At 48.7% G+C, this 126,915-nt stretch overlaps 4 protein-coding genes across 18 annotated transcripts; 1 reads left to right on the top strand and 3 right to left on the bottom strand.

The window, feature by feature from the left end:
* Nucleotides 1-11,038: 11,038 nt before the first annotated feature.
* LOC116948710 (NF-kappa-B inhibitor-interacting Ras-like protein 2) lies at nt 11,039-18,983 on the bottom strand. Of its 2 annotated transcripts, none has more exons than XM_032965694.2 (4): nt 18,878-18,983; nt 16,416-16,660; nt 15,019-15,111; nt 11,039-14,842 (listed from the first exon to the last, which is right to left on the bottom strand). In XM_032965694.2, the coding sequence occupies exons 1-4, from the start codon at nt 18,969-18,971 to the stop codon at nt 14,696-14,698; spliced, it is 579 nt and encodes a 192-aa protein (XP_032821585.1). In that variant the 5' UTR covers nt 18,972-18,983; the 3' UTR covers nt 11,039-14,695. The 2 variants fall into 2 exon arrangements, with proteins under 2 accessions (XP_032821585.1, XP_032821583.1); XM_032965692.2 differs by having other exon boundaries at nt 18,842-18,971.
* Nucleotides 18,984-18,988: 5 nt separating this feature from the next.
* LOC116948709 (cyclic AMP-responsive element-binding protein 1-like) lies at nt 18,989-46,449 on the top strand. 8 transcript variants are annotated; one of them, XM_032965688.2, is made up of 9 exons: nt 20,300-20,414; nt 32,928-32,973; nt 35,006-35,086; nt 35,213-35,335; nt 36,386-36,486; nt 38,303-38,454; nt 39,210-39,401; nt 42,083-42,188; nt 43,632-46,449. In XM_032965688.2, exons 4-9 carry the CDS (start codon nt 35,321-35,323, stop codon nt 43,774-43,776), a joined length of 711 nt encoding a protein of 236 aa, XP_032821579.1. In that variant the 5' UTR covers nt 20,300-20,414; nt 32,928-32,973; nt 35,006-35,086; nt 35,213-35,320; the 3' UTR covers nt 43,777-46,449. The 8 variants fall into 8 exon arrangements, with proteins under 8 accessions (XP_032821578.1, XP_032821582.1, XP_032821576.1 ...); XM_032965686.2 differs by lacking the exons at nt 20,300-20,414; nt 35,006-35,086 and adding exons at nt 31,150-31,269; nt 31,910-32,025; XM_032965687.2 differs by lacking the exons at nt 20,300-20,414; nt 35,006-35,086 and adding an exon at nt 18,989-19,189.
* Nucleotides 46,450-47,886: 1,437 nt separating this feature from the next.
* On the bottom strand, nt 47,887-58,334 carry METTL21A (methyltransferase 21A, HSPA lysine). Of its 7 annotated transcripts, none has more exons than XM_032965684.2 (5): nt 58,250-58,334; nt 51,917-52,130; nt 51,695-51,806; nt 50,579-50,818; nt 47,887-49,743 (listed from the first exon to the last, which is right to left on the bottom strand). In XM_032965684.2, the coding sequence occupies exons 2-5, from the start codon at nt 52,061-52,063 to the stop codon at nt 49,574-49,576; spliced, it is 669 nt and encodes a 222-aa protein (XP_032821575.1). In that variant the 5' UTR covers nt 52,064-52,130; nt 58,250-58,334; the 3' UTR covers nt 47,887-49,573. The 7 variants fall into 7 exon arrangements, with proteins under 7 accessions (XP_032821575.1, XP_075927827.1, XP_075927828.1 ...); XM_076071712.1 differs by having other exon boundaries at nt 57,683-58,251; XM_076071713.1 differs by having other exon boundaries at nt 50,579-50,815; nt 57,683-58,251.
* Nucleotides 58,335-73,046: 14,712 nt separating this feature from the next.
* Nucleotides 73,047-78,114, bottom strand: LOC116948707 (frizzled-5-like). Its single transcript, XM_032965679.2, has one exon. It carries the CDS (start codon nt 76,915-76,917, stop codon nt 74,761-74,763), a length of 2,157 nt encoding a protein of 718 aa, XP_032821570.1. The 5' UTR covers nt 76,918-78,114; the 3' UTR covers nt 73,047-74,760.
* Nucleotides 78,115-126,915: the final 48,801 nt, after the last annotated feature.

Raw genomic sequence — 126,915 nt, 5'->3', positions numbered from 1 at the left:
CCACCCCTACCGTTACACCCACCCACCCACCCCTACCGTTACACCCACCCACCTACCCCTACCGTTGCATCCACCCACCTACCCCTACCGTTGCATCCACCCACCCACCCCTACCGTTACACCCACCCACCCACCCCTACCGTTACACCCACCCACCCTTACCGTTAAACCCACCCACCCCTACCGTTACACCCACCCACCCCTACCGTTACACCCACCCACCCTTACCGTTAAACCCACCCACCCCTACCGTTACACCCACCCACCCCTACCGTTACACCCACCCACCCACTCACCCCTACCGTTACACCCACCCCTACCGTTGCACATGCACACACACACACGCACAAATACACCGCTCCTGCTGTTATACAGTCACCCCCCCCTCCCAGTGTCATACATGGCAAACATTTCCCCCCTTCCGTGACTCACACACACACACGTGTGTGCACCCGTCGTGCCCATGTGACTCGCAGTGCACAAACACGTGCTCAACATTCCGTGCACACCACGAACCTACCCCGTCAATTGCAAACGCACACACAAAACACACACACACAATGCACACACAATGCACACACAACACACACACAATACACACACAACACACACACACAACACACACACAATACACATACAACACACACACACAATACACACACAACACACACACAATACACACCTCGACCATCACACACACACCTTGACCATCACACACATACCTTGACCATCACACACACACCTTGACCATCACACACACACCTTGACCATCACACACACACCTTGACCATCACACACACCTTGACCATCACACACACACCTTGACCATCACACACACACCTTGACCATCACACACACACCGAGACCATCACACACACACATCTTGACCATCACACACACACATCTTGACCATCACACACACACCTTGACCATCACACACACACACACCTTGACCATCACACACACACCGAGACCATCACACACACATCTTGACCATCACACACACACACCTTGACCATCACACACACACACACACACCTTGACCATCACACACACCTTGACCATCACACACACAACACACACACACTCCTCGACCATCACACACACAACACACTTGCATTCACCTTCCGCTGTCATTGTACACAGTCCTAACACACGCGCATTCTTCAACGTGCGCACATGCAAACCGCACAGGCACACACACACAAGCACACAACCTAAAGACACACTCAAGTCTCCACCCATAAACAGCGGCACACGTACATATTCATACACCAAAGACAAAGATCCCACGTATAGTCTTAACAGACGGTTGGGGCAAGTGTTGCGGCACGGCACGGCACACGAGGGGGTGGGTGGCCAGCACCACGCGCGGCTGCCTTTGCCTCTCTCGTGGCGATGTTAAAACACCGCACCAGGTATTCATTTGAGGCTGAGTCGACCTAGACGAGGTCCAGAACCGGTTCAGATAATCGCCGTGAGTAGGGAATCAAACTCGGGTCGCCGGGTTCGTAGCGCAGCCCGTTAACCGCTACACTACAGCTCCCCACTATTCATACACCACAATATCCACCACTCTCACCCACCCACAGCTTTTGCAGCTGAACTCAACCCCCCATTGGTCTGGGCAAGTGATGTTTTTGCAGAGACGGATGTATGTATGCTGAACTTCTTTCGCACCGTACGTAGCCAACCGTGCTAATTGGAGATGCGGGGGAGGGATAACAAACCAAACACCAAAAACAGTTCTAAAGTAATGAATTTTCAATTTAGATTTAAAAGTGCACAGCTCCAGTGGCTTCATAATATAGGAAGGAAGAGCGTTCCAGACGGCCGCAGAAGCGCAGCTGAAAGCGAGCGATGCGGTGACCGTCTTTGTTCGATGGGCGGTGCTGAAATTCCACGGTTTTTCATTCGATCCCTACAGAAATACAAAAAAAGCACTCTCATTTTTCTCTGGTAAATATCAATAACGTACCAATGGTGGGGTCTCAAGTGGGGGGCTATTACCCCCATTCGTTCCCCCTTGGATCTGCCAAAGTGTCACTGAGCTGCTCCTACAGTATGTAGGCCCGCTAATGGCTTGCATTGACAACTCGAGTTTTGACTCCAGCTGGTGTGAGTTGTTCACAGTGGCATAGCGACCGAGGCAGGCAGAAGGGGCAACCTGCTCTGGGGGCAACATGCCCATGATCTTCCATCGAGTTGCTTGAGCCGACAATTACATTGTAATTATAGGATGTGAAATTAAAATTAATACGTCGATCTTTGCAACAAATAATTCATTTTTGGCCTAAGCCACACAATGAGGTGTCCAAATTTGTCTCGTAAGACCATCCCTGACCCCCAACATAGCTGATAGCCACACATATGGCTATGCCGGGTGGTGGATGTGGTATGAGAGCACATATTTTGGCCATAACATTTTTTGGCCTTACCCAGAAATGAATTATAAATTGTAAACTGAAATGGTCAGAGCTACAACCATATACTTTTTTTTAAATATTTTAAATTGTAACACATTTAACGATGCATTTCTGCGCAACCCAAATTCTGACGAGGAATTAAGGTCAGCCCGGGAAGAAAAACTGACTCCGCAAAAAGATTCCAGTTGGCAAAATTCGAGTTGGCAAAATATTCGGAAATATGATGCCAGGACCAGCAACTCAGCTTTAATCTTGAGTTTTGTGGTTCATGGAAACTAGGTGAAGCCTACATAGAAATTTGGGCAAGTACTGTCAGCGAGTAGCACCTCTGAAGGCCAGCACGGTGATGTGGCCAGTATCCAGCACCCGGCCGCCTTTGTCTCCCCAGTGGTGATATCTATTCTGCACCAGTTTCTCGTTTTTAAGGATGAGTCAAACCTCGGCAACTGGTTTAGTAATTCGTCACTGATGTTCGCCATGAATGGGAATCGAACTTAGGTCATCCGGTTCACAGCACAGTGCGCTAATCACTACGCCACCGTTCCCCACAGACAACGATTCCCCGTATAGCCTTTAACAGACTGTAGGAGCAAGTGCAGCTAGCCCGCACCTAATGAAGGCCGGCACGGCACACGAGGGGTGTTGGGTGGCCAGCACCCCATAGGCAACCCACAAAGACAAAACACTCTGCCCGGTGCATTGAGTAATCCGGAGTTCACCCTACGAATGCACAAACCTCTATCCCCTTTGGGGTGGAGAGGGGGGTGGGGAACTTTCTCTCAGCGCCACCAGACGTGTGGCTCGCTCGTACGTGACCATCTCTATATAAGCGCATGCTGTGTTCGCCGGACAAATGCACTTGCAGTGATATACACTGACGCAGCGCAGTTGTGTATACACGAAGCACAGAGAGGCGAGCGCTGTTTACGTGAGTGTACTTTGTTTGGTCTCTGCCCCTGCCCCCCCGCCGCGCCTGCCATGATCTCAACTGCGTCGCAGCCAATTCCTATCATCATTTGCAATCCACTGATGGATGAGGATCCCGCCAATCCGCCACCGTCACCTCGCGATCACGCGATTGTAATGCTGCATCAAGTGCACGGGCTGACTTCGGTGGGTGTCATCTCAGACGCATTCCATTCCTTGGCTGCCACTTCATTTTTATTTGTGACCAACTCCCACCGCACCTTCTAGCGACGGTGCCCTGCACGCCCCCACTCGTCTTGCAGGGAGCCGCGGTGGCTATGAGATGTCACCTCCCTCGCCTGGGATACAGGAGGTTGTGGGTTCGATCCTGACCCTGACGCCTGCTGTATATTTGGAGTTTGCATGTTCTCCGTATGGTCGCGTGGAATTTCCTCCGGGTCCTCTGATTTCCCCCCCCCCAACACGTTTAGAATCAGCACGCGTTTACAGCATTTGGCTGCTATACATTTATACATGATGAGCCACTTTGTTGGGCTATCATTTGTGGCCAGGTCGTTTCTCAAAAAGAGCTGTACAGCTCAGTGTGCCTTACCTGGTAAAATACAAATAGTTTAGTTGAATAGATATGTTTATGCATTTGGCTTGCAATAATGCTCCAACCCATGTGCTCCTTACTCTTTGGTTCTTTCGGTAAAGTCCGTCATCAGGTGGGAAAGCTTTCCCACCTGATGACGGACGTTTGTGTTGCGCCCGAAACGTCGTGATTTATTTACATTTTATCTTATACCTACGTGACTTTACCGAAAGAACCAAAGTGTATGGATTCCTGCAGTCACGAAATCTTCATGTGCTCCTCTTTCTGACTCTCAATTTAATTCCACTGAGTGCACATCCGGGACAATTGGCGAAGCTAGCAAGTATGACGGCGGTGCAACTGCACTGAACGCCATGGGCTGTAGGGGCCCAAACGCCAAGCTACAAAGAGAGGGGGGGGGGGGGGACATTGGACAGGCTGGGCTTATGCCAGCCACACTCTGGCAGTGCGTAAAGGAGATTTATGGGTGGACCTTTCTCGTCTTTATGGTTATGTCAGAGTGTTCAGTCTGCTTGCCAAGCATCGATGGCTTGGGCAGTATCGGGAGTAGGTTTCAGACTGGCTCTCTTCACCTGATGAGGATTGCTTGTGTTGCGATCGAAACGTCGTGATTTGTTCTATTTTATTTCTACCTACGTGACTTTACCGTAAGAACCAAAGAGTATGGCTTTCCCTGTAGTACGAGTTCGATAGCTCCTCTATTTAAGTGCGCATTTTCCATGGGTATCATTTTTCTCCCCAGACGCCCAAGCAACTCATTAGCGGAATGGTGCAAACATCCAAAGTAGGCCCCTCCTGAAGAAGGAGTTTACATTTCACCGAGAATTGCCTCGCTCAACAAATTGATACAACTAAGGAGCATTTGCCTTTATACATTCAGAATAAGCCTGGGCGCTGGGATTATGAAAAGGGAGGAAATTGGAGAGAGGGGGCCCCATTATTTTTCATTCCGTGCACCAGGGCCCATGCCAACTCTGCCACGCCGCTGCTACGGACCAACATCTGTGCTTACGCAGCATATAACGCAGGTTGATGTATTATCAGGCGTATTACGCACGCCACTTCGCTATGCCATTTGCACCGGGAGTTGTTTGCTGGTGACGTGCTCCATCCCGAATTAACTCCACCAACCCCCACGAGTCCGCAGAGCTAAAAGCTGGCAATGATCTCACCTCTATCTCGCAGTCACTCGGAGTTTTGGACAATAAAAGTGTCAGGTGCCGTCGTGACACGTCATTTAAACGCCTATCAACGGTCTCGGAGCGAAAATTCAACAACATTTATTTATGATGCATCGAACATGATACAAACTAGGTTCGTGTGTATAAATGTACGTAAACATATATTTTGGTACCGTGTCATGAAAATAAACATCCATTCAGAACTTTCCAGAACAGTGCATTATCCCATGTGTTAGAAAACAGAATACGGAATGAGACATCACAGAGTGACTTCTGAGATCCTTCCTTTTCTAAAACGCTAAGGGGCCCTTTTTCCCATGTGCCCTACCACAGAGAAATTTCCTTTGCATAGCAAGCAAACAACTGGTTTTAGTTTGCTTCTCAGAGCTGGAATTTTTCCAAATTAAGTGAAAATTACAATGATCATTGTTGTTTTCGATGTCATTGGTGACCACGCTTAGACCATCAACTCTCTACACTCGAGCCCGGTTTAATCCCAGGCGGCTGAAACTCAGACTTGAGCCCAGGATCTCAGCTGTGCTGACTCAGCGCTGTGACCCCTGACCCACCGGACCACATCTGCTCACGTGACCCTGTCGACCCCTGCTATGGTGGTCCATACACGGTGCGATGGAGACCCACATGTGCGTGTGTGGGGAGCGGTAGTGTAGTGGTTAGCGCTACGCTGCGCTACGAACTCGGTGACCCAAGGTCGATTCCCACTCACGACCAACAGCAGTGACGATTATCTAAACCGATTCTGGGCCTCCCCTAGGTCGACTCAGCCTCAAATTAGTACCTGGTGCGATGTGTAAATATTGTCACTAGGGATACAAAGGCGGCCGGGCGTGGCGCTGACCAACCACTCCCTGGTGTGCCGTGCCGGCCTTAATAAGTGCTCGCTAATAGCATTGCCCCGACAGTCTGTTAAAGCTATACGGGGGATCTTTGTATTTGTATATTAACCAGTATTCTAGTGTGTTATAATACATTAATGTTAATCGGTGTGTGTAATCCAACGCATTGGATGTACGGATGGCGGATCACGTTAAGATTGAGCCGCTAAGATACACTCTCACCTGGGCACCCGAGGATCAGGCGGTGAGTGTTTTGGTTTACGAGGCAAGGACGCTTGTGTGGAATTTTGAGAGTGGGTTTCTCTGAGCACTCTCAGCTCCCTCCCAAATGGTGTTGGTACCGGACCACCACACGTCACGACCCGAAAACACATCGGAGAGCTTTACAGCGCAACCGCGAACACATATGCAGTCGTATCCCGAGGTAGCGGTGGCGAGCTGTTGATTACCTCGCCTGGTATGCAGGAAGTCGTGGGTTCGATCCCGATCCTGACGCCTGCTGTGTATTTGGAGTGTGCATGTCTCTCCCCATGGTCACGTGGGGTTTTCTCCGGGTCCTCTGGTTTTGCCCTCCACATTTAGAAACGTGCTTTCAGAGTATTTGGCTACTATATATTTCTACGTGAAAAAAAAAAAACTTCGCGGGCTGTCACTTGTGGTCAGGTTGCTTTTGAAAAATATCTAAAAAGCTCAGTGGGCCTTACCTGGCAAAATAAAAAAAAGTTAAGTTTTAGTTTAGATCCCTTAACAGCAAAAGAGTCTTGTGCCTCCAGTGAGGCTTTCCTGGGTAAACAATAATTATAATAATTATGCCACACTCATGTGTGTTTGAGCGCCGGAATTGTTTACAATACATCTCTTTCGAACAGGAGGCAGGGAGATTTGGCCCAAATTTGGTGTCTCGGTGCCTTAAATGCCCCAGCCCCTCAAGGATGTTTGCGCTCGAGGTGGCTGGGTGGCTCAGGCCTGAGAGCATCGAGCCACTAAATGTTAAGATTTCTGGTTCAAGTCCAGGTTGTGGTCGCCCGTGATGACATCAAGTTATCTTGTATAAAAAGTTTATACTACACTCACAAACCGGTTACCAACGATTATGGAAAACACAATAATGTAAAAAAAAAATTCCACTTAATTTCTCTTTTGCCTTTGAGCAAATCACATGGATCGCACGTAATCTTGGCAGTGAAGCAGGACTGAGCCTCAACAGTGCTTGTGGATGAGCAACCACGATAACCAAACGGGTGCTATCGACTGCTGCGTGGCGATGTTCTTAGCAGAGGGCGGTGTGTAAAGAAATATCATTGCTGTGCTCATACATCAGTGCTTGCCACCTTCACCAGCCCGGACGGACCAGCACGGTGAAGTATGGTCAAATACCCCCCCCCCCCCCACCGTGTCCAATGTGGCGTGTGCAGGCCTTCATCCACTAGGCGTTACCAATACGGGGTGTAAATTAATTTGGCTTTGGGCAGTTTCTGAGAATTATTAAAATGTAAAAGTTTGAATGACATGAAACGACCACATTTTACAAGGCGTATAAAATGTCTGGCTCCAGTGTGCATTAAATGGCTTGTGGTAAGTGACTTCACAAGCAGAGTGCACACCCGCCAGCAGACCGAATGGCAGAGAGCCCCTGTAACTTTGAAATATATATTTAATACTGGTAGGAACCTCCTGGTTACACCACCAGCCCACAGGGGATTATTGTGTCCGTCCGTCGTGCATCCAAAAATGGGAGGGGTGGGGCTGGGTGGAGAGGGGAGGGTGGGGAAGGGCTGGGTGGGAAAGGGAGGGGCTGGGTGGGGAGGGGAGGGTGGGGAGGGGCTGGGTGGGGAGGGAGGGGCTGGGTGGGGAGGGGAGGGTGGGGAGGGGAGGGTGGGGAGGGGCTGGGTGGGGAGGGGAGGGTGGGGAGGGGCTGGGTGGGGAGGGTGGGGCTGGGTGGGGGGTGGGGCTGGGTGGGGAGGGGCTGGTCACCCCGTGGTGCCCTTATTAAACTCAACGTTTAACCTACTCACGCCGGCTTGTGCCCGCCCTCACAGTCGCCGTTGACTCTGGCCATTGACCGAGCAACCCAACGTTCCTACCAGCTCCCTCCGCAGGAGAATGTGTTATCGTGTTTTATTAACTCTTGCTGCTGCCGCGTCTGTCTGCTGGCCGAGTCATCCTTGAACAAAAAAAAAAGAGCCGTACAGCTCGATGGGTCATTTACTCGGACAATAATCTTCTGGTTCTGATTGATATCACCTCACGGGAGCCGTTCCGCACTGCTTGCTGCAAGAGTCCCGCATGGAAAGTTATTCACCTCGTGACACAACACACGAAGAGCGCTCTTGGGTTATAATTGAAGAAGCTTGGAGGAGGAGGAGGAGGAGAGGGGGGTTGCTCAAACCAACTTTGTTTTCCTAAACCCTCGCCAACCAAACACCTCGTGGAGGGCTGCCCTCCTCCACCTGGATATGAAATCGTGTTTATCTCCCCGTCTCACGATCCTCCCCTTTAGCCCGCACCTTCCGATCCATCGTCTGCGATCTTCTCTCAGTCTCTCGATGCCCCCCAAGCCACTTCCTCTGAACGCGACGAGAGTCGCTCCCCAACTCTTGGCACCGGCAAGCCTCACGCGATACGGCTCTTTGTGCGCCCGTTATCTGCGACGGGTTTTAATGCGGTGGAGATGTCAATTCGACTGCGCCGTCCGTCGTGTAGGACACAGGCGAGGCTAAATTTGTCTCGCCAGGTGCGGGGAACTGAAGGTCGCGAGTTCAAATTTCGGCCCTTCGGCCCATCGTCTCCTCTCGGTCGGTAACATTGGAAGGGTCAATAGTGGTTGCATCACGGACTGATGTTTGCATTGTGCATGTGGATCATTTTGCCCGTGGAGATAAGAACAACTCAGCTCCTGTCTCTGTTGGCTAACCAGCACACATTGTTTTCTCACAAGAGAGACTTGTGTAGTTACAGTAATACGTGATTAACGATCCCATCGGTTAATCAACTGATATCAATTCTTAAGTTCACGATACACGTGCCAAATCACACCAGAAATAATTCACATATTGATTTTAATTTGTACGTGTTGTATGCCAACAACCGAATCACTCGCAATTGCCCGATCTCATCAGATCTCAGGACTGTTAAGCAGTGTTGAGCTAGTATATTGCTTGATTGGGTCACCACCATGTAAAAAAACAAGCATTATAGGCTACTGCAGGGCTTGTCAGCAGAGGGCAGCGCAGCATTCAATTGTTGTACCATACTCTGCTCGATAGTCTATGCAACCTACCTCCACCGATCCACACCAACTAGCATGACGTATGTTCATGTAACCCCCTACAAACCAGATGGTGTGGAGTTGTGAAGGAGGCTCTTATCCTGCTGTGGAATGACAAAAAGGCTGCACTGAGATTTGTTGAATGCGATTGGTTCACATGGCCACTACCGGTTCCTGCAATGTTGATTTAAGAAAAACTCATCAACAATTTTAGCATTGAATCATGACTCGGTAAATAGTTTTTACTTTAATTTTCTTAAACTTTTGAATGTCTTTCTAAATATCGACTTATGGTTAACTGTTCATATGCCAATTTTAAGACTGTTCATCTGGAAACATCCTTCAAACTAAATTTATATCAGGGCTCCACGGTGTATCGCCTAGTCACCAACTTTTATTCATACTCTTCTGGTTCTTTCGGTAAAGGCACGGAGGTAGAAATTAACGGATCGCGACGATTTGATCGCAACACAAGCGGCCGTCATCAGGTGAGACAATCACAGCAGGGAAACTGCTTCACATACGTGACTTTACCGAAATAACCAAAGAGCATGGATGCCTGCAGTCACGAAAGCTTCAAATCCAGATTGAACTATTATTCAATCAGTATCTCTTTGCCGTCTCTCGTATAAAGAAGGGCCATTGCCCAAAAAGTCCAGCGATTTTCTGCTCCGAGCATTCAGGTGGTGCTCATGATCCCATTTAAAGCCGTGAGCCAGTGCTGGAAATTCACTATTCCTGTGGCAGAACTGAGTCTATCCATTGCTCCACTTCCTTTACAAAGTGATACTCATTTGATTGACCCTGGGGGGGATGATGGGGCGGCATCAACCCCCGTTTCAGGATTGAAACTCGCAAACTTCCGATTGGGAGCCACTGTGGAGCCACCTGTACTGAAACGTGACACTACAGTACGTTTTGTTTTCTTATTTTAGGGCAATGTATTCTCATTTGATGGTAATTCATGTTCATTGAGCGCCTTCACACAAGGCGATGGATGCGTTGAGTTTTCATCGTGCAATGTTATTGAATTGCTGCTTGTGTGGTCGGTGGAGTTGAATGATAATGGCCAGAGTAATGCACGAAACACAATTCACTCATTCCTGATTTTTTTTTTCTTCTGGAAGCACGTCTGTGCTTGCGCCACCGACTCAAAAACGATTCAAGAATTTCGCGGCACCCTGAGATACATATATAATGAGGCATCGCAGGGCTTGGGTGAACGCGTTATTATGGAGACAGTGGATGCACTATTTCAGGCGCAAAGCACAGGGTGGTCCCTGCCATCAGCTGACGCTCGAAAATAGCCACAGTCCGCTGCTGAAACGAGACGCCGAGAAGGGTACAGGGCAAGCGTCTAGCTTCTCCTACATAGCCTGCATGCAACCATGTCCCAGCTCCCAGAACGAGAAAACAACTGCTATAGCGCGTGTGCTTGCTTCGTGTTGTGTATTAATGTAATTATGTCCTTTGTTCACCATGAAAATGGCAATGGGTTTTCAGATGCTTTTTCAGGACCCTGCCAAAGGAATTGACTTTTTAAAATATATCTTTTTGGTTGGCCTTTTAAAAATGTATTTTCCACGGCAAAAATAACAGCAACATAACACGTACGAAAATAAACAGGCACAAAGACGGTGGACGCAGCTGGCAACATATAATCAAGCGCAGTGGCATGTCCATGAATTAAATTTAGATTCAATGCTGATGAAAAACCCCCGAAGGCTTTTCCCTACCCAGTACGTGTTGGGTGCGATATCAACACAACACACCTCGCACAATGGTTAAGACCCATCAACACTTTATTTACAGGAGGAAAACCCAGGACATTATGAAAAATACTTAAAATAAACCATCCACACAAACTTCATGCACTATTAAAAAAACGTCTTAAAAAATTCTACTGTTAGGGAATACCATAACGAGGATTGTTGTCGAGAATGCAATCTAGACGAGCTCAGGAACCGCGCAAGCACAACACATCACGGTCTTTCCGAAACAAATAACACCTGCCAAAACGTGCTCAACAATACATCACGAGCAGGTATACAGATATGTTACCACAACAAGGCCAGATATTATACCAAGACAGATTTTTTTTTTTTAGTAACTGAAACCCAGTGTTCGGCAGAAATGAAAAAGGCATCAATATTCTGCGTTGCATTTAGATTATTAGGATTAAATTGCTGCAATACATTCCCACATGATAAGCCATTTAGATGAGCTATCATTTGTGTCCAGGTCGCTTCTCAAAAATAGGCTAATATCTCAGTAGGCTTTACCTGGTAAGATAAAAATTGTTAAGTTTTATTTGTATATATTTTTCAAGTGACTTGTTTACCTGTCCTACACTTTGCACTCCTATAGTGTTTTATATTGTTTGTTGTTGTTACGGTCTGATCTGACCCGACTGGAGATGTGGGAAAGAGCTTTATAGCTCATCGGATTCCTCCAGTATAAATAAATATTCTGAGTCTGAATATAATATATAACAAATGACTCTTGGAATGTTGAAGTAGTGGTGCCATTTCCTTCCACTTAAATACACATCCATGTTTCGTGAATGGTACACTCCATTTTATATTAAATAGGCAATGATGCATCAATGAAATATATTCTTAGCCTTTATGATACATGCATATAATCGTGCATGTAATAAGGAATTATTTAATGTATTCAAATTATAGCTGAAAAATGTAGGCTGAAGCGAACAAAGCAGTAAAGAAATAAAAATACAAACTAGGTGGCAAAAATTAGACAGATTCTTGTATCGAATCGTGACCTCCAATTGCTACAAGAACATCAAATCGGTGGGGAGGTGAATCTTCAAAGATGACCTAAACCGAGTGACAGAACTTCATTAGAATTTGGGGGGGGGGGGGGGGAAGATAAGCGTTTTTGTCAATAGCTTACTCATGGGATGTAACAGGCTGTTTAATTTAAACTTCACAGCAGACAACATACTTTGGTAATTCGCCTGCAGAAATTACTGGGCAGCTGCGGGAATGTGACTGTCAACTTAAAAACGAGTGCAGACAACTGAGCTACCCAGCTTCCAAACGTGTATAATTTATCAACAATAAACTTTACCAACTGTGAGCGTACACACACCACAAACAATATCGATCACAATATGCATCAGTTAAGATAGCCTTTTACAGGAAAAATGCATGCAAATAATTTCAGAATTCAGGGAGGCTTGTGGCGCAAAAAATAATCTTAAAATCGTCATCGAAGCAGCTGGGATAAACATGGGAGCGCTGCTCTATCGTCATCTTAGCACGTGCTTTCCTGCCCCGACTGCGTGGTCACAGCGTGCACTACAAACCAATGGTGCTCTCAAGACCTTTCATGAAAACGAGGTTCGAGACCTTGGCTTTTCTGCCAAGTCCACTGCGCTTGAACACAGATTGGAAGGATATGGCAGCCAAGTCCACTCTCTGTCACCATCATGCAACTAGCCAAGGGCTAGGATGCCATTTATCCGAGCATCCTCCAACTAATTTCAACAGAGAATTTCATTATGTTAAATAAATGGGAGCACTTGAGTTGCGAAGATTAAAAACTAATTTCGACATTTCTCTCCTGCGAGAGAAACATGTGCTACTTAATATTATTGTTGGCTTTGGGACTCCCTGTTTACATTTGACCAGATGTGGTCTAGCAGAGTTTGCTGTGCTGGATAATAATGCTTTGAAATTCAGTTATCGTTTTTTAAATATATAAATTGATTTATTCTTGTCCCAGTCAGAGACATTTGCCTACATATAGAACTTTTTTTCCATGAATGAAAAAAAATATCATGTGTAGATCACTTTCTTGGAAATACAAGGAATTATTTTAAACAGGAGTGCATCAAGACATCATTCTTGCTCGAAATGAGTAAGCAGCGAATGTTGCAGCCATTTGTTTTAGGCTTGCAGCCCTCTGGGTCGTTATAAGGGTCCGTTATAGTTTACAAAGTTTCTGTAACATGCTGCAGTGCTGGGGCAGCACTCATTGGCACCTCTTTGGGGTGTCAATTTATGGGCCATGCGAGCAGGCGGTCGTGGTCATGACTCTTGTCCTAAGGGGTCATAAATCGAAAATAACACTTTGTAATGGGACAGCGAGCGGTCTCTTGCAACAAGGGTTGCGAATGGCAACTGGCGATGGTTAGCTACTGCATAGATCCATAATGCAAGCTACATTACGGATCTATGCATACAACTCAAGACGGAAGATGTCATATTGCCGAGCTATGATCAAATATGATCGGATCACAATTTTTGTTCCCACCCCCCCCCCCCCATGACTCATTGGCAAGGAAGTATCTGTGTACTCAATAGACCGTCCATTCCCCAAGCAAGTGCTGACACCTATGGTCTGTTTTATCTAAAGGATGGTCGTTTTAACTCAGTGTCCTTCCAATAGAGGAAAATTACGTACATAATGTACATGCAGCCAAGGTACTCACTCGTACCCCTATTTGGGATCGTGTCTCAGGCCTGTGCTCATGTCTCTTGCATTGGCTCCCAGTTCAAACCCGCGTTGATTATAAGATTCTCATACTTTTGTAAAAGGCTTTAAACGGGCTTGCTCCACACTAATACAAAAGTTGGTTCAGCCATACATCACTGACATCTCCAAGGTCTACCAATCGTGTCCTACTCGATGCAATATGCTCCAGGCTTTGACTCTGGGGTGATGGGGCTTTTATTTGTATGGCACCCAGGTGCTGGAATTACCTGCTCCTGGAGGTTAGGAACTTGGAGTCAATGGACACACTTAAGTCCTGGCTAAAAAACTCACCTATTTAAAGCCTTCGAAAATTTTCCCTTTAGGCTTTCTCTCCCTGATTACATATTAATTCCATCCCCCTTTACATTTGTAGAAATCTGAGATACATTCACGAAGGGCACTTTATAAATCAAAATTACTATTACTACACAATTGGAAAAATAAGCTTATGAACAACAATAACTTTACCCTCAAACTAATTTTAAGCAATGCCACCAAAGCTTTTATAAGCAGCCACGGACTTAAATTGACAAAGCAGCGTGAAGAAGATTCCACTGTGCGCCACATCAGAATTATGCCAAATGTGTTATTCAAATCCTGATCAGCTATTAGATGTTCCCGTTAGATGTTTTACAAGGCTCTCACAATGTTGCAATAACTTGTCAACTCAAAGTTTCTGTAATAAAATAAATATATCTCGAGGTTAGTGGCATATGTTACAGTGCACAAACGGAGAGTCCCATTTGACTTTTGTTTGCATGCTGGGACGCGAAAAGGCTTTTGAGGAATGTAATGAAAAACCCAGCAACCACACTTGTAGACCAGGAAGACCAATGCTGTGGCAACCAGGATTTGTGGCTTTGTGACTCTTGAACAACAAGTGTGTTTTATTTCACTTATCACTGCTGCAGCAGGAAAAGTAAGAATGCTTCCCCAAAAGCTCAGCTCTCGAAAGAGGACCCAGCCTTGCTCTTGCGGCTCAGAGGGAAGGTAGACTTGCTCTGTGGCTGGGTCATCTTGCTGGCCAGGTACACGAAAGGCTCCAGCAACGTCCGTCGGTCTGTCACCGTAACCTCCCACAGCCGCACCTAAACATTGCAAGTCGAGTGCATGGGTGTCAAACACAGCAGTAATTACAAATCATGACGACGGTAGTCAATTAGAATTTAAACGGAGCTATTGCGGAAGGGCTGTCTCCAGATTATTTTGTCCTGAGTCACGGAGATTGCGCTGTGCTGACATCATAGCTTGTGTATCCACGCACCTTTTCGTTCTTGGCCCAAAGCTGAGCTGCCTCTGCCTCTACTTGCCGGTAGTCCGCCAGGTCACTCTTGTTTCCCAGCACCAGGATGGTTACCTGCCACGGGAACCGTGCCAACTCAGGGACAATTTTCTGCGTAACGAGCAACCTGCAAGTCCCTTGGATGTGACTGTCCCTTTCAGTCAGCCAACTAAAAGTTTTAACGAATATAGTGCCCTGTCTATCTCTAACATTCTCTTGCCATCTCTGTACTGTATGTGCCAATTTATCTCGATTTCTCACTTTTCTCTGTTTCTATCCGTTTCCGTTTCCTCTGTCTCTTCTTCTACCTCTTGCACCCTCTATAGTCCTCGTCTCCACTGTAACTCATCCACTTCCATCACCCCCCTTTCTCCCTGTTTCTCTCACCCTAACTCTCCTTATTCTCACCTCTTTCATCTCAATGGCTCTTGCCTCTCCCTAATCCGTCCTCCCATCTCATGCCCTTTCACGGTCTCTCTGCCCCTCTCCATGCCTCTCGATGTCTCCCTCCCTCCCCTCTCCCTCCTCTTGTCTCTCTCCTCTATCGCATTTGCGCGTCATACATGGCTGGGGTAGAGAGCGGGTGGGCGGAGAGGCATGACTTCAACACGCCACACGAACCCGGTTCAACACCGTGGAATGCGGTGTGACATCCTTGCACAAATGTGCGATGTGACGTCACTCCCACATGCACACTTGGCCCGGCACCAGGCAGGAATCCAGGCAGGAATCCAGGCAGGAACCAGCCAGAAAACTTTTCTATTATAGTATAAAGAGATAAGATTGTATGATTGGCTGTAACTATTCACTGTTCAAAACCACCTATGTGTTGTGTAATTGTCATCACATAGCAAGTGCTCTTAATTGGAAAAACGCGATGTAATAAACTATGGGAAAAATTATGTAAAGCTATTGATGCTACCAAGTTGATATCTCTTGAGACAACTTGATAACATGAGGTGCCACATAGTGATACCAGAAAATCCCGTGGAATGTTCGCAGTTTAAGTGTCCCATGAAGACTCCCTTTGCCCCACATGAGTTATGGAGACGTTTCTTCATTATACAAAATTAACATTCGAAAACATCATTATAAATCTGGTTGCTCATGGTTAGGAGCTTTTTTTTATCTGCTACGCATGGCGGTTGCTGGAGTACAGACTGACCGCCCCCCCCCCCCCATCGCTGGCGCCACCACCACAATCATCATCAGCAATCATCATCACCTGATGATGATTGCTTGTGTTGCAGTCGAAACGTCGCGAGAATTTTATTGTTTCATATTTTTATTATTTAACCGTTTCCCTTCTACGTGACTTTACCGAAAGAACCAAGGAATATGAATCCCTGCAGTCACGAAAGCTTCAAATCGAAATTTACCTCTTTCTTGTCGCGGGCCTTGTCGATTTCCTTCTTGAGGCTCTCGACGCGGCGGTAGGACTCGCGCGAGTCTATGCTGTACACGAGCACGAAGCCGTCGCCCAGCGCGAGGAGGTGACGTGGCAGCTCCACGCCGCCTTCGCGCAGGCCGCGCGTGTCGTACAGGCGGACCTGCTCGCGCACGCCGCGCTCCGTCTCCATCGACGCCACGTAGATGTCCTCCTGGGTCTCGTTGGTCTCCGAACCTGCAGCATTCGACGGCCGCTTTGGTTGGCCGAACGACGTTTCCCTCACGACATTCTTACAATAATATTCTCGAGCCGTCAACCCATACGGTTTACCCCATATTCTTGTACGGGGCAATTGAGTTTTCATGTCCATATGGCGTACAGCCGTTTAAATATGGGCAATGTTTTTTTTTGTCTCTGTTTCGCCCTTGTGATGGGACTTTGTGAGGATAAACGTTGAGATTTCTAAGGCCACGGGGTGACCAATAAGGTCTGAATTGGTTTGTAATAAGGTAGGCACTGGCAATGGGTTGACAGGTGTGATATTCCGTGAGCTGATTAGTTCAAATGAAGAATTTCCGCCATGCTTCGTGTACCGGGTTAGCAATGCGGGATGTGAGACAATGAAGAATGCGAGATCTGAGCTCTTGTTCACGCCCGATGACGCTGGATGTAATTTCCAGCAAAACATTGTGCAGTATATAAAAAATAGTTAAACATGTTGCTTGCCGTTCAACATTCCGGTTGTGCTAATTAACAAATTACATGCGTGTTTGCCCACGTAACAACTTTATTTTATTGTCGCAGAGTTAAAGTTAAACATTGCCATATCTACCCAATCTCGGCAAAATAAACTGTTTACCAACCCTGTTGGTCCCAAAAGCCTATGCATAATATGAACGAAGAGTATATACCACAGTCGACGTGCGGTGGTGTGCGCTCCTACGTCTTCCAAGTGTGGAAGAGGAGGCCAAAAGCCACTCCAAAAGACACTCATTGCAAGGCCCGCGGGCCATTGGCGGCCCCCAACAATAAACGGAGAGTGAAAACGCCGCTCCGTCATCATCATCGTGCTGCTGTCAAACCCAAATGGTTTCAAATGCGTGGCGGCCCTCACACAGACGATATCTTATCGGCGAAAGTGTCCACCCTCTGAAAATTAGTGAAGAACAATGCTCTGGAAACCGCTCAGCACTGCGATGTTTGTTAATCGCTTAGAAAAGATAAACCGATTCTTGTTGGGAGTTCATTAACGTCGGCGGAAAGGCAAATATGAAAATAATTTGTTTGCAGATAAAATTGTGAAAATGCCACCCCGTACATCTAATGATGGAATAAGTCTGTGAAAAGTTAAGGGATGTCTGGGATACCCCAGGCTCATGTGTGTTGCGTCGCGTGTGCAATTTGAGACGCCCATTTCAGATAACAGATACAGGTGTCAGTTTAACACGTAGGCTTTCGCAACCAACATCCAAAATAGTTTTTTTTGGGCTAGATCGCGTAAATGTATGTCGTTAAACCCGCCACCACCCGACACAGCCAATTAGTAAGGTTTGTCACGTAAACAGAACATGCCAATTCGTTATTAGTACAGCACACCGGTGTGTTAGAGAGCAAAGCCGCAACATTTATAATGTGAGAACGACGTTTCGCCAGTAATTACGAGCTTCATCCTGACAAACCTTACTAATTAGATGTGTCGGGTGAGGTGGGTTCAACGACACATTTATATACAGGGTGCCTAAAAAAATGTTGACACTTACATGGGACTATCGTTTTTAATGGAAAAATAACGGATAATACACTAACACCAAAACAAATGTATGTTAATAGTTTCAAAAAGTCTAAGAGTCTCCACTTGTTCGCCATCATTGTCAACACGTGCCTGGAATCTTCTCCAGGTGGTTCTCCAGAGCACATTTCTCGTGGTATTATTGCAAATTCTCCCAAGTGTTAACATGTTTTTGAAGCGCCCTGTATTTACGCGATTTAACCAAACAGAAACCTGTTTTGTGGAAGATACAGGTGTGTGTGTGTGTGTGGGTAGCAGGTAAGCGCGCTGCGCTACCAATCCGGCGACCCGAGTTCGATTTCCGCTCACGGCCAACACCACCAGTAACGATTATCAGAACCGGTCCTGGGCCTCCCTCAGGTCGACTCAGCCGAAAATGAGTACCTGGTGTAGCGGTGTGTATAACACATCGCCACTGGGGAGACAAAGGCGGCCGGGCGTGGTGCTGGCCACCCACCCCCCTCGCGCGCCGTGCCGGCCTTCATAGGGCGCTGCTCGCTTAACAGCACTTGCCCCAACAGGTATGTTAAGGCTACAGGGCTGGGTGGGGGCGGGTAAATCTTTGTCTTTGTAGTGGTAAAACCTTAAATAAAAAAAACCCTCGCGCTCGTCTGATGAACGCCCACCGATCAAGGTTGAGAAGAGCGGCGCGAACTTCTCACCGACTTTGTGGTTACCATACAACAGCTGCTCTAAGATGGCTGTCTTCCCCACCGAGGACAATCCGCACACCACCACCTTGCAACTCTTGCCCATGGCCTCGAGCAGCGGCCACTGGTGAAGGAGGGGAGAGGGGGAGACCAACAACAGCAACAACAACACGCTTGCTCTTGGCGCCCGTGGGGAAAGGAGCTCGTCTCGCTCTCTCTCGTCAATGCAGATCCCAAAGCGTGCGTCCGTACACAATGCATTCCTGATTGCAACTTATGAAGATCAATCGAGATATCAAGAAATCGCCAACGGCTACTTAAACGGTAAGGGTTGTGATCTTTACAACTTAGGAAGGCAAGGAAACGACTTAGTTCCTACGCAATGCACGACTCTAGCTCACGGAGCCCAGACTAAGGCACCAGTGGGATTGTCAAGGTTCTGTGTGTATTGCTTGGGGCAGGTTGCAAGAGCCAGACTTTTAGGATACTGGGGGTCCAGGTGTTAATCGCCGCGGCTCTGCCACACTAAGCCACCTTTAGGGTCATTGAAATGCAGTCTTCATGTCCGAGGCTCAGATATTTTTTTTTTAGAAAGGCATCATTCGCGCAAAACTATTTGGTTACAATGTTTCACAGGCCGCAATTTTAATCTTAAGAGATCAGGCCCGCTCGAACGTCGCGGGACAGAGCCTGCCTCGCCTGGCCCCGGAGCCCACGGTCACCCTCGCCTCCCCCGGCAGCGGCTCTAGGCGAGACCGAGGCCGCCGGCAAACGAAAAATCCAGAGCGATATCGCGAGACACTCACCACCGCGATGTTTTGTGCCGAGGGGAGATTGTTGACAAATTTCGACTCTAAAGCAACAACGCTGCGCTGCTGCGCTTGGATTACCCCGGCTATGAGATGTTATTGTTCGTAAAGCCGTCTCAATGTTGTGAAGCGGTAACCTGCAGTGACGTCACGCACTGACGTCATCGTACGTGGTGGCCATTACGTCACCCCGCGTTCGGGCGCTAAGGAATAAGGTGAATTATTTGGAAGGCGTTTCACGTTTTTACGGCACCTTTTAAAATAATAGTACCCTGTTCGAGTATAATCGATATGAAAGTGTGCCGTTACTTTGTTGTAATGGTACTTAAAGCACAGCCGACTTTAATATAGGTTTTATTATAAAAGCATAATGAAGTTATTAGTACAACTGTAATATTATATTCGGTGCAAGTACTTCGTTATACGAAACGGCGCATACTGCATTGCTAACATTCACACTTTCTCAAAGTGCGCCCGGGGTAAAATAAATAAATAAAGTTTGAAAAAAATTGGGGTGCACTTTGCAAAAGCGCGCTAGCCAATGGGAAGCCGCCGTTGACCGCGGACCGCTACGAGGCCACCCACTTGGGCGCTTTATAGCCCTCCGCGCCCTCTGCCGGCGCTATTTCCACACCCCCCCCACCCACCCCGCACCTCCCTACGCTGCCGATCTGCGTCCGTGATGCGGACCGGAGGCGTGTGTCCCGCCGCGCGCGCGTCGTGCCGTAGTCCGTGACGAGGTGAGTGTTGGTTACGTCGCTCGTGACTCCGCGTGCGCGTGGTGTGCTCGGGGATTTTTTTGGCGGGAGTTGCGGTGTCTCTTGTGTTGTGTGTTGTGTGTTTGCGCGCGTGCGTGTCTCTCGTGTCTTTGTGCGAGCGAGCGCGTCCGTTGTGTTGTTGGCGGTTCGAATAGAGCAACAATAGATGGACAACATCTACGACCGACACGAGAAGAAGCGGCGGCGGCAGTGGCAGTAGCAGTAGCGACGGAGGCCACGAGCGGCGTTTAGGCTCGAGCCCTGAGCGTGCTGGCAGATAATGTGATAGTTGTGTAGTACGTCGAGTACTCGTACATACCGCAATAGTACTACTAATACACATTGTACGTAGTCATACTACAGGGCCCCACGTGGGTACGTGGGGCCCTGTGGTACTATCGCAGTGTCTAGTACACGATAGTACGTACAGTAAATACTAATACATGCACAGTACTGTTGTATCACAGTCTACATACTAATAGAGTACGTTACGTAGGCCTAACATAGTACATATAATGGGTAATTGCTGGAGGTTTGTAGGATACGAATTGTGTGTGGCACATACTAATTATACATTTCCAGTAGGACATGGCACTGTAATATACATTGTATGCATGTAGCCGTACATCGTACTCCACGTGCGTATATGAAGTATAATACTCAGTGTTATATGCACCAGTGAACGATAATACATACAATATGGCATAGTATATAGTCATAATATACAATGCATGTAGATACATATAATGGCGACAGGACTTAGCACAAATAAGTGTGTTACATACTAATGCTTTTACATGCACAATAGTACTTGGTAATGTGCAATATTACACGATACATAGTTCCATTACAAACCGTACACATTACTATAAACCATATACAGTATATATGGGCCATCAACAGCATTATGCAGTCCAACATATTACATCTATTACAATACATACAAGTATATCCACAGAAGTACATTACTCTAAACCATATAGTGTACAAATTGCGTTGTGGTCAACTCGAGTCCGACAACACTCTAGTACACACTGATGTTAATGCGTACACAATAGCACGTAGTAATACACTTAAATATCATTGTAACGTGCAATATTGACTTACAGCTTTGGTGACTGCAGGATTTCATATTCTTTGGTTCTTTCGGTAAAGTTTTTTTTATTTTCTTTGAACCTATTTACGTGACTTTACCGAAAGACCCAAAGAATATGAAAAATGCAATATTGCTACTACACAGGCATACTACACGATAGTACACTAATACATGCTCTTAGTAATAAACTACCATGTAATATATAGCATGCATGTGGGCAATACGATTTCCTTTACAATAGGATGGTGAAGTACACACACAATACTAATGCTTATTAGGCAATATAACAGTACCGTACATAGAGTACTATATGCATAACACATACTGCCAACTATAGTTAGAACTGCAGTATTTTGTCCCAAGACACGTGGTAATATATTTCACAATATTACATGCTATATAGTCATAGATGGCACTTGGAGTTTTAACTCTAGTATAAATCTATACAGGAATTACATGAAGGAGATGTCATAGGTCTCGCACGCAAGTTGAGAAATTTGTAAATGCCCCCCCCAATAAGTAAATGCCCCCCCCCATTACACACAGACTAATGATACCTCGGTAGCTTTTATGGGCAGATGATGTGTGACGACTGGAGCGCTGCAGTTAACTACAATACAATATCACTTGCTCAGAAAGGATGTGGGCAAATTATTCGTGGTGATTGTACGACCACGTGTCAACGTCCAACGAAAACCTCGATTCTAGTTGATCACAGCAAGTTTCTGTGAATATTTTAACAGGCAAGGTCTGTGTGTAACACACCATTGCCCAGTATGGGGCCAGGCTTGTGGGATCCTCTGATGGGCCTTACCCGGTAGAATAAAAACAACGAGTTATAGTTAGTTGTAATCTCCCAACATTTTGAAGACTTGCAACGCTCGCAGTCCCACGCGATGGCGATGATGTCACAGGAAACCGATTGTGATGTGTGTTTGGTGATGGAATGAGACGAAAATGCAGTGGGAGGTGGAGGGGTGGGTAGCCGAGTCGTTGGGTTCCAGGTTGCGATCAGGCGCTCGGCATTGCCAAGTATTGAGCCTGCGAGTCGGACCCAAAACGTTCTCAGAACGTAGTTTTTTTGAGCAATAAATTTCTCCCTTTGTGAGTACTGCCGCTAGCAGCCCTTAACCTTTGCTACTTTCTGGCATGTGTGTAATATAAATACAATGTGTTGCTAAGGTATGTATGATTGAACTTATTTCGCACCGGACTTAGCCAGTCGTGCTCATCGGAGGTGCGGGGGAAGGACATCAAACTATAACACTAAAAGCAATTCTAAAGAAAATGATTTTGCAGTCTAGATTCAAAAGTGTATAGCTGCAGTGGCTTGCCATACTTCCAATTACTTTGGCTACGTTATACATGCGTTTTGACTGTTGGGAAGCTTCTTTGAAAAGGTAGCAAAATAAAACTACAAGCTACTAAACATGTTTTAGCAAGAAATACCGATAAGCTCCTTGGAAAAAAAGTAAAGTTACTGCAAGGAAGGTTGCGTGTGTTGCCGGCCTAATTTTAAACTGCTCCACTTTTAAAATGCATCATGCACGACATTGCTGGATATAACGTTATAAATGCAGGACACCATAAACAATGATGACCCTTAAGTCGGTTAAGCTATATTGTGAGCTTTCATTACGCAGACTTAGTGATTTAACTCATGGCCGTAATTATAATATATATTGGGGGGGGGGGGGGGGATGTGTCCCCGATATTCAATATTCAAATACACTGAAAATGACCCCCCCAAATATATTGCTATAAAATTTATTTATGTTTAAATGATTGTGGTTATGGTTGTACTTGATTAATCCCTGATCTCTGCCATTCCGTACAATGAAACAAGAAAAGTTAAGAAAAAACCCAGCAATGTAATACAATACACTATTAGACATTATTGTAAATAAATACATTAAAAAGTCCATCCTATGTGTTAGTGAATGTTTTAATATTTTAGGCAGGAAATGAGTTTCAAATTTAGATTTTTTTTCTGGGGGGGAGGGGGGGGGACCTGGACGATTTGGTCCCCCCCAATTTTGACTTGATGTCTATGGCCTTGATTTCAATACGACGGCGCTCGTCTCGTTTGCCTCCTGTGCGACTGCTGGGCACGGCGCTGCCACCAATTGCAAAGCGGCGCCGTTGTTCACGGTAATGCAGCCGCGCGGACGTCGCTCGCTCAGCAAATAAAACGTAAACAAACAAAATGCACGGAAATTTAATGGCAAAAGTGCCACGGTTAAGAACGGGAGTGTATGTTAGTCTGTTGAACTTCTTTCGCACCGTACGTAGACATCGCGTGTGCATCCGCGCCGTTATGGTAATGTAGCCGCGCGATCATCGCTCGCTCCATACGTTAGACGTAAAGATTGCTCGGAAATTAATGGTAAAAGTAAAATGTTTATATTGAACTTTCACATTTGGCTGCATAAGGCGCGAAACAATGTAACTTTTATAATACATTTCCATGCATTTATGTAGAATTGGCCTTAACAAAAACTCGCATTTTTAAGTCTCGACACACGTGGCCGATAACTTAGTCGTTTTTACGCCAGATGTGTGCAAAAAAATCGTCATTTTCAATGGCATCAAAATCAACTAACAGAACTTTGTCAAAATTGTGAGTGGGACTCGTATTCCCACAGATAACAACCCTGCCAAATGTCCTTGTTGAGTGCCAGCACTGATGCAACTGTAGACACGTGTAGAGAATGGTAGTGCAGTAGCAGTTGTGTATGTTTGTGTCCAAGTCAATTCAGAGCTAGGTTAGCGAGGGCCTCCTCTGCACGCCCATATACCAGTAAAACCTTGGATTGCGAGCATTATTCGTTCCGGAAACGTGTTTGTAATCCAAAGCACTCGTATATCAGAGCACCTGTATTATATCAGTTGTGATCACGTGACACTCGGCAGACAGTTAATGCGTACTGCTCGTATTGCAAGACCCTCGCTCGTTTTATCAAATTAATATTTATTTAAAAAAATTGCTCGTCTTGCAAAACACTCGCAGACCAAGTTACTCGCAATCCAAGGGTTTACTGTATATTATTTTGTCTAACCAGCTGAGAACTCGAAGAGTCGAGTGGAGTCTTGCAAGACGGAGCTGGGTTACCAATATCATGAATGCAAAACAAATAAAATAAAGTACCCCGCAGCAATGAAGCGTCTTAAAACATCTAACCAAAAAACAACTGTTACATGAGAAATATAAAAGATTGCAGGTTGTTAAGTAATACATTACAAACCTATAGCCTGTCCAAGGACAGGGGTTATTGCAGTAAATCTGAAACATTCAAGCGAAAAGCAGACTTCGTCATTCATTGCATCCATTCGTGTGCAATGCGTAAGGCCGCGGTGACACAGACCTATTGCATTTATAAAGGTTACAATCACTTGTTCATCATGACGTCCTTTTTACTTCGATGTCTCAACAGCGTCACGAAGATCACGTGACGTGAGGGTTCTGCCTTTGTAGTGAGGGTTGTAAGTTGACGCCGAGGAGGGGGGAGGAGGCACCTCGGCCCCCCTCCCATGTGGAGTGACGTCACCTGCTAATGATTATCAATGAGCGGGGGGGTCCATTTGGTGGACGTTTTGATGATCTGTGACTTTACCGAAAGACCCAAAGAATATGGACATCACCTGCTCATAATCATTAATGAGGGGGGCTGTTGGATGTGGAGTGACGTCACCTGCTCGTGAATATTAATGAGGGGGGGTCCATGTGGAGGAGCCCACCTGTTCATGATTATTAATGAGGGGGGCTAGTCGCCGTCGGGTGATGTCACGCGCGTTACGCACAGACATTCTTGGCTGATTATAGTAGTAAATACATTGGGTTGCGAGAGGTGCCTAATACCAGAGTAGTGTACGGTGTACACTCGTATATATGTATATACAGTCTTGTAATATTTAAACAATGTATAGCGGTGCATAGTGGTATTGTACATGATACAGTGAGGGAAAAAAGTATTTGATCCCCTGCTGATTTTGGACGTTTGCCCGCTGACAAATAAATGATCAGTCTATAATTTTAATGGTAGGTTTATTTGAACAGTGAGAGACAGAATAACAACAACAAAATCCAGAAAAACGCATGTCAAAAATTTTATAAATTGATTTGCATTTTAGTGAGGGAAATAAGTATTTGACCCCCTCTCAATCAGAAAGATTTCTGGCTCCCAGGTGTATGTTATGCAGGTAACGAGCTTAAAGGGAGTGCCCGTAATCTCAGCTTGTTACCTGTATAAAAGACACCTGTCCACAGAAGCAATCAATCAATCAGATTCCAAACTCTCCACCATGGCCAAGACCAAAGAGCTCTCCAAAGATGTCAGGGACAGGATTGTAGACCTACACAAGGCTGGAATGGGCTACAAGACCATTGCCAAGCAGCTTGGTGAGAAGGTGACAACAGTTGGTGCGATTATAAGCAAATGGAAGAAACACAAAAGAACTGTCAATCTCCCTCGGCCTGGGGCTCCATGCAAGATCTCACCTCGTGGAGTTGCAATGATCATGAGAACGGTGAGGAACCAGCCCAGAACTACACGGGAGGATCTTTTCAATGATCTCAAGGAAGCTGGGACCATAGTCACCAAGAAAACAATTGGTAACACACTACGCCGTGAAGGACTGAAATCCTGCAGCGCCCGCATGGTCCCTCTGCTCAAGAAAGCACATATACATGCCCGTCTGAAGTTTGCCAATGAACATCTGAATGATTCAGAGGACAACTGGGTGAAAGTGTTGTGGTCAGATGAGACTAAAATGGAGCTCTTTGGCATCAACTCAACTCGCCGTGTTTGGAGGAGGAGGAATGCTGCCTATGACCCCAAGAACCCCATCCCCACCGTCAAACATGGAGGTGGAAACATTATGCTTTTGGGGTGTTTTTCTGCTAAGGGGACAGGACAACTTCACCGCATCAAAGGGACGATGAACGGGGCCATGTACCGTCAAATCATGGGTGAGAACCTCCTTCCCTCAGCCAGGGCATTGAAAATGGGTCGTGGATGGGTATTCCAGCATGACAATGACCCACAACACATGGCCAAGGCAACAAAGGAGTGGCTCAAGAAGAAGCACATTAAGGTCCTGGAGTGGCCTAGCCAGTCTCCAGACCTTAATCCCATAGAAAATCTGCAGAGGGAGCTGAAGGTTCGAGTTGCCAAACGTCAGCCTCGAAACCTTAATGACTTGGAGAAGATCTTCAAAGAGGAGTGGGACAAAATCCCTCCTGAGATGTGTGCAAACCTGGTGGCCAACTACAAGAAACGTCTGACCTCTGATTGCCAACAAGGGTTTTGCCACCAAGTACTAAGTCATGTTTTGCAGAGGGGTCAAATACTTATTTCCCTCATTAAAATGCAAATCAATTCATAACATTTTTGACATGCGTTTGTCTGGATTTTGTTATTCTACCTCCCACTTTTCAAATAAACCTACCATTAAAATTATAGACTGATCATTTCTTTGTCAGTGGGCAAATGTACAAAATCAGCAGGGGATCAAATACGTTTTTCCCTCACTGTATGTACATGAGTATATCGTCATTATGTCAGACACTAGCACATGGACAGTGAGGGATTCTAAACAGACTAGTGCTTGTGTACACAATAGAGAAGGGCATAGTACACAGGAGTGCAGTACTAATTTACACGGTAGTACCTACCATTAGACATGTTAGAACAGTACATAGTCATACACACTGATACATACAGCATATGGAGTAGCTTGTACAAACTCGTAGCTCGTACATACAAGTACACAAATACGATAGTACGTACACACAAATACCTAGTCGTACTCTACACATACAGACGTGGGTGATGTTTCTTACAAACTGATACATCCTATTATATACACATTGGTACTCACAATATAATGAATGGGTACAATCGAGTCAAACTAAATGCATCGGGACACAAAAGCAACGAAACAGACACATTGTGATAGAGCTTAGCACATATACATAACAATGCGTACACACATGTACACACTACTAAAGCATATACTGAATTTAAAACCTCAAAGTTAATGATGAAGGTTACCCCAATACACACACACGCTGATATTAGACGCACACTTAAGATGTTTTCGAAGACTGCCGCCAAATTGTAGATATCACCAGTCGCACATGTCATTATCTGCCTGCCTCGTTTTATTTGTATATAGTTATTGGCTCGCATACAAACGCGCATGAATGTTTGCAATGCATTGCTTGTATCAGCCACCGATAAGAGGCCTCGGCATTTTTTTGTTGTATTTTATCAATTTGCACAATGGGGGGGGGGGGGGGGGGTGGGAATGTGTTTCCACTTGTCGAGAAAGCTAAGGCAATAGGTCACTTTATACATAATTCGTCATATTTAACACAAAGTTATGATTTGCAGGTCTACCGATATTAACGCATTGCTGTGTTGATGAATATTGTACTTTATTCTCGAACGCCATAACCCTAAATATTCCACTGAGGAAGGCGCTGCATTGGGATGTTTGGCCAATTTCATCGATACGTGTTTTGGCATGCAGAGTCCACGGAGGGAATGCCATGCCTCCGAAGGGGCAACGCTTAAAAGTTCTGCACAGATATATTCAAGAATCCATTGTGCTGCCATCTCGTGGTCAAGTCGCAACTTGCAGTCTTGTATGCAAATCTATGTCGTATATACAGTTAGTCCGCGAGTTGTCTCGTGGACGCGTTTTCCGGGTTGCAGTTTAAGCGCTCTTGCCATAAAGTAGATATTTACGGTGCTCCTCTCTCATCGAGGGCCAGTGACCCAGTACCCGTGGTACTGTGAACATGTTGCCAAGTAAACCAATTTGTTTTAGCCGCCCACCCCCACCCGCCGCCACCATTATGTCAGACCGAAGAGAGTCGACGTGGAGAGTGTATAGGACAGAACTGGATGTTTGCTCGGCCATGTGGCGCTACATGAACAAAATTGGTGAAGTTGACGCGTGGTTGCTCGCTGGCTTGGCACGTGTTCTTGTGCTTAGCGGCCACTGCTCGGTGAACCACGTCCCCCCTTCCTTGAGGTTTGACCCAGTTGTCATTCAGATATTCCACGTACGGCTTAGTGCTTGCAGTGTACCAAGCGGTGTACACCGCTAGACCCACGTAGAAAATGCTACTTGTATACGTTACTTGTTATTTGTTTGGCCAGGTAGTACACTGTGTGTTTGTGTTTACGTACGAGCCATAGATTTCTCTCGTGTCCGGTTTCCTTGTATTTCTGCAATGTGATGCAGGTGTGTGGGACTATTGTTACTCGTACTCATTAACTTGACATCTTGCCCTTGTTAATCCACTACTGGGTGAAGGCCTCTCCATGTTCTGTCGGTCACGGGGCTTGTTTGCCCATACTTCACCATGCTGGTAGTGTAGGTTGGTGAAGGGTTAAATAGGCCCACGTTAGAGATCACTCGCCACTGACGGTAGCCTTGACCGGGAAATCAAAGCTCGGTTTCCAGGTTAATAGCGTGTTGTGCTTGCCAATGCACCACCACTCCACCCTTGGGAAGTTTAGTGCAGTGCTCACTATTTACTTGTCATACATGACACTAATTACAATTAATACTGCCGTTTTACTATTCTATTATTGAATGTCCATGAGAGCAAAGTTGGCAAAGCAGCATTTGCTCTCACTCATAAGATCAAAAGTTCATATCCTGGTCATTCTCAATCATACTCATTCTATATTTACCTGATAAGACCTCACGGAGTCAATGGTATATTTTCAGGAGGGGGTAGTGCATTGGGATGTTTGGCAATTGACATTTTTAAGGTGTGTGTTTTGTGGATGTGATTCATCCCCATTACTCCTGATATATTTGAGGTTGATGAGTTGAAAATACTTATTGGGAAGGCAGTAGTGGTTGTTGTATTTATAGTATAACTTTTCACCACTGGCTTGGAATGAAAAATTTACATGGGTAAATGGGCAGCCCTTGTGTTGTTCCACTGTGGAGGAGGGCCTTGCCGCACCGTGTGGGTCATGTAGGCAAGGCTCTGACCAAAATTTCACTGCTTGTTGGTGAAGGTGGGAGACCATGCATGTGGGGGCATAGAAGTATCAATAGTACAATCATGTATTTTGCTGCATTAGCCTCTATCGCCCATCACTTAACCCTTGCAAGCCTTATTACCATCTGTTTGTGTGCGGTGTTAGCATATTTCATGATATTAATATCCTAACAATAATGATAATTCTCTTTTTTACAGGAAAGCTTTGAATCCTAATAATTTTCCATGAACTTCTTGCATTGGGGGGTTTGAGAAATTCTTATTTAACAAGTGTTTTGTGTGTGTGGGAGTTATCTGGAGAAAACCCTGGGATAATATTTCAAGCTCTCCAGAGATGGGAACTTGAACCCACTTCCTGTACTACTATCTAGTGGCCACTGCAGCTGTGGGTTTTGGAAGTGTTAAAAATCCACGTGATCCACCATCTCTTGCCTCCAAAACCGCTGGATCACAAGGCGTGTGTGCACCACGCCCAGCTGTAATGATATTGATTGTCATGCTTGTGTAACAAAGTGGTTAGCCAGTGGTGTGTGCGGTTTTATTGTCTGTATTGAAGTCCTCGATTTTACTTGAACTGACTTGAAAACGAGTTCAGGGATGTCACCTTCCAGGTCGTACCCTGATGGGATAATTGAAGCTTTGCTAACTGAATTTGAGTACTGGATAGGATGTTTCTTCACCTCATTGCATATATAGTAGCTCAACTGTCATATAATTGGTGATTAGATTAATACAGATTTAATGAAGATAAGTCGGTGGGGATATTGAGCCATATCGTTCCAACATGGTCTCTTGTTCAGTCCGAGGAGGTTCTGTTGGGGTGGAGCATTGGCTCATGAATTGCACCATGAAACCAGTGACGGTTTCATTACCGTCCATGGCGAACATCAATAGCAAGTGGTGTTTGAACTGGTACAGGGGGCCTCCCCTTTGTCAACCTGGACTGACCATGTGTGGTTTAGTATGGTAAAAAAACCCCACGTCCATCACAGAGGGGAGGCCTTCATCCTGTAAGTAGATTGAAAATAGGCAGATCATTATTCTCATACGCTGTTGATGGCAGTCTGAGATGAAGTGATTTCAACGATATTTAACTTTTGGTGTTTTAACATCTTAACACCTGTTTTGTTGCCAGAAAATAAGGGAAAAAAAGCTGTTATGATATTAAACTTGTCCGGAGTTTTGAGTTTGAACGATCGTTTTGAATGTTCGCCCTTCACCTCTCCGGCAACAAATCTATTCTATTATAATACAGATTTTGTTTTTGTATTTTTGAGATTTAAATTCCGTGCTGTAATCTCCATATATATAAAAGGCAAAGTTGTGGTTTTGTGTGTCTGTTCAAAATGTTTAGCGTACTTCCCGACATGCAACAAACTTGAAATTTGCCATGTGGGTACTTTCCAGACTGTACACCATGCAAAAATGATAAAATACGTCAAATCTGTCATGTGACCCGCGCATGTGGAAGCGTAACGCATTGTAGTGCAGTGGCTCGCGCGCTGCGCTACGAACCCGGCGACGCGAGTTCCATTCCCGCTCACGGCCACCACCGGTGACGATTATTTGAACCGGTCCTGGGCCTCCCCTAGGTCGAATCAGCCTCAAACGAGTCACTGGTGTGGTGTGTGAACATCGCTGCTGGGGAGACCAAGGCGGCCGGGCGTGGTGCATCCAAGTCCCGGGCGAAGCCGGGTCATAAAGCTAGTCTGGTATATATGCACAAGCGTGTGCACGATTCATAATTGTATGAAGGCACATTTATGGATTGTTTTTTTTTGTAAATGGACTAAATGTTGTTATATGCGTGTCTTGAGAAAATACGCGTAAAAACATTTTTGGGGTTTCCCATTTCCGCGTTCTTTGTGCTTTCAGGAAATTCCACATTCTTATGAGAACAAGTCTATCCCTACAGAATAGACGCACACGCCTGTGCATTCTTACATGGGACAGCATAACCAGTCGGGTCATTGCTATCCGCCGTGTGTGGGGAGAGACACGAAGATAACTGCCCACTGGCCAGGTGTCATAATGGTGATCTCAAATGAGAACAACCTTTGCCATGCTTTGTACAGTGTATTGAGGGGAGCCTTCGGGCAAGAGTTACCCCCCCCCTCCACCTCACTCGCACACACTCCCCCTCCTCCCATGTGTACTCGCTCACACCCAGCCATCCAGGCAGCCCTCTCTCCCCCCTCCATGCGCAGTCGTCGCCCTCTTGAAAGAAAACTATTTTTAAGCCCAATGATGCCCATGTGACTCACGCCGCTGACGTCAGCCGCGAGCAGTGTGTGCTGGGTTCAGCCCGCGTGACGTACGCACGCGTGTGTTTGTGTCCATGCCTTCGTCAAGGGCCCTCTCGTCGCTTTGCCCCGAACGGCGGCGTGTGCATTCTCGTGTGTGCATCATAAATGGGACAGGACGCTCGCGTGTAAACCGCACGAATGGCATTCGGTGCTGGACTCTGGGTGAGTCAGTGTCGTGACGCTGTCGTTACGTATTTGCATTACGCCCTTGTTGGTGCGTGTGGGTCTGGTTTTTCAGCACTTGTCACGCTGATGCAGTTTATAAACCTTGCTTGTCCCTAATGGTGTTTTGATTATGCTTTGACATTGATTTGATTGTAATATTTTTATTTCTGTATTGTACTGTTTTAATTTAATGGTGTGTTCAAAACAGTGGCAGTGCTGCTGCTGCACAGATTAGCTGTGGGGATGGGGCTGAATTTTACCACAATGTAGCCATTGTGTTAGTTTCTAACGTGGCTTGCGTACCTATTCAGATGGATGCCCTTGATTTTATCCAGGCGATATACCATTCAGAAATAGTATCTATTTCAATGCAGAGATTGCAGAACCCTGCTACCATGGTTGTTTATAGGAACAGTTGTTTACTTTTTTGGGATTGGGTTAACATACTGCTTCACAATAGATTACACTAAACAGGTATGATGGTTTTTTTTTGGGTCATATCCACAAACGTGCAACACACTTGATAGCAGACTGCATGTGTTAGTAATCCGGCACGGAAGTGTTTGACTGATGACAACTGGACTGTCAGTTCATTTGTCAAACTGGCTTACGGTGGAGTGTGATGTTGACGTCCCACCTGAGCACCTATCTCATAACGACTGAGCCCTGTCCTCCACCAGGCACAGGTGTGACTGGTGTGTGCATCCTGCGTGATGTAGATAAAATAGGGAATGGGAATTATAGACTGGAATGATGACGAGTGAGATTATAGAATGAGAAAGATATTTTCCATTCTCATTGTTGTGTTCTCATTTATTTATTACATTTATATCTTTCTCATTCTATATTCTCAACACAGAGCACAGGTGTGACTGCCATGTGTTCTGTGTGCGTGGTAGGTGGATGATGGAGACAGCAGAACCTACACAGGAAGTGAAGTCACAGGTATGTTACGAAGCTGGGATTGGTGGCGCATGCCTAATACAATGCTTCGGAGGCAGGGGTTGGTGGATCACACTGACTGACCACCTGCAATACAAATAAGCTGACTTTCTGTACGGCATCTTGAGTTGCGGTCATATTTGATGTTATCAAAACCAATTTTATTTGTATGCGTAGAACCTCAACTTTTTGGGCTGCAAGGTGGCCACAATAGTTGCCAGTATAGCAAATGGGTTTTCTGTTCATCTGTGTGCACCTTTTCAGTATTACCTCCTCGTATATTTGTTGGGTTTTCTCTGGGTTCTCCAATTTTCTCCTGCTTGCAAAATACTTGTTGACAAGTAATTGGTCAAACGTCACCATCCAGGATCATTCCGAAAAGGAGTTTTGAGCCTCGGTGAGGCTTTCCCGGATAAACAAATGGCATTGCATTACCTCCTACGCCATCAGCGTCACTTGTGAAGAGCTGGTATTGGGAATGATGTTATAAACGGATCATGTCACAAGTTCAGGAATAGACTTTGGATAAATATTGTGTAGGTGGCTTTCACCATGGTAATGTGGAATTTGCATCAACCGGCATGACAGCCTGTGAAGGATGAGTTCTCCCTCGATGCTTGTTCAAGCAGGAGACACTTTTGATTTTTGAGTGTAGAATAACGGAAATTTAATGAGCCAGTATTATTGAGGTGCTAGGTTTGGATCCATATTCTGTGTTGGTAGATTATAGACAGGAGTAGGTAATTTGCTGTTAGCTATAGCGAGAGGATGTCATCTACTGGCTGCAGATTCAGTGTTCCAGGTCGTCGACCTGGCTGAAATTAAGCTCTTGCCCACACGTGACGATTAAACCACGGTCCTCCGTTGTAGAGAGTTGATGGTGTCAGCCTCGTCGCCAACAACTGCATAACAACCATCATTTAAATTGTGGTCTGATGCAGCACATGATTAAAAATACGTTGGTTTCACTTGATACCCCTGTGGAGGGCATATAAAAGGGTTACCATGAGTGTGAATGAAGTGACTTGAAGTGAAGTCAAAAAACAGTTACGTGACGTTACCTTCCGAGGGCGATCTCGGATACAGGTTGGCGCACTGCACGTTGGGAGTTCTGATGGCAGCACAGTTGTAATGCAATTTGAACAAACGAACGCCATGAATAACAAGAGTTTGTTCGTCGCACATTGAGCGAGTGTTCCGTCACCGACTTTCCGAGAAGCGTGTTTAAATTTGCACCACCGTCCCAAGCAGATCAATATCACTGGTGGCGATGCGCATTGAGTTCTTCCATGCGAGCTCTGCGGACACCCAGCTTGCACAGACCAAATTGCCTTTGTACGTTTAGCGCCAGACGTGCGCCCTTTACTGATGCCTTAATGTACAAGATGCCTCATTGATATTGGTTCTGCTAAGGTAATAAGATGACGGTGGTTATGGTTTCTTGGTGATGGAGGGGGCGGGATGGTTTGCACACTGCGCTGTGAACCCAACAACCTGGTGCATGATGTTATGACCTCGTCTGAGGCACCGCCTTCATCAACCTGCACTGGCCAACGTGGTGAAGTATGGTCGTATGACCGTCTGGGCTTGTAGGTCATCATCCACAAGTGGATTATTGACAAAAAGATCGTAGAAAAATGATGGTGTGTGTGTATATATACATACTTGATTAGCGTGGAAGATTTTGTCGCGCCTCGACCTTCCTGTGGCAGAAATGAGAGTGAAGAATCAACACGGTTCAGGCAAATTGGCCCGAGACGTGAGAATGTTAAACACGAGCGATGTTTACCACAAGGGGTTTGAACCAGGAACGGTGGTAGCGGATGCGTGTGATCCAATGCCTTGGAGGTGGGTGGGGTTGGTAGATCGCACAGATGTTGTCGCGTTTTGGGCATCCCCAACCTGCAGGGCACCGAGGTAGCCAGTAGATGGCCGTAGAGTACGTAGGTTGTTGTGTTTTTGAGTGTTGCTGTATTTGAGTGTTACATTCCGTTGCGTGGGTTTCCTCCAGGCTCTGCTTTTCTCCCACACACAGAAATTCTCAAACAATTGTGCAGACATCCCAAGCACAGGACCCCACTGAAAAAAGTCTTGATACTCAGTGAGGATATTCTGGGTAACTAAAAAAACTGTTTTTATTATCACATACGCAGGCAACCTTCTCTCCCCAGCTCCTTCCCTATCCGACTGTCCCGCATTCTCCCGATCTTTCATTCTCACGTCCCTTGTCCTCTGCCGCCAGGCTGTGTCGGGTCCTGAGGTGACGGTCGTCCACCTGCCCGGAGGTCAGGAGGTGCAGGTACCAACGGTGATCCAGAACGCGCAGCCGTCCGTCATTCAGCCCCCGCAGATGCAAACGGTGCAGGTACGATTCACACGGGATGTTGCCGGTGGTGCGACACGGTGGCCAATTGCCGTCGTTCAAGCTGGGATTAAAATTGTAATGGATTACTTTGGTTTGGCCTCTTTAAAAATGACAGCCACCCTGACAACTTGCCTCCCGAAACACCCTTCAAGCCACACGCAGTGTGACGTGGCAGATGATGCTGATAATGACACCAAGCCCCGATTTAACGGAGATATAGAACCAATAAGAGTGGAGTAATAGATTAATTTAATTAATTGTATAGCTTAGCTATAATAATTTATCGTCAACCACGAGTCAATCTACTGAGCAGGATGAAGGCATCCCCTGGTGTCAACTCTGCTTTAAATGAGTACCTGGTTCATTCTGTAAACATGAGCAATGGGGAAACGAGTCCAACCAAGCGTGTTGCTGGCGACGCTGCCACCCCCCCCCCCCCCCCCCCAGCACGACTTGTGTTGGCCTTAATAGTTGCTCGCTACCACTCATTGCAGTTTATTAGGCTATACTAAAGTGGGATTCTTTGTACGTGTGTGTATTTATCGATTGGTGGTCTAGTGGTTCGCACACTACGCCTTGAAATCGGTGACCCGAGTTTGATTTCCGCTTATGGACAACATTGGGAACGAATATCTGAACTGGTCCTGGGCCTCCCCTAGGACGGCTGAGCCTTACGTATTTGCTGCGCTGTCTAACCATCATCACTGGGGAGGGGCAAAGGCGGCTGGGCATGGTGCTGGCCACCCACCCCCTCATATGCCGTGCCGGACATCATAGCGGCTCGGTAGCAGCACCTGCCCCAAAAGTCTGTTGGGGCAAAATGAGAGATCTTTGCCTTTATTTTTTTATTGGAGAGCACAGGTGGCACATCTGCCAGTTCAGTTAAATCATAAAATCTTGATCTGCCCTGTCTTGGCTCAAATGCCATGGTGGCTTCACAATCCCTTCGTGGTGGATGGTGGCAGCTGTTGCTGATTTTATTTTTTACCGATTGACCATTAATTCTGATTTGGAATTTGGATTTGTTTCGTTATTTGACGGCGCTATTAGGTGGCAGTCGCAACAGAGACCGACAACTCCAAGGAGGGCGCGCAGAACGCATTGGAGTTGCGCAAGCGCAAGGAGTTGCTCGCGCGCCGCCCATCGTTCAGGTGTGTATCAAACTGACCATGGGTTGGCAGAGTCCAGTTCCCAGCAGGGCCAGGGTCATTTACAATTACGTTCGCGTCAGTGGGAATATATTGTAAGAATTTTTTTAATGGAATTTATGATTGCAGCAAAAAACGCTGCTGTAATTATACTTATACAGTGGTACCTCGGAGATGGAACTTAATTCGTGCCAGAACCGTGTTTGAACACCGAGTCATTTTTCCCCATAAGAATGAATGGAAATAGCATTAATTGGTTCCCCACCCAAGGATGTGCCTATTATGGGCCATTTTTACACAGTTTACAATATTAAAATACAGTACAGTACATAAAATTCATAATAAAAGTTTTTGGGTTAGATCGCGTTATTTATAAATGTGTCGTAACCCTCCACCACCCGACACGGCCAATCAGCAAAAAAAGTGTCACGTTGACAAAAGACAAATAATTCACTACTTTAGCCCACCGGTGTGTTGAAGAGTGAATCCACAACATTTACAGTTTGAGTACGACGTTTCGCTGGTAATTACATCCAGCATCATCGGGCAATTCGCCAGAATGGTAAAGCCCTCACTTGCTCCCCGTCTTAAATAGAGCAGCAGGGTGACGTCATCATTTAACTCATTCAGGTGCAGTGATTTGAGGTGGGGGGGGGGGTATTGTAATTATATAATCGATTGGTAATCAGTCAATGGTTATGATTAGTAATGAGTTGTAGATTAGTAATTAGTTGTAATGTGTTATTGTGATTATATGCTACGTTAGTAATCCGTTAATTAGTATGTTTCCCCTGTAAGGAATTGTAATATGTATTATTTAATAATACGCTTCCAAGCCGCACTAAGCCTGTAGCTGTCAGAGCGATTAAAGTTATTTTTATTTCTCTCAATTTCAATGGATTCTTTAATTATTCTTTGCCAGTAATAATTAGTTTTACACACTTCAACGTTATCAAAATCAATTGAGTGTCCTTGTTGACAAGCATGTTCTGCCACTGCCGACAGTTGTGTTTGAGAATTTAATATTTCTTTGGTGTTCTTTTAGTCTTATGCTGATGTTACTTCCCGTCTGTCCAATATAGCATCTGCCACATAAATAATTACTCCGATATACACCTTCTGTTGATAATTTAGGTAATTCGACTTTAGTGCAAGATACTAGTTTTGTGTCGGTCACCCTGGGTACGCGTCTCGGCCCAAACCGGTTCTTTCCAGTTGTTCGACCTCCGAATTTTTGTTCGATGTCCGGGGCAAAAAATGGTCGAAAATTTTGTTCGATCACCGAATTGTTCGAGTTCTGGGGCGTTCGATCTCCGAGGCACCACTGTAATTGACCCTAGGTCCAGTTACTATTGTTCATAAGGCAACTGTGATCCGGCTGAAATGCGGTTTGGAGTTCTTGATTAGGTCTTAGGCTCGGGATTGTAAGCAGACGATGAGTGTCGCACAATGCGTATTGGAGTGGGAAACCACTTGGCTTGACTTTGCACCCTGGCAGTATCGAGATGCCAGCACAGTGACGATGAGCTTTAATAACGGTTAAACCAGCACTGCACATCTGGGACTCACTCCTGTTTACTAAAATAAATTTGACACGATCCATCTTCAGCCGTGATCAATCCACTGCTAAATGAAGGCTTCCCCTGCCATCACTGTCTTTGACCTGGGATGTAACAAACCACTTGGTATCTTGCACGAGCCGATTTCAATGTTCTTCCTCCGCGGTTGTAGGATTCAACGATATATATGAAACGCTACTTGACCAAACGATTATTAAGTTTTCCGTGGTCCATTTCTCCCCCACCACCGTCTTCCACAGGAAAATTTTCAACGAGATTTCAGCCGACGCGACAAACGTGGCTTCCACACTGGAGGAAAAGAGCGAGGAGGAGGGGGAGGGGGAGAGCCAGGCCAACTCGGCTGGTGGAACCCAAATCTCCTCCATCTTCCAAACCTCCGGGGGCCAGTACAGTACGACTCGCACGTGCACGCAAAGACAAACACCCCCAGTAGTATAGCCTTTAACAGACGGATCGGGCAAGTGCCGTATGCATGCACCGAGCAAGGCCGGCATGGCGCATGAGGTGGTGGTGTGGCCGCCATTGTTTCCCCAGCGCTGGTGTTTTCACGCACCACCAGTTGATAATTGAAAGCTCGTGAGGCCTCGGGGAGGCCCAGGACCAAGTCACATATCATGTTAACCACCGTGGAGAATATCGAACTCCGCTCTCCATATTCTTTGCGAGGTGTGGTAATCACTGCACGACCGCTCTTTAAACAAATAATCGACATGAACGCACAAGTGAATAGGGTGGAAATGAAGCATAAATTAAATTGACTTTATATAAATATATTAAGAAAAAACGTCCCCAAAGGGCATGCAAATGATACGCTAATTTATATTAGATTAATTAAAAAAAACTCTACAAACAAAACTACAACTAGATGGAATACCCTAAAACCAATATCAATGAGACCAAAAATATTTGTAATTATAATTGCATTCTTACCAATATTACTTATCATCAATGCATTTTCCTTCTCCCTGTAAGCTCTCTTATGAACACAGTAAAACGGCTTAAAGCTCAAATGGTGGTAAATTATCGACTCTGGGGGGGTGCGGGGAAGAGGGGGGTTGAAGGGGGGGGGGGAGTGTTGGGGGCATGAATAGTTAGGTTTGCAGATCTAAATCCGATCGCCCTGTCCGTCCTTGGCCTCGTTCACAGTTACCATCGGCCAAGGCGGAACCTTTCACCTCACCACAGCGGGGGGTGCCGAAGCGTTGCAAGGCCTGCAGGCCTTCGCCATCCCATCGTCCGGGACGGGGGGCGCATCCGGGCCGGCCACCATCCTTCAGTATGCGCAGACGTCCGACGGGCAGCCGGTGCTGCTGCAGGGAGGACAATTTGTGGTGCAAGGTACAGTGACGCGGTCCTTCGCTGACATTTGTGTGCCTAAATAAGTTCGACTGCATATGTAGGTGTTTGCATTGGTGCTGCTATGTGTTTTTTTTGGTTCTACCTCGCGCTATTTTGGATGATGTGCCACGTTCGCTTCGCGTGCTTCCAGAAGCGTCAAACACGTGGCGCGAAACGTCGGGCATCTTGCCGAACAACTCGCGGTGCAACCTGAAAACAAATCGGAGAGCTAGATGAGTTGTGGGTTTTTTTTTCCCCTATAATCAATTCAACCCTAATTCTCGATAGCTAAGTAGAGTTAAGCTTTGAATGAAAGACTGGCTCCGAATACGAGGTGTTGTAGGCTTGGTGTGTGATGGCCAGGAGATAGCAATGCAGAGCTTTGATTGTAGCAGAGCTTTGCGTGTCACACTGTCACATGCTGAGCACTCGGTTGTGGAATTGGCCAAACATTCCAACAATGATGCTTGGTAATGATTTCCAGGTTAAATAAGGTCATTGTAGCCAGTTGATAATTTTTTCGTTGAGAGGAATACAGTGAGGGAAAAAAAGTATTTGATCCCCTGCTGATTTTGTACGTTTGCCCACTGACAAAGAAATTATCAGTCTGTAATTTTAATGGTAGGTTTATTTGAACAGTGAGAGACAAAATAACAACAAAAAAATCCAGAAAAACGCATGTCAAAAATGTTATAAATTGATTGGCATTTTAATGAGGGAAGTAAGTATTTGACCCCCTCTCAATCAGATTTCTGGCTCCCAGGTGTCTTTTATACAGGTAACGAGCTGAGATTAGGAGCACACTCTTAAAGGAAGTGCTCCTAATCTCAGCTTGTTACCTGTATAAAAGACCTGTCCACAGAAGCAATCAATCAGATTCCAAACTCTCCACCATGGCCAAGACCAAAGAGCTCTCCAAGGATGTCGGCGACAAGATTCTAGACCTTCACAAGGCTCAAATGGGCTACAAGACCATTGCCAAGCAGCTTGGTGAGAAGGTGACAACAGTTGGTGCGATTATTCGCAAATGGAAGAAACACAAAAGAACTGTCAATCTCCCTCGACCTGGGGCTCCATGCAAGATCTCACCTCGTGGAGTTGCAATGATCATGAGAATGGTGAGGAATCAGCCCAGAACTACACGGGAGGATCTTGTCAATGATCTCAAGGCAGCTGGGACCATAGTCACCAAGAAAACAATTGGTAACACACTACGCCGTGAAGGACTGAAATCCTGCAGCGCCCGCAAGGTCCCCCTGCTCAAGAAAGCACATATACATGCCCGTCTGAAGTTTGCCAATGAACATCTGTGATTCAGAGGACAACTGGGTGAAAGTGTTGTGGTCAGTTGAGACCAAAATGGAGCTCTTTGGCATCAACTCAACTCGCCGTGTTTGGAGGAGGAGGAGGAATGCTGCCTATGACCCCAAGAACACCATCCCCACCGTCAAACATGGAGGTGGAAACATTATGCTTTGGAGGTGTTTTTTTGCTAAGGGGACAGGACAACTTCACGGCATCAAAGGGACGATGGACGGGGCCATGTACCGTCAAATCTTGGGTGAGAACCTCCTTCCCTCAGCCAGGGCATTGAAAATGGGTCGTGGATGGGTATTCCAGCATGACAATGACCCAAAACACACAGCCAAGGCAACAAAGGAGTGCCTCAAGAAGAAGCACATTGAGGTCCTGGAGTGGCCTAGCCAGTCTCCAGACCTTAATCCCATAGAAAATCTGTGGAGGGAGCTGAAGGTTCGAGTTGCCAAACGTCAGCCTCAACCTTAATGACTTGGAGAAGATCTGCAAAGAGGAGTGGGACAAAATCCCTCCTGAGATGTGTGCAAACCTGGTGGCCAATTACAAGAAACGTCTGACCTCTGTGATTGCCAACAAGGGTTTTGCCACCAAGTGCTAAGTCATGTTTTGCAGAGGGGTCAAATACTTATTTCCCTCATTAAAATGCAAATCAATTCATAACATTTTTGACATGCGTTTTTCTGGATTTTTTTTATGTTATTCTGTCTCTCACTGTTCAAATAAACCTACCATTAAAATTATAGACTGATCATTTCTTTGTCAGTGGGCAAACGTACAAGATCAGCTGGGGATCAAATACTTTTTTTCCCTCGCTGTAGTTTCTACAGCTCTAATTTAAGCAGCCAGATGGCTCCATTACAAACTGTTCAACTCCCTAATAGAAGGGTATGGGTTCAAATCCCAGGTTGTTAGTCAGGTTGGCCTATCGTACAGTTTCCACCACTGGTTCAGGATCTTTTAAAAGGTAATCAAAGTACTGGCCAACACTTGGATGTACGTGACATGTTTTCTAAATTTGTAAACAAGTATCACAAAATGAATCTTTAACACACTACCTTTTATTTTTTTAGAGTTTTCGTGCAAACCCCTCCACCCCCATTACAGACCGACGAACAAAGATAATGGATAAACGCTTTGAACCTTGGTTGGAAAGTGTTAAAAGTAGCAAATCACAAAACTTGTCATGTTAATGGTTGTGGAAATGTGACTTGCCGGCTAACTTCTTAATGCCCACAAAAACCCATCCCTCTGCTCTCACACCCTACTCTCTCTATCCACCCCCCTCCCCCACCCTGACCCCTCGCTGGTCGTGGTGATGATGATGACCACCTCCTGACCCTATTCGCTTGGCGCTTCGCTGAAAGCTGGGAACCTGCAGCAGAACATGGTGGTAGCGTCGCCAGCGAGCTCGCCATCAATTCACGAGGAGCCGGTGACACGCAAGAGAGAGATCCGGCTCATGAAGAACAGGTGTGGCACAGGACAGCAGGGGGTGGCAGTGGTGGGTGGGTAAATGGGTGTTCGAATATGTGGCTGGGTAGCACAGGATTATGTGGTGGGTGGGTAGGTAGAGGAGTGTGCCAGTCGATGGCTGGGTGGCTCAGAAGTCCGAGCACTGTGTGGGCACCGCTGAACATCTGGGTGGGACTCCCGGTTTTATCCATCTGTGGATTAAACCAAGTTCCCAAGTGTTGTGGGTTGATGGTCTTGGCTTGGTTGTCAATGACTGCATGGAAAAAAAAAACACTCAACATTACATTTGGTTCTGAACTTTATTTCACCAAACTATGAGAATTAAACATTGGTGTTCCTGTAATTTTTGTCACACCTCCATCTTCTGTAAATTATTAAATGTTTTCATGTTTAGATACTAACATTTTAAATAATAATTGTATGTAGGTAAATAAATATGTATTTAGTTGAGTAGATAGATGATTATTTTAATAAATAGATTGAGCGGTGAGTTTGTAGGTAATGAGATGTACTTTTGAGTAAAGTTATTGATGTGCTGTACATGGCGGTGTGTGCTTGCAATAGTGCTTTAAAGGCAGGGGTTGGTGAACCACAGAATTATCCACTTGCAGGAATATGAGGTGGCCAAGTATTTTGGTGACAAGATAATTCGAAAGCATACAACGTGTTTGGTTATGCCCTGCCGAATAATTTTGTTTTAGGTGGGTGGCAGACTTAAGATACTAGCCTGTAGGATCTTTCCTGCAACAGCTTTGATTCATTCGATATTAACAACTGGCAGTTGTGTATGTACAAACAGTTAGCACACAGGGGAGTGCATGTGCTGTGTCAAGTTACCCCAATTTTAACCCTTAGCACATGGTTCTGACCCATGACCTGCCAGCGAGCCTTCGCCAATGCACATCATCTCAAAGTGCACCTAACCTGGCACAAGCACCGTGGAGACATGACGATCGGTGGCAAACGGCGGTTGCAGTTGTATGTGTAATGTCAACAGCCGTCTTGTCAATCCACTGGTGGATGAGGTCTCCCCACGTCACTTGGTCGTCATGGGGGGCTTTTGGACTACATTTAGCCATGCTGGGCAGTGCGGGTTGGTGAAGGGGGGGGGAGTGTTCAGGACCGGTTCAGCTATCACTCGCCACTGATGTACATGTGGGAGCATAGACGTACAGTATGGAAATGAATTCTGCTCCATTTGCCTATCGCTGCCCACAACGTAGTCCTGCAGTGGCCTATAGACACCTCTCTGGTGTTTTGTGTTTTTCCATCCAAGAAATACCCAGGCTTGTAGCCTGCTTAGCTTGCTAATCTGACGAGACCGGGCGCATTGCAGGCAATTTGTTCGTTGGTCGTATATGCGTATGCCGGTGCCAATTTTGTCAACTCAAGTGCCCCCCCACCCACCCCCCCCCCCCCCTTTGCCATGTCGCACCGCAGGGAGGCGGCGAGGGAGTGCCGGCGGAAAAAAAAGGAGTACGTCAAGTGCCTGGAGAACCGGCTGGCCGTCCTGGAGAACCAGAACAAGACCCTGATCGAGGAGCTCAAGGCCCTCAAGGACCTGTACTGCCACAAGACCGACTAGCAGCATCGGCAGCAGCAACGGGCGCCGCCTGCGCTCAACCGCGGACCGACCGAGTGCAGGCCGCGCCAACGTTTACCTTTTTACACTGCGTTCTCGTCATTTTATTTCATTTTTGCATTTTGTCTCCGGAAAATTTTACTCTTAACCTGTCACTTGCTGAGAAGGCCAAATCTAAAGGAAGTGGTTTGGGGTGGGGGGGGGGGGGGAGGTTGGGGGAGGTGTGGGCGGTGTGGCGACTTCGCCGCACGTGATCGTGGAGCGTTTGCCGAGCTCCCGCGTGTAGCCCAGCGTCCACGGATTGACGGTGGGGTGGGTGGGGGGCGGTTGATCCAACCGTGAAGTCGCCCGGCGAACCTTGGGGCGTGGGAAGACGGAGGCGCCGAGGGAGAGGGACGGCCGGGGTTGAAGGTGCTCGTACCGAACACTGCGTGTGAGCCCCAGGCGAGGCTGATGCAGCCTGTGTGGTTTGTGTATCGGCACCACCTCAACGTTGCGCCTCCCCCCCCGGCTTCTCATCCTCAAGCTTTTTTTACGGATGGGAGTCGCCCGGCCTGCCCCCAACGCGTTACACATGTACCCTTTGGAACCGCTCCTGCACAACTTTCACTGCTTTTGTCGGCAAGGAAACAGACGACGGGGGGGGCGGGGGGGGGAACCCCATCCACGTGCACATGGCGCGTATATATATAACAGTGATGGACGTGCATGTCCTGGGATGCTGGGTTGGGCTTCAAATGTTCAAATGTAGATTCGCACCCCCCGCACCTCACCCCTTCTGAGGGCTGGCAGAATTTAGCAGCAGGAGGTGCTTAGAGATCGAGGTCATATCTCAAGTTTGGCGTTGAAGCAGAATGTTTAGGGGTCTTTTTTAGGGTTTGGGGACTTGGGGATTTAAATAACGGGAATATAGGACATTGCTCAGAACCACGCATGCCTAAACTAGTTTAGTATCAAAAGTCGAAGTGGTGGGAGTGGTTGGGAGTCTTGTAAGTGGGAATGGGAGGGGTTGGGGGTTACCAATAATTGCTCAAGTGGAGGCCCCAGTGATGAATTGAGCAAGTCCTTTGCAGGCCCTCGGCACCCAGCAACAGCAATTTTAGGTCGCTAAATGCGTGGCTGTGAACCCAGCAAGGAAGCCTCCGCGTTGGATTGGATTCATCATACGAGTTCTGCACGCCACTTTGGGAGTGCAGACCTTTTCGCCCTTTAGCTCGCGCTCATTTATTCAGGTGTTATTTTTACCATTTGTCAGTCGAGTAATATTACTTCGAATGAACCGTATTGGTTTCACGTGTGGACCTGTTGCCGATTTCATCACGAATGACGTCGCAACTCGCGCTGCCATTACTAATTCATACTTTATTTTTTTCCCCGTATGCTTTTGGTTTAGATGGAGATTGTGTCGCTCGAGCTGTACTTATATTGTTTGAATTATCATTGAATTGTAATGATTTCAATTGCATTTGAATATCAATCCTAATTGTTATTATTGGGTGGCTTTTTTATTTTATTTCTACCCTGGCGGGGCCACTTCTTGCCGATGTCATGGACGGCATGGGTGTTTGCGAGGGAGTTTAAACAAGCGTTTTCGTGCTAGGCCCAGATGTTAGTACTTGTAGTAGCTCTGTGATGCAGCAAAGAGAAATGAACGATGGGGAGGTGATATTAATTTTCCCATGTTTAGAAATCAATTTCCTGAATTATTTCGCTTATAAAACATGAGTGAAAAATACTGATTCACACTCTAGTGCTCTCTGGGGTGTGGTGGAGAATTGAGTGTGTGAGGTGGAGTCATTTTACTCATTTGGAAGGAATCGGTGATTCATTCCAATGTATCATTAATTTTTATATCTTCAAGCCTTTTATTAAACGATGAACACTGCTACCAATTACGTGCATTTCGGTATTTATGCTTGAATTAATGCACACACATAGTGTTTATGTTACCAACACTTACCAATACACATCGTTGGTGTAAAGGAGCAGATATAAAATTACTTGAAGTCAATTATTAGCCAAGGGTGCATAGACCATTGGTTATAAGTCACGGGGAAGCTCTCCCATTGGTCAAGTGTGTGTACCACGGACTTTGAGTATCAAACTATAATCCTGTCCCAAATGAACGATGCCCAATGGGGAACGATTTAGAGAATTGATTACTAAATACAGGGAAGTTAAGTTTCCGTTAAATGCTTTATTAACATCAAGGCAATAGCAGCCCGTGGTGGCTTGGGGAATCTCCACTTCACTCGGTCTGTCCACCCGTGTTCAGCGTAAACGCACGTTTTTTTTTTGCCTTTTCAGATGTGATCATCGATGGCCGTCTCGTAGTTTAGCGAAGGATAATTTATTCATTGTTGCCAGCTCATTACTTACTAAATGTGTGAACACTTTGTAAGTCCTTTAAGTTAGCTCCACAGTACAGTATTGACGAAATCACTTTTGCTTAAAATGAAAACATTCAAACACATGTTACAATTTTCAGATTTTATACATAAAATGTACGTATAAAAAATATATAAAAAAAGAGAATTACAGGCTGGTGCTTTTAATAATTTAGGATTTTAAGAAAATCGCTTGTGCCTTAGTGCTAGATTTTTTGGTTCGGCCAATGTACTAGTTTTTGTACCCCCCGCAAGCAGCATGATGTGATTAAAATGCATTTAAACAGGAGTTGTGCTCCCACCTGTATGTAATTGCATCATTACAATTGTAGAAGTGCGTTTCTGTAATTAAGTTTTAAACAACTGAATTAATACATATGTTCCTGCAATGCAGCCGCCACGAATTCCATAAATATCGAAAGAAGTTTAGTGCTGTCCTGCTCACATGAGCACTCTTTTACAGTCCTTAGCCAGCTGTAGGAAATTCCACATTCCATTCACGGCGGGGGGGGGGGGGTATCTATAGGGCAATTAATGTTGACTTCCCCACAAAATGGTATGAATTTCATCGACCCCGTAGGGACGATGGGCTAGGTTAACTCTAAAATCACAATTTGAACTCGCAACTTTCCAATTGCGAGCCACTCGCTCTACCGCTAAGCCACATCACTCCTGCACAGTACTGGCTGTTATAACATTGGTTAGGCCAAAGGTCGTCAGAAGTAATGAAGTGGTTCCGTTACTGATATTTTAAAAACACTTTAAATTTAGGAGACCTAATGTTTGTGTTTGCAGGCGGGGAATTTTTGTGCAAATGTTTGGTGGCGAAAAGCCACAATTTGTGCCAATTTGACATCTTTTTTTCAGCCACACGAATCGGGCTCTGCTTTTTTTTAAACTCCACCATGGCGCAAGATCATTTTGACCGTCATGTACAAATGTCTTCGACAAGGACTGCATTTTAACGGAAGTTTGCAAACGTTAAAAAAAAACACAGGCTGCAGTGGGGCCGGATACACGGCTGTGTTGGAATTCCTGCTGCGGGGTGTTCAGTGGTTAAGCCACTGCGGGGCAGTATGGTCTTACGAAACGACCGCGTGTGGTTGGCCGCGTTCACCCGGCAGGAACATGGGGCGGGATTTGTTTGTGTGTGTGTGTGCGCAGGTGTGTTTAAGTCGCCGTCTGTTTTAAGATTGACTACCCCCCCCCGTCACCCCCTCCCCCGGAGGTGCAGTTTTCTCGCACCAGGTAAACGCCGCCTTTATCACAGCGCCACCTGTGCGGCATCGCTTACAAACAAACGCGGCGCTGCCACGCGTTGAACGGGGGACCTCCAGAGAGGGCCGTGGGACAGGAAGGCAAACATTTCGCAAATGTGGAATCCACCACCGTGCTAAAACGGGGGTTCTGCGGGGCCCGCTTTCTGTAAACAAACCCCTGTTTATGGTCTCCTTGGGAAATGGATTTCAAAATAGCGACGAAGCCACCACGGGTTGAATTGCAACTGCTGCACTCGCACGGACTGAGCGCCGTTTCCCCCTCGGGCGAACGGCCGGTGGCAATAATGCCGCGGTAAGATCAACACGGAGATATATCCAGCGCATTGATGCAAACGGCGTTTGTGCCAACCGCGTTACATGGGAGTTGGACATGTGATTTATTGAAAACGTGATTTTTTTCACAAGTTAAATATTGGCGAATGCAAACGAGCCCTACATGAACGAGATTTGCTTGTGCAAGATTTATTTTACGTGCTGCATTTTCTAAAGCTTGTTTCTATATATAAAAAAAAATGTTTATACAGCAGTCTTGTCTTAACATGTCATCAGGTTGATTATTAACAATGTCTTTAATGCACCACGTAAGCGGGAATTACACGCGGAACGTTTGCACGGCTAACTTGGGTGTTGCACATGAACCCTTTCCTCAACCTGGCTCGGTGTTGAGTCTAAAGTCCAGAAACAAATTCCACACCAATCCAGTAAAAGCTACCACTAACTTTCCCTCACTCCAAAATGTTGTTGGACCAAGTTTCATTCCAATGCTTAAGCCGCTTTTATTTGAGATTCAACACGAATGATAGACTTGAGCCTCCTCTTTTCCACAGCAAGAAACCCCCAAAAACGCGACCAATAGATATCCGTACAACAAATGTTCATTACATCTATTTTCCATTTTGAGCATTAACGTGTTTTGGGTGGTTTTTATTTGTCTTCTCCAGGCGGACACCCGGGGCAGGTTGTAATAATACGGTGTTTTTAAAAACATGGGACCCAATTTCAAAGCAGTATATTTCACGATGGCAACATGTTATAATTACACAAAAAGTTACAAACGGTTTAATGAGTTATCAAGTTTTACTAATCATTTTATAAATGCTCTATGTGCCATTCACCTGCTGTAAGGACAACATCGAGACGATAGTTGAATTAGTCCCAAACGCCTCTCAAAGTGAAGTCTTCTTCCACTGAAGTCACCGCTGACGTGAATCTGTTTTTGAGGTCATCCAGATTAGTCGCTAATGGTGGCACAAAAACACCACGGGTCTTTGACGTATCCCCACAAGAAAAAGTCGCAGGGTGATGTCTGGGGATCTTGGGGGCCAAGAGTGTAGCGCCAAGTCTAGGGGTCCCGTGGGACCTATCCAACGTTGAGGCAGTGTGTCTTTTGCGAATGACTGAGGCTAGGGGCTGTTTGTGCGCTGGGAGAGGCATCGAGCGGTAATCATTTGAAACTCTCTGCCCCGCCTTTTCAAGTGGTAAGAGTTTCATTCATGGGCGGTTCGTGGTTGCAGAGATATAGCGATTTCAAATCGGGTCAATCTTTTTGAAACACCCTGTATACACAAGTGTATTTTTCCACTGCCATTTAAATCGCTACATGATGGGGGGGGGGGGGGGGTGTGCGGGGGGAATCTCACGAGATGTTTATGCAACCAGCCCATTGCTTTCCCTCTGATGTGCAAATTACTCCTTTAACAATAACGGCTAACACATCATATTGGCGTATTAAATGTAAGTGGGCTTGGGCAGGGACACGTCTCTCAAAGGGATAATGGTCTGGTCGATACTAACAATGGAGTGGCAGCTCCGGGAGGGAACTCACCAGGCAGGAAGTACACTATTAAGCGGGATACACCATTGACACAGGTGTGAAGGTGATGCCAACATGATTGATTCATTATTGTTATATTATTGTCCACCGCGGTGATGGGGCGATGAAATCGGCTATTGTGCAGGTGTTCGGTGGATTTTTGCATCAAAGAATCGTGAGAGATTGCGGTGGCTTGGGCAAGTTTTGATCGTGCCTGATGACAATCAACAACGCAGGACCCCTCCAGAATGAGTGTCTTTTGAGACGCCTTGTGACCGTACGTGGGGCTGCCTTGCTTGACATGTTAGGCAGACAGATGCTCACAGCTCTCCGGAGGGAGAAGGCCTCCTGCTTGCACGCAGAATGTGGATGTCACGCTCGCTGCAGTGGTGCACGCGCTCCACCACAAAGGAGCCTGCCAGCATTTCCAGGAAGTCCTCGTCCCGCTGGTACCGGATCCGGCACGCCAGAAGCACCAGCGTCTCCGTGCCTAAGGGGGAGGCACGGGTGCAATCGAGACGAGTCACAGGCGCAACAACGCTTTCTGCTACTGTTGTGCTTGCGTTTTATGACTGCTGAATGGTGTGCGACCTTTAGCACCGCTGATGTGCATGCATGCCCAACGTTGACGCTAAAAATAAGCAACGCAACAGAGGTGGCAGAGTTTGTCCAGAGCGTTGAACCAGCACTGCTGAGAAACTGGATTAAAATCTGGGTTTTAGCCACCTATGCTCGAACTATATTGTCAAGTAAAAGCGTTTAATGGTTGCAGCGTGTACACGAATAACAGCGCAAAGAAAAATAGATTTTGTTTTTCACAATTCAGCATTCTAGCCATGAGAAAAAATCCAGATGAGCACGTGGTGAACACTTAGCAGGATGTTCAGTCTGTGTATCTTCAGTATGGATAAAGCGGTGCTCCTGTTGTGATCGTAGACGTCGTATAGCTACTTCATCTCCTGGGGCAGTTCTGTGGCAACGAGCTAATGGTGACATGGCCAATCGGTAGCTTGTTTGCCCCCTTGTTATCGAAGTTCGTGTTTGAGACCAGTGGCTGCCCTGGTTCATAGTCCGGATGCAACGACAGAAAACGTACCCACCATCTGCTTCACCATGGACGTTAAAGGTTCCTGAGGTTATTCAAAAGAAGAGGAGGCCATGTGGGCCGGTGTCATTGTCCAAATTGACCAAACTTGAAAGTGACAAGTTGCCTTATTGGGTACAGTCACATAGCAACTACCACGGACTATAATCGTGAGTGAAACATTGCGCCGATGTGATGCGATAGCATTGTGCCATCACAAGAATGGCACTCTCCGCCTCACCGTGGGGACAAAGGTGGTGCAGCGTCGCGAGCAGTGCCGGGAAGGTGTCCCGCACATATACGATGTCGGCACCCAGCACGAGCTCGTGCTCGCCCGGGGCCCAGGCGCCGAGGCCCTCGCCCCACGAGAGCTCCCGCACGGCCACGCGACTCCGCTCGCCTGCGGCCAGGTTGGCGTCCACGTTCTCCTGGATGAAGGCGAGCACGGGCGCACGGTCCGTGATGCTCACTGACGCTGCTCCTTGGTCGGTAGAGGTGGCAAGGGAGCATGAAGAAGAAACGACTGAAAAGTACGGCGTACGGTTTTTTTTGTTGTTGCCGTGGTGCTGTTAGAGCTCTTCGATGTTGGGCCGGTCTTCACAACGGGCAACGCGCGGCACAGCCCCAAAAACATCCGAGAGCTGTACCACTGAAAGCTGTTTCAGTTGCAGAAATCCCGATTGCTATCCCACTGGATGTGGTCAGATCACTGCGCCAGCACCTCTAAGTACAGAAATTAATATCTGGGTTTTGGCTACCCAACCCATGATTTAACTGGGTTCTCAGGTGTGAGTGTTGATTGTCTCAGCCAGGTCATCAATGATTGTACAAAAAATGATAACAGGGTCCTGCTTAGAAAGTTTGGTCAGTTTTTTAAAATGTTTTGAGTGGGAGGACAGCCGGACTGTCCAGAGAAAACCAACCCATATATAAGTACGAGCACTAATGTAACAATATTGTTATAGCCAGTCATGCTTGTCGTCGGCAAACAAAGCTTTTATGAGTGCGTGTGGTCTGAGCTAAGGGACCTAAAGCCACTGTGCACCACACGTGACTGCTTTACAAGGGACAATCGTTGCTCATTGGTATCTATGGCAGACCAAGAGGTTGCCGTGGGTTTTATTCCATCACACAAAGCCTCATGCCATCATTTATAAAAACACTTCATCATATGCATCACCTTCATTATTCTCTGGACGCAAGAGCTTATTGATCTATCCCGTCTTGTTTGCAAGGGAGACATCATTAATCAGAATTTTAATGGAACCAAAATGAGAGCTCCAATAGAAAGCTGCTGTGGATGGTTGTTGGCGGTGGTCATGGTGCTAATTGAGAGCCACGGGCACCTGAGCCCTACCGAGAAGTGCCGCTACAATTCCCACCAGCCCCGTTCCAGCGCCCAGCTCCAGGACACGTTTTCCCTTCACCTCCACCGCGCCGAGCTCAAGGTACGTGGCCAGAACCACAGCCTGTAGTGACATACGACAGCAAACACCACCACCGATTGCATTTGGCTGGAAGGAAATACAATAATAAAAAGCGAGAACTTGCTTGGGGGAATGGGGGGCCCCCCACTCACGGCGTCCCAGACCACGGCAGCCACGCCAAGCCTGCCCCAGTCCTGCCGCAGGGAGAGGTCTCGCCCCGCGAATCTCAGCGCCACCGACGGCTCGTGGAAACGGCGAAAGACCGGGGGAATTGCGTCCTCGTACACCACCAACGCCATCGTTCCGCAAAAAGCAGCGACACGGAGCCAAGTGCGCCTTTTACAAAACGGCACTGCCACTTCAGGGCTGGTGACAGCAGAAACAAATACCAAAACAACGATTAATACATTGAATCTTGATTTGAAGCTTTCGTGACTGCAGGAATCCATACATTATTTTATTTTATACCTACGTGACTTTACCGAAAGAACCAAAGAATAAGGATTAATACATTCCCTAAGACTTCAACAGAATTCTCTTTTAGGATCTTTAGTCAATACATTGTAACAAAAAAATCGGTGTGGAGCCTATACGCTGTTACTACCTCCAGACCCGAGCAGTAGAGACCGCAAGAGATCTCCACAAACCCCGAGGCACTGTGACGTCCTCCAGATAGATCATGTGTGTACCATTGGTCCTACCTACTCGTGGCTGTATTACAGGTGTGTGTGTCTGTGGCACACAAGTCAGGTGTGATGCATTATCACGTAAAGAATGTCAAATATCTCGTGTTTGGAAAGCTCCTTAGTTGATGAATGATAACTAAACCAACCCACGACTGCGGATGTTTCCACATCCTTTACATTACAGGGGTCCCCCACCGCCGGGTCGCGGACCGATAGCGGTCCGTGGCCTGTTCGGAACAGGGCCGCACAGCAGGAGGAGAGCGGTGAGTCCGCACGTGGCCCGCCCATTATTTTATTATTTAGCACTTCCGTCCGCGCCTCTTTCCCGCCCTGGGCACTTGTCTCAGTCACAGTTTTGCCTAAGCGCACAAGCTAACCCCTAGTAGCCAAAATGAGTAACAAACAAACGTGGCTGGAGAGCTTCTTTGAAAAGGGGGAAAGACCCAATGATGAACTACCCCCCCACCCCCGGTCCGTGAAAAAATTGTCTTCCACGAAACCGGTCCCTGGTGCCAAAAAGGTTGTGGAGCGCTGCAAGTTTACAAGACGTTCACACTGGCAAGGGCTCCACCTGCAGGAAATGGAAACAATCTCCTTGATTAAGTAGAGACGCAAGGAATGAGCGATTCCAAAACAATGGGAGTGTTTCCTCCCCATCACCACCAAACCTGTTATGTAACAGCATGATGGTCAGAGGATGTCCAATCGGCAATGGTTTAATTAAACTTGTAAATGGAACGGGTTGTTTTGGGTCTCGCCACTGAAAACGGCCACCATGGCTTCACCAGTTTTGGGGAAAGGAAGAGTCTGCATTTACAAGGTAGGACACGAAAAAACAAAATAATTTGCTGTTGCCACTACATGAATCACTCTGTCACTGCTAAGGCTGTTGAATTGTTAGGACTTAAATTGCAACTCTCAGTGGTTTGGAATCGTTGTAACCGTGTTACTGCTTCCAAGCGTACACGTGAATACAGGGTGATCCATTTATAGCTACCGCAATAAAACTACAGAATTCATAGAGAAAACGGCAATCTCATTCCAAGCTTTAAAAAATCTTCCAACATTCCTTATACACTTAGTACGCGTCTTTACGCTCTCCTGGTACACTTTGTCTAGCATAGCCACTACGATTTGCTTGCAAAATTCGATAATATATAAGCCGAGGTCACTGATGTCTCAGTGGGACATCTATAAATCCGGTATATTTCGGACGTTGTACGTTGGGACCTGTCGTTAATTAATCATTATCAGCGATGATCAATCAACTGCTGGATGAATGCATGTGTGCAAGCCGTCACTTTTCCACAAGGTCCCGCGCAATATTACAATACACCTGGCACCCTGCACACAAGCCGATTTCATTGCTCCGTCTCTGCAGCAGACGTTTACTGATTTGGGAACTGTGCACGAATACATCTGATGACTGATACTGATTATTACATTGCCCGGTCCTCGCAGAGGCTAGCAAATGAACTCTGTTTAACACGGAGGCTTTCGCAAATCCACCCACCACCACCGCCACCCACCACCGCCACCTACCCACCACCACCGCCACCCTCCACCACCGCCACCCGCCCACCCTCCACCACCACCGCCACCCGCCCACCCTCCACCACCTGCCCACCCACCACCACCGCCACCCACCCACCCTCCACCGCCACCCACCCACCACCACCACCGCCACCCACCACCACCACCGCCATCCACCCACCACCGCCACTCACCCATCGACCCACCGCCACTCAATCACCCACCCAACACCGCCACCCACCCACCCAACACCGCCACCCACCCATCCACAACCACCACCCATCCACAACCACCACCCACCCACCACCACCACCCACCCACCCACCACATCCACCACCACCGCCACCCACCCACCACCGCCACCCACCACCACCGCCACCCACCCACCACCACCGCCACCCACCCACCACCACCGCCACCCGCCCACCCTCCACCACCGCCACCCGCCAACCCTCCACCACCGCCACCCGCCCACCCTCCACCACCGCCACCCGCCCACCACCACCACCGCCACCTACCCGCCACCCACCACCGCCTTCCACCCACCACCGCCACTCACCCATCGACCCACCGCCACTCAATCACCCACCCAACACCGCCACCCATCCATCACCACCACCGACCCATCCACAACCACCACCCATCCACCCACCACCGCCACCCATCCACCACCGCCACCCATCCACCACCCACCACATCCACCCACCCACCCACCACATCCATCCACCCACCCACCACATCCACCCACCCACCACATCCACCCACCCACCGCATCCACCCACCCACCACATCCACCACCCACCACCACATCCACCACCCACCACCACAACATCCACCACCACCCACCATCACCGGTCTCGTTACAAAAAGTCCACGATCATCGCAGCCGGAGTGCGAATGCGCCTCGAGGTGGGCTGCGCGCCTCTCTGCGCTAAACCGGTTTTCGTGCCCCTCCCAGACAAGCGGCGGCTTGCAAAACCGAGGGCGCGCGCAGTTTGACAAACGACATTATCCATGTTTTTTTTTGTTTAGATGGCATAAATATAAATGTGTCGTTAAACCGGCCAACCACCCGACACAGCCAATTTACTAAGGTTTGTCACGTAAACAGAACGTGCCAATTCGTTACTCGTGCAGCACACATCGGTGTGTTGGAGAGCAAATCCATAACATTTACAGTCTGAGTACGACGTTTCGCCAGCAATTACAACGGGCATCATCAAGCGGAGAGTTTGGCAGCGGTGGTGGCGACGACTGATCAGTAATGGCAACGATTGGCGCGCGCCAGGTAGACTTGATGCCCAGAGTGGGCTAACTACTGGATGTCTGTGGGAAAAAAAACAGCATTTTATCTAATCGGATTCCTCTAGTATAAATACATATTCTGATAACTAATGTTGATAGGGTTTTTTTTTTAAGTGGAGCCGAGTTATGGTTTTGAATTCAGGTTAATCCACCCTTCTTTGATTTAAACATCGCAACAGTTGCTATTATTTATGGGATTTCCCATTCAGATGTTGTACCCACTGAATGCAGTACACCCAAGTAACGAGGTAGTACACCTTTATAACCAGGTAAAAGGCCATTAATACCATTAATCTATTTTTTATTGGAGACCCAGCTTTACATAAGTACACCGACAATGACAGATTCCACGTGTATACACAAAAACAGGTTTTGCCATATAAATTTTAGCAAGAACATTTTTGTTCGTCCAGAGTTTTTCGTGGGGGTATACTTATAGATGTAAAACATGTCAATGCATTCATTGCTGAGCTATCCTATTCAAGGGGATGATTACCCTTTTTTCCTCCCCTTTAAAATAAATCTTGCAGAGTCCAATTAGGACGAAGGGTTGGGCCAATGTCCTCGTTGTCAAAACATGCTGATGTCTAAATGATAACAGTGGCGGGGCGAGTGGTCAAGGCGACATTTCTGGGTAATTTTGTTTAGATGTAAATCTGTCATTGGATGTTTCTTTTAAATTGTTGAAGCCAAAAGGCTTTTTGTTGTTTTACTAGTTCAACACCCAAACGAGACGGAGAAACTGGACAAATGGGGACTCGAACAGAAATACGCCATGGTGAGAGGGTTTATGTGGTGGCACTATTTGCCAATGGTCGTGATAACCTATGGATATTGCCCTCATTAAATCAAGGTATTTTCCCTTTATTATGTAACATTGTATTCGTTGAGAGCTGGCAATGCAGTCGTTGACCAATGCACACATTTCACTGTTAATGATCAGCCTGAGAGTCATTGTGGTCATAGCGTTCCAGGCTTAACTCTCAAGGTCTGCAAATTCAAATACCAGTAAGGGTTCAGCTCTGCCCATCAGCCTGAGGTTGATAAAATCAGTACCACTTCATGGGAATTCAACAGTAGTTGGTTCTTTGGATGTACTCAGCCCTGCAACATTTTTTTTGCAATTTCCGCCATTGACTTGTGGATGTAGTGGACATCTAACGAATAATGGGTTTATGAAATAAAATATATTACTGGTCACAAAGGCATGTGTTGAGCTCTTCGACTCGTACACAATACGTGGCGTTAGATTCAAGGCAACGGTGTAGCCACCACAGTATATCCTATTCCACATGCCTCACAATGTCAAGAGGATTCTATTGAATAAAAAGCGTGCGCTTGATTTGAACAAATGAACCTCATAGCGAGAGCCGGGGTATCATAGTACCCCGGCTCTCGCACAATGTCCGTGATGCAGTCATCTTTTAGTCTGTTGATGGTCGGCAATGCGGCAATCGACTCATCTCGACGAGCTGTACACGATGCACTATTCAAAGTTTAAAGTCTCCTGTACAACTGTTAAATGATGGGTGCTTCATCGGTCAGGGAGCTAAGCCAGAACCACTGGGATATAGGTTTTAATCTTGGTTACAGCCACTTGTGATTTAACTGGGTTCTCAACTGCATTTCATGGTCTAAGCCCAGTCACCAATGACTATGTATTAAAGATTTCAGGTAAAATGTTCAATCTAATTTGGCTGAATAGCAGATCTGTCATGAGAAAAACTATCTCATGGCTGCGCACACACCCATACACAAAACACATTAATTTGGTTTCCACTTACTTTGGCTATATTCCAGCATTGAAAGCTTAAACATCTCGTTTGACTTTCATGGGAAAAAAAAGTCATCGCAGGGTGCAACGGAGAGTTGGACGACGAGTTTGTGAGACATCCTGCATAAAATAATCATTGTACTGTGAGACTTCCACATGGCTTCTTCGTCTCATCATACGGCGCTACAACTTTGAAATAAATTGGACAGAACAAAAGATCCCTTTTTTTTTAAATCCGTTTCACACGCACAGTTTATGACAAACAGGCTCAGTGAGCCTCACTCATCTTTCAAAGGGCATTTAGCGATACTCTTGCAACACGGTATCCCACAGTACAGCCGAACAAAATCGCTATCCTCGGGGGTGTAACGATTTACTCTTCTCCCCGAAAAAAAAGTGTCCCAGAAATAAAATCTTTAATTGCCTTTTTGTATTCTTTGGTACCCCGGGGTATTGCCAAAATGATCAAATCGCCTATCGTGGAGTGTGAATTGTTACATACCTAGTGTAGGGGTTAATACTTGTTAGGTAGGGAATCATTATTTATTCATTCGCTTCCCCTTGCAAATCTACGAAGTCACGATTATAAACCGCGGTTTGATTCAGGATGTTTTTTTTACCATTTCGGTGAATTAATCGAACTTCTTCTCGTGGCTGCAGGGGTTATTTCAACCAATTGTGTACTGTACGGTGTATCGAATCTAAACATTCCCCCTCAGACAAAACGAGACGCGTAAGGAACATTGATAAGTCGATACAGGAGCCAGCCGTCAAATGTTGTGCATGGGAATGTCAGTGGTTGTCGAGCGGTCCACCCGCCATCAGCCACGGATCACGCCACAGGGTTGATAAAACGAGGTACCACTTTGTAAAATCTCGTGCTCGTCACACGCGCGAAATAAACCAGCACCCGCCATGCGAACGTGGAATTCCCTCCACTGGCCAAGACGACTGCGGCTACGTTAGCGCCGAGCCGCGACAAAACGCACTGTATGTACAGTAAGGCACAGTGACCACAAGCGTACTGTACTACAGTAAGGCCGTAACAGTCAGTCCGGAAGCTCCGGTTGAATTAAAACCACGGTGGGGGGGAGGGGGTTGCGTGTTTCTTCTCGCAATTAAACTTCTTTGCTCCTCACAATGTCGCGTCGCCCCGTTAATCAAAACTCTGAACAGACTTCACCCACCGTGCAAGAGCGGACGCGCGCTTTTATGCAAAAATAAAAACCCCAATACGGATACGCGGCGGGAGCCAATGAACGCGCTCGCCTCGCCTAAACGCGGCGGGAAATGCAACCGCGAGTTCGTGAGCCGCCATCTCATTGGCTCGTCGAGAAAAGCCCCGCCCTGCCCCCCCGTCGCTTTGCATGTCCCTAGGCGGTCGTTGATTGGGCGATCTGCGTTAATAAATTATGATAATGAGGCGATGTTGGACGTCGTCGTTATAATGACACGTGGCTGTAGGTGTTGAATGTAGCTGGTGGGTAATGAGAGTGAGGGCTGTCTTTATAGAGCTACCCGCTTCTCTCTCCTTTAACGGGGGCATCAGTTCGATTACCTGCCACGGCTCACGTCAGTGGCGAGTGGTGTTTGACCCGGTCCTGGGTATCCGCATGTACCCTCGCCTGGTACACAGGAGGTCGTGGGTTCGATCCCGACCCTGATGCCTGCTGTGTATTTGGAGTTTGCGTGTCTCTCTCTCATCATCATCACAGTGGCTGTGAGACGTTAAATACCTCGCTTGGTATACAGGAGGTCGTGGGTTCGATCCCGACCTTGATGCCTGCTGTGTATTTGGTGTTTGCGTGTCTCTCATCATCACAGTGGCTGTGAGATGTTAAATACCTCGCTTGGTATACAGGAGGTCGTGTCGTTCGATCCAGACGCCTGCTCTATATTTGGAGTTTGCGTGTTTCTCCCTGTGGATATTTCTCCGGGTCATCCGGTTTCTGTCTCCACATTTAGAAACGTGTGTTTTAGGGTATTTGGCTGATGTAGATTTCCACGTGATAAGCCACTTCGTTGGGCTGTCATTTTAGGCCAGGTCGCTTCTGAAAAAAGCTATGCACAGTATAGCTCAGTGGGCCTCACCTGGTAAAATATAAATAGCTTAGTTTAGTTTCAACCCAACAATTGTGGTCAAAACCCGTCAATGAGGAGGCTTTTCACCTGGTCACCTGTAGTGTTAAGACTTTGCAAACAGTTTCGTGGAGGGGAAGCGTACGTACATTTAAAAATTCATAATGTAACGTGGCAAGAAAGGTGTTTGAGATATCAGTAATAATAAGAGTTGGTAATGAGTGGGACGCCTGTGCAGGATGAAGGTGAGACAGGCATTGGACTGATTACAAAGACACCTCAAATTGGAAACCAAGGGGAAGACCTAAAGCCAGATCGTACAACTACCAGATCTAGCAGAAGGAGGCCCGGTGATAACTCCATGACTTTGGAATTTTACATGAGCTTATGATGATTCAAACGTTGCAACGAATCCCACTGCATTCCTAACTGGTTGAACTGAAGATGTCTGTCAGGACTAATTTTTTTAAATCAGTATTTATGGATTCTCACCGAGTGTAAAAATATTGCAACTCATGCCTAGTTATGGTCAGATTATAAAACAGCCATGATTTATCCACTGCTGGATGACGGTTTCCACAAGCCGTGACCATCACACGCTATTGCGATGCAATAATCCACCTGGCTGATTTCATCACTCCGTCTCCACGGGCGAGTCACCCCATGGCCCGTTTCCTCCTTTGGCTGCCACTCTGACGTTGGTCCCGACCATGGGCAATCATCTCTCCTAGCCATGACGTGCCCTGGCTGAGCCCACTTTTCTTAACAGAGGACGGTGACCTTTAATACATGAGAGATGATCCGTGGAGACTCTGACATTCATCCACCTGTCCACGAAGTGAAAAAGGCACACACACTCTTTGTGTATTTAATAAACGCAAGTGCGTGTTCTGTATATATATAAATCAACACCATATTCCGGATTGTTATTGCTGCGTCTGGGAGAAAACAATACGCTGGCATTGGCAGGGATAATGCTAAGTATGCCTCACAATAATGATGTGCGTCGTGTCCTCGTGTGCTTTGGATTTAACATAGGAAGTCACGGCCCTGGCCGATTGTTCTGTTAAAGCCTTCCCCATGCAGACGCGGGTGTTGTGCGTAGCGTGACGTAGTCTCATTCAATTTAGGAATCGCTCTCTACGTCTTCACCGGGACGTGTTTAGCAATCATTCGGGCGCGCGCAACGCGTGATCATCAGCATCACCAGCTAAGGCCAATCCACTGCTGGATGAGGGCCTCTCAAAACCGCGGCCACTACCCATCACGATCCTGTGATGTAATAATCCACCCAGCGTAGCGACGTGGTCTGCCTATGACCACGTTTATTATCAATTTCAACGATGTCATTAACATGCGTATGTTAATGACATGCGTATGTTCTCTAATCCATATGTTCCTCTTTCTGCCTCTCAATGTAATTTCAAGCACGCAGCATGTAACAGACTCAATTCATATTTGAACGGAGCATATTGGTAAACGTGGAAGATCGTCAACCGTAATGACATCTGGAGGAGCTGTGATTTTTGGAAACCCAGGCTCTCAAGCACTCACCCGCGAGACCAGGGCTCAATTTCTCACCGATTATTCTCTCGGTCATTGGTATAACTTGGGTAAGGTTCACGTGCCTAGTAGCCACAGCCATAGCGAGATGCGTTGGTGTTCCGGGTGCGGAAAAGTTTCTTAAACCCGGCTGAGATTAGGTCTCCTGCTTGTGACTCATTGCGTGCTCGTGAAAAACACGTGGCGGCCGCTCTAACGTGACTCAATGGAGGTCGCACGTGCGTACGTACATACACGTGTAAAGGTCCGATTCACTCTTCATTCCATCGTGATTAGTAGCGCCAGCTGCTTGATCTGTTCTGTCTCTCTTGCCAAAACAAACACACACAACCACACATGTGTGTGTGTGTGTTTGTGTGTGTTCCGGGTGCGTGCGTGCCTATTACGTACGTGTGCATCATTCCGGTGACGTGGAGCTGATTGTGGTGCTTTTTTGGTGTGAGAGAGTCGCGTTAAATTGTCCCAGGACAATGTCCAATGTCGCGTGTGTCTTGCACAGACAATGGAAGCGATGTGGCTGCATTCACACGAGCCTGATCCTCTCTGTTTCTTTAATTCATAGTGAATGCGAGAGAATGCGCAAATTCGTCCTGAATGGTTATTCCATAGCCCACATCACGGCAGCGTATAGGTATGCGTATTAGCGTAACTGGATGGGTTGGTAAATAGCTAGGTGGGTGGGACGGTAGTTAGGTGGGTAGATAGGATGGTAATTATGTGGGTGGGTATCTACGTAAGTGGGTGGGTAAATATGAAAATAGGTGTGTTGGTGGGTAAGAACATGATTAGGTGGGTGGATAGGTAGGTAGGTCGGTAAGTAGGTGGGAAGGTAAATATGAGGGTTGGTGGGTAAGTAGGTAGATCGCCGGGTGGGTAGGTCAGTAGGATTGTGGATATTGTGGGTAATTAAAATGTTAGGCAGCTTGGCAAATCCTGAGTAGGTCAGTAAATAGGTTGATTGATGAGTGTAGTCGGTAAGAAAGTGGTAGAAAGGTGGGTAGGTATATAGTCGGTTAGATAGGTGGGTGGGGAAGTGGGCAGAAATGATATAAATTAGTTGATATTTAAGTCGAAAAGTGGGCGGGTAAGTAGGTAATTAGGTGGATATATGGGTGCTTCCATATCTATGTCAATATATAGATGGGTTGGTATTTAAATAATCAGGTAGATGTGACGTCCAGTGGGTTTGTAGATAAGTAGGTACATTGGCGAGTAGGTGGGTTGGTAGATAAGTAGGTACATTGGCGAGTAGGTGGGTTGGTAGATAAGTAGGTAAATATGAAGGTATGTGGGTCGGTCCGCACCGGGCAGGTCGACACCCTCTCGTTCGCCTTCTTACCAGTCCCGTCCATTATGAGTCCATGCTCCCAGAGTAGACCTCTCACATTGTCGGTACCATCTGTGGTGGCATCACTGTGGAAGTTCACATTTTTCTATGTGGCCAACAGCATTTAATTACGCGATGGCCATTTGAAAATGAGGGGTTTTTTCACACGGCAATCCATTACGTCCATTTACAGTCACGTGTCAAGCAAATTGTTGGATGAATGCCTACCTCCCCACGTTGTCTGGTCATACTTCACCACGCTGGTCAACGTGGGTGGGTCAAGGAAGTCGGGGGGTGGAAAGTCAGTTCAGATATCACTCGCGCATTGGCGTTAGCCGTGGCCGGGAATTGATCTCTGATCGCCGGGTTCATAGCGCAGTGCGATAACCACTTCGCCACTTCTCCACCTCTGCATAGCTATATGGGTATGTTCACGTACAATATCGTGTTTAAGCGAGTTTGTAAGACTGGTCCATATGTACATTATATGTACTATATCATCAACAGCGATGCTCAATTCACTGCTGAATGAAGGCCTCTCCAATCCGCCCCCATCTCTCACGATCCTTCGATGTTAATGATACACCGTGTACCTGCACAACAATCCCCCCCGCCATACGTCTTCTGGGATGCCGTTCCATTCCGTGGCTTGCCACTCCGTGATTGCTCGTGACCGTCAGCCACGTGTCCTTCTCGACCCCGACTTACTCTTTTTTAACAGGTGAACTCTGCCATCACCCCGCGTGTGCTCTCTCATCCACGTGTTCCACTTTCTATCTCTCAATGTAATTCCAAGCGTGCGTCTCTCCCCCATAGCTCCTTTGCGCAGTTTTCAGTATAAGTTTTGATAGTTTTCGTTACTTACCGTGTGTCCGAACTCGATATATGTGTATCTCCCTGTGTATTTCTCTGTACAGTATTAATACTGTGTCACGTTGTAGTCGGAATAGAACCTCCATTTAAGCGCAACTGGTTCTGAACGCTATTCGTAATGTAACAAATTATTTGGTGATGCTGTTGCTGCGTGGAGTGGAGTACGAGAACTGATAACACACACAACCTCAACACATTCGCAATAACAAAGCTAAGTGGCCTCGAAAGACGCAAAATAATAGTAGGCGACGTTTCAGGCAATGGCCCTTATTTGTGGCACCTGAATAAGGTCCATTGCCCGGCACGAAGTGTTAATGCCTGATACGTCACCTGTTAAATAAATATATGATTATTATCGCTTTAAAGCAGCAGTGTTATTGAATGTGTTCAGTTTTAATTGTTTTTGCGGAATTTAGAACAATTAATGCCATGTGTATATGTGTGGTGATGCAGTGCGTATGCATTCAAAGTAATTTGCTATTGTTTTGGAAACCACGTGTGGTTACCAAAACAAACGCACATTTTTTAAAAACCAAAATATATTCAACAAACATTCGCACAATGTTTAAACAAACCGACAGATTATTTTGAAATATTTAACCCAATGAAATAGTCCCGAGGACACAATATGGCCTTAGCCACAGCTTTAAATTGATATTACATCGTAATGTGCACGTTTGAAATCCGTGACAATGTTGTAATATCTCATTACAGGCCGTGCAATATCAGAAAAAAACAATAACATCTCTCGCTCTCTCTCCCTTTCCACGAGCCAAGTCCCTTCTCAAAGACGTCACCGATCATGGCATTCATTCCATTGGGTTCTTTCAACAATATCACTCAAGTACTTTGAATTAAACACCGCACTGCAATCCCAATTGCATCCAAGTGTTCAAATTAGTCACGTAGCCTAATGCGCTGTCTCTCACCCCGACGGCTCGTTGCAGCAGCTCCATGACCTTCGCAGTCAAAGCACATTGCCTTCAGTCTCTTGAACGCGATAATAATTAACGTTGTTGGTCACGAGGGTTGTTTAACCATATTTCACCACTCTGGACGGTGGGGGGGGGGATTTTGGGGGGTTCATCCAGCAGTGGATTGACAAAGGGCTGTAAAATGTCTTCTTCTTCATATCCTTAATTTAAACCAATACAACTCGACACATTAGTGAATAACGCTGTGGCTTTAAAATAAATAATAGGCGACGTTTCAGGCAATGGGCCTTCTTCATAGCACATAGAAGAGAGGGCCCACTCTACCTCTCTACGTGCTGTGAATGGTCATTACCCGAAACGTCACGAGGACGCAGTGTTCTTGACGAATGTGTTGAGTGTTGTTGTTAATTGTGCTTGTGTACCACCACCAACGCAGTGTTTGACTCGTATCGTAACCAGCGAGGTGAGGTGTAGGCGGCGAGTATGAATGATTGTTTAACTTTACAAATGAGACAGCAACATTTCCGGTGAGAATATGATGTGTTCACGTGTGTGTACGTGTTAGTGTGTGTACGTGTTAGTGTGTGTACGTGTTCACGTGTGTGCACGTGTTAGTGTGTGTACGTGTTAGTGTGTGTACGTGTTCACGTGTGTGTACGTGTTCACGTGTGTGTACGTGTTAGTGTGTGTCCGTGAGTGTTGTATTTGTTTGTCCTTGATGTCTGACGTCGCCAGTAGAGATATCGTGTCTGAACCTGGCTCGATTCTCCTCGAGGTTAACCCAATTTTTTGTGTTAACGTGTTACTCTCTTGCGGTGCTGTGCACATCAACACCGGGGATACAAAGGTGGTCGGCCGTTCGCTCGCTACGGCCCCCATCGTTGCCCACAAGCGCGCGGGCCACGCATGAGCCCCCCCGAAGGGTCCATCCATTGAGTCGGCACGTAGCAATCTGTCAAAACTTGAGCCCCCCCCCACTCCCTGTACGCACGCGGACTTTTTACACCACCCCCCCCCCCCCGAATCCTATAGAACGGCCGATATTTAATCCACGCAGAAACGATCAAGGAATAATAATATTAACGTGTTTAGGCAAACAGATAGTCCACCGCCGGACTATCTAACTCATTTGAAGGCCAATGTAGACAAATTATTATCGAGGCTTCACCCCCCCCCCCACCCCCCCCCCCGTTTCCTATGCGTACGAACATTGTCAGTAGACCCCCCCATACGCAAGCGGACGCGTTTGGGTTAACCCCCCTCCATGCGTAGAGACTCAGTGGATGGCCCCGAAGAGTCGCTTGGCAAATATGACCGACGAAGCCGGAGCCGCTTGAACAAAGTGTCTTGAGACTCGGTTAAAGCCCTCCGCGTTAAGGGTTATCGCAGACGACACCAGCCACTGCATCAGTGCGCGAATCACGACGCCACCGCTCCCCACAAGTACGAACAAATACAAAGACAAAGATCCCCCGGATAGCCTTGGGCAAGTGCCTGTTAGCGAGCACCTATGAAGGCCGGCACGCACACGAGGGGGTGGGTGGCCAGCACCACGCCCGACCGCCTTTCTCTCCCCAGTGGCGATGTTTACACACCGCACCAGGTGCTCATTTGAGGCTGAGTCGACCTAAGGGAGGGTGTAGGACCGGTTCAGATAATCATCGCCGGTGGTGACCGTGAGCGGGAATCGAACTCGGGTCGCCAGGGGTTCGTAGCGCAGCGTAACGCGAACCGCGACACCACCGCTCCCCACAAGCGCAGAACACAGACGCGCCACCACACAGTACAAACACACACACACGTGTGCGTACACACACACACGCCGACGTGGGCACATGCATACACGCACACAACACTCATACAAGACAAATATCCCCGCGTACGGAGACATGCGCAGAGTCACGCGTTGGTCGCACACACGACCACACTTGCAGACACACACGCTCGCATACTGGCATATACAGAGACACTGACACAGAGACACTTAACGAAACTATTGTTTTTACTCGGTATTGCCCACTGAGTTATATAGCTCTTTTCCAGAAGCGATATGGCCAACGAAGTGGCTTACCACGTGGACATTTGTAGCAGGCAAATACTTAAAAACGCGATGTTGTTTCTAAATGTGTAAAGAAAAAAAGCCTAGAGGACCCGGAGAAATATCCACGGAGAGAGGAAAACATGCAAACCCACGACCTCCTGTATACCAGGCGAGGGAGTTAACATATCGCCACTGTGACACTATCACAGATACCGTGCCACACGTACAACACAAGTTCAAGTTTAATTATGTAACCAGGTGAGAGCGAAAGAGACTAGGATTGCCTCATTTCCAAGAGTGACGCATTGACACACAATGGCATATACAGGGATAGAATGACAGACACACAGACGCTTACACATCGACACGTGACTGACACACAATGATGCACACATTATGGGATTCACACACACACACTCATAAAGTCTACAAACAAATCTTCTTTGGTTCTTTCGGTAAAGTCACGTAGAATGAGAATAAAATACGTGACTTTACCGAAAGAACCAAAGAAGATGAATCCTTGCAGTCACGAAAGCTTTAAATCGAAATCTACAAACAAAGTTCCCCCGCTGTTAGCGAGCACCTATGAAGGCCGGCACGGTAAACGAGGGGGTGGGTGGGCAGCACCATGCCCGACCGCTTTTGTCTCCCTTGTGGCGATGTTCACTCACCGCACCAGGTACTTAAGGCTGAGTCGACTTTTATTGGTTATGAGCCGGAATCGAACTCGGGTCGCCAGGTTGAGAGCGCACTGTGAAAACCACTGCGCCACCACAGATAACATAATCACACAATCATGTCCACTCACACATCACACACAGCGACACGCGGACACACACACACACACCGACATACACGCTCGGACACTCACACAGTGACACACGCACAGACACACACACCTACACCTCTGGACAGCCTCGACTCCACTCCCTTCCTGTTTTTAAGCGCCAAGAGCATTGTTTGGGATCGGCTTCGCTGGAATTACGCGACGCGGGGTCACACAATGAACAATATGTTTCCGGCGATCTGTCTCGAGTCCGCCCGCTCGACGAGACACACACGCACACAGTGAGACGAGGGGTTCACAGAGACTCACACAGAGTGACTGGAGGAGCTCACAGAGACTCACACAGAGTGACTGGAGGAGCTCACAGAGACTCACACAGAGTGACTGGAGGAGCTCACAGTGATACAGTGAGACGAGGGGTTCACAGTGACTCACACAGAGTGACTGGAGGAGCTCACAGAGACACACACAGAGTGACTGGAGGAGCTCACAGTGACTCACACAGAGTGACTGGAGGAGCTCACAGAGACTCACACAGAGTGACTGGAAGAGCTCACAGAGACTCACACAGAGTGACTGGAGGAGCTCAGACACACACACAGTGAGACGAGGGGTTCACAGAGACACACACAGAGTGACTGGAGGAGCTCACAGAGACTCACACAGTGAGACGAGGAGCTCACAGAGACTCACACAGAGTGACTGGAGGAGCTCACAGTGACACAGTGAGACGAGGGGTTCACAGAGACTCACACAGAGTGACTGGAGGAGCTCACAGTGACACAGAGTGACTGGAGGAGCTCACAGAGACACACACAGTGAGACGAGGGGTTCACAGAGACTCACACAGAGTGACTGGAGGAGCTCACAGAGACTCACTCAGAGTGACTGGAGGAGCTGATAGAGACACACAGAGTGAGTGGAGGGGTTCACAGAGACTCACACAGAGTGACTGGAGGAGCTCACAGAGACACACACAGAGTGACTGGAGGTGCTCACAGAGACTCACACAGAGTGACTGGAGGATCTCACAGAGACTCACACAGAGTGACTGGAGGAGCTGATAGAGACACACAGAGTGACTGGAGGAGCTCACAGAGACTCACACAGAGTGACTGGAGGTGCTCACAGAGACTCACACAGAGTGACTGGAGGAGCTCACAGAGACTCACACAGAGTGACTGGAGGAGCTGATAGAGACACACAGAGTGACTGGAGGAGCTCACAGAGACTCACACAGAGTGACTGGAGGAGCTCACAGAGACACACACAGAGTGACTGGAGGAGCTCACAGTGACACACACAGAGTGACTGGAGGAGCTCACAGTGACACAGTGAGACGAGGAGCTCACAGAGACTCACACAGAGTGACTGGAGGAGCTCACAGTGACACAGAGTGACTAGAGGAGCTCAGACACACAGAGTGACTGGAGGAGCTCACAGAGACACACACAGAGTGACTGGAGGAGCTCACAGAGACACACAGAGTGACTGGAGGAGCTCACAGTGACACAGAGTAACTGTAGGTGCTCACAGAAACACACACAGTGACTGGAGATGCTCACAGAGACACACAGTGACTTGAAGAGCTCACAGAGACACACACAGAGTGACTGGAGGAGCCGACAGAGACACACACAGAGTGACTGGAGGAGCTCACAGAGACACAGAGTGACTGGAGTAGCTCACAGAGGCACACACAGAGTGACTGGAGGAGCTCACAGTGACACAGAGTGACTGGAGGAGCTCACAGAGACACACAGAGTGACTGGAGGAGCTCACAGAGACACTCACAGAGTGACTGGAGGAGCTCACAGACACACACACAGAGTGACTGGAGGAGCTGATAGACACACACAGAGTGACTGGAGGAGCTCACAGAGATACACAGAGTGACTGGAGGAGCTCACAGACACACACACAGAGTGACTGGAGGAGCTCACACACACACAGAGTGACTGGAGGAGCTCACAGAGACACACAGAGGGACTGGAGGAGCTCACAGAGACACAGAGTGACTGGAGGAGCTCACAGAGACTCACACAGAGTGACTGGAGGAGCTCACAGAGATACACACATTGACTGGAGGAGCTCACAGAGATACAGAGTGACTGGAGGAGCTCACAGAGACACAGAGTGACTGGAGGAGCTCACAGAGACACACACAGAGTGACTGGAGGAGCTCACAGAGACTCACACAGAGGGACTGGAGGAGCTCACAAAGACACACAGAGTGACTGGAGGAGCTCATAGAGACACACAAAGTAACTGGAGGAGCTCACATACACACACAGAGTGACTGCAGGAGCTGATAGAGACACACAGAGTGACTGGAGGAGCTCACAGAGACTCACACAGAGTGACTGGAGGAGCTGATAGAGACACACACAGAGTGACTGGAGGAGCTCACAAAGACACAGAGTGACTGGAGGAGCTCACAGAGACACACACAGAGTGACTGGAGGAGCTCACAAAGACACAGAGTGACTGGAGGAGCTCACAAAGACACAGAGTGACTGGAGGAGCTCACAGAGATACACACATTGACGCACAGAACATACAGCAACACATACAGGGTGATGCGTGGGGCGGTGTCATCAGGTGAAGACAATGTTCAGTGTCCAGAACGTACGAACAAATGGCACGCTGATGAGTATGATGAGGATAATGATTATCTAGCAATGACGATTATTATATTCATTATGCTTCCGCAATGATAAGAACAGTATGCCTATTCAGAACTGGCGATGATCCTCCAACGATCATTGTGATGATTCAGCAATGGTAATTATCATCACGACCCTTCACAAATATTGATGATACAGCAGTACTGATGGTTGTCATCATGATCCTCAATAATGTAGTATGATTGATTATTCAGAAATGATAATGCTTATCGTCATGATGTCTTTATCAGTTATGGTGGTGGTGATGATGATGATGTTCAGTATCATCCAGCAATGTCCAGTTCGTATCCCGGCCACGGCTAACATCAGTGGTGAGATATCTTCCTCGCCACCCAGGGCCACTCAGCAACCCGCACTTACCAGCGTGGTGAAGTATGGTCAAACAACTCCCATAACCGACACAAAATAGGGAGGAGGCCTTCGAAACAGCTGCATTTATTGTCTTGATTATAGGTGACAGTATAGGTGTCAAAACCTGGCCTGCGTATTCAACAACCAGGAAAGACACTCTCACGCACACAGGCACACAGAGGCTCGCACATAAAGACCTACTCACAGTCAAAGCTCCCCCGTATAGCCTTAACAGACTGTTAGTGCAAGTGCTGTTAGCGAGTAGCACCTATGAAGGTCGGCACGGCACACGTGGCCAACACCACGCCCGGCCGCCTTTGTCTCCCCAGTGGCGATGTTTACACACCAGGTACTCATTTGAGGGTGAGTCGACCTAGGGAAGGCCCAGGACTGGTTTAGATACTCGTCACTGGTGTTGGCCGTAAGCGGGAATCTAACTACACACACACACAGACACACACGCAACGCTATAGACATTCCAACCGGATGAAGTTGTCTGTAAATTTGTGCCTTTAAAAAAAAACATCTCCCCGCATTCCAGGTGTGTCTGTGGCTGCGGCTGGGCACCGCAGCGCCAGCACCTGCACGTGAATTCACCTCGCCGAGTCGGAATATCGCAAAGCTCAGCAGGAGTGAGCCTGGACCGTGTTTGGAAAGACGGTCAGCAGGCGTTGAGGGCAGTGCAAGAAAACCACACTGCCTCCCCCGCCTTCACCAATCCGCTGTGACCGGAGTGGTGAAGTCTGGTAATAAATAGAGCCCGTGGCCTGTAAAGCATAGGGAGTCCCTCTTCCAGCAGTGGAGTTACAAAGGGCTGTAAGTCGTTATTGTCATACAGTATTTTTTATAACTGCAATTATCAATAACCTGTAGGCTATTGCGCTTGCACACAGCTTATAAATAAAAACCATGGTGTAAAATTAATATGAAATAGTCTATGCCGAAGTGTTTGCTCAACAATAGTAATAACAAGTTACGTTAAATTAAAATAGGTGTTTTTTTTTCGAGTCACTAAGAAGAAAATGTAATGTTTATGAGCAAAGCTACGAGGCTGTAGAAATGATAATATTATTATGCATAGTAATGGACTTTTTAGAGGAAAGAATCTCACTTTTTAGAGGAGGGTGTGGCTACAATTGGGATGCGAGGCCAATTCAAATGAATGAGCGAGTGGATGGTCGCTCCATCCAACAGTAGATAAACAATGGCTGACAACTTATCATTAATGCCGAGTGCATCAAATCGACATCAAAGGACCTCAGTTTAACACGTAGGCTTCCTTGACCAATATCATCCATGATATTTTTTTTTTGGGTTCGCGTAAATATAAATGCGTCATTCAATCCGCCACAGCCAATTAGTAAGGTTTGTCACGTTAATAGAACATGGCAATTCGATTCTAGTACTGCACACCGGTGTGTTGGAGAGCAAGGCCACATCTTGTGTACTCAGATTGTAAATGTGGATTTGTTCTCCAACACACCGGTGTGCTGTACTAGTCATGAATTGGAATGCTCTGTTTACGTGACAAACCTTACTAATCGGCTGTGTCGGGTGGTGGCGGGTTTAGCGACACATTTATATTTATACGATCTAACCCAAAAAAACTATTATGGATCAAAGGACCTGTGGGTATTGGGTCGTGTCCCCTGGTGTGTGTGTGGGTTTACTCGGGACACTGAGCGGTCCTCCCACGAGCATGCTCACTCAACACGGAATTTGTCAAATTACAGGACCTTTTTCAAAACGAGTCTTGACATTCAGTGAAGCTTCCTTGGCTAACTAACGACCATTATTATTATTATTAATGTTGTACCTTATTACAGCAGGATTACTCAAGTTGATGATGGAGTGGTTGCGCAGTCGTTAACGCGCTGCACTGTGATTCTGGCCACCTGAGTTAGATTCCTAGCCACGGCTTTTAACGGTGGCGAATTACATCTGAACCAGTGCGCCTCCCACCCACCCCTCCTCCTCCTCCTCCTCACCAACCCGAGCTCACCAGCGTGGTGAAGTATGGTAAAGCAACCCCCTAAACCGACACAACACGGGGAGGCCTTCGTCCAGCAGTGGATTGCTAAAGGGCTGTAAACTAACATTCTCACGGCATGCATTTCAGTTGCCCCTGAGCGACTGTAAATATCCTGATCCCGTATTCCACTCATCCCTGTTTCCATGCCTTACTCCACATAACGCGCTATCGCCGAACACAACGGGTATTTAATCAACTTACTGTGCATATGTTTAATGTACGGATATGAACACGACCCATGTTGTCAGTGGGGGGCTTTTATCAGTAACACCGGGAAATCCATTGGGAAGCGGTTATCTAGTCAGACCTCCCCCCCCCCCCACCGACTGTTGAGACTCACAGACATTGAAACCGGTTTAAGGGATTGACGCGCGTTACGACACTTTCCGGTTCAGGCTCCGGAGGGCCGTGAGACTGGAGACTGACCGCTAAACTAAAATGCACCCCGAGTTATTTTCGATGCGTCTTTGAAGCGGACTCTGTCGGCCGAAAGATTCCGAAAAACAAACCCAAAACTCCGATTTTGAGTCCACCGCACGGTAGCGACAGAGTGACGCAATTCCCTTTCACCGGGACTCATCAGCGAGCCATGCTCACTCAGCTGTCGGTATTACCCAGGCAAGCAATAATACGCCATAGAGCCATATACCAAAGCCGCATGTTTTAAAAGGGGGCCCGTATACAGAGAGAGAAAGAGACACCACACACACACACGGGCACGGTCACGCCTCCTGCGGTGTCCCAGCCACGCTACCGCGTCCCCAGTAGCGAGACAATTTACGGCTGAAGTTGTAAAAATGTACGCGGCCGTCCCCGCTCAGCGAGCGCTTGTAAAACTCCGACTGTAACGGGTCGTTTCGGCCCTGCGTCAAGTAACCCGGACTGCAATTAGCCCAAACTGCGCGCTTTGTTTACGCGCGGCAAGCGGTGGCACGACGGTTGGCGCACTGGCCGCGACGAGCCCGGCCGCACCTGAGTTCGATCGCCGGCGGCCGCGGGGGCCGAAAGCTCGTGTAGCGGGGGCCGAAAGCTCGTGCAGCGGGGGCCGAAAGCTCGTGCAGTGGCGAGCGATGATGTCCGTGAACGAAGCTCGAGGCGGTTTTAGTCAGGGAGTGCTCATCGCGCCGTGTGTACAACAATCAGCACCGGGGAGAGACGAAGGCGGCCGTGAGTAGCACGACTGTCTTACACCCCACCCCCCCGCCCGCCGCCCCCCGTGCGCCGTGACCCGGCCCTTAATAGGTGCTCGCTGACAGCGCTCGCCCAAGTGCGTTGTACGCGTGCGTGAACGGATGAGAAACTCGCGGTGTTATAACTCAACGACTCAAAGTGCTTTATGTAAAGAAGGAACGAATCCAGTTCATAGACTACCTGTATAATTAGTTCCACAGTGGCACTTGATGCAGTCACTAACATTATTATTTATCAATTAGTGTTAAATTCTTCATCATTATCATAAACATCATCATCATAGTTTAACTTATATGCAGCATAAAGCGCGTGTCGAATTGATGGCAATGAGGATTTATTTTACGCATTACTGGATTTATCATCATCACAACGCTGTAATGCAGGTGATAATTTGTCGAATTAAAGATAATCGCGGGCATTATGAATGACAACTCCATCGTCATTAAGTTCGTAGGCAACGTGTGTCGTATTATCGTGGCGCCGAACGCGACCATTATCATCTCCCCCCGTCATCGTCGACTTTGCGTGCAACGAATGCCGCGTGTCAGGGACGATGCTGGCGACGAGACGTTTCCAATCAAGCAGCAACGACTTAACAATGATGCATTACAAAATAAACGATCGTCACAGTCGTGGTGGCGATGATGATGATGATGGTCATGAATTTGACACATTGTATATCAATCGTCGTCATCAACATTGTATGCAACGTAGCTCGCGTGTTCATTTATGATGACAACGACGATAGTTTAATATCAGGCGACACAACACAGGAAAATGGCTCATTTAACAAGACCAGTACAGTCAGAGTGTGCACGGGCTGCGTAAGCATTGTGTCCGACTGCCATAGATGCGTCGCGAGCGCCAATTATATCTTAATTATCTTTTAACAATTGTAAAAACAAAACGGACACAGTTTGTAATTGTGTATGTCCAGCTGCTGAGAAGATCCTCCTCATTTTAAAACCCCACTTCTGCTTTAGCCTCGATGACAGTAGTCCATGCACGCCGCAGTATTGAGTAGTGCACGTCACATCATCAACACGTAGCCTCTTATTTACATTACCAATATATTAATTAGCGAACGTCATCTCACGCGCGATAGACTTTACATCTTTATATATATAATATATATAGCTTATACAAGGGCGCTCGTAGGGCCACGCTTCTGTATAATAATTATATGTACACACACGTGCTTAGCCTCCTGTATAAGACCGGTCAAAGTATCCATAGAGTTAGAGGGGGGGGGGGGTTCTGTCTCTGCCACGCAGTGGCCCCGCTGTGGGGTTAGTCATTGTCATGGTCCGTACATGGTGTAGCACTACATTCAGAGGCGCGCGTCCAGTTGCCCACCACCACTCCACTGTCTGCCTACCTGCTCCACTCGGCTCGCACTGCTTTTGCGTGCATCATCCAACGCCTTGGGCGCGTGTCTTCACGACCACTTACTGGGGTGGAAAGATATCGCCCGGGTTGTCTCCAGGAAGGCTACTCGTCTTCCAGGGCTATTTGAGTCCCCAGGTGCACTGGAGTCCCCAGGTAGACCCACGTAGAATCGCCGCCCAGGTAGACCGTATTCCCCAGGTACATTGAATTCCACGCAGACTCGTATCTCGGAGAATTACAGATATACTGGTTCCAGGTAGAATGCAGTTGCGTGTCGACTCGTGGTACAGCTATGCCCAAGGTCGATCAAAGTCTCAAGTAAACTTATTGTACAGATTAACCCAGGTAGACTCGCATCTTGGACAGACCCAGGTAGACTGGAATTCCAGGTAGACTCGTATCCCGGTTTCAACCCAGACAGGCTGGAGTCCCAGGTAGACAGGTCACACGTGTGCCAGGCGCACCTGTAGGGGATGGGGCATCCCCACGTGTCCCATCGCAGTCCTTCCACTCACTCCCCGCTCCGGGAACAACGCGTGCCGCACCGAGCTGGCGGCAGAACTTGTTGCTGATGAATGCTGCTGCTGATGCTGCTGCTGTTGCTGATGCTGCTGGTGGTGGTGATGCTGATGGTGCAGGTGCGCGCTAGACATCAGGGTCTGCTGTCCACTTCCCTGCATCTGCAGTGGGTAGTGGAGATGCTGTTGTTGCTGCTGTTGCTGCTGCTGCTGTTGCTGGTGATGGTGGTGATGATGGTGATGCATGAGCGGTTGGCTTTGCGGCACGTGCGTGGTGGTGGCGCCGCGCAACGCCGCAGGGCCACCACCACCGGACGAGGCGGCGGTGACCGTGGAGGTGTTGGTGGTGGTGGTGGTGGCTGCTGCTGCTGCTGCGGCGGCACCAGCACCACCACCGGCAGCCCCAGCAGTACCACCGCTACCTCGCTTGCTCCTGCCTCGCGAGCAGCAGCGAGAGCAAAGCCGCTTCCAAGAGTCCAGCGTCTTGGCCGACCAGATCCACACGCCCGACGTGATGCCTGCCACCAGGCACATGAAGTACTTGAGCATGAAGACGGCGAAGGCGGGCCGCTCTCGCTGCGCTTCGGGCACGCAGTCGCAGTTGTGGGCCCTCTCCCACGCTTCGCGGTGGTGCTGCTCGTAGAAGTAGCAGCCCACCAGCACGGCGGCCGGCAGCGTGTAGAGCACCGTGACCACGCCGATGCGCAGCATCAGCTTGTCCAGCTTGTCCGTCTTCTTGCCACCCTGCTTGATGACGCTCCTGATGCGAAACAGCGACACGAAGCCGGCCATGATGAACATGACGCCGATGAGGAGGTAGACCACCATCGGAGCCAGCACGAAGCCACGGAGCGTGTCCAAGCTCTGGTTGCCCACCGAGCAGATTCCGGCTACGGGGTCTCCGTCCACGGAGCTCATTGCGAGGATGGCGATGGACTTGACGCTGGGCAGAAGCCAGGCAGCCATGTGGAAGTACTGCGAGTAGGAGGCGATGGCCTCGCTGCCCCACTTGAGGCCGGCAGCCAGGAACCACGTGAAGGAGAGGATGACCCACCAGATGGAGCTGGCCATGCTGAAGAAGTATGTGAGCAGGAAGACGGTGGTGCAGAGCGCGGGCCCCGTGGTCTCGTAGAGCACGTGGCGCCGCTCGGGCTCGCGGCTACACGCCACGCCGTCGTGTCCCGCCACGAGACGCACGATGTAGCCCAGCGACACGAAGAGGTAGCACGACGAGATGAGCACGATGGGCCGCTCCGGGTACTGGAAGCGGCTCACGTCGATCATGAAGGTGAGCACCGTGGTGAGACTCGCGAAGAAGCACGCCACCGACCAGAGGCCAATCCACAGCGACGCGAAGGCCATCTCCTCGGCGCTGAAGTAGGGGCTGTGGCACGGCATGGCGCAGTTGGGCACCACCATGCCGACGCGTGCCTTGTTGTACAGCGGGTGTCGCTCGCTCGTGATGGGCACCATCGGAGCCTTGCACGAGCAGCCGCGGTCGCAGCGCTGCTCGCCGCGGTTCGTCTTGGCGCCCCTGGGCTGCGGCGTCGGCTTCACCGCCAGGGGCCTCCTGGTGGTGGTGGTGGTGGTCGAGCCGCCGGCGCCCTGTTCGGTGCGGTTGTCGTCCATGCACAGGTTGGAGGAGTCGCCTTGCGCGGGCAGGCGGTCGCAGTTCATGCGGTCCGGCCACGCGAATCCGTACTGGCGCATGAGCGGCGCGCAACCGGCCTTGGCCCTGTCGCACACCGCCCGACAAGGCGGCAGCGGCTTCCTGTAGTCGTGCAGACAGATCGGAGTGTACATGCTGCACAGGAAGAAGAGCAGGTCCGGCGAGCACTGGATTTCCACGAGCGGCCAGAACTGGTGCACCTCGAGGCCGGCCTCGTCCTGCGTGTCGTGGTTGAACGCGTTGGGCATGTACGTCTGGTTGTAGCCGATGCCCTTGCACATGGGCACGGATATCTCCTGGCACACCAGCTCCTTGCACGAGGCTCGGAGGGGCCACCTGGCCAGGCAGCACGCGGCCACGGCCACGCAGAGCCACCGCGGCGGGCGGCCGTGGCCGTGGCTCCCGCTCGTCATCGTGGCGGCGGCCTCGCAGAGTTGAATCTTGATTTGAGTTGGTTGGTCGAGATGACGAGGATGACGAGGATGATGGCACAGGCGCGGGTGACTAGGAGCCTATTGTGACGATAATGATGATGGTGGTGGTGGCGGTGGTGGTGTAGGCACAGGTATGATCGGCTGTGAGTTTGGGATGATGACGATGGTGGTGGTGGTGATGATGGCACTGGTGTGAGTGACTAAGAGCCCGGGATGGTGGCGGTGGCGATGATGATGATGATGGTGGCGATGATGATGATGGTGGCGATGATGATGATGGTGGTGGTGATGATGGTGGTAATGGTGGTGACACGGGGTGCCAGCCGACAACAGGTCTGCGACTGCCCCGAGTTTGTTGTCGCTGTTGCTGTTGTTGTTGTTGTTAAAGCCCTGGGCGTCCTTGCTGCTGCTGCTGCTGTCGTCGATGACAGTGACGGCGGCGGTGGGCCAGTAGCAGTCTTGAGTCGTGCCTGCGCGTGTTTGCCTGTCCCTTCGCTGCGTCGATGGTCCGCGTACGGGCTGGAGACCGGTCCTGACGCGCTCACCTTGCCATCAGGTGCGGTACATGCATCCTCGCGTGCCTCACCTGTACCTGGCCGCTGCTGTTTCTATCGCAGGACTGACACGGCCACCACACCTGTGTCTCACAGGTGTGTCGAAGGAGTCACACGCGAGAAGTCGCTTCCCGGCAGTCGTTGGCCATGTCGCCTCGGCTGCTCCAGTCCACGCTTCGTTGATTTCCCAGTGCAGGTGTGTCCGGCATCATCTTCGCGTTAAACTACACTCATCGTCGTTCGGTCAAATGCGTACTACTACTACTACAACAACAGCAGCAGCAGCTTCAACTAGAAGGAACAAGTTGCGCCGGCAATACGCCGTGCCGCGTGCGTCTTGAAAGCGAGTCGGCGAGTCGTTCCGCGAGGCGACGTCTCGCCGTTCCTCCGCCACCGTGGGAGCGCGACTCTGGTCGCCGGGCGGTGCGGTGCCAGCCAGGCTCTGCGTCGACTCCACACAGAGCGCACGGGAGAGCGAGGGGAGAGAGAGAGGAAGAGAGAGAGAGGAAGAGAGAGAGAGAGAGGCTGTCACTGACAACGCGACCCAGGGTCCGTCCCTCTCTGAGCACCTTTGGACAGAGAGAGCCCCGGTCCGATGTTGGGGGCGGGAGGGGGGTGGGCTTGCGATGCGAGAAGGGACGGGCGCGCGTGTGTGTGGGTGTGTTTGTGGGTGTGTTTGTGTGGGTGTGTGTGTTTGTGTGTGTGTGTTTGTGGGTGTGTTTGTGTGTGTGTGGGTGTGTGTGTGTGTTTGTGGGTGTGTGTGTGTTTGTGGGTGTGTGTGTGTTTGTGGGTGTGTTTGTGTGTGTGTGGGTGTGTGTGTTTGTGGGTGTGTGTGTGTGTTTGTGGGTGTGTTTGTGTGTGTGTGGGTGTGTGTGTGTGTTTGTGGGTGTGTGGGTGTGTGTGTGTTTGTGGGTGTGTGGGTGTGTTTGTGGGTGTGTTTGTGTGTGTGTGGGTGTGTGTGTGTTTGTGGGTGTGTGGGTGTGTGTGTGTTTGTGGGTGTGTGTGTGTGTTTGTGGGTGTGTTTGTGTGTGTGGGTGTGTGGGTGTGTGTTTGTGGGTGTGTGGGTGTGTGTGTGTTTGTGGGTGTGTTTGTGTGTGTGTGGGTGTGTGGGTGTGTGGGTGTGTGTATGTGTTTGTGGGTGTGTGGGTGTTTGTGGGTGTGTGTTTGTGTGTGTTTGTGTGTGTGTTTGTGTATGTGGGTGTGTGGGTGTCTGTGTGTGTGTGTGTTTGTGGGTGGGTGTGTGTGTGTGTATTTGTGGGTGTGTGTGTGTGTTTGTGTGTGTTTGTGGGTGTGTGGGTGTGTGGGTGTGTGTGTGTTTGTGGGTGTGTGGGTGTGTGTGTGTGTTTGTGGGTGTGTTTGTGGGTGTGTGGGTGTGTGTGGGTGTGGGTGTGTTTGTGGGTGTGTTTGTGGGGGTGTGTGTTTGTGGGTGTGTTTGTGGGTGTGTGGGCGTGTGTGGGTGCATGTGTGGGTGTGTGGGTGTGTGTGGGTGTGTTTGTGGGTGTGTGGGTGTGTGCGTGTGTGGATGTGGGTGTGTTTGTGGGTGTGTGTGTGTTTGTGGGTGTGGGTGTGTGGGTGGGTGTGTGTGTGTGTGTGTGTTTGTGGGTGTTTGTGGGTGTGTGTGTGTGGGTGACTTTGTGGGTGTGTGTGTGGGTGTGTGTGTGTGTGTGGGTGTGTTTGTGGGTGTTTGTGGGTGTGTGGGTGTGTGGGTGTGTGGGTGTGTTTGTGGGTGTTTGTGGGTGTGTGTGTGGGTGTGTGTGTGTGTGTGGGTGTGTTTGTGGGTGTTTGTGGGTGTGTGGGTATGTGTGTGTGTGGGTGTGTTTGTGGGTGTGTGGGTGTGGTTGTGTGGGTGTGTTTGTGGGTGTGTGTGTGCGTGTGTTTGTGGGTGTGTGTGGGTGTGTGTGGGTGTGTGGGTGTGTGTGTGGGTGTGTGGGTGTGTTTGTGGGTGTGTGTGTGGGTGTGTGGGTGTGTTTGTGGGTGTGTTTGTGGGTGTGTGTGTGGGTGTGTGTGGGTGTGTGGGTGTGTGTGTGGGTGTGTTTGTGGGTGTGTGTGTGGGTGGGTGTGTTTGTGGGTGTGTGTGTGTGTGGGTGTGTGGGTGTGTGTGTGTGGGTGTGTTTGTGGGTGTGGGTGTGTGGGTGTGTTTGTGGGTGTGTTTGTGGGTGTGTGTGTGGGTGTGTGTGTGGGTGTGTATGTGTGGGTGTGTGGGTGTGTGTGTGGGTGTGTGGGTGTGTGTGTGGGTGTGTGGGTGTGTGTGTGAGTGTGTTTGTGGGTGTGGGTGTGTGGGTGTGTTTGTGGGTGTGTTTGTGGGTGTGTGTGTGTGGGTGTGTTTGTGTGTTTGTGGGTGTTTGTGGGTGTGTGGGTGTATGTGCGGGTGTGGGTGTGTGGGTGTGTGTGTGGGTGTGTGTGTGCGGTAACGCCCGCTGTGCGTGTCTCCGTGCGCGTGTGTGTGTTCAGTTGTGTGCGTGTCTGTGTGGGGAGTGGTGGCGCAGCGGTTAGCGCAGCGGCGCTACGAACCCCGGCCAACATCAGTGACACTCATCTGAACCGGTCCTGGGCCTCTCCTAGGTCGACTCAGCCTCAAATGAGTACCTGGCGCGGTGTGTAAACATCGCCACTGGGGAGACAAAGGCGGTCGCGTGTGGTGTTGGCCACCCACCCCCTCGTGTGCCGTGCCGGCCTTCATAGGTGCCCGCTAACAGCACTTGGCCTAAAAGTGTGACAAGGTTCTATGTGGGATCTCTGTGTGTGTGCGTGTCTCGGTGTCTGTCTGTGAGTCTGTGTATCTACGTGTGTGTGTCTGTGTTCGCGAGTCTGTGTCTTTGCGAGTGTGTCTGCACGTGTGTGTTTTACGGTGTATATTTGTGTGTTTGAGTATAACCGTGTGTATATATGAGTATCCTTGTGTATTTTGGCGTGTTGTGTGTGTGTTTTAGCTGTGCATCAGCGTTACTGCCGCCTGTGTGCGCGTATTTGCGGTTGGTAAACATCAGCACGGGGGGAGACAAAGGCGGCCGTGCGTGGTGCTGGCCACCCACCCCCTCGTGTGTGCCGTGCCGGCCTTCGTAGGTGCTACTCGTGAACAGCACTTGTCCCAACAGCCTGTTGAGGCTATACGGGGGATCTTTGCCTTATCGCGTGTGTCAGCGTGAACGCGCGCGTGTGACCCGGTGCCTGTGTATCTCTCTTACAGTGGCGGTGATGATGATATGAATAAAATAATTATTGTTGTGGCGTTGCTGATGTATTTACTTATTTGTCCCTTGTTTAGCGTTACGTGTAAAGCGAGGCGGGCAGCAGCAGAGTTGTGGCCCCCGAGGCTCTGAACGTGAGCCGGCCATTCAGCATTTCAGCAGAGGTGTCCCTGGTGTGTGTGCGTGTGTGTGTATGTGTGTGTGCGTGTGTGTGTGTGTGTCAGTGTGTTTGTTATTGTGTCTGAATCTCTGTCTGAGTGAACAGCACTGGCCCCAACAGTCTGTGTAGGCTATACGGTGGTGGTGGGTGGGTGGGTGGGGGGGTCTTTGTGTTAGTCGGCGTGTGCGTTCATGCGTTCGTGTGTTCATGCGTTCGTGTGTTTTTTAGTATGCGTGAGTGTGTGCGTGTGTGGGGGAGCGGTGGAGCAGCGGTTAGCGCGCTGCGATCTCGGCCACCCGAGTTCGATTCCCGATCACGGACAACACCAGTGACAATTATCTCAACTGGTCCTGAGAGTCGCCTAGATCAACTCAGCCTCAAATGAGTACCTGGTGCGGTGCGTAGTAAACATCGTCACTGGGGAGACAAAGGCGGCCGCGCGTGGTGTTGGCCACCCACCCCCTCGTATGTCGTGCCAGCGTTCGTAGGTGCTCGCTAACAGCACTTGCCCCAAAAGTCTGTTCGGGCTATACGGGGGATCTTTGTCTTGTTTGTCATTGTGTTAATGTGTACCTGGGCCAGTGTGTGTCATGATGTTCGTGTGCTACTGCGTGTGTTTGTGTGTTGCGAGTGTGTGTCTGTCTGTGTGCGTGTGTTAATGTGTCTGTGAGGCTGTTTGTGTCAATGTGTTAGTATGTATGGGTTAATTAGTGTGTGTGTGTCAGTATGATTGTCAGTGTATCATTGTGCCTGTGAGTGTCTGCGAGTCTGTGTGTGTCTGTGAGTGTGGCACTGCTTCTAGTCAGTGTGTGTGTGTGTCTTTTGTAAGTGTTTGTGTGTCTATTTGTAAGTTGGTCAATGTGTGCCTATCCATGTGACATTGTATCTGCATGTATGTATCTACATGTCTGTGCGACTGTCCGCCTCTGTGTATGCGTGTCCACGTGTCAATGTGTGTGTGTCACTGCGTGTCAGCTTGCGTCTGTGTCCGCCCGTGCGTCTGCGTCGTTACTCGGTGTGCCTGTGAATCGATCTTCGTGCCACTGTGTCAGTCTGTCTGTCAGGCGCCCCAACTTGCCTACAAGCTAAATCTGGCGGCACCCTATGTTTGGCTTGTCATATTAAATTAGCCATGCCCTGCACGCCTCGTTAATGCATTGCAATATAGCTAATGTCAACATGTGTGTAGCAGTTTCTATGTCATAAATATTCTGTTTAGATCTGGTGGTTTCAGCAGCTCCAGGCGTCATCACATCTCGATCTTGTTCATATCCACGGTAAGCGCAGCGTAAAACCGTGGCTTTACATTTAGAGTGTTCTATCCCATGAAATGAAACGTTTTGGTTTTATTAAAATCTGCAGACGTAGATGATAATTATTTCCGTGCGCTATGCGGGGCCTCCTTTTAGACACAGTATGACCGCACGCTCAGCGGTGAAGACTGATGGTGCTCGCGCTGTTTAGCGAGCATCTGTTGAGGCACGCGCGTCAGAGTGCGTGATGACCGAGCAGCGACACGCAAATATAACCAGGTCGCCTTTGTCTTCCTCGCAACAATATTGACAACGCCTCACCCGGTGCTCATCTTTTTTTTGCTGAGTAAACCTACAGGAGGCCCAGGCCAAGCTCGGATATTAAATTTGCACACCGGTGCAACGTGATGCATCACGGACAAGGCATTGAACTTGGGTGTTCAGCATGGTAACAGTGTGTGGAACATTGCAACATTGCTCCACACGTCTGTTGGGACTATACGCCTACGAGCAATTCCGTGAATTGCCATGATTTAGGCTCACGATTACGTTCAAGATTTGACTATTGTTTTTCTCCTTTTGTATGGTTTAAACAAATAAAATCTGACTTTGCGATTTTATTTATTCCTCTATCCTGAAGAGGATACAATTGGCATATAAGTTACATCATCATCCATGATCAATCCACTGCTGGATTAAGACCTCCCCAAGCTGCCACAATCTCTCACGATCCTGCAATATAATAACGTGCACAAATTGTAAATAATTGATTTTAGTGTGCATGATTGTAAGCATGCATTGAGCAATAATTGATACATTTATAATTACACGCCTAATCTGCACGCAGGTATCCACTGATACTTTTTGCTGTTCCATATACAACGTGTAGTCTGACTTGGATTAATCAATATTTCACATTTTATAGAGGTCAGGATGTATGTTTTGTCAATTCCTTGATGACAAAATAATGTTATAAGTGCCAAGAAAGCTTCGCTGAGTCTCACGACTCTTTGTCATGCGGGTTGTGGATTCTGACGTTTGGCCCAATTTAATTCGCGACAAAACCCCGCAGCAGCTGGAGACAACCCATCACGCGCATACACGGGGAGGGACACCGCTCTCCCGTCTCCACACGGATGGATTAAATTCACTCGGTGTCATACCGGTCACTCTGTAGTCCAGTCGGGGCGTCTGGATCGGAGGGGGCAGGCGTATAGAAGAATCATCGTACAATGTCGCGATTCACCAACGCTCCCATCAAAAGCGCTGCATCACAGCAGATGTTGCGTCTCCTCTCCGGGCTCGCACGATCACTTTAAGTAATGATTCATTCGTGTGTGGGGTGCGTGTGGTGTGTGTGTGGTGTGCGTGTGGTGTGCGTGTGGTGTGCGTGTGGTGTGTGTGGTGTGTGTGGTGCGTGTGTGGTGCGTGTGTGGTTTGTGTGTGGTGTGTGTGGTGTGTGTGGTGTGTGTGTGGTGTGTGTGTGGTGTGTATGGTGTGGTGCGTGTGTGGTGTGTGTGTGTGGTGTGTGTGTGGTGCGTGTGTGGTGTGTGTGTGGTGTGTGCTGTGTGTGTGGTGCGTGTGTGGTGTGTGTGTGGTGTGTGCTGTGTGTGTGGTGTGTGTGTGGTGTGTGTGGTGTGTGTTGTGTGTATGGTGTGTGTGTGTGGTGTGTGTGTTGTGTGTGTGGTGTGGTGTGTGGTGTGTGTGTGTGGTGTGTGTGTGGTGTGTGTGTATGGTGTGTGTGGTGTGTGGTGTGTGTGGTGTGTGTGTGGTGTGTGTGTGGTGTGTGTGTGTGGTGTGTGGTGTGTGTGTGGTGTGTGTGTGGTGTGTGTGCGGTGTGTGTGTGGTGTGTGTGTGGTGTGTGTGTGGTGTGTGTGGTGTGTGTGTGTGGTGTGTGTGGTGTGTATGGTGTGGTGTGTGTGTGGTGTGTGTGGTGTGGTGTGTGTGTGGTGTAGTGTGTGTGGTGTGTGTGTTGTGTGTGGTGTGTGTGTGGTGTATGTGTGGTGTGTGTTGTGGTGTGTGTGGTGTGTGTGTGTGGTGTGTGTGTGGTGTGTGTGTGTTGTGTGTGTGGTGTGTGTGTGTGTGGTGTGTGTGTGTGGTGTGTGTGTGTGTGGTGTGTGGTGTGTGTGTGGTATGTATGTGTGTGTGTGGTATGTATGTGTGTGGTGTGTATGGTATGGTGTGTGTGTGTTGTGTGTGTGTGTGGTGTGTATGGTATGGTGTGTGTGTTGTGTGTGTGTGTGGTGTATATGGTATGGTGTGTGTGTTGTGTGTTGTGATGTCGTTGTGCTTAATGCACTAACGTGGTGACTCGAGTTCGATTCCGGCTCACGACGAATAAACAGTGACCGGTTATCTGAACCGGTCTTGGGCCTCCCCTAGGTCGACTCAGCCTCAAATTAGTACCTGGTGTGTTGCGTAAACATCGCCACTTTGGAGACAAAGGCGTCCGGGTTTGGTATTGGCCACTCACCCCCTCGTGTGCCGTTTTGGCTTTCGTAGGTGCTGGGTAGCAGCACTTGCCCACACAGTCTGTTAAGGCTATACTTGGGGGGGGGGGGGTATCTTTGTCTTTGTCTTTTTGTGTGTATTGTGATACACACGCAACACGCGCGTGCATAATTTATGGAGTTGCACAAAGAGCGGGGCCCACTTTACGGCCGGGCTCGCGGTGTTACCGGATTAATTATTGGGACGCGACTTATTGCCGCGCCTGACGAGCACGGCGTATCCCGAACCTCCCACTAGCACGGTTGCCTTCGTATGGTGCGAAAGAAGTCCAACACACAGACATACAACACAGACATACACACACAGCCCAGCTACGACTCTCTCCCGTGGACTTGCACCTCGCTGTGTTAATCATTGATGGGCTGTGCGAGTCCTGAATCATTGTCGCTATCACGGTGATAATCGTTATCACAACTGGTTTGTAATTTAATTGTCATCGTTGTTCGTCGTCGTTATCACAACTATGATTAATTTAAATTACAAGCCATCTCGAGAATCATGTAATAATCTGCCACGGTGGCTATGAGATGTTAACTACCTCGCCTTGTATACAGGAGGTCGTGGGTTCGATCTCAACCCTGACGCCTGCTGCTGTATATTTGGAGTTTGCGTGTCTCTCTCCCCGTGGTCGTGTGGATTTTTCTCGGGGTCTTCCGGGTTTCCCTGCACATTTAGAATCAACATCGCGACTTTAGAGTTTTTGGCTGCTATACATTTTGACATGATAAGCCACTTCGCTGAGCGATAATTTATGGCCAGGTTGCTTCTGAAAAATAAGCTTATAGCTCGGTGGGCCTTACCGGCTAAAATTAAAAATTGTTTAGTTTTAGTTTAGTTATCTGCCATTAAATAATCACTAGTTGTTTCACTAATCGTAATGAGTTATTTCAATCTCAATTGTCAAATCTTCTCAGTGTATAACCATGAGTCATTAAATTCATAATTGTTTTAATCATCTCTATAATCATGAGTTATTTCAGGAAAAATCATCATCATCATAAACCCTAACAATCTTCCTTCTCGACATCGTTCATATTTGTCATCGATCATTTTGAGAATCATTCGTCATGTCAACCATTTTCATTTTTGATGATCGCGTCAATAGCCACCAAGATCTCAACCGTGACCGTTAAGCTAACTCGACTGTCATCTTCACAAATAGTCATCATCACGAGTCCGAAAACGTGGCAGGACCCTCATGAACAACAGCCATGAGACACAGTGTGAGGCATTCCGTGTTAAAAATGATAATAATGGTAATAAAACACAATAATCTGTAGAATCAGTAAAAATTGTCGGTGGGATCTCCTTGTACAGTGAGGGAAAAAAGTATTTGATCCCCTGCTGATTTTGTACGTTTGCCCGCTGACAAATAAATGATCAGTCTATCATTTTAATGGTATGTTTATTTGAACAGTGAGAGACAGAATAACAACAAAATCCCAAAAAAAACGCATGTCAAAAATGTTATAAATTGATTTGTATTTTAGTGAGGGAAATAAGTATTTGACCCCCTCTCAATCAGAAAGATTTCTGGCTCCCAGGTGTCTTTTATACAGGTAACGAGCTGAGATAAGGAGCACACTGTTAAAGGGAGTGCTCCTAATCTCAGCTTGTTACCTGTATAAAAGACACCTGTCCACAGAAGCAATCAATCAATCAGATTCCAAACTCTCCACCATGGCCAAGACCAAAGAGCTCTCCAAAGATGTCAGGGACAAGATTGTAGACCTACACAAGGCTAGAATGGGCTACAAGACCATTGCCAAGCAGCTTGGTGAGAAGGTGACAACAGTTGGTGCGATTATTCGCAAATGGAAGAAACACAAAAGAACTGTCAATCTCCCTCGGCCTGGGGCTCCATGCAAGATCTCACCTCGTGGAGTTGCAATGATCATGAGAACGGTGAGGAATCAGCCCAGAACTACACGGGAGGATCTTGTCAATGATCTCAAGGCAGCTGGGATCATAGTCACCAAGAAAACAATTGGTAACACACTACGCCGTGAAGGACTGAAATCTTGCAGCGCCCGCAAGGTTCCCCTGCTCAAGAAAGCACATATACATGCCCGTCTGAAGTTTGCCAATGAACATCTGAATGATTCAGAGGACAACTGGCTGAAAATGTTGTGGTCAGATGAGACGAAAATGGAGCTCTTTGGCATCAACTCAACTCGCCGTGTTTGGAGGAGGAGGAATGCTGCCTATGACCCCAAGAACACCATCCCCACCGTCAAACATGGAGGTGGAAACATTATGCTTTGGGGGTGTTTTTCTGCTAAGGGGACAGGACAACTTCACTGCATGAAAGGGACGATGGACGGGGCCATGTACCGTCAAATATTGGGTGAGAACCTCCTTCCCTCAGCCAGGGCATTGAAAATGGGTTGTGGATGGGTATTCCAGCATGACAATGACCAAAAACACACAGCCAAGGCAACAAAGAAGTGGCTCAAGAAGAAGCACATTAAGGTCCTGGAGTGGCCTATCCAGTCTCCATACCTTAATCCCATAGAAAATCTGTGGAGAGAGCTGAAGGTTCGAGTTCCCAAACATCAGCCTCGAAACCTTAATGACTTGGAGAAGATCTGCAAAGAGGAGTGGGACAAAATCCCTCCTGAGATGTGTGCAAACCTGGTGGCCAACTACAAGAAACGTCTGACCTCTGTGATTGTCAGAAAGGGTTTTGCCACCAAGTACTAAGTCATGTTTCGCAGAGGAGTCAAATACTTATTTCCCTCGTTAAAATGCAATACAATTGATAACATTTTTGACATGAGTTTTTCTGGATTATTTTGTTGTTATTCTGTCTCTCACTGTTCAAATAAACCTACCATTAAATTTATAGACTGATCATTTGTTTGTCAGTGGGCAAACGTACAAAATCAGCAGGGGATCAAATACTTTTTCCCTCACTGTAAATATGGATTTTCTCCAGAGTAGTGGCATGGTGGTTCACGTTGGGCACCATGAACCCAGCCACCTTATGGATTTTCTCCAGAGTAGTGGCATGGTGGTTCACGTTGGGCACCATGAACCCAGCCACCTTATGGATTTTCTCCAGAGTAGTGGCATGGTGGTTCACGTTGGGCACCATGAACCCAGCCACCTGAGTTGAATTCCCAGCCATAGCTCACATCAGTGGCGAGTGAAATCTGAACTTGTCCTGGTCTTCCCATAGGTCCACTCAACCTTAAATGAGTATCTGGTGCGGTGTGGAAACATCGGCACTGGTGGGGGGGGGGGGGGGGGGGAAGGGGGGCGATGACCAGGTACACTGGTCCTCTTCGCCAACCCGCGCTGACCAGCGTGGTGAAGTATGGTCAAACAACCCATATAATAACAAACAAGGCAAGGCGAGAGAGAGGGGAGGCCTTCGTCCAGCAGTGGACTAACAAAGGGCTGAACGCAACATTTATTATTTATTATAAAGATCCTTTTAAACGACTGCTCCGAGATTCCTTCGCGGAAAAACAAAAGGAACGAGGCCAAAGAAAACACTCGCACACACAGAGAGAGAGAGAGAGAATGTTATTCCTGTCCCTGGGTGCTGCTGCGAGTCGCCTCCCGAAACCTCGGGCTGGTGAGCACGTCCGCCTGGCGCGACGAATCTCGATCGGCGTTCTCGAGACGTCCGTAGCGGCGCCGTGCGTCGACGGTTCCCCACGCGCGTTTTCTAGCACCGCTGTCTACATGGTGGTCCAGATGTCTTGTGACACCCCCCCCCCCCAATTAATTGACCCCAAACACTCCCCCCCCTCGCTTTGATTTAATAATTCTGTTTTAAATAAACCTTACTTCGAGAAATATTAGGTTTTAGAGAATAAAATTGGGGGGGGGCGAGGGGGGGTCACGAGACATCTGAACCACCCTGTATACCCCCCCCCGCCCTCACCCTAAAGAATATCCTCCAACGAAACGCGGTGACTTCCCGTGGGCGAGTGCGCGAACTTTCCCCCGCTGCGTCCACGTCGTGAAGAGTCTCACAGAGTCAGCCGCGACCGCGCGGCGTCCCTCAATGCCGTGTTGGTCGTCTGACCGCGCAGCTTTGCTGTGACAACAACCGGGCATTGCTCGCCCCCCCCCCCCTCCACCCTCTCTCCCCACCGCCACGAGCTGAACCACATTCGATGAATTGTCACGATTCGGAGTCACGGTTCGATGCAGGAAACCATTCTCTCCCCCCCCCCGCCCGCCCCCCTTTGTGTCTCCTTTTGTCCAGTCTTGAATGTGCTCCGTCTCGCGTGCGTGCGTTGTCCGCTCCGCACGCACGTTGTCTCTCTAGTTTGTACTGCTCGCCGTCGTCACGGTGTGCTCCGCGAGGTCTCCTCTCTACCGTCTGTCTCCTGTTGTACTTCTCGTTTGGGCAAGCGGTGTCATGACCTGGCCTGGGCCTCTCCCGAGCTCGACTCGGCCTCAAATGAGTTACCCGGTGCGGTGTGGACACTTCCCCACTAGGCCGGGCATGGTGCTGGCCACCTACGAACCCTCGTGTGTCATGCCGGCCTTTACAGGTGCTCGCTAACAGCACTTTCTCCAAACGTCTGTTAAGGCTGTACGGGCGGGGGGGGGGGGGGCTCTTTGTCTGTTTTGTGTCTACACAACTTCTCCTTTCGTGACCTCTGCGTAATGTGGCACGAAAAGGTGACACTTTATCGTGAGCTAATGCGGGATAAAGTCCCCCACTTTGCATTTAGTGCCTGCCCCGAGCATCTTTTGTACATTTTTGAGATGTGGCCAGGTTGATAACGTACATCCGTGTTACTCTGTAAAGGGGGGGGGGGCGGAGCGGTGGCGCAGTGGTTAGCGCACTGCGCTGTGAACCCAGTGATCCGAGTCCAGTTCCCGACCACAACTAACATCGCTGGCGATCGATATCTAAACTGGTTCTGGATTCCCCCCACCACTTCTCCCCCAGTCCACACTGACCCGTGTGGCGACACATGGGCACACCACCCCCACAACCCCTGACACCGAGTGCACGGCCTTCATCCAGCGGTGGATTGACCACGGGGAGTGCGGAGCATCTGAGTCGTTTGAAATATAGAGGGGGTATTTGGTGAGTTACGGTCGCGTTATTACAGCTTTTCCCTTCCGCGATTCAACGATAACGGCAGAGCCACAAAGCAGAATTCTGTTCGCAATGTGGTTCCAAAATAATTTCGCTGCACTCAAAGCGAGGCCTTCATCCAGCAGTGGACATTACTTGCCTGACGCTCGCCGCTGACGGGGAAAGCACGGGTGGGGAATCGAACCTTGAGACATCCACGCGAGGAGCAGTGCGGACGCAATCCGTGGGCCACAACCCCTGACCCCGTAGCCGACCCCAAAACGACAAAATCCCACTCCGTCATCATTTGCCGTGTCCCGTGGAGTTGGGCTTGTAAGCAGCTGTCTGTCGTGTCTCGAAATGTGCGGGAAGCCTCCCCACCTCAGATTTAGCCCGCGAGCTAAGAAGCGTCACAACGCGAACGCGATGATGCCCCCCCGCCCGCCCGCTTGCGGCCAAGGGACGAATCGCCCAAATCTCACAAGCTAAGTGGAAGTTTAGCCCGGTGGAGTGCTTGGATGGGTGACCTAAGCCAGGATTTTGCCAGGTGTTTTAGGAGTAGAGGGCTGCGGAGGTGTGGCCAGGAGGTGGCAGGGCTGGGTGGCAACCATCTCTTGGTGGGTTCGTGTGGTGGGCTCCCAGATTCCTCCCACGTGAAGCCAGTCGCTCATCGGTGGAATCGGTGAAACAGCCCAATGCAGGACCCTGCGTGAAATTAGTGTTGGTACTCGCTGTGGCTTTCCCGGGTAAGTAATTGTCATTGTGGTATATTCTGAAAGTGGCAGGGCCAACGGCGTTTAGTGAGCAACCTTAGGTTGTAATGGATCATGTGTAAGGGGGTTGTGTGGTTAAAACCATGCCCAGCACGGCCGCCTTTGTCTCCACCGTGCTGTAGTTTACCCACAGCATCAAACACTCATTCAAGGCTGAGTTGACCTCGGGGAGGCCCATAACTGCTTTAGATATCACAAGCCACTGATGTTGGCCGTGTCTGGAAATCAAATTCAGGTCGCTGGGTTTGTAGTGCAGTGCCCAACCGCTCTGCCACACTGTGACACCACGTGGCACACACATATATAGCAAAGTTCTACTAGTGAGCACCTATTAAGGTCAGCGCGGTACATTAGGTGGTGGGTTGCCAGCATCATATCCGGCCACCTTTGTCTCTCCAACGTTGATGTTTTAGGCACTACACCAGGTACTCATTTAATGTTGATTTGACCTAGAGGAGGCCCAGTATCGGTTCAAATATTCGCTAGCCATTGGCCGTGAACGGGAATCGAACTGCGGTCGCCCGGTTCGTAGCACAGTGCCCTAACCACTACATTTATTCTCACTATATATACGCAGAAATACAAAACAAAGATCCCCTGTATAGCCTTAACAGACTGTTAATGCAAGTGCTGTTTGCGAGCACCGATGAAGGCCGGCACGGCACGCCAGGGGGTGGGTGGCCAGCACCATGCCCACCCGGCCGCCTTTGTCTCCCCCCCGTGGCGATGTTCACTACACACCGCACCAGGTACTCAATTGAGGCTGAGTCAAACTAGGGGAGGCCCAGGACCGCTTCGGATAATCGTCACTGGCGGCGTTGGCGGTGAGCAGGAATTGAACTTGGACGGCCGGGTTTGTAGTACGGTGCCCTAACCACTATCCCACCGCTCCTCACACACACATGCACGGATATTCACTGTGTGTGCCCTATATACAGAAGTGTGTGGGGTGTTGGTTTATTCTCGTCTCTTTTCGTTGTCATCTCATAGCACGGTGCATTTTTACTATTTCTTTAGGGTGTCGTAGTTTGGCTTAAAGAGCCGTTGGTGTTTCCGCTGACGTTTATAGATGGGGAGTCCCGGTAGGCGCCTCATATAGTCGTGGTGGTGGTGGTGGAAATGATGGTGGTATATTGGTGGTGATGCTGATGATGGCGTGTGTACCTGGTGCGGTGTGTAAACCTCGCCACGAGGGAGACAAAGGCGGCCGGGCGTGCTATTCTGGCCTTTATAGGCGCTCGCTAACAGCACTTGCTCCTGCAGTCTGTTACAGGCTATACCGGGGAATCTTTGTCCTTGGTGCTGCTGATGATGGTGGTGGTGGTGGTGATAATCATTTTAGTGGTAGTGGTGCTGATGGTTGTCGTATTGATGATGATGGCGGCGATGATCGTCACGATGTTGGCGCTTAGTTATTGTGGTGGTGGACACGAGGCTTGCGGTGATGGTGTCAGTGATGGTGGTAGTCGTGGTGGTGGTGGTGGTAGTAGTGACGACGGTGGCAATTGCTGGTGGCGATGCTGTTTGGTCATGGGCGATGGTGTTGGCAGTGGCCACGCTCACTCCTGCATGGCGTGCGCTTGGTAGCCCACGCGAGGCGTTTGTTCCTTGTCGTCGGACAAAAGCGGAGGGGGGTTGAACAAACTCGTTTGGGTGCTGCGAGAATGCTCCTGTTTGTGCAGGGGATTCGCTCAAGTGGCCGGATTTTGAAAGCACAAACTTTTGCGTGTGGCTTCATCGCTACTGGAAAGTGCCGACTTCTTCTCGTTTTTCCGTCACTACGTCCACCTACGCAACATTTTTGTTTGTGCTAACTGCCCCGGTAATGCCAATAAAAGCCGAATCGTCGAGACTTGTTATTTTGGTCGGCGATGAGCAGTCGGTGGCTTTAAAATAAAAAAAAAGTGTTTCACCAATGGTTTTAATCTACAATTGAAGCTTTCGTGACTGCAGGAATTACTATACGAATTGTTTCTTTCGGTAAAGTCACGTATGTAGAAATAAAATAATTTGTATTTCTACATACGTGACTTTACCATTGGTTTTATTATGAGATTACATTCATCTTACTGTGTTCTCCGGCTTTTCAGATGCTGCGGAATGTAAGTTGCATCCAAAACCTTTGCTGGTGTCAATAAAGTTGTATAAATCTGGTCTCACACACACACACAGCCACCAGGTTATAAAGTGCAGCCACAACTATTGCCCTTAGAAATCCCATTCGGGGAATACAGCATTAAACTAAAACCAACGCCTGGCCCTCTCTCAATCCACTGCTGGATGACCCCAAGTGGTGTCGGTCATGGTGGTGATTGACCCTACTTCACCACGCTGGTCACTGCGGGTTGGTGAAGGGTGAGGAGTGGCCAGGAATCAAACGCAGGTTTCCTGGTTCACAGAGCTGCACGCTAGCCACTGCAGTATGTCATTAACGAGTAATGCCATTTGCAATAAACACAAATATTGAGTTTAAAACCACGACAAGTAGTTTGCCGTAAAATTAATGAACGCAAACGAGTGTAAGAGCAATACTATCTGTGAAAAAGAGCTTCATAGCTCGTCGGATTCCTCCGCGAGTCGAGAGAAATATTCTGGGCTGGGCTGACCATAGTGGGGGTGCGAGGTGTGGAGGGCGGCGGCACGGATACCGTGCAGGAAGGAGACTTTGAGAACGCGTGCGGTAAAAGTCAGCGCCGTGGGCACAAAAGCACGCGAATCCACAACGCGTGACACATGCCTTGACGGGAGGCGTGGACATGTGATCTCTCTGTATCGCGGCCGGAGTCACCATGGGGTACAGGAGGGAGGGAGGGGTGGGGGCGCACGGTGACCAGTGCTTGTGATTGGGTTGGAAGGGAGCAAGCAACACCCGGCACCACAAAAGGAACACGTGCTTTCCCCCAAAAAGAGTTCACGGTAGAGACCCGCTGCTGCTGCTGCTTCTAGCTGCTGTAATCTCAGTGCGGCATCGGGCTATGAAAATAAAGATTTGCGAGGCGTGCGACGTGGATCGTACTGGGGATGTTATGGATTAACCTTTCGTGAGCGCTCTCCTGTCGCAGGCACGAGCTGCCTGCGACAGGAGAGCGCTGCTACAGCGGCGGCGTCCGACTGCAGACTAAACTGTGAACTATTTTGATTTAAAGCTTTCGTGACTGCGGGGATTCATATTCTTGGTTCTTTCGGTAAAGTCACGTATTGTTTTATATTCTTATTATTTTATTGTTTCCCTTCTACGTGACTTTACCGAAAGAACCAGGAATGTGAACTATTTGTTTAAATTTGACCAGGTAAGGTCCACTGAGCTCTCTTAGCTCTTTTTTTTTTCAGAAGCGACCTGGCCACGCGCGATAGCTCGTAGAAAAGTGGCTTCGAAAGCGGAAATGTACGGCGGCCAAATACCATAAACGCGTGACGTTGATTCCAAACGTGGAGGGGGGAGAATCCGGAGAACGCGGAGAATAATAAAAATCCACGCGACCACGGGGAGTGAGACACGCACACTGCAAATATACAGCAGCAGGCGTCAGGGTCGGGGTCGAACCCACGACCACCTGTACACCAGCCGAGGTAGTTAACATCTCGTCAACGCGGTGCCCTCCAGCACCGCACCCCATACTCTACGAAAATACATTCACCATAAAGCATTCCACGTGCTTCCGTGTAGGCTCCGTGTTACTCTAGCAAGCTGTAAATTATAATTGTCCTCAGGTCTGGTGGCAAGGTAGAGTGACATATATGTCCTGGTCTGTTTACACGCTTTTGCACTAATAGTCCTGAATTGAACTGGACTACGAATGTTTTTTTTTTTAAAGTAATGCGTTGGAACTGGGAATGTATTTGACGTAATGCAGCGTTTGTGCGCTGTTTACAGTCGCTTCTGTCTCGGCTCTCATGTCTTCTTGGTGGTTGTTACACGCTTTCTATTAACTCGCTCTGTCTGTTGTTGTCGTTGTATCCTCAAATCTTGTAACTACCTTTAAACCCACTTCCCAATGTGGTACCGACTGCAAACTAGGTAGACTTACGTCATACTGATGACAATACTATATTCTAGCATACAAAATAGATTTTTAAACAATCTTTTTTTATGTTATGTTTCCGCTTGGGTCTAATTGTCCACGCTCAACTTACGTTGGCTGTAAAGCACCACGGCCCCCTTACATTATGGCAAGCTTCGGGGCCACTTCCTGGAGTCGTGGAGTTCTTCCATCACTAGTAGAGTACATTTCATTAAAGCGTGTTTTAAAAAAAAAGTTTTTGAAAATATTACTTATTACTTCATCGCTTCCATTCGTTTCTCTGCCATGCTGATTACCCAGGTCCCTCTTGTGAATGAGACGGATCCTTGTCTCCCGAGTTCTCAGCTGCTTAAACGAAATACACTTGAAACGTAACTTAATCTTAAGGGTCATTCCACCCTATCATTCGTTAACGGCCATGATCAATCTGGTTTGTGTCTTTTCTCATGATCCTGCGATATAATTATACACTCTAGCACCTGCACATGAGCTGACTTCATCGTTCCATCTCTACGCGTGTTGTTGTTATCTCCGTTTAGTTTCTCATTAATTTCCTCATCGATTTGCCGAGTTCTGTTCATTGACCCCTGTTTATGTGGCATAACAAAGATTGTTTGACCCTGGATAGGATTTGACCTCGTAACCTTATGACCGGCAGTCCTGCTCTCCAACCAGACGAGCGGTTAGCTTACAGAAGTATCCATCTCCCTCATTGCAAGTCCTGAGCCAATGGTGCTAATTCCACATTCCTGTGACAAGGGTCAGTCCATCCACATAGTAGAGTTTAAATACGTAATAAACAATAATAGCAATAACAATTGTTCTTGTTCCCCTGTTGCCCATGTTATGATCAATTGCATTTGTTTGAACGACTTTAGTTTCTGCCGAGTTAAGAAGTTAAGACGTGTTTGATACGAGGTTGAACCCGTGCGTAGACTGGGAATATCCACGTGAAAGTCTCTCATAAGCGGTGAATTTCCTCCCGGTGCCCCCCGCCCGCGTGAGACTTTAGTCACGTGTGCCGCGTGGACACGCGCACGTCTTTACGCGAGCAAGACACCTTTTTGTCAACCCTACGTCTAAATAAGCGCTCATAAATCAACAGCGCTGCAGCAGCTGAGGGTTGTGTTTCAGAAGACGGATGAATACGCACGTCCCCCAGAGGTGATGTGTGCTCGATGCATCCTGTGCGCCCGACGTTAGCTTACGAATTTGTGCGCTTTCCAGTTGCCACGTGGATGTAAATTGTGCTCTCTCTCTCTCTCTCTGGTTGCGTTTAACGAGGTGAAAGGTTCTACCGGCCGCGTAGCCCAGCGGGAGAGCGAGCGACTCGATTAGGAAGGTTACGAGTTCAAATCCTGGCTCGGACGTTCACTCAGCCCATCATTCCTCTGGGATCAATTCAGCAAATGCCGCTTTGTGAGGAAGTCAAGTCCAGTGTGCTGCTGAACAATACTAAACTATACAGCTAAACATTTTATTTACGTAAAAAAAAACTATAATACCACGGCAGCATCTACTGCAAACGTTTACGTGGTGACAATTTTTGAGACTTTCAGAGGTGTTTAAATATGCCTGAATCAGAACCAGAAGTTTATTATCCGAGTTAATTTCCCATCTCGCTGTGCAACTCTGTATCAAGGGCGACTCGGGCAGCAGACAGTTACGAATGTATGAATAAACACGATGTCAAATATTCAAGATATAAATACGGCCATTAAAACCAAATTATCTTAAAGTTTCCGAATGTAGTGGAAATTTTTTTATAAAAGAACGTGAAAAAGTCCCAGGAGCTCTTTGGCGTGCGAGCCGCTGTCGGGTGGGTGAGCGGGTACGGTGCTGGTGGTGGCACTTTTGCAGAAGCCACCTGGCCATGCCTGCTGCTGTACCCTGGAGCCCATTGTGTTTGACTTGGACTTTGCTTCATGTTGTTTTTGGTGCAGTAGAGAGGGCGTAGAAAGGCGGGGAGAAGGGAAGGGCTGTGAGCGCGTACGGTGAGTGAGTGCGTTTGTCCTGTACGGGGAGCGGTAGTGCAGCGTTGAGCGCACTTTGAGCGTTACGAACCCGGCGACCTCAGCTTGCTTGCCGGTCAGAGCCGGCATCGTTGACGGATATCTGAACGAGTCCCTAGGTCGACTAAGCCCTAAACGAGTAATCTGATACCGTGCGTACACATCCGTGATGTGGCGAAATATGTGACCAAGTTGTGTTGGGGGGGGGGGCACACCAATCTCCCATGCTTCGCTACTGGCCTTCATAGGTGCTCGCTCAAAGCACTTGCCCCAACAGCCTCTGTAGGCTCTATGGGGGATCTTTGTGTTTGTCCTGTGACCTTCCGAGCAAGCCCTCTGACACTTCACGTGGCTTGAGGTGCGCATAGCCTGACACGAGAGCTGCGAACGTTGTGACCGTCACATAATGGTGAATCGTGACTGGCGTTGTGCCTGAGGAAGTGCGCGTGTGAAAATCAATGTGTGTGCTGGGACGCAGGAGTGTGAGAGTGAAAGCGAGTATGTGATGGACTGTGCGAGACTTTGTGAAAGCCTTTGTTGATGTATTTGAGAGAGAGTGAGAGAGTGTGTGAGTGTGTGCGTTTGTGATCAAGTTATATGATGACGATGATGAAATTATGTATACTTTAGGTGACCGAGAGAATGGCGACCCGGGTTCGATTCCCGATCACGGTCAACACTATTGGCGATTATCTGAACCGGTTCTGGGTCTCCCCTAGGTAGGCTCAGCCTCAAATGAGTACCTGGTGCGGTGTGTCAACATCGCCACTAGGGAGACAAAGGCGGCCGGGCGTGGTGCTGTCCACCCACTCCCTCGAGTGCCGTTCCGGCCTTCATAGGTGCTCGCTAACAGCACTTGCCCCTACAGTCTGTTAAGGCTATAGGGTAATCTTTGTCTTTGTGTGTGAAACAAAGCATAGAAGGTAAGTGAGAATGAGAGAGCGTTTATGTAAGTGAAAGTGTGCGTGTGTGTGCGTCTGTGTGCGTCTGTGTGTGTGCGTGTGTGTGTGAGTGTGCGTGTGTGTCTGTGTGTGCGTGTGTGAGTGTGCGTGTGAGTGTGCGTGTGTCTGTGAGTGTGCGTGTGTGTGTCTGTGTGTGTGTTTGTGTGTGTGTGCGTGTGTGTGTGCCTGTGAGTGTGCGTGTGGTGTGTGCGTGTGTTTGTGAGTGTGCGTGTGAGTGTGTCTGTGTGAGTGTGCGTGTGTGTGTCTGTGTGTTTGTATGTGTGTGTGTGCGTGTGTGTGTCTGTGTGTGTGTGAGTGTGCGTGTGTGTGTCTGTGTGTGTGCGTGTGTGTGTGCGTGTGCGTGTGTCTGTGTGTGTGTGTCTGTGTGTGAGCGTGCGTGTGTGTGTGAGTGTGCGTGTGAATGTGTGGGTGTCTGTGTGTGCGTGTGAATGTGTGTGTGTCTGTGTGTGTGTGTGCGTGTGTGCTAGGGAGATAGAGATGTCAGTAGAGTGGGGAAGTCGCGTGCATCTCAGGGGAAGTGTGACTCGGGTCATAGCCCAGCAGGTCGCATTCTCGACTGGACAAATGCGCGTACAGGACACGCGGGGGGGGGGGGGGGGGACTTGGAATGAAAATTCGCATCACGACAATGAAGGGGTCACTCCAGCACAAATGTGATTTTTAAAGGATTTTTTTTACGACATTGCCAGTTCTCAGGATGTGAGCTCTGTTACCTCGTCTACACGACCACTAGGAACCTCGCTGTACCGGCCCAGCACCGGCGAGTGAGCGAGAGAGTTAGCGAGAGAGTGAGCGAGAGAGAGTTAGTGAGTGAGTTAGCGAGTTAGGGTGAGTGAGAGAGTGAGTTAGCGAGAGAGTGAGCTAGCGAGAGAGTGAGAGAGAGAGAGAGTGAGCGAGAGAGTTAGCGAGTTAGGGTGAGTGAGAGAGTGGGCGAGAGTGAGTGAGTTAGTGAGTGAGTGAGAGAGTGAGTGAGAGAGTGAGTTAGTGAGAGGAGAGTGAGTGAGAGAGTTAGCGAGTTAGGGAGAGTGAGTTAGCGAGTGAGTGAGTGAGAGAGTGAGTTAGTGAGCGAGAGAGTTAGTGAGAGAGTGAGCGAGAGAGTTAGCGAGTTAGGGTGAGTGAGAGAGTGAGTGAGTGAGAGAGTGAGTGAGAGAGTTAGTGAGAGAGAGAGTGAGTTAGTTAGTGAGAGAGTGAGTGAGTGAGAGAGTGAGTGAGTGAGAGAGTGAGCGAGTTAGGGAGAGTGAGTGAGTTAGCGAGTGAGTGAGTGAGAGAGTGAGAGAGTGAGTGAGTGAGTTAGTGAGAGAGAGTGAGCGAGAGAGTTAGCGAGTTAGGGAGAGTGAGTGAGTTAGCGAGTGAGAGAGAGAGAGAGTGAGTGAGTGAGAGAGTGAGTGAGTTAGTGAGAGAGTTAGCGAGTTAGGGAGAGTGAGTGAGTTAGCGAGTGAGTGGGAGAGAGTGAGTGAGTGAGAGAGTGAGTGAGTTAGTGAGAGAGTGAGTTAGTGAGAGAGTGAGCGAGAGAGTTAGCGAGAGAGTGAGCGAGAGAGTTAGCGAGTTAGGGAGAGTGAGAGAGAGTGAGTGAGTTAGTGAGTGAGTGAGAGAGTGAGTGAGAGAGTGAGTTAGTGAGAGAGAGAGAGTGAGTGAGCGAGAGAGTTAGCGAGTTAGGGTAAGTGAGAGAGTGAGCGAGAGTGAGTGAGTTAGTGAGTGAGAGAGTGAGTGAGAGAGTTAGCGAGTTAGGGAGAGTGAGTGAGTTAGCGAGTGAGTGAGTGAGAGGGTGAGTGAGCGAGAGTATTTGCGAGTTAGGGTGAGTGAGAAAGTGAGCGAGAGTGAGTTAGTTAGTGAGTGAGTGAGGGAGTGAGTGAGAGAGTGAGTTAGTGAGAGAGAAAGTGAGTGAGCAAGAGAGTTAGTGAGTGAGAGAGTGAGTGAGCGAGAGAGTTAGCGAGTTAGGGTAAGTGAGAGAGTGAGCGAGAGTGAGTGAGTTAGTGAGCGAGGGAGTTAGTGAGAGAGTGAGCGAGGGAGTTAGCGAGTTAGGGTGAGTGAGAGAGTGAGTGAGTGAGAGGGTGAGTGAGAGAGTTAGTGAGAGGGAGAGTGAGTTAGTTAGTGAGAGAGTGAGTGAGTGAGAGAGTGAGTGAGTGAGAGAGTGAGCGAGTTAGGGAGAGTGAGTGAGTTAGCGAGTGAGTGAGAGAGTGAGAGAGTGAGTGAGTTAGTGAGAGGGAGTGAGCGAGAGAGTTAGCGAGTTAGGGAGAGTGAGTGAGTTAGCGAGTGAGTGAGAGAGAGAGTGAGTGAGTGAGATAGTGAGTGAGTTAGTGAGAGAGTTAGCGAGTTAGGGAGAGTGAGTGAGTTAGCGAGTGAGTGTGAGAGAGTGAGTGAGTGAGAGAGTGAGCGAGAGAGTTAGCGAGAGAGTGAGCGAGAGAGTTAGCAAGTTAGGGAGAGTGAGAGAGTGAGCGAGAGTGAGTGAGTTAGTGAGTGAGAGAGTGAGTGAGAGAGTGAGTTAGTGAGAGAGAGAGTGAGTGAGCGAGAGAGTTAGCGAGTTAGGGTAAGTGAGAGAGTGAGCGAGAGTGAGTGAGTTAGTGAGTGAGAGGGTGAGTGAGAGAGTTAGCGAGTTAGGGAGAGTGAGTGAGTTAGCGAGTAAGGGAGAGTGAGTGAGTTAGCGAGTGAGTGAGTGAGAGGGTGAGTGAGCGAGAGAGTTAGCGAGTTAGGGTGAGTGAGAGAGTGAGCGAGAGTGAGTTAGTTAGTGAGTGAGTGAGAGAGTGAGTGAGAGAGTGAGTTAGTGAGAGAGAGAGTGAGTGAGAGAGTTAGCGAGTTAGGGTGAGCGAGAGAGTGAGTTAGCGAGAGAGTGAGTTAGTGAGCAAGAGAGTTAGTGAGTGAGTGAGAGAGTGAGTGAGCGAGAGAGTTAGCGAGTTAGGGTAAGTGAGAGAGTGAGCGAGAGTGAGTGAGTTAGTGAGTGAGAGAGTGAGTGAGAGAGTTAGCGAGTTAGGGAGAGTGAGTGAGTTAGCGAGTGAGTGAGTGAGAGGGTGAGAGAGCGAGAGAGTTAGCGAGTTAGGGTGAGTGAGAGAGTGAGCGAGAGTGAGTGAGTGAGTTAGTGAGTGAGAGAGTGAGTGAGAGAGTGAGTTAGTGAGAGAGAGAGTGAGTGAGAGAGTTAGCGAGTTAGGGTGAGCGAGAGAGTGAGTTAGCGAGAGCGTGAGTGAGCGAGAGAGTGAGTTAGTGAGCGAGAGAGTTAGTGAGTGAGTGAGAGAGTGAGTGAGCGAGTTAGGGTGAATGAGAGAGTGAGCGAGAGTGAGTTAGTGATTGAGTGAGAGGGTGAGTGAGAGAGTGAGTTAGTGAGAGAGAGAGTGAGTGAGAGAGTTAGCGAGTTAGGGTGAGCGAGAGAGTGAGTTAGTGAGCGAGAGAGTAAGTGAGCGAGAGAGTGAGTTAGTGAGCGAGAGAGTAAGTGAGCGAGAGAGTGAGTTAGTGAGCGAGAGAGTTAGCGAGTTAGGGAAAGAGTGAGTGAGCGAGAGAGTGAGTGAGTGAGAGAGTGTGTTAGTGAGAGCGTGAGTGAGTGAGTAAGTGAGAGAGTGAGTGAGTTAGTGAGAGTGAGAGAGAGTGAGCGAGAGAGTTAGCGAGTTAGGGAGAGAGTGAGTGAGCGAGAGAGTGAGTGAGTGAGAGAGAGTGAGTTAGCGAGAGAGTGAGTGAGAGAGTGAGTGAGAGAGAGTGAGAGAGAGAGAGTGAGTTAGCGAGAGAGTGAGTGAGTGAGTTAGTGAGAGAGTGAGTTAGTGAGTGAGTGAGTTAGCGAGAGAGTGAGTGAGAGAGTGAGTGAGTGAGTTAGCGAGAGAGTGAGAGAGAGTGAGTTAGCGAGAGAGTGAGTGAGTGAGTGAGAGAGTGAGTTAGCGAGAGAGTGAGTTAGTTAGCGAGAGAGTGAGTGGGCGAGTTAGTGAGAGAGTGAGTGAGCGAGAGAGTGAGTGAGAGAGTGAGTTAGCGAGAGAGTGAGTTAGTGAGTGAGAGAGTGAGTGAGTGAGAGAGTGAGTGAGTGAGAGAGTGAGCGAGTTAGCAAGAGAGTGAGTGAGCGAGAGAGTGAGTGAGCGAGAGAGTGAGTGAGTGAGAGAGTGAGTTAGCGAGAGAGTGAGTGAGTGAGAGAGAGTGAGTGAGTGAGAGAGTGAGTTAGCGAGAGAGTGAGTGAGCGAGAGAGTGAGAGAGCGAGAGAGTGAGTGAGTGAGTGAGAGAGTGAGTTAGCGAGAGAGTGAGCGAGTTAGCGAAAGAGTGAGTGAGCGAGAGAGTGAGAGAGCGAGAGAATGAGTGAGAGTGTGAGAGCGAGAGAATGAGTGAGAGTGTGAGTGAGTGAGCGAGTTAGCGAGAGAGTGAGAGAGTGAGTGAGTGAGTTAGTGAGAGAGTGAGAGAGTGAGTTAGCGAGAGAGTGAGTGAGAGAGAGAGTGAGTTAGCGAGAGAGTGAGTGAGCGAGAGAGTGAGTGAGTGAGAGAGTGAGAGAGTGAGTGAGTGAGAGAGTGAGTTAGCGAGAGAGTGAGAGAGTGAGTGAGAGAGTGAGTTAGCGAGAGAGTGAGTGGGTTATCGAGTGAGCGAGTGTGCACTCTGGTTGCAGCACGTTGTACCAAATGGAACCGAACTAATTTTAAGTCAGGGAGGCCAGCAAACAAAGCGTGGTGATAATCTAATCGAGAAATATCGAATACATGAACCAACATCTCGGAATCTTTATCATATAGAATATATACAGAGATATACAGCCTGATAGAATTGCAAATATGTTTTTCGTGTAGAATTTTAAATTCAGGTAAACCCCCCTCCTCCTAAAGGATTCCTTTAGGACCCCCATGGGATTATCTTTGGGATTTCTTATGGGGTCCTATAAAAAGCGTCCAAGGAGCAAACCCCGCCTGTGTACGTATGTACCATGTTTATTTGTTTGTGTTTTTGTGTGTCTGTCTGTGTGTGTTTGTGTGTGTTTGTGTGTGTTTGTGTGTCTGTGTGTATTTGTGTGTCTGTGTGTTTGTGTGTGTTTTTGTGTGTCGTTGTGTGTTTTTGTGTGTCGTTGTGTGTGTTTTTGTGTGTCTGTCTGTGTGTGTTTGTGTGTGTTTGTGTGTGTTTGTGTGTATTTGTGTGTCTGTGTGTGTTTGTGTGTGTTTTTGTGTGTCGTTGTGTGTTTGTGTGTGTCTGTGTGTGTCTGTGTGTGTTTATGTGTGTCTGTGTGTGTTTGTGTGTGTCTGTGTGTGTTTATGTGTGTCTGTGTGTGTTTATGTGTGTCTGTGTGTCTGTTTGTGTGTGTTTGTGTGTGTCTGTTTGTGTGTGTTTGTGTGTCTGTGTGTGTCTGTTTGTGTGTTTGTGTGTATGTGTGTGTATGTGTGTGTTTGTGTGTGTTTGTGTGTGTCTGTGTGTGTTTATGTGTCTGTGTGTGTTTATGTGTCTGTGTGTGTCTGTTTGTGTGTGTTTGTGTGTTTGTGTGTGTCTGTTTGTGTGTGTCTGTGTGTGTCTGTGTGTGTTTGTGTGTGTTGAGCCACTCATGTTGCACAGCGCTGTTAGAGCAACTCGCCTCGCAATTGGAAGGTTGCGAGTTCAAAACCCGGTCGGAGGTCAACTCAGATCATCACCAGCAGCATATCTTTAGGGTCGATAAAATTGGTACTACTTTACTCACGACAAGCAGCTTTGGCGTGCCATATCAGACTTATATCGACTACAGCCACAAGATCGCAGCCATCACCAGTCTGAGATGTCCCAACCACCCCAATTCGGGATGAGTGGACGTCAAAGGAGGAGGTGAGGTTATGGATCAGTCATGAACCATGGTCAGTCCACTGTTGGATGAATGCCTCATCGTCTTGTTTGATAATTACCGCTTCTTTCAACTGGCCAGTCTCGTTGTATCACGCGCCCTCGCTATAATGTCGCACTTGCCAAGTCGTCCGTCTCTCTCCTCTGTGAGATTTGGAGGCATGAGAGGGCCCTCGGGATACCTAGAACTGGATCGCCCGGCACATTCGACACGTGCTTTGCGCACTGCGAGTCACATCGCAGCATCACGAGGGGTGGCTCGCGGAGGTCGTCGTCCAGCAGTGGATTGATCGCGGCTGAAGCTGACGACGACGACGACGACGGTGCAAAGTCCTGCGCTATGTGGAGGCGGCGGCGAGAGGGCGAATGTCAAAGTGGCACCCCGACTCGCTCCCCACCTCACCGTGGTCATGGGGCCCGGCCGGGCGCGACCGTCACGACACGGGCCGAGACGCAGTCGTGTGATGGTCTGCGGTACCGACGGTAATGATGACGACAACCATTACTGAAGAACAACACCTCAAGGTGGTGCTTGACGTGGTAATGATGACGACAACCATTACTGAAGAACAACACCTCAAGGTGGTGCTTGACGTGGTAATGATGACGACAACCATTACTGAAGAACAACACCTCAAGGTGGTGCTTGACGCGGGAGTTAGGTGCGATGGAAGTTGTGCACAGGCACGCACAAGTGGGAATTACGGTGTCCGTGGTTAGCAGCGACACTGAACTCGCAATCCGCCGGTTCGATGTGTTCGATCTCCTGGCGCGGCAGTTGAAACAATGGGGGGGGGGGGCACGTTTCTGAAATATCCCCCCCCCCGACCCACCACCGCATCTGTCCACGCAGCGGGTAGAATCGAGAAACAGCGGTGAACCAATTGGCAGGTCGCGTGTGGTTGGGTAAAGAGTGGGTACTTCCACCTCTTCCAAGATGTCTTGTCAGCGTGGAAGAGCCGTGTATGGGAGAGGCGCTCTCGAGGTTCCTCCAATAGAGGGGCCCTAGCTACCAGCAGTGGCGTGAGTGAGTAATTGCAGGGCTGCGCCTTGACCTTCTGCAGGCATTCCGATTGCGTGTTTCGCCTCTCTCCAGGTTGCGCAACTATTTATTTGCTCACGAACTCTGAAATTATCTACGACAACGCAAACCTGTATGATGACGACGACGACGATGTGAGTCTGTGTGTATTTCTGGATAAGCTGTTTTCATTCTAAAGCTACATCTTCGAATGAACTATTGCTGTACACGCCTGTGGTGAAGAGCTGATAATTGGCACACAGCGAAGTCTTTGCCCAACTAGAAATATCTGAAAAACAACATGTTGTCATTTGCTTTCTGTAAAAGAAAAAATATGGCCCGAAGGTTGATTTGTTTCACTCATAGAGCAGGGTCAGCATGGACTTCCACATATCTTCTTGAAGTTTCGTGGCAAACAAAGTCAAAGGTACCGCCCCGAGGCTGTTGGGGGACTAGTGTTGTTAGCGAGCACCTATGAAGGCCGGAACCGCACACGTGTGGGTGCATGGGCAGCACCACGCCCGACCGCCTTTGTCTTCCGAGTTGACGATGTTTACTCGGGTAGCCGGGTTCGTAGCGCAGCGCGCTAATTAGCGCACCACCGCTCCCCACTGCACTCCGATAAACACTCAACGCCACAGTAAGTGAACCTAGTAATTCGCCTCCCGTGGAGTGTGACGCTAAAGCTGCTGTCGTGGGCAAAGCATGCGAGTGGTTACGTGGAAGTGCAGAATCTTTCTATAATTAAAACTTACTCATCATCATCATCATGATCATCAGCCATGGTCGATCCACTGCTGGATTAGGCCTCCGCATTCTCACATGAACTTGCAAAGCAATACTCCGCCTAGCTCCTGCACACGAACTGATTTCATCGCTCCATCTCCTCGGTGCATGGATTCTCGGATTAGTCCGATCCCCTGGATGCCGATTCCCTCCGATCCCTCGTGATTGGTGACCGCTGGCCATCATCCCCTCTGCTGGCGATGACGCGTCCTGACCAAGCCCCACTTTTCATAACCGCTTTAATAACGTCTGTATCCTGCTGCATAAGAAAGGGTAATCTTTCGTGAAGAAAGCCCAGTTATATAAAACATCTAGAGTTGTTTTCTGTCTCAGTTACAGTGCTTATCATTGCATGTTATTTAAAATAAGAAAGTTTTGCCGGCTGGCTGGAGGTAGGAACGAGCGGACGTACAGACGCCGACGGACGCGGACGGACAACGTCTAAAGGACGTGCAGGTTGCCACTTTAAGCACATTACGGCTGGGTGCAGGAGGCCAAATGAAATATTTTTCATCATGAGACCAATGAGCGATGGGGGGGAGGGGGTGGGTGGCTTGGGAAGGCTTTCATCCAGCAGTGGATGGATCATAGTTGCTAATGATGATAGATTGACTCCTTCATGGCTTCGCCGGTAACATAGCGTGCAGCCTCTGTATCTCCCGTCTATCGCGAGCACACACAGATGTTACTGTTTGCAGAGCGAGCCCACGTCCCCTACTCTCCTCGTGCTTTATAGGTGTGTGTGTCTCGCTTCGTCTGCCGGCGGCGGGGTTTTTGCTTAAATCAACATCTGCATTGCACGTCCAGAATTGGTCAAATGGGTTTAGATCGAGACACCGAAAAGGTCATCGGTCCGCTGTCAGGAATATTTAAAATAAAACTTTCTATATTTTAGGTGGCTCCTGCGCTAGGCTGTGAACCCATCGATTGACCTGGGTTTGAATTCAGGCCACGGCTAACGTCAGTCGCGAGTGATATCGAAACCGCTCCTGGGTTCCGCTAACTCCACCAGCCCGCACTGACCAAAATGACTGACAACCCCAAAATGAATGACACAGCATGATCAGGCCTTGATCAGGCCTTCATCCAGCGGTGGATAATTCACAAAGGGCTGTCTGTGATGTATCAATTTCTACGACGTGTCCTGACCCTGACATACACAGGAAAGGCCCTTTTTTTTTATAAACCAGGCCAAGAGCTGATTGAGAAATATATTTTTCAAGGGAGACCGAGGTTCAGCCGTGGAGCGTTTGATAGACTGTACTGGCAAATCAAGGACTATCAATGAGAGAAATATGATCGAAACTCACAAAAAAATCCAATAAAGACATTTATTACAAAAGAAAAACCAATAACACATTCATGCTGGTCTAATACAGTTTACATAATCTAGTGTTTTATAAGTTAATTGTACTGGCGTTATGGGTGACTGAATTTAATAGTTAGGTATAGATAAGCGCGCTTTTAACGTCCACTTTGCAATGTTGTGGTTACATCACCTGCAGGGTGTGATTCACAGCACGTGTTACACAGGGCGCAACTGTCCATGTTGACTCAACAAGCAGAACAAAAATAAGCTTAATTGTCACGTTTCAGGGTGGCTATTCGAGTCAAGAACACATTACGTGTTTTGTTTGTAGTTTGCAACGTCTCATTTGTACAGTATTGTCTAAATTCATGCGTATTGATTTAGTTCGAATTTGCACACGATTTGCATAATAGGTAAATAATCGATTATTTGGCCGCTTGACTCGACTCTTTTGCCGCGAGTACAGGCCCTTATTATATAATCACCAGCCCTGTTCAATCCACTGCTGCATGAATTTGTTATCCTAGTGATATTTTAATCTACATAAAATATATTTTTTTCTACAAAAAAAATATTTTTTTCTCTTTCCCACGCCTAAAATGTAGACTTTCACGGCCAAACAGACGCTGCGCGGTATCTCACCGGCTACTTGACACGGTATAAGAGTGGCAAACAGGGCAAGAAAAGCCGCGGGGAGTGCTGCACGAGTACAATCGCACCCCTGCAGTGAGGACCATTCTTCCCTGATTGTTCGCGGTGTTTGCTCACGTTTTACGAGCGCAAAGGACGCCGTTCTGCTCTATGAATGATCGGTTTATGACGCCCCGCTGACACTGAATGGTGGCGGAGACTTGCCCTGCCCACCTGCCTGTGAATGCCTACCGACCTCCCCGCGTGTGAGCGCCTCTCAGGGGGCTGTCACTCGACGCCTTTCCCGTCACTCGCCGTCTTGAGCCTGCACGTTTGAACACAAAGTCGTCGTGTTTGTGTCTTGCGTAGAGTCAGTTCACCAGATGACTCAACAGTCCTTGCCACCCCTCCACCACCACCACCACCACAAAGCGACGTCTCTCCGCGTTTTACTAATTTACTCCTCCCATTCAAATGCAAATTATATCGTGCAACGCTGCACGCGCCCGATGATTGTTAAACACGTTCCACGTAATGCGCTAAGCAATCAACGATTCCTTTGCATTAATTGAGCCGATTCAAATTAATATTGAAATCGGTGTGCGCCTGTGCGCGTGTGCACTTGATCCACGTGCGCGCGTGTACACGTGATCGACGTGCGCGCGTGTACGCGTGTTGCACGTGCGCGCGTGTACACGTGATCGACGTGCGCGCGTGTTTCAAGTGCGCGCGTGTACACGTGTTGCACGTGCGCGCGTGTACGCGTGTTGCACGTGACGCAGACAGCGTTGATGACGAGGTTTAACAATAATCGGACGCGTGCAGCGTGGAACGCGTTAATTTGTATTTGAATGGGGAGTAAATTGGTAAACGCCGGAAATAGATAGCGTGGCGGTGGTTGGTCACAAGTCCTGGAGTTTTGGAAACTCTGCGTATAACACCCGAACCTGTCCCAGGACCCCCTGCCAGTCAGCCTTTGACAACTTAGTGGCCTCGAGGTACACCTAGCCTGGCACAAGCACTGCCTTGACATCACTGCAACCGAGTAGAGAATGGCGGTTGTTATTATTGTTGTTGCCTAGAGTTGGGATGTGGTGAAGTTTATTTGACGTAGGTCCAAATGGCCCTGAATGCGACTAATGTCTACGGATCTGGGAAGCTAGGTAGGTTTGAGCCTGGTTATTACTTGGATGGGAGACTGCCCGAGAATGCCACATTGTACGCTTGGACTGAGAGGTGGCCAATCATATGGCAATACCGCAATGGCTTCTTAAATCTGCTTGTGCGGCGCTTTCAGTGTGACTCCCTCTTGTGCGCGGTGGGGTTTCCTCCGGGTACTCTGATTTCCTCGCACGCCAAGCCAAACTCTTCAATAGTAGAATTGGCCAAACATCCCACTGCAGGATGCTGTTTTAAAAGGAGTCCTGTGACTCATTGAGGCTTGCTTAAATTAAGGAACGAATTTCGTCTTGTTACTGTTTTGACAGAGCAGCAGAGCTTCCAGTTATGCGCGGATGAGTTCAACTCCTGGCCAGGTTGCAGCTCATCCTATCTGGTCGGCAGCCTTTGGTGATTGAGGCTGCAGTGGTCGGCAGCCTTTATCAGAACGGTCCCCGTCAAAGAAATGTGGAATTTCCGACACTGGATCAGGACCGCCAAAGGGAATGTTTGATCGTTTGAACCGGGTGCTCTCTCTGGCTCTAAGTTTCATTGTCTGCTCTCTCCAAGGCTCCTGTCTCTGCTGTTGTAAATATGTCTGGCTGACAGAGACAATCTCTGGGTGACTGTCACCCTGCCACTGCCTCTGTCTGCCTTCATACTAACACGCCTACCTTGTTCAAATATGGAGACAAATAAAACCATGAGACAAAGCATTCCTCGCAAGGCTATAAATCTAATAACACCCCTCACCTTACCCCTGTGCTTTTATTAGGAATGTTAATATATTAATACGCGTAATATCATAAAGTGATGGGGATGATATAATTCATACTACTTGCCAAGAATATGCCCGGGTAGGACTCAGCGAGTCCCAGGATTCTTTGCCACGAGAGTCCTCCCTTGAGTCTGGATGTTTTTCAGTTCCATCAATGAGTGTTTGGCTCTTTGTGGGAGGAAACCCGATGACCCTGCAGGGAAAGCCATACAAACGAACAAGGGGTTACACTGAAAGTTCCGCACAGACACATTCAAGAATGCACTCGTGTAGTGCCCTCTCTTGGCCACCTTGCAACTCACGTCTATAATATGTTTTAATCCCAGGCAGTCTCCCATCCAACTGGTCTCAACCCTCCTTAGACTCTAGATATATGACCACATTGGGCACATTCAGGGTCATTTAGTCATGCGCAAAGTGATTTTACTTACATGCCAACTCCAGACACGGGCACACAGACAAACTTGCAATCACGTGGACCACCATCTCGCATCAACCCCGCAGCTCCACGTCTCCAGCACCTGGCAAGGTCCCTGGTGGGCTCCTATCCAGGGCACGGACCAGGCTCAACCCCGCTTGAGATCCGGCACGGTGGGGCGGAATTCTGTCGATTTGGACGTCGGCAGCAGGGAGGGTGCGTGCGCGTGTCCGTCATTCGGTTCGCCTGAAGCGATGCGGGGTAATTATAATTTGCGTTGAAAGGGGCGCAGTTTGTTTAGAGGTGGCGTGAGATAGGCGCCACCCCTGCCAGGCTGTGGTGGATGCGATGAGGCCTCCGATGCCACGATCCAGAACGAACGGCATTGCGAGGGCTGCACCTTTGGACCACGAATCTCTCTGTCCGGGTTACGACTCCGCGCCGATTCGGCAAGGGGCGTTCGCGCATCTCAACGAAACCGCTTGCCACTCATCCTCGTCGTCCTCGTCGAAGCAGACTCGGGTGTGTGTGTGTGGTGTTGCGGCATGTCACCACAGTGCACGTGCAGACGTGGAGGCGTCAGCGTGAAGTCAGCTGGCGTGCTAGCCACCCGGTGAGTTATTGCATGAGAGGTGCCAGCGACTTGGCGAGGCCTTCATCTATCAGTGGACTGAACATGGCTGCTGCTGCTGCTGCTGATGATGATGATCAATGAAATGGATCACCCTGTACTGGTATAAGCCAGTCAGGTGGCTCAGCGGGCAGAGTGAGTGGCTGGCTATCGAAAGGTAGTGGTGGGGAGGGGGGGGGGGGAGGAGTTGATTCAGTCTATCATTCCTCTGGGGTTGATAAAATAGGTACCACTTTGTAGGGGGGTCAACAGAGGTCGTCCTATCGAAAGCCGCCTCGGCGCTGCTGCAAGAATTAAGAATGTCCACCACTGGTGTCGGGGCTTTAAAGGGGAGGCGAGCACCACACCTGTGCTCATTGAGAGCAGGAGCTCTCTCTCTCTGTCTGATCTGTGGTGTGAGCAGAGAGAGAGAGAGAGCAGGAGCTCTCTCTCTCTCTCTGTCTGATCTGTGGTGTGAGCAGAGGCCCCCCCCCCCCCCCCCCCAAAAAAAAAAAACGCTGCACGACAAAACAAAACCCAGAACGAGTATAACGCGATCTGCCAGACGACGACGACGACGAGGACGAGGAGTTGTTGTGTGGAATATTTGCTGGTTTATTCCAGAATGTTTCTGTTACACGTTGTCGCTTTGAGATGTTCTGTGTTCAAATTGTGTTTGTTGCGGTTGCACCCGACGTAAGAGCCGCATGGCTCACAGGGCTATACCTAATAAATGAAACTTGAAACTTGTTGTTGTTGTTGCTGAGGGATGAGCGTCCCTCCCCAACAGCATCGCGGCTCGCGGAAGAGCGGCGAGTGATCGCCATCCGTAAAGAGAGCCGCTGTAATGTTCACGTGGGCACGTATCAATATTTGCCTCCTATTGACCGCTTGCGTCGGTACCAGAGCGCCCAACAACAAAAATGACGCAACCCTCACGCATAATCCATTCCCGCGCCTTTTGTTTTATGCAAAGCGTGAACTTTAAACACCTGCGGAGCGCTCGCCATCGACGTAAATTAATTCGCACCGCATTGATTGAGGACATTAACATATCCTTTTAATAATTTGAGCCGAGCCAGGAGGGGGGCAATAATACCCAGGCCAGGCACTCGAGGTTGCCATGGCGACCATAGGTACCTCAGGCCTGCCACCGGTTGCCATGGAGATTGAAGCCTCGCAAGCTCCCCACCTCGCTAGAGAAACTCGTCGACATTTTCAAAACGCACGAAGGTTGCAAATAATTATATTGCGCGAGTGGACACATGGCCTACGCGCGTGTGTGTATATATATGTATATTTTGTAACGTTCCAGTGCTACACGTTATAAACAAGTTACATTGCTACGATTTGACCAAAGCACTCGGACTGTACCTGGTGTGGTTCAGTTGTGAGGAGCTGAGCGGGGTTTGGGCCTGGTTCGTTCTTGACAGGTACAGCGGTTATGGGGCCGTCCATAAATGACGTCACGCACCTAGAGGGGGGAGGGGGTCAGACATTCGTGACGATGTGTGACGAGAAGGGGGGGGGGGTGGTTGAGAAATGTGACGTCACATCAAAATGCGCAACTTTATAAATAAATATAGACAACACGTTCTACTTAATTAAATAGACTTTTTAATAATTGTTTTCTCCTACAATATCAGAGTGCAGCGCCACATTAAATACGCACTACAATGACAATAGTTTAAAGCGATTTGAAACATGTTTTATTTTCAAAATGGAAATATGGTTTTGGGGGGGGAATGGGGGCAGAGCTTTGTGACGTCATATTTGAGGGGGGGGTCTGACTCTTTGTGACGCCGATTGTGACGAGGGGGGGGCGTTCAAAAATCGTCCAAAATCGCGTGACGTCATTTATGGACGGCCCCTTAGTTCAATTGTACGTCTTGGGTGGCCAAATCGCCCTGGATGTGTTGGAGCTCGCTAGAACTAAGCACCTCCGATTAGCACGGTTGCCTACGTACGGTGTGAAAGAAGTTCAACATAAACACACACGTGTGGAGGGGGGCTCCCTAGAAATAGCCAAGTGATTTCGGATTTGGATTGCGAGGTGACGAGGAGACGGCAGCACAGCGAGGGATTATTGAATCCGTCTGTGAGGAGTTTTGAGCATTTACGCTCATCTCGTTTCACTGTCTTCCTCGCACGGAGATCCAAACTCGAGGGAGAATGGTCAAACAGGCCCAGTGCCGGACACTCCTGGACACGTTTCCTGAAGACTCTGGGAAGCTTAAATGGGTAAATTTCACCATCAGCTATATTCTCAGAGCGGTAATTCTGCTTTTTTTCCTTTTTTTTAACAAATGTACATGTTGCACATAGCAGCCAGCCCACTTGTGAATGATTGTTCTGCCGTGGTAAAGTCTACGGGGCTCCATGGCAGCGAGAGTGAGCGGCGAACCACGTGACGATTCCATGAATTGTGATTCAATTCGAGGATGCGCTCTCTAAGTTGTACTGCGTCGCGTGGTTTACTTTATTGTTTTTGTTTTACGCTTTAGGCCACTCAATTCGCCAAAGCCCACGATTTCATTCGCTCGTCATTCAGGCCTAGCTTATGTCGCAATATTGTATTCCTTCGTCGCTGTTAGGCTGAAGTAGTTGGCACGTGACTAGTAGCAGCCACGGGTATTCTGGATGTGGTGTGCCGGCTGAGGACATATCAGGATCGGTTTGGATATCACTTGCCCCTGACGGTAGCTGTGGCTCGAAGTCGAACCTAGGTCGCCGAGTTCCAGGCACAGTTCACGAACCACGTCGCCACTACGCCACTGTTCCCACATTCAGCACTCACGTATACACACAGACGAAGATCCCCCGTGTAGCCTGAACAGACTGTTGGGGCAAGTGCTGTTAGCGAGTAGCACCTGTGAAGGCCGGCACGACACACGACGAGATGGGTGGCCAGCACCACGCCCGGCCGCCTTTGTCTCCCGAGTGGCGATGTGTTATACACACCGGCACCAGTTACTCAGTTACTCATTTGAGGCTGAGTCGACCTAGGGGGCAGGCCAAGTACCGATTTAGATAATCGTCACCGGTGTTGGCCGCGAGCGGGAATCGAACTGGGTCGTCGGGTTCGTTGCGCAGCGCGCTACCGCTCACGTATACACACACACGTATACACACACACGTGCACACACACGTGCACACACACACGTGCACACACACACGTGCACACACACACGTATACACACACGTGCACACACACACACGTATACACACACGTGCACACACACACGTATACATACACACGTATATACACACACACACGTATACACACATAGACACACACACACACGTGTACACCCACACGTATACACACGTGCACACACACGTGCACACACACGTGCACACACACACATAGACACAACAACAACAACCGCCATTCGCCACTAAGTGGCGGTGACGTCACCACGACGCTTGTGCCAGGCTATGTGCACCCTGAGGCCACGTGCACACACTCACGTGCACACACATTGACACGTATACACACGTATACACACACGTTCACACACACAGGTGCACACACACGTATACACACGTAGACACACACGTGCATACACACATACGTATACACACGTAGACACACACACACACACGTAGAGAGACACACACACACACGCACACTCGTACACACTCGCATCAGCAAGGCAGCGGTGGAGAATGTGTAATGTGGTAGGCTAAAAGGGCTCGTTGAGATGCCATATGTCCCGTCTCGTGCGCTCGCGACCTCTGCACCACGCCACTGGACACTTTGTTGTGGCGGTCTTCTCTTCTGTTCGCCGCTCGTTTGGCCGTGCTCTCTCCGCTGCCACTGATGCTGCTGTCCATCCACCGGTCTCTGGGAGTGTCAGTTCTCTCAGGGGGCCCTATTATCAGCATTGCTTTCCCGGCTCCCAGTGCGCACTCTCTTTCATATTTTCGTTTGTCTTCTTTTCCTTCTGTTTCACTTTATAAACGTTATTCTATCTAGAGCTCTCTGTCTGCCCGTCTCTTGTCAGTCATTCCCCGTGTGTTTGCGCGTCTGTTGGTTCGGGGATTAATTTATCACTGAATGGACAGGCAGGTATACTGGGTGTGGTGTGCCAGGTGAATGTTTTCTGATAATTAAGCCGTGTGCGTTTGTTTATGGGGGCATGCATGTGTGCGTGCGTTTGTGAGTGTTCGCATGTATGATGAGTGTCCGTATTGTGTATTTAGGTTCGCCATCGAACAAAGACGAAGTCACTGCATAGCGCACTTTCTCATGCGCTTCTGCGGCTGTCTGGAACGCTCTTCCGATATGAAGACGCCACTGGAGCCATGCACATTTAAATCTAGATGGAAAACTAATTTCTTTAGAAGTGATTTTTGTGTTTAGTGTGTCCTTCCCCGCACCTCCGATTAGCATAGTTGGCTACGTACCGTGCGAAAGAAGTTCAACATACATAGATTTGGAGTGCTGGTGGAGAGGTTTGGCAGGATGTTACAATCCCAGCCACAGGGATTCAATTTCCATCTGCATTTAACATAATTGGCAAGCAGCACCCTTAACACATCCTGGACCTCCCCTTAACACATCCTGGACCTCCCCTTAACACATCCTGGACCTCTCCTTACCCGGTTCAGGTCTAGGCAGACAAAGGTGGCTTGGTTTGCTGCTGTCCACAATTTATTCTCATGCCAGCCTTCATAAATGTTCACTCACATCGTTTGCCCCTTCCGCTCTACGTTAATAAAATAGGGGATCGTTGTCTTTGTGTGCATGTGTACTATCTCTCTCTCTCCGTGCCCATAACTCAGTCCATGTTTGTCTTTGAACCAATAGGCACAGCCTCCCACGGGTGAAACCTCCCATGCGTAAGATGTTTGCGGAGCCTGGGTAGAGAGGCCCACAAACTCGAATGAAGTCGCTGCCTCGATCAATGTCTCCCACTTTAAACAAAACTTTTGAACTGAACTAAACTTTTTGATTTTACCAAGTAAGGCCCACTAAGCTATATAGCTCTTTTTCAGAAGTGACCTGGCCACAAATTATAACTCGACTGAGTGGCTTATCATGTGGGAATGTAGCGCAGCCAAAGACTCGAAACGCATGTTTCTAAATGTGGGGGGGGGGGGGGGGAAACTCAGAGGACCCGGAGAAAAATCTACGCGACCACGGGAAGAGCGTGCACAAACTCCAAATACACAGCAGCAGGCGTCAGGGTCGGGATCGAATTCACCCACGACCTCCTGCATACCAAGCGAGGTAGTTAACATTTTCTAGCCACCGCGTGCCCTCGCCACGTTTCCCACTCCACGTGTGAAGTAAGCAACAGCTTCAGTCGGAGCAAACAATAATTACTCTTTGTTTGCTCTGCTGTACATTGCTGAAAACCCCCCCCCCCCGTAATTATCAAGCAGTATCACTTCATTCATATTAAGAGATAAATAAACAGCAGAACCTGCGCACGACCGAGCTGCACCCCCGGCGGTTTCAGCGAGAACCAACAAAAATCCCCATCAAGTATATATATTTGAAACAAAAGATCCCAGGGATTTCCTCTCGCAGGCCATTCGCAGGACCCCCCCCCCCCCCCCCCAAAAAAAAAATCCGTTCGCCGGCTAAAGAGGCGATTAAACTAAAAGTCGCATTTGATCTTGCGACGGTGGCAGCCACACGGCTACTGTGGGAGGATTGGGGACCTGAATCGCGGAGGTCTTTTTTTAAGTGTGGGGGGAGGGGGAGAGGGCCCAGGGCCCCCCCTCCACCAGCTACTGTCCCAGACGGGGCGCCATGCACGGCACGCTCATGCGGCTGTGCGGCAGTCGGCGGGTTTACTGTAAAAAAAACGGCACCAACCGGTCCGGGCAGCTTGGCCGTGGCTCCTTTTCATGTACGCGTGGCGCAACAGCACCGAGAGCCAAAGAGGACCAAATTAGAGCTCGAGAATGAACCAGCTTCGGTGATGGTGGCTTCAGCGTTACCCTTACTCGTTTGGCACTCGTGGTTGTTAGCGGCGGCCAGGGAGAATTGAGGTCGGCTTAGGGGGTTAATCTACGTTATTGATCTCTATATGCGACTATCAGTCTGTCAGTATTTATCTGTCACCTTCCGGCCTATCTGCCCGTACGCATCTTTACACTTCAGAGCACAACTTTCAGTGACCGTGCGAGATTTGTTTGAATCTGTCTCTCACTGCGTGGCCATAATCTGTCTGCATCTCGCTCCCTCCGTGTCTCCATGTCCGTATCTGTCGTGTCTATCTTTCAGTGCCTACGCCTGCCTTGGCGGATGTGTAATGCATCTAAATGCTTACGTGTCATGTAGGATTACATTGTCGCTCTACAATGCCCGGAGACAGGTTGGCGAGTATAAAGTTTAAAAATATATATAAATAATGGCTATGCTTGTTAAAGCTTAAACGATTGCACAATTTTTTTATTTTACCAGAAGCGACCTGGCCACAAATGATAGCTCAATGAAGTGGCATATCATGTAGAGATGCATTTGCAGACACACACGCACTCGCATACTGCCATATACAGAGACGCTGATACAGAGACAAAGATAGGCACACAAAGACATCGACACAGACATACTTAACGAAACTTTTGTTTTTACTAGGTAATGCCCAATGAGTTATATAGTTATGTTTCCAGAAGCGATATGGCCAACGAAGTGGCTTATCACGTGGACATTTATAGCAGCCAAATACTCGATACGCATGTTAATTCTGAATGTGAAGGGAAAAGCCAGGGGACCCGGATAAAAATCCACGTGACTACGGGGAGAGATAGATTCATGCAGACTCCAAATATATCGGCATCAGCGTTGGGATCGAACCCACTACCTCCTGTATACCTTGCTAGGTAGAAGACATCTCGCCACCGCTGCGAGGGTTCTGTGCACTTTGTAATTTACACTTGGAGTAAGTAGGTCCGTATTTCAAATGTAGAAAAAGATTTGCGAACGAGAGTTTCAGAGCAGTTCTGGCTCCACGATTCATTCAGGGACTTGCAGGCTGCTCGACACCACGCAAAGTTTCGTTCCCATTAGCCAATAAAAATTGACTGACGTACCACGGCAAAACGCTCACACAGCAGGTGAAGCGGTTCGTTTAATTGTAGGTCATGAAATCACCTTGAATCTGCTGCATCTCATGGGATCTCGAAAAGTCGAGCAGAGATGAACCCCACAAGTAAATATTTGAATGGGAGTCCTGCCAGGGAACACCACGTGACGGAGAATCAGGCTGTGAGGTGGCGAGGGGATGACAGCATAGGGATGGATTATTTACTAAATCTGTCTGTGCCGAGCGCTGAGTGTTAACCCCCTCGTGTGGACGGTGGGGTTCTCCTTTGTCCGTGTGCACGGTGGGGTTCTCCAGTTTCCTGCCACGTGCCAAACACTCATTCAAGAAATTGTCCAAACATTCCAAAGCAGGGGCCTGGTGAAAATTTTATTTTGAGACTGAGTGTAGTGGGTAAATAAAGGGCATACTTTTATTTTTTCGAATTCGTCAGCCAATGTGTCTACCTTGTTACGAATAGGACACGTCTTTAACCTCGATATCATTTGGATTTCCACTTAATTTGGCCGAGCCCAAACTTTAGGGCCTCACCTGGATGATGGGCACATGACAACTCCGGCCTTGCAAACAAAGTCAGGTAGTTCTAGATTTAAAGCTTTCGTGACTGCAAGGATCCCTACTCTTTGGTTCTATTCGGTAAAGTCACGTAGGTAAAAAAAAACAAGAAAAACAACAAAAATCACGACGTTTTGGCCACAACACAAAGCGGCGTTCATCAGGTGAAGGGACCAGGCTGTCTCGAGGACAGTCTGGTCTCTTCACCTGATGAAGGCCGCTTGTGTTGTGGCCAAAACGTCGTGATTTTTGTTGTTTTATTTTTTACATACGTGACTTTACCGAATAGAACCAAAGAGTATAAAGTCAGGTAGGTTGGGATCATAACCATCACCAACACGACCATCATCACCACCACCACCACGACTATCGTCACCTCCACCATAATGATCATCATCACCACCACCACTACCATCACCACCACCACCACTATCATCACCACCGCCACCACCATAATCATCACCACCGCCACCACCACCATTATCGTCATCACTAATACCAACCATCCTTATCATCATTGCCACCATTCGCATCATTGTCATCACCACAATTTTACCCAACACAATCAAAATGACCACAGTCATCACCAACACCATCATTGTTGTCTGTGGTCATCCCTGATGAAGATGTCACTGCTGCCAGTAGGTGGGTCTAGAATGGATAATCTTGCCACCTGAGCTTTCTCTATGGCACAGTTGGCACAACTCGGTGAGTTCATGGTGGCATTGCCAGAGACACTGAGCCAGCGCTGATAGAATCCTGGGTAAAAATCCAGATCTCAGCCACCCTCCGCTAAACAGGGTTCTTAAGTGGCAACTGAGTTGATTGCCTCTTTTTTGGCCAATCATAAGAATTGAACGTTTCAAGTTGATTTATGTACGCTGCACACGCTTGGCAAATGCATATCAAACGTGTGTCCCCTGGCGTGGATGAAGATGAACCAATGTAGCAATGCCGTTCTAGGCCGGATGCCGTTTGAAAGATATTTCGCGGTGCGCGGTGGATTCATGCGAGCGAGGTTCTCGGCGTCGTCGGGAAGACATTGGCGAGGAGAGACGCCGAGGCCCACTCAGAGATCGCGCGTCTGAGGCCACCTCTGCACACACACGCACACACACACACGCACACAGACATGACCACGCACACACACGCACACACACGTGCACACACACAACAACAACAACCGTCATTCGCCACTAAGTGGCAGTGGCATCACCACGACACTTGTGCCAGGCTTGAGGCAACGTGAAGTGTCGAACGCCCGCTGGCACGAGGTCACGGGACAGACCCAGGTGCCACGGGTCGACTGACTGAGATGAGTGGCTGATGCACCACCTGTGCCCCCTACTGTGGCAACTTGCTGTGCTTTAGCCACCCGATGCTCCGCTCATTGTTGTGAGTGTCGCTCCTCTGCCCTCTGTTATTATTGGAGGGCGACTGCCTCCAACTGCCCAGTAGCGTCCTTCACGAGCCTCCTCCACAGAAGCAGTCATCAGCAAATCCACTCAGCTCCACATCCTCCTGTACCACATCACTCCATCTCTTCTCTAGCCTGTGCTGCGCCCGTTTAGCCCCCTCGATCCGGCCAAATAGAAGCTGTTGAGGCATGCGGTGGCTGGGCATGAGGGCTACATGACCCAGCCAACACAGCCTTGCCTGCCGGAGGAGCTCACCGATGGGACTTTGTCCAGATCTTTCAAGGATTTATGAGCTCCTCACACAATCCAGCCTGGTGGATGTATCGTAGACAGGCCAGCCTAAATGTTTATAACTGGCGAAGATGTTCCATTAGGGGGGTCCACGTTTCGCAAACAGAGAAGACCTGAAGCTTCGTCCTGAGCAAGAGACTAGGTAGCTTCCACACAGCATTACGCAACCGATGAAAAGATAATTCTGCTTGACTGATTCGAAGTGAGATCTCTGCTGTCAAACCGAAGCCGGCCATGAGCACACTGCCCAGGTATTGGAAACTCTCCACTCCACAACTGCCCCATCACCAATTGGGAGTTGTGGGGGTGATGTGTCCGATGGTACAAAATAACCAGGCAGGTGCTTAGTGTTGGTGGGGCTGATGGTAAGGCCGCACCTCTTAGTGGCAAACTCCAGGTGCAGCAGCAGCGCCTGCAACTCCTCCTCTGAGTGAGCAGCAATTACCAGATCATCGGCATACGTAACATGGTTGAGCAATAGGGAGCCATCCCTTGACCACACCCGGCCATCGATAAGCCTCCCATTGTATCTGTACCAGATGGAAATTCCTCTGGTACAGCTATTGAAGGCTTCACGAACTAAGTGGTCGAAATAGATTTTAAATAATGTGGGAGCCAGAGGACATCCTTGTCGCACCCCAAGGTGTACAGGGAATGACTCCGACTCCCAGCCACGTAGTGTTACCCAGGCCCGCTCACCATCATGAAGGTCCTTAATGATCGTGAGCAGAGGGTCAGGGACTCCGAAAGCACGAAGAACAATCCAGAGACCAGGCTTACTGATGGTATCATAGGCCTTGACCAGGTCAATAAAGCAAAGATGTAGGCCTTGTTGGAATTCCTTACACCTCTGCTGTAGCAGACGGACAGAAAATATGCCATCCATGCAGGACCGCCCTTTCCTGAAACCGCATTGGGTCTCCGCAAGTTTCTCCTCAGCGTGCCTAGTGAGGCAATAATCCTTGCCAGGACCTTTCCCGGCACACTGAGGAGTGAGATGCCCTTGTAGTTGTTACAGTCTGTCAGTCCCCTTTCTTAAAGATGGGGACCACCAGGACATCCTTCCAATCCTGCGGAACCCATCCAGTGGTCCAGAGTCTTGTTATGATGTCATGTAGGGCAGTCTGTGCACAAACGCCACCCTCCCTCAGCATTTTGCTTGTGAGATCATATCTGCCCGGTGCCTTTCCTGGTCTCAGACTCCAGATTGCCTTCAGTACTTCCTCAACAGATGGCACCTCAGCCAGCCACTCACAGTGAGTGACTTCTTCTTCCAATATTTGAGGCACCGCAGCCTCAGCAGGGTCATCCCCACTTTGTTGCACGTTGTTTTCCTGGCTGAGGGATTTCCCCCCAGGACCTCACAGAAATGCTCAGCAAATCTGCAAACCTATTTCTGGGGGTCGGAGATTGTATCACCATTCTTTCCCCCAATGATGGTAATAGGTACGGTGCTGCAGGTTACTTTTTTGATGCAGTTATAGAGCGATTTGTGATCGCGGGCCCATGAGACAGACTCCATCTCCTCAGCAACCCGCGACCACTGCCCATCCTTGCAGCACCTCATGGCTCTCCTAACTTCCGAGCGAAGGCTGTGGTAAGTCTCCTCATTCTTCGACGTGGGATGCTGTAGCCAATGAGAGTGGGCCTGTCGCTTTTTCTCAGCAAGCCTGAACACCTCCTCTGTCAGCCAGGGTCTCTGGGGAGGTCTCGACCGTGTACCCAAAGCAGCCATTCCAGCTGCATGAGCCACAGTCCTAAATCTCGCCCGTTTCCCCTCGACATCTCGAGGAGTGGGGGACAATGCCAACCCCAGCCGCAAGCAATGATAAAATTCTCGCTTGCAACTTTCATCAGCTAGCTGAGACAATGCCACTATGGGTGTGAATGTTGTCCTGGGTGTACACCCACCGCCGGAGTGGAAGAATGGTAGGCGCATCTTACAGATGACAAGTCGATGGTCAGTGGGCAGATCAGCTTTACGGTAGGTCCTGGTGTCAAGGACATGGGCCCGCATCCGCTGTTCCGTCACTATGTAATCCAGCAGATGTTCTTGCTTAGACCCGGCATGCATCCATGATGTGTGAATGCGTTGATGCTGGAACAGCGTGTTGGTAATTACAAGCCCATGGGCTGCACAAAAAAACATTGCAGCCTGCCGTTGTTATTGAGCTGATCTGGCCCATGCCTTCCAATCACTCCAGACCAGGTTCCAGCATTATTGACCAACTCGGGCATTGAAGTCACCCAACAAGATGACTCTATCCCGAGCGGCCACTTTAGCCAGCACCTGTGACAGGAGGTCATAGAAGGCATCTGACTCATTGGCCTTGACTGCATCCCTCCACGGATGTTCGTCTTCGGTGGGGGCATAAGTAACCACGACCACCACTCCACGCCTCCGGTTGATGGGAAGGCGCGCCCAAAGTAGCCTCGGGCTTACCGCTTCTCACACCTCACCGCCACGCTCCCACGCCCCCTTCATTATTTTGTTCAGAAGAAGAGCGTCTCCCTGTTGTTTGGCAGTCTCCTGCCCCGAGTAGAGCACTGTCCACCCCTCATGGTGGCAGGAGCCAGAGCCGGTCCACCGGACCTCCTGAATACCACAGAGATCCAGGCGGTACTGGTCCAGCTCCCGACAGAGGAGTGGCAGCCTCTACTCCGCAGTGAGCGCTCAAACATTCCACGTGACCACCCATAGTGCTTTTTTGTTGTTTCTTGAGGAGCCCCGAGGGTGAGGATTCAGTCTCCTGGCTCCGTCAAATGGGGTTTGGCCAGGAGACGTCATAGACGCCTGTCCCCCCGGGGCCTCTGGCACAAGCTTATTAATTTCATTTTTCAGTCGTGGTTTGGTGGTAATTAATTGAAGGTGGAGGGGTTACCAGCCCTTCGCACCTGTCCAGATCCCCCATTTGGCCACTGTGGTGGCAACAAACGCCATTCGGGGAATGGCGAATCTGAGTTGGCCCTCCCCCCACGGCACTGCCCACCACAGCGTGGCCGTCCGGCACCAACGAGGATGTAGGAGGTTGTTTTTGTCGGACGCACGCACACACACACACGCACACACACATACACACACATATACACACACAACAACCGCCATTCGCCACTAAGTGGCGGTGACGTCACCACGACGCTTGTGCCAGGCCATGTGCACCTTGAGGCCACGTGAAGTGGCGAACGCCCGCGGGCAGGAGGTCACGGAACAGACCCAAGTGCTACGGGTCGACTGACTAAGATGACTGAGATGACTGGCTGATGCACCACCTGTGCCCCCTACTGTGCCAACACACACGCACACACACACGCACACGGACACACACACAAGCACACACACACACGAACACGGACACACACACACGAACACGGACACACACACCGCACCCGAGCTCGGCACGAAGACTCCCTGACAGAAAAGAGAAAGGGACAGCTGCAATGTGGAGCAATCGGTGCGCGATATTTCTGCGAGGGCATCGCGGTGGGGGGGGGGGGAGATGAATTCATTTTCATTTATTTTGTCAACAACAACAACATAAAAGCAGGCAACAGTGCAGTGCACACAAATGGTGTTTACTTCCAGTTGTTTATTTCCAGTTGTCACGACGATTGATTCTGCTTTCCACGCGGGAACAAAGCCGCGCCGCTGCGTGCTCAGTCGAAAGTGAATGGGGGGGGGAAAGCCTCGGTGCCGTGAAGTGAGCAAGTGGCCCGTGATCGGCGCCACCGAGTTCCAAGGAGTTTGCAGAACGCAGATGCTGTGTGTGCGGGGGACTTTGACATCTTATTTATATTCAACGAGAACGCAAACAGAAAAAAAAAGATCAGGATATTCGCCGGATTGACACAACCGGAAACAAAATGAGATGGAATGTGAAGGAGTCTTCCTACGTTGTGATCTGGGAGCGACATCAAAAGCAGAGGGGGTGGGGGGGAGAGACAGAAGAATGAATGAAGAAGGTGGAGAGAGAGACACAGGGACAGCTGTCATCAGGCGGGGTCCCCTAGGCTAGTAAAGAAACTACACCTGGGCATTGGAATGATTGAGATAAGATGCGATCTAAGGCGCTTTTGAGATGCTGGGGCATTTAAGAACCTAATGTGTGTCTCTCCGTTTCCTTGTACAATGGGAAAAAAAGATCAAATCGGCAGCTAGGCAAGCAGAGAGGGCCATAGCTCGGTTTTCTGTTTTGAAAATGAGATTCAATTCAAGGTGCTCACCTCGTCCTCCAAGTCGTGATGCGGGTTCGTGCCGTAGACGTGACAATTCATCGTCGAGGGATTCGAGTCTTTGGGGCGAAGGTTCGTTTGTTAGTGACGCACGCCCGTAACCTGATCCAGCATTTGCAGGCGAGGGGTTGACGGGTCACGTAGAGATTTCCGAACCTCCCAAATCCTCTTGCCGGAAGGTTACAGCAACAGTCATGGTGCACAGCCTCGTTTTCTTTTCGCTTGCGAGCAGAAGGATTTCCACTGAAAGGAAGCTCTAAGGGCCCCCTCTATAGGGGATTTTGACCCGCTCTAACCACACTGACCTGACTTCTAGGAATCCGTGAGAGTAGCCACACTCAACCACCTGCTCGCTGCCTGCCGACCGACTAACTGTGGCGCATATGTGCACTGCTGGGTTTACAGAGTTAGTGGGGCATTTAATAAACTTGCCCATTGTTTTAACTGCCACGCCAGGAGGTCAAATCAACGCGGCGACCTCTGTATTGAAAATCAAGTGTGCCCACCATCACACCGCGGCAGTAGCACACAGAGCGAAATTGAAACCCGGGTAGAACTTTGGGGTGTTTTCTCTTAATGTGTTTGTTGTGGCCTTGGGTTGAGGGGCCAGAAGATAACAGTACAGCAATGAATGCTTGAATGGCCAGAAGATAACGGCATGGATATTAATTATTGGATTATTCTGGGGGGTACCTTTTGAGAGCTATCCCTTTTGTATTTGTTTGACGAGATGTTAATTACCTCGCTTAGTATGCAGGAGGTCGTAGGTGATCGATAACCGACCCTGTCGCCTGCTGTATATTTGGAGCTTGTGTGTTCTCCCCGTGGTCGCGTGGATTTTCCTCCAGGTCCTCCGGCTCTTTCTTCGCTATTTCGACACATGCGTTTAGAGTATTTGGCTGCTATAAATGTCCACATGATACGCTATTCTTTTGGGCTATCACTTGTGATAGCCAGGTATCATCTGAAAAAGAGCTACGTAGCTCAGTGGGCCTTACATGGTAAAATTTAAAATAGTTTTACTATTAAATAGTTTACATGTGGGGGTGGTTCTGGCCAGGACAACACACACACACACCCTTCGTCTCCCCACCGCCCATTTAAGGTTGAGTCTACCTAAGGGGGGCACAGGACCGGTTGAAAGTTCGTCACACATTCAGATACCACTTGCCACTGCCGCCATGTTTCGTAGCGAAGTGCGTCCAACCACTGCGCCACCACTCTTTTCCTCCCCCTCATACACCTCACGGGGACACGGAGATCCCCTATATCGTCTTCACAGACTGTAGGAGCAAGTGCTGCTCGCGAGCACATATGAAGGCCACACACTAACTCCACACACACACACGAACTGCACTTCTTATGCAACTCTTACGTGCACATATTTGATTTAAAAAAGCACGTGTCGTAAAGAATGTATATCTCTTTCACGTGGCAATTATCGTTGCAAAGTGAGATGTTGCTATATGACAAGGTGTAATGTAATGCACAATTATGTTGGTTAATTTTTTATTGCGAAGCTCATCGAAGCAGTAAAATGTCATTTGAGCTACGCGGAACTGGGATAATTTCAACCGCTCTTGCGGTAATCACCTGTCTAATCATTAATTAATGTGCCCAGTGAGCAGCGTGTGGCAATTACTTAATGCGAAACATTAGGGGAACGTATTTATAAAGTAACAACTTTTGTTGTGTACGTAGAGACGACTGTGCGTGTGTGGACGCTGTTTAACACACGTACATTACAAATAGAACTCTTTTCCAAGGCAATATATCACATTCCCCTATATGGCCAACTCCGTTAATTATTACCCCAAAGGTAACATTTAAGGAGAGTCAATGATTACTCGCTGCTAAGCGGTTTGACACTAACATCGTTGAGCCATTTAAGTTCTGCTTAAAAACGAAACGGTACTCACGATTCCGACTGCAAAGATACATTCACAATTGAGAAGGTAATCAACACTCAACCCATCGCGTGCGGACTGTTGAAACTGTGTTTGTGTTGTGCGGTGAACGGCGATGAGTGTGTGTGTGTATTGTTTTTCTTCCGCTCAGCAAACTGGGAAAGCCAAAGGAACAAGTGAGTTTTCGCGTCGCCTCACTGAAATCCTCCTCCTTGGCTGGTCGCACGCGAGGCAGCAATCCTCTGAAATTTGTCGCGGAAGAGATCAACGTGGTGGGTTCTTGCTAATCTGTCGCTACGTAATCCTGTCGATTACTTCACAGTCAGCTTGATTGGTCTCTCCAACCTGGGTATGTTCTCTAATGCGCGTGTTCCTCATTCGGTGTCTCGATGCAATTCTAAGCATGCATCAACAGTATTAGGTGACGCAGAATAATCATGAGCATTATTGTGGAGAATGTATAACAAAATAAATAATCAGGCAATTACATGGTCCCTTCGCATATCTGTCCCTACAACATAAAACGAAATAACTTTTTGTTGTTGTTACACATCTCATCAGCCACACAGCATTCCGGGAGTGTCTCATTTCAGCAGCAATAATTCAACACAAGCAAACTCGGGAACGGTCTCGACATTCAGTGGCCAATCGGCAGTCGGGCATTCTTGAACCACTGCAGGTGAACTGCTGTTGTATATTCATCCCCTTCATGGGACCCACTTGCCAGGATCGAAATACAAGAATAGGTTTTACTCTTTCTGGAAATAAAACAGTTGTGTTAAGACGTTTACCAAAACTTTTTTTTATTGCCAGAAAGGGTAAAACCTATTCTTATATTCTTCCCCTTGTCTGCATGGTGTTCGTCTGAGGGATCTCCATTTCCATACCATAGCAGAAAAAAAAACCCATAACTGCTATTGGGCAAATATCCTAATTCTGAAAAGAAACACCTACAATTGACTTCATTTGGGATTGACTCGCAGCAACGGCACTCCCCTACTGCGAGAATTTGGCAGAATCTTCCTGAAATTTAGTCTTGAGACTCGGCGAGGCTTTCCTGGACAGATAATGCAGAACAGGAACCCTAAAACAGATGTTGCAGCAGAGTGGAATGACATGTACAATATGCTAAGGTGGAGAAAACGATCATCATCAGCATCATCATCCGTCGGTGGCGTAGCTATGACGGGTGCAGGTGGTGTGCAGGTGGCATGCAGGTGGGGTGCAGGTGGGGTGCAGGTGAGGTGCAGGTGGGGTGCAGGTGGGGTGCAGGTGGGGTGCAGGTGGGGTGCACGTGGGGTGCAGGTGGTGTGCAGGTGGTGGGGTGCAGGTGGCGTGCAGGTGGTAATGAAGGTGGTGTGCAGGTGGTGTGCAAGTTGTGTGCAGGTGGTGGGGTGCAGGTGGTGATGAAGGTGGTCTACAGGTGGTGTACAGGTTGGGTGCAGGTTGGGTGCAGGTGGTGTGCAGGTGGTGATTAAGGTGGTGTGCAGGTGGTGTGTAGGTTGGGTGCAGGTGGTGGTGTGCAGGTGGTGATGAAGGTGGTGTACAGGTGGTGTACAGGTTGGG

The sequence above is a fragment of the Petromyzon marinus genome, chromosome 34 (assembly GCF_048934315.1).
Source record: "Petromyzon marinus isolate PM22_M1 ecotype Great Lakes invasive population chromosome 34, UKy_Petmar_22M1.pri1.0, whole genome shotgun sequence".
NCBI lineage: Eukaryota > Metazoa > Chordata > Hyperoartia > Petromyzontiformes > Petromyzontidae > Petromyzon > Petromyzon marinus.
This window is presented reverse-complemented; position numbering and strand designations above follow the sequence as displayed.

Coding starts and splice junctions, on each gene's coding strand:
- LOC116948710 (XM_032965692.2), bottom strand. CDS start 18,971: ATGGGCAAGAGTTGCAAGGTGGTGGTGTGCGGATTGTCCTCGGTGGGG. Junction 16,661..18,841: donor GCTCTTCTCAACCTTGATCG/GTGGGCGTTCAT, acceptor CGAATGCTGCAG/GTTCGGAGACCAACGAGACC. Junction 14,843..15,018: donor TTTGGGCCAAGAACGAAAAG/GTGCGTGGATAC, acceptor TGCAATGTTTAG/GTGCGGCTGTGGGAGGTTAC.
- LOC116948709 (XM_032965687.2), top strand. CDS start 32,932: ATGATGGAGACAGCAGAACCTACACAGGAAGTGAAGTCACAG. Junction 35,336..36,385: donor CGCAGATGCAAACGGTGCAG/GTACGATTCACA, acceptor CGGCGCTATTAG/GTGGCAGTCGCAACAGAGAC. Junction 38,455..39,209: donor AACCTCCGGGGGCCAGTACA/GTACGACTCGCA, acceptor CCTCGTTCACAG/TTACCATCGGCCAAGGCGGA.
- METTL21A (XM_076071712.1), bottom strand. CDS start 57,771: ATGTTTAGATTCGATACACCGTACAGTACACAATTGGTTGAAATAACC. Junction 52,131..57,682: donor TCGATTAATTCACCGAAATG/GTAAAAAAAACA, acceptor TGCTGTCACCAG/CCCTGAAGTGGCAGTGCCGT. Junction 50,819..51,694: donor AATTGTAGCGGCACTTCTCG/GTAGGGCTCAGG, acceptor CTACCGACCAAG/GAGCAGCGTCAGTGAGCATC.
- LOC116948707 (XM_032965679.2), bottom strand. CDS start 76,917: ATGACGAGCGGGAGCCACGGCCACGGCCGCCCGCCGCGGTGGCTCTGC.